General features: G+C 39.3%; 5 protein-coding genes across 18 annotated transcripts; 3 read left to right on the forward strand and 2 right to left on the reverse strand.

The window, feature by feature from the left end:
- Window positions 1-275: 275 nt before the first annotated feature.
- Window positions 276-36391, reverse strand: MARVELD2 (MARVEL domain containing 2). 4 transcript variants are annotated; one of them, XM_057741755.1, is made up of 8 exons: window positions 36360-36391; window positions 27014-27071; window positions 18604-19770; window positions 15907-15942; window positions 10067-10215; window positions 4409-4580; window positions 1269-1319; window positions 276-672 (listed from the first exon to the last, which is right to left on the reverse strand). In XM_057741755.1, the coding sequence occupies exons 3-8, from the start codon at window positions 19747-19749 to the stop codon at window positions 550-552; spliced, it is 1677 nt and encodes a 558-aa protein (XP_057597738.1). In that variant the 5' UTR covers window positions 19750-19770; window positions 27014-27071; window positions 36360-36391; the 3' UTR covers window positions 276-549. The 4 variants fall into 4 exon arrangements, with proteins under 4 accessions (XP_057597738.1, XP_057597756.1, XP_057597729.1 ...); XM_057741773.1 differs by lacking the exons at window positions 27014-27071; window positions 36360-36391 and adding an exon at window positions 24012-24093; XM_057741746.1 differs by lacking the exons at window positions 27014-27071; window positions 36360-36391 and adding an exon at window positions 23828-23959.
- Window positions 24370-65113, reverse strand: RAD17 (RAD17 checkpoint clamp loader component). 8 transcript variants are annotated; one of them, XM_057741708.1, is made up of 18 exons: window positions 59613-59717; window positions 59258-59296; window positions 58284-58387; window positions 56141-56398; window positions 55528-55611; window positions 52532-52688; window positions 50301-50437; window positions 49760-49812; window positions 49546-49671; window positions 49375-49444; window positions 43726-43837; window positions 41074-41259; window positions 40690-40775; window positions 40422-40568; window positions 39141-39290; window positions 36360-36480; window positions 27014-27071; window positions 24370-25149 (listed from the first exon to the last, which is right to left on the reverse strand). In XM_057741708.1, exons 3-18 carry the CDS (start codon window positions 58323-58325, stop codon window positions 24885-24887), a joined length of 2052 nt encoding a protein of 683 aa, XP_057597691.1. In that variant the 5' UTR covers window positions 58326-58387; window positions 59258-59296; window positions 59613-59717; the 3' UTR covers window positions 24370-24884. The 8 variants fall into 8 exon arrangements, with proteins under 8 accessions (XP_057597691.1, XP_057597658.1, XP_057597707.1 ...); XM_057741675.1 differs by having other exon boundaries at window positions 58284-58361; window positions 59587-59714; XM_057741724.1 differs by lacking the exons at window positions 59258-59296; window positions 59613-59717 and adding an exon at window positions 65095-65113.
- AK6 (adenylate kinase 6) lies at window positions 59709-74708 on the forward strand. Of its 2 annotated transcripts, none has more exons than XM_057741890.1 (5): window positions 59709-59937; window positions 61953-62045; window positions 70169-70227; window positions 70334-70479; window positions 74164-74687. In XM_057741890.1, exons 1-5 carry the CDS (start codon window positions 59883-59885, stop codon window positions 74354-74356), a joined length of 546 nt encoding a protein of 181 aa, XP_057597873.1. In that variant the 5' UTR covers window positions 59709-59882; the 3' UTR covers window positions 74357-74687. The 2 variants fall into 2 exon arrangements, with proteins under 2 accessions (XP_057597873.1, XP_057597866.1); XM_057741883.1 differs by having other exon boundaries at window positions 59871-60102; window positions 74164-74708.
- TAF9 (TATA-box binding protein associated factor 9) lies at window positions 60055-63836 on the forward strand. The gene is made up of 3 exons (XM_057741868.1): window positions 60055-60102; window positions 61953-62045; window positions 62785-63836. Exon 3 carries the CDS (start codon window positions 62802-62804, stop codon window positions 63597-63599), a length of 798 nt encoding a protein of 265 aa, XP_057597851.1. The 5' UTR covers window positions 60055-60102; window positions 61953-62045; window positions 62785-62801; the 3' UTR covers window positions 63600-63836.
- Window positions 74709-82734: 8026 nt separating the features above from the next.
- Window positions 82735-115218, forward strand: CCDC125 (coiled-coil domain containing 125). Of its 3 annotated transcripts, none has more exons than XM_057741796.1 (12): window positions 82735-82847; window positions 90185-90534; window positions 92945-93003; window positions 93793-93879; window positions 96450-96527; window positions 97206-97291; window positions 101789-101871; window positions 103404-103519; window positions 105718-105825; window positions 107238-107412; window positions 110630-110760; window positions 112152-115218. In XM_057741796.1, exons 2-12 carry the CDS (start codon window positions 90225-90227, stop codon window positions 112458-112460), a joined length of 1542 nt encoding a protein of 513 aa, XP_057597779.1. In that variant the 5' UTR covers window positions 82735-82847; window positions 90185-90224; the 3' UTR covers window positions 112461-115218. The 3 variants fall into 3 exon arrangements, with proteins under 3 accessions (XP_057597779.1, XP_057597789.1, XP_057597771.1); XM_057741806.1 differs by having other exon boundaries at window positions 82811-82863; XM_057741788.1 differs by lacking the exon at window positions 82735-82847 and adding an exon at window positions 84424-84543.
- The last annotated feature ends 1480 nt before the right edge of the window (window positions 115219-116698 follow it).

The following is a 116698-nucleotide window of genomic DNA, read 5'->3' on the forward strand; positions in this document are numbered from 1 at the left end:
ATATTAACTCATTTAATCCTCATAACAACCCTAGGACATAGGCGCTATGATTAGCCCCATTTTACAGATGAGGAAATAGGCACAGGCAGATTAAACAACTTGCCCAAGATCATAAGGCTTGAAAACGTTGATCTCGGACTCAAACCCCTTTCAAGGGCAGAAATGACATCTTTAGCTAGGAAGAGAAATTTGTTCTAAAAAATCTCAGGAACCGGGCTAAGTTAAAAAAGAAAAAGCAGCACCAGAACTGATACTCCACTTGGTCATCACACCACAAGGACACAATCCCTAAATCAATTTTAACAAGATAAATATAAATTGTACACAGACGAATCCAGAGTTTCTTCCACTCTTAGTAAAGGACCTTACTAAATTTGAATTTGTTTTGAAATGTCTGAAATGCAATCACCTACTGTTTTAACTTGACATACCAGTTAAAGCAACTAGAAGCTGATTCAGGAGGCATTTGCTTCTCTGTCACAGAGACCAGCATAAAAAAACAGTAAATAAATATGACGCTTGACATAAAAAAGTGGTTTCAAATAAATTTTAAGAATAACCCTGTACATCCCAGTTCATTACTTTATCATATTCTTGAATCCTTTGCTTTATATGAGAAAGTTTATTCTTTAGATAATCACAGCGTTCTTTTTTTTCTAGAAACGTAGGATCCTGGAAAAGAAACATAGCTGTTATCTCAGCCTCTGGCTTCCTCAGTGAAAAACACAGAAACACATATTATCACCCAGAAAGTGACCTTTTATAGCAGATTTTTCTGCAGCAGATTTCAAAATCTGCCTAACAAGAATAACAGGTAAGCTTTCTACATTTTTTCCAGTGGATTTTATTTTTTAGAACAGCTTTTGGTACACAGTGAAATCGCGTCAGAAGTAGAGAGCTGAGGCACCCTCAACTTGAGTATTAAAATACATCAAGAAGTAAATAATGGATTAATAAAAGCTCTCTCCAGGCTCTACTGATTTGTGCAATTAAGGTAAGGATGGAGTTAGAAACCTGTAAAAGAAGCTATTGTGAATGTAATGTGGGTGAAGTGCTCATTTTCTGGGGTTCCTAAATCAGGACACAGCAAAACGTATTCAGGACAGAGACAAGAAAAGGCACCCAGCAGCCACCCAGGGTCCCTAACAAGTAGCATCTTAAGAAATACAAAAAAAGAACTACTTTAGCTACAAGAATCTAAAGTCTAACAGTTGTCACCACCGTACCTGGAAAGAATATACTTTGAAGAAGAAAATGGATTTACTCACATTCTTTTTTTTCTTAAACTCTTCATGGATTCTTGCAATTCTCTCATGTTCCTAAAAATAATATATTGTATATGTGAATGAAAATACTTGCAGTTACACAAATCATGTCTCAAGAATGTCTCAAGAGTACACTGGGCATAAGAACACAAAACAATTTTTACCTAAGACTACAATGAAAATATTTACACACAAATTCAATTCACTGGATAAATATTTGAGGGCTTACTCTTTGCCAGGCCCTAGGATGCAGGGGTGAACAGCAGTGCAAGGCCCTTGCTTGTGTGAAACCTGGACCAAGTCCCAGCGCCACTGCATGCCAGCAGTGTGACCCGGGCAAGCTCTTTACCCTAAGACTTGGTTTCCTGATCAGTAAAATGGAAATAATAACCACAGCTACCTCATAGCGTTTTAAGAAGCTTCACTTACTTGAAATGATCCTTCTAAAGTGCTTGGCACATAATAGCCACATTAGCTATAATTAGGTAGCATTTTCATCCCCTTTGGCATGTTCCTTGCCAAGTTATTAAGTATTGGGATCAAGAGGTTGAGACTATTGAACTTTTGAAAATAGCTAATATAAGGTTCCTTCCAACTTTATTCTAAGTTTCATAATAAATATGAAATTTGTTAAAGGGTTGAACAGTCTATCCAAAGGAAATAGGTTACGAGAGCAATGCCTTCATTTATCCAGGTAAATCTATACTTTGGAGACTGCCAAGCACTGTAAATCTAATAAGTAAAAAATAAAATGTAATAATTTACAGTTCTAAAAGCTTCCCTTGAGAACATTTTCCATCACAAACCCACACCTTTTCCCCAATATATTTTAACTCTTCAAGATCAGGAGTATGGTTTGTGTTTTGACTGCCTGCCATCAGTGAGATGAACTTGGTAATTCAGCTGTCATCTACATTAACAGGTCCTGGACTAGGACTGAACCAGCTGCCCGGGGGCCACGGGTGCTGTGCTGGAGACGCAGGCAGAGACGAGAGCTGTAAATCTATTCTAAAGTCGGTCAGAGAGACTGAATTAGGAGGGTGAGGACCAGAGAGATTATTTTGAGCAAAACTCCTGTTTTATGGGCTTAGAAAAATCAAGTGATGGTTTAATTTTTCGCAGATGCACAAGCAGGTCTGTGTGAGAACCTGTGCCTCCCGCGGACCCACTGGGCTCAGAAACACCTCCCTGGCGATGCGCTGGCAGACTCCTACCCCCGGCAAAGCTCAGCCTGTGGCTGAGGAGAAGCTCACTTCTGTGATACAACTGATAATGCCCACTTTCGAGAAGGCCTGGAGGAGACACCGAGACTAACTGTGGCCCTGTCATTTGGCTACCTTCTTGCCAAGCCATGCTGAAAACCAGAGGAAATGACGATTGTCGAGAGTGTGGGAGTATCGTGGGAGGACTCAGTCTCTCAGCGCCTACTGTAACAGGGACCCTCCCACCCCCAGCCACAGACCCACATGCCTGAGTCCTTGCCCACTCATACAAAGCCTCCAAACCCGAGACCTCTGGCCCCGGCTCAAAGGCTACATGTCACGGTCTGGCTTCTCAGCATCATGTCTGTCAACCAGCTTGCTCTTCCCAACCTGTGCTGACCCAGATGCTTGGTGCCTGCTCCTTCCTTCCTGCACTGCTTTGAGGGCTTCTAAACCTGGTCACTCTTCTTGGACCTGCGGGCCTTGCCTGTTCTCCAAATGGTACTAACTAATCCTGAACCTGCAGTATGTGCTGGATTTCTCCCGCTTCCTGGTACTAGTATCTCTTAGCTAACACTTTTCCGTCCCTCCAAGATTGGGAAAATGGCACTACGCTACACGTTTGGCTTAGAGAGCTGGTAACTATAACTCATTTAAATGTACACGTAAAAGTCTGGTCAAAACAATATATATATATTTTATATACACATACATTTGACATTTATTAAAAAATGCTGTATGAGTTTTTAAAATTTCAATTACACAAACAGTAGATTAAGTTAATACATTCTCTTTAAAAAGAATAGGATATTACGCACAAATGTTCATAGTGGCATTATTTATAACAGCCAAAAAGTGGTAACAACCTACTGTCCATCATCTGATAAATGGATAAAGAAAATGGTATATTCATACAATGGAATGCTATTATGTCACCAGAAAGATAATGAAGTATTGATTTTTTTTCCCAGCTCTTTATTGGAGTATAATTGCTTTACACTGTTGTGTGAAGTATTGATTCTTGACACATAGATGAACCTTGAAAACATGATGCTAAGTGAAAGAAGCTAGGCATGAGGCCACATATTACATCGCTGCATTTACCCAAACAGACAGAAAGTACATTAGCAGCTGTCAGTGGCTGGAGAGAGGGGCGATGGGGAAAAATTGCTAACGGGTGTGGGTTATTTTTGGGGGGTGATGAAAATGTTCTGGCATTACAGTGGTAATGGTTACACAACTGTGTGAAAATACCAAAACCCACTGAATTGTACACTTAAGAGCAGTGAATTTTATGGTCTATGAATTATTTCCCAATGAAAAAATGTATGTCAGGTAAAAAATGCCATTGGTTATGAGGGCATTCTGATTTCCCAGATACTAAAATACGAAGAAAAAAAGACAGAACATTAGAGAAAACACTTAAGTGCCCTACGACTGCCGTCTCCACCGTGGTTTTCCTCTCGGCCATAAACCCGGTCATTGGTCTGAAGCGTGTGCCCTGTGGCTCACGTGTGCAGCGTCAGATCCACTCTCCATCCCTACCCACTGTGCTCTCCGGGCCTGGAGTGCTAACTGCTTGGCTGTGACTTACCCTGGGGAATGCACGGCCACTAGCAGCTCCCCTACACCCTGTCCACCAGTTGTGAACAAACCTTCCTCAAATTATCTTAGTTTGAGTGTGTCCTCCTTTGGGACCCTGACTGACTCCGTATGTGTCTTAGGCAAATTTATATTTTACGTAAGTAAGAAAATAAAATACTGTTTAATAATTGAAGGCAAAAGACATTAAATTATATATTTTGAACTGTCACCCTGAAGAGCTCAAGTAAGTTTCCTAGACAGCAGATGTCAATGGTTATGCCTTCTCTACACTTCAAACAAGGTCAGAGTTCAGCCTTCCTCTATCAGAACTCCTCCCCAGCCGCTGCAGGCGCTCACCTGCTGGTTTTCTGAACGACGAGGCAATCTGCTCAGCACTGCATCCAGCTCATCAAACTTCTTCAAGACAGCGTGAACTTCTGAGGAGAGCTCTTTGTACTCAGAAAACTGGTCCTGGAACACAGCTTTATAGCGTTCTCGTTCATCATCCGCCTGAATCACAGGATATTTCCTAAGGTAAAAAAATAAACCACAGTTGAGGTGTGGTCAAGATGGCAGAGCAGGAAAACCCTCAACTCACCTCTTCCCACAGACACACCAAAGTTACAACTATTTACAGCGATGAGAAAGACTGGAAGACTAGCAGAAGATATCTTCTACAACTAAAGATATACAGAAGGAGGACGTCCCTGGTGGCACAGTGGTTAAGAATCCACCTGCCAATGCTGGGGACATAGGTTCGATCCCTGGTCCGGGAAGAATCCACACGCCTCGGAGCAACTAAGCCCATGCGCCACAACTACTGAAGCCTGCGCACCTAGAGCCCATGCCCCGCAACAAGAGAAGCAGCTGTAATGAGAAGCCCACTTACCATAATGAAGAGTGTGTGCACCACAACAAAGAATAGCCCCCACTTGCTGCAACTAGAGAAGGCCTGCGTGCAGCAACAAAGACCCAAAGCAGCCAAAAAGTAAAATTTAAAAAAAAAAAAAAAAGAAGGAACCACAGCAAGATGGGCAGGAGGGCAGAGACATGGTACAGTTAAGACCCCTACCCTTGGGTGGGTGACCCACATATGGGAGGATAATTACAACTGCAGAGGGTGTCCTCAAGGAGTGAGGTGTCTGAGCCCGACATTGGGCTCCCCAGCACTGGGAAGTCAGCCCCTAGAATGTTTGGTTTTGGTCAGCAGGGCCTACTTTCAGGAGACCCTGAAGGCTGTGGCAAATAGAAACTCTACCCTTGGGACTTCCTAGGTGGTGCAGTGGTTAAGAATCCGCCTGCCAATGCAAGGGACATGGGTTCGAGCCCTGCCTCAGGAAGATCCCACATGCCGCGGAGCAACTAAGCCCGTGTGCCACAACTATTGAGCCTGTGCTCTAGAGCCCGTGAGCCACAACTACTGAGCCCATGTGCCGCAACTATTGAAGCCCAAGTGCCTAGAGCCTGTGCTCCACAACAAGAGAAGCCACCACAATAAGGACCCCACGCACCACAATGAAGAGTAGCTCCCGCTCGCAGCAACTAGAGAAAGCCTGTGTGCAGCAATGAAGACTCAATAGAGCCAATAAAAAATAAATAAATAAATACATCCAATAAATACATTAATTAATTAAAAAAAAGAAACTCTACCCTTAAAGGGCACACACAAAATATCACACGCTCCAGGGCCAAAAGCAGAAGCAGTAACTTGAAAGGAGCCTGGGTCAGACCCACCTGCTAAGCCTGGAGAGCCTCCCGGAGTGGCAGCAGGCAACTGGAGCTCACCCCTGGGACACAGATACTGATGGCAGCTACTCTGGGGAGCTTATCCTACCATGAGGACACTGGTGCTGTAATCCTCCCTCTAGCTTATTAGCATGGGGAGCGGGCCCTGTCCACCGGCCTGTCAACACCAGTACTGGGATGCCTCAGGCCAAGCAGCTAGCCAGGTGGGGACACAGCCACCCACCAGCAGGCCAGCCATCTTAAGATCCCGATTCCCCAGCAGCTCAGGATCTGGCTCCATGCACCAGAGGACCAGCACCAGCTCTGGAACACCTGGGTCCTGCAGCCAGAGACCCCAGGACCCAGCTCTGTCCACCAGAGGGCCAGCACTAGCCCTAGGACCTGGCCCCACCTACTGGTGGGCCTATACAAGCTCCAGGACCCCAGCACCTGGCCCCACCTGCCAGCAAGCTGGCACTAGCCCCAGGATCCCCTGGGCTCCAGCCTTGCCCACCAGCAGGCTGAAGTTGTGGGACCCCCGGACCCTGCACACCCACCAGAAGGCCAACGTCAGCTCTGAGACACTTTGGGCCCCTAAGCCAGCTGCCCTGGGAATTGACACCAGCTCTGAGACACCCTGGATCCTACAACCAGCCATGACAGGAACCAGCCTCACTCAAGCAGGCTGACAGTAGATCTGGGACTCCTAGGCCTGCAATCACCAACTCTGGACACCAGATCTGCCCACCTGTGGGCCAGCACTAGCCCTGAGATCCCCCAGGACTCCACAGACAGCAACCTTATAACCTGGCTCCACCCACCAGTGGCTGGCAGCCTCCACACAAGGCAGGGCCTGGCAACTAACAGGACTGGTGGCCAGCCACACCTACCAGACCACCCAAGCAGCCCACACAGGGGCACCCTTAGGGCATATAGCTCTGGTGACCAGAAGGCAGTGCGTTGCTGGGACACATAGGACATGTTTTACAAAAGGCCACTTCTTGAAGGGCGAGAAACAAAATCAACCTACCAAATACACAGTAATAAAAACAACAAATTAGGCAAAATTAGGCTACAGGCAATCAATTATGTTCCAAATGAGGCAACAAGATAAAATTCCAGACAAACCAAGTAAAGTGGAAACAGGCAAACTACCTGATAATACTCATAAAGATGTTTGAAGAACTGAAGAACTTGGGAGAAGAATGGATGAACAGGGTGAGAAGTCAGAAGTTTTAAACACAGAGTGCAAAAATAAAAAGAAACGCCAAGTACAGCAGAAGGATACAGTAAGTGAAATGAAAAATATACTGAAAGGAATCAACATTAGATTAGATAATACAGAGCAATGGATCAGTGAACTGGAAGACAGAGCAGTGGAAATCACTCAAGCTGAACAGAAAAAAGAAAGAAGAATTAAAAAAAAAAAAAAGAGAGAGAGAGAACAGTTTAAGAGACCACTGGGACAACATCACGCATACTAACATTCACATTATAGGTCCCAGAAGGAGAATAGAGAGAGAAAGGGGCAGAGAGCATATTTGGAGACATAATAGCTCAAAACTTCCGTAACTAGGGCAGCAAAGGATTAGCAACAGGTTACTACAAGGGAACTAGCATAAGGCTATCACATGACTTTTCAGTAGAAACTCTGCAGGCCAGAAGGGAATGACATAATATATTTAAAGTGGCGATAAGGAACCACCTACAACCAAGAATACTCTACCTGGCAGGCTTTCATTCAGATTTGATGGAGAGATCAAAAGTTTTACAGACAAGCAAAAGATAAAACAGTTAGTACCACCACACTAGTTTTACAAGAAATGTGAAAGGAACTTCTCTAAATAGAAACGGCCACAACTAGAAATATGAAAATTACAAAAGGAAAAATCTTATCGGTAAAGGCAAATATACAGTAAAGGCAGTAAATCAGCCCTGTATAAAGCTAGTAGGAAAGTTAAAAGACAAAAGTTATAAAATCATCTATATCCCCAATAAATAGTTAAGGGATACATGAAACAAAAAGACGTAAAATTTGATGTCAAAAACAGTAAATGTTGGGGATGGAAAGAAAAAATGTAGGGTTGTTAAAATGTGTTCAAACTTAAGAGATCAGGGACTTCCTAGGTGGTGCAGTGGTTAAGAATCTGCCTGCCAATGCAGGGGACACGGGTTCAAGCCCTGCTCTGGGAAGATTCCACATGCCGCGGAGCAACTAAGCCCATGCGCCACAACTGTTAAGCCTGTGCTCTAGAGCCCATGAGCCAGAACTATCGAGCCCATGTGCTGCAACTATTGAAGTCCACGCACCTAGAGCCCATGCTCTGCAACAAGAGAAGCCACTACAGTGAGGAGCCCGCGTACCACAATGAAGAGTAGCTCCTGCTTGCAGCAACTAGAGAAAGCCCGTTTGCAGCAATGAAAACCCAACACAGCCAATAAATACATAAAATAAATGAATAAATTAAAAAAAAGAAAAAAAAACTTAAGAGATCAGCAACTTAAAATAATCACATATATATACGGTTTCTATATATAAACCTCATGGTAACCACAAAGTCTATAATAAAGGGGACTTCCCTGGTAGTGCAGTGGATAAGACTGCATGGTCCCAAGGCAGAGGGCCCAGGTTCAATCCCTGGTCAGGGAACTAGATCCCACATGCCGCAATTAAGAGTTCACATGCTGCAACTAAAGATCCTGCATCCTGCAACAAAGTTCCTGTGTGCTGCAACTAATACCAGGCACAGCCAAATAAATAAATAAATATTAAAAAAAAATCTTTAATAGATACACACACAAAAAAGAGCAAGAAATCCAAATGTAACATTAATGACAGTCTTCAAATCATAAGGAAAGAGAGCAAAAGAAGAAGAAAAGAACAAAAAAGAACCATAAAACAACCCCCAAACAATGAACACAATGGCAATATATACACAACTATCAATAATTATTTTAAATGTAAATGGACTAAATGCTCCAATCAAAAGACACAGAGTGGTTGAAAGGAATATTACTGAGCCACAACAATGAATGAACGTTATGTGGCAGCCTGGATGTGAGGGGAGTCTAGGGGAGGATGGATACATGCATATGTACGGCAGAGACCCTTTGCTGTGCACCTGAAACTATCACAACATTGTTATTCAGCTACACCCCAATATAAAGTAAAGTTGGAAAGAAAAAAAAAAAAGAATGAAATCTTGCCATTTGCAACAACATGGATGGACCTAGAGGGTACCATGCTTACTGAAATAAGTCAAACAGAGAAAGACAAATACTGTATGATTTCACTTACACATGGAATCTAAAAAACAAAGCCACTGGACGAACACAACCAAAGAGAAACAGACTCACAGGTACAGAGAACAAACAGGTGGTTGCCAGAGGGGAGGGGGGTGGGGGAAGTAAAGAAATAAGTGAAGGAGATTAAGAGGTAAAAACTTTCAGTTGCAAAATAAATGAGGCACGGGTACCACATGTCCAGTGTGGGAAATACAGTCAATAACTATGCAATATCTTTGCATGGTGACAGATGATAACCAGACTCATTCCTGGGGATGATTTTGACACATATGGAAATATCATATCACTATGTTGTACACCAGGAACTAACAGTGTTGTAGGTCAATGATATTTCAAAAACAAACTCATCGAAAAAGAGATCAGATTTGTGGTTACCAGAGGCGGGGGTGTGGGTAGGGGGGAGGAAGCAGTGGGAGAGGGAATTGCATGAAGGTAGTCAAAACCTACTAACTTCCAGTTATAAGATAGATAAGTCTTAGGGATGTAATGTACATGATACATGTCATTTACACTGCTGTATGTTCTCTACGAAAGTTGTTAAGAGAGTAAATCCTAAGAGTTCTCATCGCAAGAGAAAAATTTTTTTCTATGTCTTGAATTTTGTATCTATAGAAGATGACAGATGTTCACTAAACCTACTGTGATAATCATTTCAGGACGTGTGTAAGTCAAATCATTATGCTGCACACTTCAACTTCATACAGCGCTATAGGTCAATTATATCTCAATAAAACTGGAAGAAAAATAAAATAAACCAAAGTGATAACTTTTTCACCAAAACAAGAGGAGTAGGAAATCAGCTAATTAGTTTATTCCTCAATGACCGTACAGTACCTTCAACTCAATATACTACCTCTCAGGAAACAAACAACTGTTCAAATATAATTGACTTGAAGCAGAGTATTAACTTGGAGACAAACAGAAAAATGAAAACCCAAATGCAACCTATTTTTATCTTGAAGTAGGACTTAGGTAGGTACTCACGCCACGTAGTCCGGCATCACGATTGGTTTCGGGATGTGGCCCGGGGGGATCTGTCTACTCAGTACTTCAGGTTTCATTTTTGTTGCTCTCGGTTCTTTAAGATTATCTTCTTGGTCTCTCTGTCTGTCACCACCAGTGGCCATGTCACACTACAGTCAAAGAGAGAAAGGGGATTTATTTATAAACAAAGGCAGAAGGAAAAAAAAATCCCAACTTTATTCTTAGAAGAAAACTGGAGAAGAAAGGAAAGTGGAGATGGCAAATCAACATTCCCTTCAGAATTCTGTGTTTTATAGTCACAAAGTTTTCTGAACACTTTTGTAACGGTTAAGGAAAACATAGTAAGAGATGAGAGTATATAATAGATAAAACACCCTCCAATCCCGATTGTGGGATCATCAAAGGTGGATGAAGAAATGGTAAATGTGTCTTAAGTACTTCATTTATTTAAGATTTATACCCCAACCAGCTGTACAACAATAGAAAATGCAGCTCAAAATAAGAAAATCAAGGATAAAAATGGAACAAGCCTACTTAAATGGAAAGAAAAAAGTGACACCAGCAACGTGAGATGAATCAATTACAAGTAGCCACCGAGCAGGTAAGAACGGGAGACGAGTCTCGTTATTTCATCATCTGAAAAGCAGAGCAAACAAATCCAGGGGAAGGGCGGTGGGTGTCTTTACTTTCCTAGGTGTTCCTAACCTGTGGTTCCCTGAAAAGGTCTACAAGAATGCTGGAGGTGATGGTTTAAGTCACCAGGCTTCTAAACTGGAGAGCTCCTAGAGGTCTACGTAGTATAAAAAAAAAAAAGATCCATTCAAAAGAGGGAGAGAGGGAGAAAGAACAGAAGACCAAAATGCCCAAAGAGAAAGCATCGGGGGGTGGGCCTTAAGAGCTAAAATAGGGACTTCCCTGGTGGTCCAGTGGGTAAGACCCCGTGCTCCCAATGCAGGGAGACTCCATGTTCCCTTGTCGGGGAACGAATCCCGCATGCATGACACAACTGAGTCCATGTGCTGAAACTAAGATCCGGTGTGCAGCAACTAAAGATCCCACATGCTGCAACTAAGACCCAGTGTGGCCAAAACAAACAAATAAATAAATATTTAAAAAAGAAAAAAAAAAGGAGCTAAAACAGCCCACAGAAGGAACACACAAGTGGAAGACCCAGGGGAGCTCACTCCAGAATGGGCAGGGTGAAGTGGATGTGTACGCAGCTTTGGGGTTAGGAAAGGAGTGCTTGAGGGCCCCATTGGACAGCACCCAGAACACCAACCAAATAGGTGAGGCTGGTGGATGCCAGGAGAGGAGTTTCCATGTTACACATAAAGGAGCAAGGTTCAGAGAGGTTCAGTAAATCCTCCAAGGTCTCACAGCTATGAGTGCAAAAACCATGATTAAACCCAGCAGTTTGGGGGAATTCCCTGGCAGTCCATTGGCTAGGACTCCTCCTTGCTCTAACCAGGGCCTGAGTCCTACAAGCTGCATGGCACAGCCAAAAAAAACAAAAAAAGAAAAACAAAACAAAACAAAATAAAAACCAACCAACCATCCAACAAAACAAATCAGCACTTTTTTGGCTCGTGGATTCTTTAAATGAGTGACACAAGGAAACCAGTTTATTTAAGTGTATACTGCTCAATCCTAAAGCTAGAAATGAGTGTGTGATGGGGTGGGGGTGGGGCAAAGCCATACTGCTTGGGCATGTTGAGTCCATGACATGGAAGAAAGCTCCCTCCACTCACTCCTTGGGGCTTCCGTCCACGTTTGCTGAATTAAACTCGCTGAACTGAGAGCTGCTTGGGAGGGACCCATTGAAAACAAAATACAAAACAGGATTTAAAAACCTTGCTCTTTACCTTATCAGGCAGCTTTTAAAATCCTTTGTTTCCTGGTTTCTCGATCTCTGAGGCTGCCTCTGAGGTCTGGTTTAACATTAGCTCATTCTAGAAGCTAGCGGCTGTAATCTCACCAAATAGCGCAGCCCATGGATTAGTGCACAGACAAAGAGGCTGCTGACCTGCCCTGGGGTAGGGCTACCAAGAGGAGAAGCTCACAGCCGCAGCGCTGGGTGGAAGGGGAACCAGGTCCCCTCGGCCAGAAGGATGCCCAGACGTGTGCCCCCAACAGCAAGAATGTGAGTGGGGAGCAGAAGACCCAGAGACCAAACAAGAGTATCTTAGGAAACATGTTCGGAGGTCAGTATCCATCCTGCTTTGTTCCTTGCCGGTCAGGGTGCCATTTCTTCACCCTAATGAATTCTTTTATGTTTAATCTTGAAAATCCATCGTGGTAGTAAAATTAGGGAAAACTTTTTTTTTTGGCTTAAATAAGTGGATTTCCACTTCATGGCATCCCTTTTTAGCTTCTAAATATTGAACCATCTGTGTTTCCCGGGGCTGCCTGAGGAGCTGCCAGGAAGCACGCGGACTCCCTAGGTCAGCAGCCCCAGGCGTCAGGCTCGGCTTTCCTGGTCAAAATCACGGACTCTACCCAGGTAGTCACGTCGGGCAGGAGAGTCCACGTGAAGTTTCTCCCCCCCAGGCAAAGTTTTTTCAAGCAGAAACTATTCATTTTCCTTACCTGCCCATCCCTAATTCCAAGATTCACCTTTTAATATAAAAAGGGAGTTCTAAGAAGTCAGGATATTTCCACACAGACTGTTTCATCTCCTTTATTTATTTATTTTTTCCTGTTTTTATGCTCTTAAAATTTTCTTTCACTCTTTCGGGGTGAACCTCACTGATCATCAGTTCAGAAAACCCAAAAGGGGAAAAAATCTAGAACTAGATATGATTCAAAAAATTAAAATCTCTTCAGGCTTTCACGGGAAGGAGGTAGTTTGCTCCAGCCCTGGGTCACACCACTCTCAAACAGGACTCCTGATTACAGACACACGGCCCCGGATTTCACATGACCTTTCTTTGCATCTAGCAAAAACTAGCCTTGTCAGCAAATATCAGAAAAGCCTTACTGTGAGGCAAGAGAAAGTAATTAAGCCATGGGGTAAGTAATGCTATGGATATAATTACTAAGCTTTTCAAATTAAAAATGGGCTGAATGTCAAGTTAGAAATAGGAAGACCCAGACGTGTTTCAGGGTGCTTTTGTCTAATTTCTGACTCTCCCTCCCTTTGAGCATATGATGCGATGACGCATAGACCCCATCCTAAAACCACACCATTACTTTTGAGGCCCAGATCAGATTCTGACTTTTCCAGTTTAGAAAAGAAATCTGCTCAACACTTAGGGACTTCTTAGAATTTGTTTCTGTCTCTGTTTGATCTCACTTTATGTCTGTATATGATTTCTTTTTTAAATGATCTTATTTGCTTTTTAAAAATTGTATTCATAACAACACAAAACAAGAAGGGACAGCCTAGCAGATAGTCCCAAACAAGGGACAGGAAACAAGTTCAGAGAGGGTAAGTAATTTCCCCAGAATCACAGAGCTAGTAGTACTCAAATTCAGTTTTGCCTGATTCCAAAGTTTATTTTCTCTTTGCCACACTGCACTGCCTCTCCTGTGGTCATCTGCCAATTCCTCCCTACTGACAACCAGGAAGGAAGCAGGGGAAGATCACACCCAATGAGAAGCCGGAGATTCAACCTTTCCTATAAGGTTCTCATTGGTAAGTCCAGCAGAGATTCCTCAATTAAGGCATGAGATTCCCTCTGCCTCTGAATACACTTAAATATGGCAGTCTGCAGTGACCCACCACCCAGGAAAAGAGGTCTTTGAAAGGATGCTCTTTGTATTCTGCTCCCATATCTTGAAACAGTGGAAGTTAACCAGACTGATACGATTCTCAAAGGAGTCTTAGGAACGGGGATTCTAACTCCACTAAGGTTATTCCCGATTATTCCAGGACCTCTCAGGATCTGAGATACTGCAGTATAACCTGAACATACTGGGCACCAGCCTTCCAGGGCAGCTGAACAGACGAACCAAGAACTCTTGAGCAGATCCTCCTAATTCTGTCCCACCTCTGGAGGCTGCGTCAGATTACCCCATCATTTGGGGCAACTTCTACTCAGCGAAGCCTTTCAGGTTGACTCTACCCTGCACTTAATCCCCTTGGTAAATCCCACCACCTCAGGCACTGACCAGAAGGCCCATAAGTTCCACCCTGGCCAAGAAGGACCACCATCGCTGTGTCACTGCCACGGGGTACCTTAGTGAGACAGCCCCATCCAGCCTCGTGCTGTGCAGTCAACATCTGCAAAGAACACACCACCTTTAACCCCTACCAAGCAAAGAGATTCCTTATTTCAGCATGAACAAAACATTTTCAAATAGTATTTGTATGTTACAATATAGAGAATAAAGCTAAAAAGAAGCTCATCAAAGGTATTTTCAAAACGAATACACTTAACAAAAAAAAACTTACACAAATTAGCAACCCAATAAAGAAAAACTGCACAGGATATAAACAGATAGTTAATAGGGAAAGAAATGCAAACATAATATATGAAAAATGCTCAATCTCACTCTTGATAAGAGAAATGCAAATAATAACTACATTACTACCATTTTCCACCTATCAGGTTGACAGATGTTAACAAATTTCCTGACACTGTGTTGGTCAGGGTGTGAGGAAGCCTGTAGTGCTGCTGGAGGTGGAAATTGGTAGAACTTCTGTTGGGCAATCTGGCAGTCAAAACAAAAATGTAAATCCCTTTTGATCCAGAAATTCACTTCTCAGAATTTATGTTTCAGGTGTACTTATACATATATGGAAGGAAGTATGTACAAGCATTTACTCATATGTATAAGGTTATTCACTGTAGCACTGTTTTTAATAGGGAGAGATTGGAAACGACCTACATGTTGATGTATGATTAAATGAATTATGGTACATCCATAAAATGCAATACTACATAGTTGTAAACAAAGAATGCAGAAGTTTTCTATGTACTAATAAGGAAACATCTTGGAAATATATTAAGTGAAAAAACAAGGGACATAATATGTGTGGTATGCTACATTTGTGGAAAAGAGAGATTAGAGCAAACATATATACGTGTATATATATCTATATAGACATATATATATAGCTATCTCACACACTTCTGAAAGGAAACACAGGATACTGCTAACACGGGTCGCCTCCACAGGAGAACTGGGAAGCCATGGTACAGAGATGAGAGAAGACTGTGTGTGAGAGTTTTGACCCAAGGGAATATACTCCCTTTTCAAAGACACAAACAAACCCAACAGTTGGATTCTTAATTTCTTGCTTAGAAATAATGCCTAACATCTTAAAAAAGAACTTTTCAATGAGGTAAAATTATGATTATTAAAATACATTAATTACATATATGTAAATAATTATAATAACAGCATCTTAGCATCAAGCAAACTTGTGAGGTAGAAATTATTATTATTCCAATTTTACAGATGAAGAAACCAAGGCCTGGGAAGGTTAAGTACCTTGTCTACTGTCAGGCAGTTAGTAAATTGTGGGATAGGGATTTCTTTCCCAACACAACAAAATTTGGCATCTGAAAGCAAGGTGAGACAAATAGGAAAGAATGGGGAAGAACTTTAAAGAGACTGAAGAAAATTGGGAGAATCACCTTCATTAAAAAAAAAAAATTAAATTTAAATATATAAGGAGAAGCAACTATGTTCACTTGCAGAAGCTTCATCTAACAAAATTAAAAGATGCTACAATAGCCTTGTCTGATTTAGTCCTCTCAGTATTAGAAAAAAGCTGAGAGTCCCCTTATGAATTTAATGCAATAGAGAGTTGATCTACTCTACAGATAAACAGACAAGAGAGAAACTTATTTAACAAATCTAGAGATAAAATATAACGTGAACTTTATTCTTACCATTTTCCTTTTTGATGGCAGTGATGGCTCACTTATCTGGAACAAAAAGAATTACAATGACTTTTCAGAGATATGTGAAGCTACTTTGCAAATATTTTTGTCCATTTGCATCTATAGCCCGGTCTCAATTTTACAGATGTTGTTTTCTACTTTACAGATGGTCCTCCTGCTCTTTTGGCCAAGTTTTGATGGGCCAGCTGAGAACCAGAGGAGGAGGGATAACTGTGATTCCCTATCAATCAGGAGCAGACAGCAGAGTTGGAAATATGGAGATGGTGGCGACTCTTATGTGAGTTGCTTTGAATTACCTACAGGTTTTATTTCTTCCTGGTTCCCGTTACCTTGCACAATTAAAGAGTTAGGGATGGTTAAATTATAAAATTAATAGAAAAAAGCTACACTCCACTATGTCTTTTAACATTTGGGTCTCTTTTGCTGTGTGCGGGCTTTCTTTTTAGTTGCGGTGAGTGGTGCGCAGGCTCCTCATTGCCGTGGCCTCTCTTGTTGCGGAGCACGGGCTCTAGGTGTGTGGGCTTCAGTAGTTGCAGCACATGGGCTCAATAGTTGTGGCTCACGGGCTCCGCGGCATGTGGGATCCTCCTGGAGCAGGGATCGAACCCGTGTCCCCTGCACTGGCATGCGGATTCTCAACCACTGTGCCACCTAGGAAGCCCCAAAATTATTAAACTTACATAAAATTGAGCTTCCCTGGTGGTTCAGTGGTTAAGAATCCGCCTACCAATGCAGGGGACATGCGTTCGAGCCCTGGTCTGGGAAGATCCCACATGTTGTGGAGGAACTAAGCCCATGCACCACAACTACTGAGCCAGAGCACCTAGAGCCCGTGCTCCGCAACAGGAAAAGCCACTGCAATGAGAAGCCTGCACACCGCAACGAAGAGTAGCCCCTGCTCCCCACAACTACAGAAAGCCTGTGTGCAGCAACGAAGACCCAACGCAGCCAATGAATAAACAAATACATATAAATAATAAATTTTTTTTAAAGTTACATAAAATTATAAGGAAGTGTGCGTTTCACTATCTGGATTTCACACTGATTACAATTTAAAGTTCCTTACTTTGTATACACAGATGTAAATTAAAAAAAATATGCTTATGGTGCTGAGATATGCTTTTAGAAATAACCTGAATCTATGTCAAGTTCTAGTAAGATAAATATATTTTATGACACTAGAGTATGGGATTCTGTGTAGAACACATAAGGTCCTGTTATAAAATTAGTCAAGTTTTTTGTTGTTATTATGCATAAGATTAAAAAAAGTACATACGTCAGTGAGCAAATACATAGGTTATTGAGTATATAAAGAAGGATTCATTTTTAGGTATAGTTTTACCCAATATACACCATTTGCAATTGTATCTAGGAAGTCTCTGGAAAAGTGGGGGGGAGAATGCATGGTATAGTTGACTTAAAATTAAGAAAATATTTAAGGTAATACTGACATTTCCAGAAACACAGGAAATTCTACCGCACACTTCTCCTTAGAAGAAGAAAGCAAAACATCAACTTATTTCAAGGAATAATGAAGTTAGCAGAACATACTCTAACATTTTTGCTACCATTCCAAAAATATTTTTTTAAATAGGGCTTTTATATAATCTGATTGTCCAGGTATTATCATTATTATTAACTCTCCTTATCTTTCTTCTTATATTTAGTTAAATCTTAGAAATAAAAACAAGTGCGGGGCCCCCATTCTAATTCTGGAACACTCATCCCCAAAGTAAGGATAAAAGATCAAAACGCCTAGGCAAGTGTTCATAGAGTATGTCATGACAGCTCAACCTCTCAATACTTAAAAAAAAATTAAATGTGGTTCATCATACTGCTTTTTCTTTGTTTTTTTCTTACTCTGTAATAGTCAGTTTTAATCATAACCCTCAGACTATTTTAATTTTACACTGCAGGGAAGCTAGAGGGTCCAGAGGAAAACATTCTAAACGTGTAAGATGATGAATAGATGGTTCTTTAAAGTTCAGACTAGAGAAGAGAGACAACTCTTCAAATTGTACAGAGGTATTATTTCATTTCATAGTCATCTGTTGAGTAGCAGCTGTATGTCAGATGGTCAGGATAAGTTTATGGAGCAACGGTTTATTTTAATATTCACAGGGGAGCTTGTAAAACAAAAGAGCTTAAATGTAGCAAGAGTTTGGTTAGGTGAAGGAAGAACTCTTTTACCATTGAGGTCATTAAACACTGTCATCATCTTGTTATTTACCTTTAACTTGCTGGAAGAAAGTGGGACTCACCATAAAAGATTTAAATGAGCACTTTCCTCTTGTAACTGAACAATTATGTTTTTTTTGCTAAGTCTTACCACACTAAAGAATCAAGACTGTCCTCAAACTTACTTTATTGATGAGACGTTGATTTTACTGAATATGTTCTTCTTCTTCCTTGTAGAAATTCAGTAGCTGTGTTTTCCCCTTAAGTATCAGACAGACAATAGTGCAACCCATAAACTATATATTCAATTACACATCGGGGGTCTGCTTGCAATATTATACAAGTGACATGCCAGAGTGGCTTATCCCGGTCAGAGCATGTCAGATACCGAGCCAGGCCTTTTGAACTTCAGACCATTAAAAACAACAACGGCTCTGTTTTGAGAACGATATATAGTCAAGGAGTGAGTAAACAGAAAGAACAAGCAAAGGTGGCGAACTCTCTTACCTCCTGTTGCTCCATGCATTCCCTATGCCTCCGAGCTGCCTCGTGCCTCCATAACTTTAGGCAAACCAAAGCACCAATGAGGTAAACCATCATGGTGACAAAGAGGAAGATCATCGCTGCTATCTGTCCTCCTTCCACCCGGCAGAACACTGCGTTCACCGGTGTGTTGAATAATGGATAGTAGCAGAGTCCACCTCGGTTGGTATCGTTTACATAGACTATGGCTGCAGCCATGTACAAAATGAACAAGGAGACGTTAATCCCAAATTCAGTTAGGGGCCACCAATTTGAGTCCAAGAGAATGGTCCGATAATACATGGACATGCCAAGCACCAGGATGATAATGGTGGTGATCCAAGCCAATCCAGCCACCACAAGGACAAAAGGGGTTTTGGGGCCACTGTAGTAGTAGCCCCCATACATGCTGCCCAGGCCACCGACGCCTCCCATGCCATAGGGCTGTGAATATCCGAACAGGTTATACCACTCGCTGTCCTTGTGAATGTACGCGGTGACACAAGCGAAGACGCCGGCCCCCAGCAGCAGCTCCACCACACCCAGGATCCGCAGCAGGCCTGCCCACGACTTCATGTAGGAATACCGCAGGTGATACTCCTCCACCTTCTCACTGTAGGTTCGGGCTGTGTGTGTGTGTCGGCCTAGGGACCCGCAGGGGTCGTACGGAAACATTGCCTCGGTCTCCTTCCGGGAATGGCAGCTGCCTTGGGACCCGCCCTGAGGATCTTCGCAGGAGTTGGGGGGTGAATGGTGGCTTCGTCTTGTGGGAGAGGCTGGAGGTGAGCACTCCACTCCATCGGAGATGTATCTGATGTCTGACACCGGCTTATCCCACCCTGGGTCCTTTTTCTTCCCTCGGAAGAAGTTCTTCCAGGACTCAGGGACAAAGCGCCTTACAGGCTTGAGATCTGGCGCTATGGCCGGTTCCTCCGTGTCACTTGAGTAGAACTCTGGGCCGAATGGTGGCTGTAACGGGAGAGGGGGTGGTGGCAACGGATCAGCGCTCACAGCCAGCTCACTGTCATGAAGAGTCTGGAAGGTTCTTACGGTGCCATCTTGATCGTCCGAGTCCCTCGGGACCTGATCATAGTGCCTGTCCCGATTCCTGGATCCGTCATTTGACAACATTTGTGATGTTCACACCTGGGGCTGAGATTAAAGTTATCACTTATGCTTAGTCATTTATCCTTTCAATGATGCTGGGTTTATTTACTTAGTAGCAAATAATCATATTCAGGAAACCAATATGATCATATCTAATTATTATGATATATAAGAATGACAACATAAATACATACATTTTAAAGATGTGTAACAATTATGTTAGCCCGGAATATACTAATCATTCTGTGAGATTTTAAGGGCAATCAAAATTTTAAATCTTAGCTCTTAATTAAAACATTTATAGGACTTCCCTGGTGCCACAGTGGTTAAGAATCCGCCTGCCAATGCTGGGGACGTGGGTTCGATCCCTGGGTGGGGAAGATTCCCACATGCTGCGGAGTAACTAAGCCTGTGCACCACAACTACTGAGCCTGCATGCCACAACTACTGAATCCCGTGTGCCTCGAGCTGGTGCTCTGCAAAAGAGAAGCCAAAAAGAAGCCTGTGCACCACAATGAAGAGTAGCCCACGCTCAATGCAACTAGAGAAAGCCTGCACGCAGCAACAAAGACCTACCTCAGCCTAAATAAATAAATAAATAAATATTTATAAGTCGAATTTACCTATGAGCTCTATAAACAACAAAAGGTAAAAAACCAAAAACGAGACTACATTTTAATAATACAGGATGCTAACATATTCCAAGCAGAGTACTTTCCTCAAATACCTAAATCAACAAGTTTACAAGTTTGAACACACCAAAATTTGATGGGTCAGCAAATACTCTTCACTTTCATTAACTCAAGTCTGCTTTGGAACAGCCCAGGAGAAGCAGCCTGATAAACACAGGGAGTGGAAAGTCCCTTTCCTTCCTAACTCAGGAAGTCGCATTACGGGAGTTCCTCCTTGCACTCTAATAGGATAACACCTGATACTAGATTTAAAAAGTTGAATTCTCAGAAGAAAAATCACCAAAGGTTAAGATTCCCTGAAAGTACAACCCAGAGCCACAGCAATGGCCATGGATATCACTCTTTCCACAGCAATTATTTAAAGGTGATTTGTTGTTGCCATGGAAAGACTCAGAAAGTATCTTGGAGGGTATTCAATCTGCCTGAAAAACAAAGCACAGAAAAAACACTTTTTATCAAACCTGTTGATTTCCTTCATGAAATCTATGACCTGGACATATATGCAAAAGGGAAACTATTTGCTAATGTAACTACTAGGTTTAAGGCACAATGATTTTCTCCCTCAAATTGCTCGTATTTATTGAAGACTCGCTGGGCACATGGCATTGTACTTGGTACTATAAAGGTCTCAAAATTAAAGCTGGTAATCCTACCTTTATGGTGTTGAACAATTTAGAGATTCCTAAGGCTTTATTTTGTTTTACTTTGTAAAACAGAGATCTGTCACTCAACAAGTATTTACCGAGCACCTGCCACGCACCAGGCCTGCTGAAGATGTATCAGTGAACAAAGCCGAAGGAAATCCTTGCCTTCACGGAGCTTAAATTCTAGTGGGTGTGTGTGTGTGTTTGGGTGGGGGTGGTGGTGGTGGTGACAGATGATAGATAAGGCAAGTGAAATATATCGGACGCCAAGGAACAAAGTTAAGGAAGAGGATAAGAAGTGTAGTGTGGCTAGAGTGTTATAATTTTAAATGGAGTGAGCAGGGAAGTCTGCAGAGAGAACATGATATCTGAATATAGAAATGAAGGAGATAAGGGAAGAAGCCAGGCAGGTATCGGGGGAAGCGTTCCAGGCAGATGGAACAGCTAGTGTAAAAGCCTTAAAGTGGGAGTGCCTGGCATGTTCGAGAATTGTTAAGGTGTGAACGCAGCAGCAGAGTGAGTGAGAGGGTGAATGGTAGAATTGAGGCCATCTGAATTGTTAGGGCTTAAAAATCATTAGAAAGGATTTAGGATTCTATTAGGTGTGAGATGAGAAGCCACTGGAAAATTTTCAATAGGGGTCTAACATGGTATGACTTGCTTTAACAGGATCACTCTGGATGCTGTGTTAAGAGTACATTCCAGGAGAAAAGGGTGAAAAGAAGAAGACTGGCTAGGAGGCCACTGAAATACAGTTGACTCTTGACCAACACAGGAGTCAGAACACAGGTACCAATGCTCTTTGCAGTTAAAAACCCAAGTGTAACTTTATAGTCGGTAATGTGTAGCTGTGGTTCCAAATCCATTGACAGATTTGACCAATTGCAGACCATGCAGTACTGCAGTACATATTTATTGAAAAAAAAAAAAAAGCATATAAGTAGACCCACGCAGTTCAAACCTGTGTTGGTCAAGGGTCAGCTGTAATTGAACAGACCATGGTGGTAGCAACGAAGACAGCAAGAGGAGGTCAAACTCTGTTCTGGGAATTAAAATTTTTTATTATAGAAATTTCCAAACACAATAAAAAGGGAAAAGAATAGTACTATGAGCCCTTATGTGCCCATCAACCACTTTCAGTAATTATCAACTTACGATCAATCTTGTTTCGTCGAAATTTTTTCTCCTACTTTGCATTGGGCACCATGCTGGGCCTCACAGTTGATGCTCTGAAACTGGAGTGGCCCATGAGAAGACCCCAGAATTTAGACCTCTTCTCCAGCTCCACCCAGTACCCAGGTGATTGTATTTAGTCTGTGGTAGTATATACCCCCTTCTGTGGGTAGACTGCCTACTTGCTAAGCTGGAAGGGTGGAGAAATGTTGAAGATGAAACGATCCAGCTTAATCCTGGGAGAAGCAGCCTGAAGAGAGTCTGAGATACCTGTTGGAGGTCCAGATGAAGATATCAAGTAGGCAGTCCACCCTCAGAAGGGGGTATATACTACCATAGACAATACAATCATCGGGGTACTAGGTGGAGATGGAGAAGAGGTCTAAATTCTGGGGTCTTCTTACGGGCCCCTCCAATTTTAGAGCATTAACTGTGAGGCCCAGCATGGTGCCCAATACAAAGTAGGAGAAAAAATTTAGTATAGAAGAAAATTTCTATAAATGACAGCAATTAGCAGGGTTTTTGTTTTTTGTCTTTTATCCCTGTATCTGTTGTCTAAGAATATTTAAATTCTAGGAATGCACAGTACTACTATAATTCTTGAAATACATTTTCCTAAAATAGAGGTAAAAGCCCAACAACAAATAACTTTAGCAAGTTTTACACATCCTTCAATGTCTTTGATATACAGGCATTTAAAGGATACCGGTTGCTTAATTTAACTCACTGGCAAACGTGTGCTTCACTATAATGGATTTAATTCGCGCTCACCTGTGAAAAGTGGCTTATTTGAATTAATCACCTTATTAATGTTTGAGTAAAAAGCCAAAATTACAAATCTGAAGAACTGCGGAATAGCAAATTATGTAAATTTGGAAGGGAATAGTCAGTTGTATTTTACCATATTTCAATAATTGGATACCTCTAGCATCTTTCAGAGAGTCATTGAGAGTCCACTTAGAATCTGCAGGCTGAGGCAGAGCGAGTCTTTGTTTTGTTCAAGCTCCCGGGCCCCGACCCCATTCTGTTGGCACACGAATCTCGGCAAGGAAAGCCATATCGGTGGGAGGGGAATCGGTTCTCCCCAGCCCAGTGTTACAGGAATCCACTTCGTCACCTTTACACCAACAGAATCACCGCTCAGCTGGCTTTAAAGTTTTGCTGGGCCCGAGAAAGGAGCAGATTTCAGACATTTCTGGGTTTCCCGAGGGACAGAAAAGCCCCTGCGCTTTGAACTGAACCCTCGAGCGAGCGCCCGGGAATATCGAGCATCCTTGTCGGGGGTCTCTGCCCAGGCCGCTACGCCCCCGACCCCAAAATCTGTCCTTGGCGCTGCCCACCCAGGCGCGCGTCTCCGCGCCGGAGTGAAAACGCACTCTTCGTCTTCCGAGATTCTGCCCAAAGCGGCCGGAACTAAGTCGGGCCGGACGTGCCCAGGTCGGGATAACCCCGCGCCCGGAAGGACCGCGGCTTCGCGGCCGGGGGTGGGGCGCGTCTCGCCCGGCACCTGTGCCCGCCGAGGGAACCCTGGCCGGCCGAGGCGCCCTCCGGCCCCCCAGGCCCCCACTCCCCCCGGGGCCCCGCAGCCCTCACCGCGCCGGCGTCCGGCCTCGCCGCAGGTAGTGCCGAGCTGCGCAGCGAGCACGCGGCCCCCGGGATGCTCGGTGCGGGGGAGGAGCCCCAGGGCCCGCTCCCCCCCCGCGCACCTGCCCGGGGTCCCCGGCCCCTCCCCGCCGCGTCCCGGTCACGTGGGCCCCACCCCTGGCGCCCCGCTCACCTGCGCGGCCGCCGGGAAGTGCGCGCACGCCGCCCGCGGCTCTGAAACCGGGAGCGGGCTCCCGGGGCGGGGCCGGGCCGAGCTTCGCCCCGCCCGGCTTTGTCGGGCCCGGACTCCCGCCTGGGGCCCGGGCGGGTCGGTGCCCCCACCCCCGGCGCACCTCACGGCAGTAGCTACGGACCGGCCTCCGCTAGGAGAGCTCTGGAAAGGTCGCTGAGGGTGAGATTAAATTGGGGAGTTTTCTGCACAAAGTTGCCATCCCCGTCCTTCCCTGTTTTTGAAATAGTTGGAGACTTGTGTACTATGCCCGATGACACATGCATGTCAGGAAACACTGAGCGATAGGAGAAACAAACACAATTCAACATTTTAATTTTGATATAAATTATGTAAATAGCTTCCAGAAAGTATCTAAAGTATTCCACTGTACAACATATAAAAATGGTATCTGAGAAGCTAGAGACCAGAGAGAAATTGTGAATAAGGCACAAAGTTTATTTACACTCATAATTGCATCCTAAACTGTTTTATAATTCTTATTTACAACCCATAGAGTTTCTGTATTCTGAATTATTCCTTCACATTTTCTGACATTTGGCATAATATTCAAACACACTTCATACACAGACCTCCTCTCCCAACACCATTCACAAGACTAAATAAATACTAGAGAAACACGTTAAGCGATTATTTGAAGGTCTGATCTTCTGTTTACTTCAACATGACAGAAGTCGGTTCTCTGTGCTGAAATATTACAAAAGTGAAGAATTAACCAACTAATTCACCTGAAAAGTCTATTATCTCTGTTCAAGTACCACTGAATAACACGAGTATGAAAGCTGTCAAGTAACAACCTCACGGGCAGGCCGCTTTCTACGTCCCATCGCTCTCATAGTCTTCTATTATCATGTCTTCTTCTTCCGTGTCTCCCTGGGCTGAAAAGGGCTGAGGCTGGCTGGCAGGCAGTTCACTCCCACTATTCTGACTCAAAGGAAGAGACCAAGTTTCAGGTTCAGTGGTTTGAGTGTGTTCATGCAGCGCTTCCTCTGCAGGCCGCCCTCCACTACGCTGGGCTTCATCTCCACTGTCCGGGTCTATCATTCCATGCTCCCTGTCAGTCAGGGCTTCCATTTTCAATCTGCCACATTCATTACACAGGCATTAATAATAATCAAAGGAGGGGATTCCTTTAAATTACACCATGAGTGTGAGGATTATGAAGCCATATCCCGTGGTTTCTCATTTACCTTCCTGGGCTGTTTAGCCAAGCGCTCCGGTTTATTTAACAACATAAACAAGACTAAAAAGGTAAATAAACTGAATAAATCATTGCAACTTATAACACAAATTAATATCTTTAGTAAAGAGTTCTTACAAAAAGAAAAAATTAAATGGAACAGAAAAAGACATAAAACGTGAACAGATAGCTTACAGAAGAATGTCGACTAAACAAACTGCTCAACCTAATTTGTAATTTTAAAATGGAAATTAACATTATCATCTTTCAAACTGGCAAAGACCTTTTAAAATAATAAAACCCAGTGGTGGCATGAGTTAGGAGAAAAGAGCATGCTGAAACACTGTAGTGGGCGTAACATGAGCAAAATATTCTTGGAAGCAATCTGGCAATACAGAGCTAAGGTGTATATCCATTAGCCCAGCATCTTCTTTCTAGGAATTCATCCTATATATATAGTATTTGATATGCATCATGATTCAGCTTCAAGAAAGGCTGTGATAATAAAAGCTGGAAACAAGCTAAATGTACAAAAACAAGGTGTAGGTTCAATTACAGGAAGCTATGCAGTTATTAAATAGTAACATTAAATGTTCAGTTTAATATTATCAATGTAAATCAAAGAGAATGTTAAATATGGTCATAAATGAAAGACAGTAGTACTAGTCGTTATAATAAGGAGCAATGACAAATCCTGCCTCCCACTGCAGATCAGTTGAACCAATAATAAAAAGAAATAACATTCTTTTAACTACATCTTAGGAGAAAAAAAAACGAGAAGACAACTGTCTTCTCTTGATTTTGATGTCATAATCTTGGGGGGAAAGGACCCAGTGAAAACAGCTGGTCCTTCTTTGATTCAGAGGGAAGTGAGGAGAAAAGGGAAGTCTATAAAAGGTCTGAGCCCTGACCACATCCCAGTGGGATGATGCTGTAAGATCCATCCATCATTGTCTTTCTGTAAAAGGAATGATGGGCTCCCCATAGCTAAGTCATTACAGGGAAGAAACCATTAACACTACAAAGGCCTTTAAAGAATCTATGAAGGTAGGGGGAAAAAAAAGCCCAGATAAGCAAGTTTTCCATTTGGGACCAGGAATAGGAGAACTAGTAGAAAGGGTAATAGGTGCCATTTTTATCATCTACTTTTATCCTTGCAACCAGGAAGCAAGCACTTTTTAACCTTTTTAGAATGCCTGAGTGCATACTTTGAGCTTACAAATAAGCCAAGTAGAAATGAACTACAAGCACTGTGTTAATCACTATTAGCTCAGAAGCCATTCTGCAATAGAATGAACAATACAGATGTAGATTTCTCTCTCTATATCTATATATTTTTTTTTTACTTGTTTGAATTTCCTGTGATAAAGAAATACAAAAGACAGTATTCTTTTGAGGTAGTTCCTGATCACTGCAGTCTCCAAATATAGGCTAAGAACTCCTCTTGACAGGAAAGCTGAAAAGGGGTTTTCAGCTATGCAAAATTTGTTGAACTCAAGGATTTTAAAGATTGCTCTGCCTCTGTGATTCAATGATTCTGTTTAGCTTAATATTCCATTCTGATCTGGTGAAAATATGCTGTTATATGTAATAAATATAATAGATGGGCCTACAATGCAATCACATGGTCTTTGATCACTGGTACAACATGTAGTACCCTTGGTCTTTACAGATAACATTTATTGACTGTATAATGAATAAACAGATAATGTATTTGCTGGTTATTTCAATAACAGCTCTTTGAAAATTAAAATCAGCAGCTTACCTTCCAAAGTGTCGCTTGAGAGGAAGTCTTCCAATATCTTGGATAAAAGAAATCTGAGCTAAAACAGAGATTTTAAAAAAGCTTTAAATAGACATTTCTCCGAAGAATGCACATGAAAAGATGCTTAGAGTCACAAATTGTTAGGAAAATGTAAACCAAAACCATGAGATACTATTTCACACCCCTTAGGATGGCTATTATCAAAAAACCCCATAAAATAACAAGGTTTGACAAGGATGTGGAGAAAGCTGTAGAAATATAAAATGGTGTAGCTGCTGTGGAAAATGGTAAGGTAGTTCTTCAAAAAATTAAAAACAGAATTACTATATGATCTAGCAATTCCGCTTCTGGGTATACACCCGAAAGAACTGAAAACGAGGTCTCGAAGAAACATCTGTGTACCCATGTTTATAACAGAAGCATCATTCATGGTAGTCAAAAAATGAAAGCAACTTAAGTGTCCAGAAACAGAAGAATGGGTAAACAAAATGTGGCAAATATGTACAATGTAATATTATCCAGCCTTAAAAAGGAAGGAAATTCTGACACATGCTATAGCATGGATAAACCCTGATGACATGCTAAGTGAAATAAGCAAGTCACAAAAAGACAAATATTGTATGACTGCACTTAAGTGGGGTACCTAGAGTGGTCAAATTCATAGACAGAAGGTAGGTAGTGTTTTCAGGGGGTGGAATGGGGGTTGGGAGGGAGGTAGTTAAGTGTTTAATGTATGTAGCTTCAGTTTTGCAGGATGAAAAAGTTCTGGAGATTGGCTGCCTAACAAGATGAATATGCTTAACACTACTGAACTGTATACTTAAAAATAGTTTAAGATGGTAAATGTTATGTTACGAGGAAACATTTACTCAACGTTTACTCAAAATCTAACAGGAAGTCTTTGGCATTTGAGTCATGAGCTGCTCTGTCCCTTCCTCAGCTTGAGAGATACTTCACTCCAGATGGATGCAGTCAAGAACACAGGGCTTCCCCCTAGTGAGTGTGGCCAGCCATGAGTTTGGGGCTCCCTTTCGCCACCCAGCCCCACCCATAGGATGGAGGCTCTACCCTAGGGCACAGTGGTGCAAGAATACTGCCTCCTCCTTGAACTGCAATCACCCTCGCTCCAACTCATTTGTAGGGCAGAATGTCCACACTGGGAGAGGCCAAGCCAAGGTGATCAGAGGCTCCCTCCAGCTGAGCACCCACAGAAGAGTGACTCAGAGATTTTGCCCAGGGGAAAGAGTCATTCCATACGAAAAGAGAGCTCTGAAGCTCTACCCAAAGGAATGGCTTTATTTGAAACGGAATGTTGTGAAGCTCAAGCCTAGGGGCCCTCTTGAAACCAATAGCTCCTCCTAATTAAGAGCAACAAGCTAAACATAAGCCAGCTAGTTTATCAGAAAGAACTAAAGAAAGAGACAACTAAGAAGAGCCCTTCTGGGGTCAGAACAAACCTCAGAGACCAGCTTCAAAGTCTACACCTGCCCCAATTTAACGGCATCAGATTGTGGAATCACTTATGCCCCAGGACACTATGGAAAACAATAGAGTAACCCGCCAGTAATTAGTGGAGCAGAACAGCTGGGTGTGATATGAAGTGAGGCAGACAGTCTAACAGAAACAAGGGAAAGAGACAGTCACAGAAAGCTCTGCTAAGACCACTGTCATCCCACAGTGAGTGTAGGCATGCCCGACTAAGCTCACTGAGGAGTGACAGAAGCTTCATACTGCAGGGGGAAACAGACTTCATTAAAATAGTTCACTAAACAGATAATTAACAAATACAATAAAAACAACCCCCAGAGAGTGGAGGTGACTCACTATCCAGAAGTGCTACAATATATTACCTAAATTAACCCAGTTTTCAACAAAACATTATGAGGCTATACAAAGAAACAGGGCTTCCCTGGTGGCACAGTGGTTAAGAATCTGCCTGCCAATGCAGGGGACAAGGGTTCAAGCCCTGGTCCAGCAAGATCCCACATGCCACGGAGCAACTAGGCCCGTGTGCCACAGTTACTGAGCCTAAGTGCCACAACTACTGAAGCCTGCACGCCTAAAGCCCATGCTGTGCAACAAGAGGAGCCACTGCAATGAGAAGCCTGTGCACCGCAATGAAAAGTAGCCTCCCTGTTCTCCGCAACTAGAGAAAGCCCGTGCACCAACGAAGACCCAATGCAGTCAAAAATAAAATGAATAAATATATTTAAAAAATACAAAGAAACAAGAAAATGTGATCCATATACAGGATAAGGGTAGGTAACAGAAGCTGCCTATGAGAGGGCCTGGATATTAAACTTAATAGAAAAAGACTTAACAGAAAGAAGCCATTATAAATATTTTCAAAGAACAAAAGGACACCATACTTAAAGAAGTAAAGGGAGCTATAATGACAATGACCCATCAAATAGGGATATCAATACAGACAAGGATACTGCAAAAAGAACCAAATGGAAATCCTGGACTTGAAAAGTACAGTAACCAAAATGAAAAATCCACTAGAGGGGCTCAATAGTAGATTTCAACTGGGAGAAGAAATAATCAGTAACCTTGAACAGACTGATAGAGATTATACAATCAAAGAGAAAACAGAATGAAATGTGAGATACCTTTAAGCATTCCAACAAACTCTATTGGAGGACTAGAAAAGAGGACAGAGAGAAAGGAGAAGAAACACAGAGATAATGTCTGAAATGACATAGTAAATAAAGTGAAAGAAATGGGATAAAAATTGGTGAATAAAAAGAAAAGCCAAAACATCCTACTTTTGACTAAATTTTATAAACTTTCTAAAGTTTGCAAATCAAACACTACCTTACCTTTTTAAAAATCCACTACACAATACAATTAGGATTTTTAAAAAAACAGCTTTTTGATATGGAAAACTCAAGAGTTGTGATCCTGGAATCTGACCTTTTAACTAGTGGACATAATGATTCTCCAGTTTTTTTTCTCAGTCCATGCAGGGAGAGTATGAAATACCCCTGGAACACTTTGTATCAGAAACAAAGTACTCTAGGGCTCAGCGGCGATGGCGGCGTTAGCCGGCCCGCGCGCCCTTTCCCTTCCTGGGGCGCGGCCCTCGCCCGCCGCCACGCAAGAAAAGGAGCAGGCGGCGCAGAGCAGCGAGAGGCCCTGGACCCGGCCAGCTCCGTCTCCGACGTCAGCGCTGCGGCGGTGACAAGGCCGAGGGCCGCTGCTTGCTGCGCGGCGCCGCCGCTCGGCTCCGCAGACCCGCCCTGGGGAGCGCAGGCAGGGAGGCGGGATGGAGTAATAGGGAAGTATTTGGTAGACTCTCCAGAAAGAAACTCTGAGATGTTTGTGGATTCTCCTATGGGATCGGAGGGCACGCCTACTGTAATCAGAAAACTCCAAGTACAGCAGCAGGGATGGATGAATAGGCTCTTTTAGGGCTAAATCCAAAAGCAGATTCAGACTTCAGACAAAGGTGGGAGCAACCACTGAGACTACGTGTGAAAACCCATTCCCGGGGGGGGCTTCCCTGGTGGCACAGTGGTTAAGAATCCGCCTGCCATTGCAGGGGACACAGGTTCCATCCTCGGTGGGGGAAGATTCCCACATGCCACGGAGCAACTAAGCCCCTCCCCCCCCAACTACCGAAGCCCCGGTGCCTAGAGCCCCGTGCTCTGCAACAAGAGAAGCCACCACAACGAGAAGGCAGCTCACTGCAACGAAGACCCAATGCAGTCAATAAATAAATAAATACTAAATAAATATTCAAAAAAGAAAGAAAGTACTCTAAGAGTAAAGGCACCTTGAAGCAGCTTGCACTAGCCAAATCTGGACAATGAGTCCAAAATAATGATAGTGAGAAACAACAGTTGAAAATACAAGAATCCAGAGTCCCTAGAATATAAACAAACAAATGGGGAAGAAGGCATAGCAGAGTTTATTAACACAAATGTAGAAGGAATAATGCCATTAGAAAATCACCACTTGCCAACTATCACAGATTCAGGAAATAATTATCAAAAGATACTATAACTAGTGGGTGAAATTTTAATGAGAAATAGGATATTTACATAGTCTCAAAGTGTCTCCCCACAAAATACTTAGTAACTTTACACTGGAGAACCTGAGATATTATCTTACCAAATAATAAAAGTTAACTTCAACAGCATGGTATAGACATATTCTCCTGCTGTGATGCACTAAGAACACAGCATCACTTCTGTGGTATTCCTGCCAAAAATACATATCCTGAATCCACTCATGAGGAATCCTCAGACAATCCCAAACTGAGGGACAGTCCATGTTATAACAATCTTATATGCTTCAAAAATGTAATGGACAGGAGGATAGGATCAAGATGGTGGAGTAGGAGGACATGCGCTCACTCCCTCTTGCAAGAGCACGGGAATTACAACTAACTGCTGAACAATCATCAACAGAAAGACACTGGAACTCACCAAAAAAGACACCCCACATCCAGAGACAAAGGAGAAGATGCAATGAGATGGCAGGAGGGGCACAATCACATTAAAATCAAATCCCATAAATGCTGGGTGGGTGACTCACAAACTGGAGAACAGTTATACTGCAGAAGTCCACCCACTAAAGTGAGGGTTCTGAGCCCCATGTCAGGCTTCCCAACCTGGGAGTCCAGCAACAGGAGGAGGAATCCCCAGAGAATCAGACTTTGAAAGCCAGCAGGATTTGAGTGCAGGACCTCCACAGGACTGGGGGAAACAGAGACTCCACTCTTGGAGGGTACACAAAAAAGTGCTCACCAGGACCCAGGGGGAAGGAGCAGTGACCCCATAGGAGACTGAACCAGGCCTACCCGCTGGTGTTGGGGGGTTGCCTGTGGAGGTGGGGCACAGCTGTGGCTTGCAGAGGAGACAGGGGCACTGGCGGCAGGGGTTCTGGGAAGTGCTCATTGGCATGAGCCCTCCCAGAGTCCACCATTAGCCCCACCTGTGGGCTCCAGTGCTAGGTGGCCTCAAGCCAAACGACGACAGGGTGGGAACACAGCCCCACCCATTGGCATACAAGCAGATTAAAGTTTTACTGAGCTCAGCCCACCAAATTGGATTAAAGTCTTACTGAGCTCCGCCCACCCAGCCCTACCTACCATCAGTCCCTCCCATCAGGAAGTACCCACGAACCTCCTAGATACCTTCCTCCACAAGAGGGCAGACAGCAGTATCAGCCGTATTTCGTCTTGTGGAACTGAAAACCATAGCCACAGAAAGACAGAGAAAATGAAAAAGCAGGGGACTTTGTACCAGATGAAGGGACAGGATAAAGCCCCAGAAAAACAACTGAATGAAGAGGAGATAGGCACCCTCACAGAAAAAGAATTCAGAATAATGATGGTGAAGATGATCCAGGACTTGAAAAAAGACTGGATGCAAAGATGGAAAAGTTTACCAAAGACCTAGAAGAATTAAAGAGCAAACAAACAGAGATATGCAACACAATAATTGAAATGAAAAATATACTAGAAGGAACCAATAGCAGATTAACTGAGGCAGAAGGGCGAATAGGTAACCTGGAAGACAGAATGGTGATAATCACTGATGTGGAAAAGAATAAACAAAAAAAGAATGAAAAGAACTGAAGACAGCCTAAGAGACCTCTGGGACAATGTTAAACACACCAACATTCGCATTATAGGGGTCCCAGAAGGGGAAGAGAGAGAGAAAGGACCCGAGAAAATACTGGAAGAGATTACAGTTGAAAACCTCCCTCACACGGGAAAGGAAATAGCTACCCAAGTTCAGGGAGCACAGAGAGTCCCAGGCAGGATAAACCAAGGAGAAACATGCCAAGACATATAGTAGTCAAACTGACAAAAATTAAAGACAGAGAAAAATTATTAAAAGCAACAAGGGAAAAACGACAAATAACATACACGGGAACTCCCATAAGGGTAACAGCTGATTTCTCAGCAGACACTCTGCAAACCAGAAGGGAATGGCATGATACATTTAAAGTGATGAAAGGGAAGAATCTATAGCCAAGAATACTCTACCCAGCAAGGATCTCATTCAGATTCGAAGGAGAAATCAACAGCTTTACAGGCAAGCAACAGCTAAGAGAATTCAGCACCACCAAACCAGTCCTACAACAAATGCTAAAGGAACTTCTCTAAGCAGGAAACATAAGAGAAGAAAAGGACCTACAGAAACAAAAACAAAACAATTAAGAAAATGGTAATAGGAATATACATATTGATAATTACCGTGAATGTAAATGGACTCAATGCACCAACCAAAAGACAAAGACTGGCTGAATGGATACAAAAACAAGACCCGTATATATGCGGTCTACAAGAGACCCACTTCAGACCTAGGGACACAAACAGACTGAAAGTGAGGGGATGGAAAAAGATATTCCATGCAAATGGAAATCAAAAGAAAGCTGGAGTACCAGTACTCATATCAGATAAACTAGACTAAAAAATGTTACAAGAGACAAGAAAGGACACTACATAAAGATCAACGGATCAATCTAAGAAGAAGAGATAACAATTATAAATATATATGCACCCAATATAGCAGCACCTCAATACATAAGGCAAATGCTAACAACTATGAAAGAGGAAACTGACAGTAACACAATCATAGTGGGGGACTTTAACACCCCACTTACACCAATGGACAGATCATCCACACAGAAAATTAATAAGGAAACACAAGCTTTAAATGACACAATAAATCAGCTTGATTTAATAAATATCTATAGGACATTACATCCAAAAACAGCAGATTACATGTTCTTCTCAAGTGCACATGGAACATTCTCCAGGATAGATCATATTTTGGGTCATAAATCAAGCCTTGGTAAATTCAAGATAACTGAAATCATATCAAGCATCTTTTCCGACCACAATGCTATGAGAGTAGAAATCAATTACTGGAAAAAAACTGGAAAAAACACAAACACATGGAGGCTAAACAATATGTTACTAAATAACCAAGAGATCACTGAAGAAATCAAAGAGGAAATCAAAAAATACCTAGAGACAAATGGCAATGAAAACACAATGATCCAAAACCTATGGGATGCAGCAAAGGCAGTTCTAAGAGAGAAGTTTATAGCAATACAATCCTACCTCAAGAAACAAGAAAAATCCCAAATAAACAATCTAAACTTACACCTAAAGCAACTAGAGAAAGAAGAGCAGACAAAACCCAAAGTTAGTAGACAAACTGGGACATTTGTAGAGACATGGATGGACCTAGAGACTGTCATACAGAGTGAAATGAGTCAGAAAAAGAAAAACAAATATCGTATATTAACACATATATGTGGACTATAGAAAGGCAGAAATAGAGACACAGATGTAGAGAACAAATATATGGACACCAAGTGGGGAAAGCGGGGAGGGTTGGGAGGGAATGAATTGGGAGATTGGGATACCAAATTGTATGCTCTAAATATATGCTGTTTATTGTCTGTTAACTGTATCTCAATAAAAGTTTAAAAAAAAAAAAGTAATGGACAAAGAAAGACCAAGGTACTATTCCAAATCAAAGGAGACTAAAGAGATAGCAACTAAGTAACTAAATGCATCATGTGATCTTGCGCTAGATTTCTGGACAAGAAAGAGAACAAGTTTTTGTTGTTATTTTACAAAGGGCATTATTAGGACAACTGGCAAAATTTGAAAGGCGTCTATAAATTATAAATGGAACCTAATAATTAAACTATAAATTAGCATTAACGTATCAATGTTAATTTCCTGATTTTGATGTTTATACTGTGGTTATATAGGAGAATGTCCTTGTTTTCAGGAAGTACACGCTGAAGTGTTTAAGAGTAATGGGCATCACGTCTGCGCTTCATTCAAACACGGTTCAGAAAACAATACATATATTTGTGTACATGTTCGTATAAAAGGAAGAGAAAAGGAATAAAAGGCAAACGTTAAAAAATGAAACACTGAGGAATCTTGGTGAAGGATATATAAGAACTTTTTTTGTACCATTCTTGTAATTTCTAAGTTTGAAATTATTTCAAAATAAAGTTTAAAAACTAGCATAACCTCTGAGTTCCCTAGTTGTCCCGTGGTTAGGACTCCACACTTTCACTGCCAAGGGCCCAGGTTCAATCCCTGGTCAGGGAACTAAAGATCCCTTAAGCCATGCAGCACAGTTAAAAAATTAAATAAATAAAAACTAATATAATCTAAACATAATAGGCAAGGATAAGGAACTCTCTCGATTCTGACTCACAGATTAATCATGCCCCTTGCTGAAAAGTCATCTCACTTCTGCCTATAAAATAGAATATTTTAAATCTTTAAGTATCAATAGTCTTAAAAGATGAGACTCTCATTGTATGAAGGCAGACATTTACTCTACAGTCCTCTCTTCTGATCATTCATAAGGCAAACCCTATCTTTAAAATTTGAGAAGTTTAAAAAAAAACTTATGAGAAGTTTGATGAGTTATGTAGATTAATATTTTCAATATTACACAAATTCTCTGTTCTACCCTGAAGATCAGCACCACAGACATGTGACCTAGGACTGTTAGTAAATAAACTGGGAAAGTGTTTACTGCCATAGGAATACTCATTTTTTTAAGCATTATTTATAATTCAAAACTTGGAGACAATGTAAATATACTATTAATGGATAGTGTTTGTAATATTGAAATCAACCAAAATACCTATAAGGTTGAATAAAATTATTACAAATTTTGAAAAAATACGAGTTAGATTTGAATATACTTAGCATTGCTGTTGTTGTGGACTAAATGCTTCTCTCACCCCAAATTCATATTTTGAAATCCTAAAGCCTGAAGTGATGGTATTAGGACATGGAGCCTTGGGAAGTGCTTAGATCATGAGGGTACAGCCATCATGAATGAGATTAGTGCCTTTATATAACAGACACCATAGAGAGCTCTCTCTGCTCTGCTCTCTAGCATGTGAGAATACAATGAGAAGACGGCCAAGTGCAAACCAGGAAGCAGGCCTTCACCAGACATTGGATCTGCTGGCACCTTGATTTTCAACTTCCCAGCCTCTAGAGCTCCTTTGTATTAATTTATAAAATATGGAGCGCTATGCATGATGTGACAAAAACAAAAATTAAAGCTTATATCTAATATTTGTATATGCACAGAAAAAAGTCTACAAGAATATACACCAATCTGTCAAAAAGAATTACTCATAGTTATAGGGGACTTTCAATTTTTACTTTATATACTTTTTTATTATTTGATTTTTTTCTTTTTTAATCAAAAAGCATATATTAATTCTGATTCAAAAAATAAAGGGGAAAAAACTTACTGTCACTGGTTGATCCACAAAAACATAATGTTATAAAACACTACTTATTGGGGATAATAAAAACCCATGTTATTACCTTGATTTCTCATTGGAATGGTTAGCAAAGCAAGGTATGGCAATAGCTGAGTTTGGAGGCATAAAGCTGGTAAGCAGAAGTCTGAAAAAAGTGCTTTTGCTGCCAGGCAATTTTCCCGATACTGCAGAGAAGAAAAAAAGGTGAAATGAAAAATAAAAATTTAAATATGGATATTTATTTCTAGACTAAGTTTATTATATCACAAACTATGTGGGTTTATATGCTACAAATATACTTTAAAAGTTTATCTGATCAGTCCTCTTTTTTTTTTTTTGGCCATACTGCATAGCTTCCTAAGTCCTTTATAACTGTCTAGCATTATCTACTAAAGCATTTTATCTGGATTAATTATCTCACATTTGATTTAACAGCAATAAGAACAAGACTTAAGGTAGAAGAAAAACAAATTACAAAATTAAAGGACTTCTGTTTATGAGCACACATATATCACAAATTATGTGAGGATATTGTTTCTTAGTGAAAGAATATTTTCTTCAGTTAAGAGAGGCACTATGTTACAGTGATGATAAGAGAAGTACAATCTCTGCTTTTCAGGGCTCATGGTCTTAGGTCATTTATATGTAACAAATGCAAAATTAATATACATGCTGTAAAGAGCAAAGCTAATCAATAAGAGACATAAATTGCTTGAAAGTAATGAAATTCTCCAAGAAATTCACTGAAAAACTTTTCTTAAGTAATGAATGATAGGTTCATATTTAGCCATATGAATTTAGAACTGGAAGACATCTAGAGATGACCTAGTCCTGGGGTCACAAATTCAGATGCTATAAGGAGTCAGGCATGTAATAGAAATCAGTGCAGTGGAACAGCTGGGGACAGTGGTACTAATAACCACTCCATCACTGAGGGCAGAGCAGACTGCTGCCATGTAAAATATGGACCAGTGTTGCCTTACTTCTCTTTTTTTTTCAGGAGATTTCAGAAATTCTGAAGCCAGAAATCCTCATCTGAGTGTTAACTATTATACTAGTTTTTTATTTATTTATTTTAGAATAAATTTATTTATGTATTTATTATTTTATTGTCTGTGTTGGGTCTTTTTTTGCTGTGCATGGGCTTTCTTTTTAGTTGTGGCGAGTGGGGGCTACTCTTCCTTGCGGTGCATGGGCTCCTCACTGCCGTGGTTTCTCTTGTTGCGGAGCTCGGGCTCCAGGTGCGTGGGCTTCAGTAGTTGCAGCACGTGGGCCCAACAGCTGTGGCTAACGGGCTCTAAAGCGCAGGCTCAATAGTTGTGGCGCACGGGCTCAGTTGCTCCGCGGCATGTGGGATCTTCCTGGAGCAGGGATCGAACCCGTGTCCCCTGCATTGGCAGGCGGATTCTCAACCACTGCGCCACCTAGGAAGCCCTACACTAGTTTTTAAAGACTGGCAATTCATTTAAAAAAATCTGTGTGTGTTTGTATTCAACTTGTGAGCCCTCTGTTTTTGACTTCTCAATAATTCAATCCTCTATATTTATAGCTGTGGAAACTAATGGCATATTAGGTAAAATAACTTGTCCAGATGGTTAGAGGTAAAGCCAGGGTTTATTTTCAACTGAAACCAAAATATAACTACAGGCATACCCCAGAGATACTGTCGGTTCAATTCCAGACCACTGCAATAAAGTGAATATCACAATAAAGCAAGTCATGTGAATTTTGTGATTTCTCAGTGCATATAAAAGTTATGCTCAGGACTTCCCTGGTAGTCCAGTGGTTAAGACTCTGTGCTCCCACTGCAGGGGGTGCGGGTCTGATCCCTTGTTGGGGACCTAAGATCCTGCATGCCACTCAGCATGGCCAAAAAAAAAAAAAAGTTATGCTCACACTATAGTCTCAAGTGTGCAATAGCATTATGTCTAAAAAAATGTACATACTTAAATTAAAAAACACTTTATTGCTAAAAAATGCTAACCATCACCTGAGCCTCCATCCATTCATAATCTTTTTGCTGGAGGACGTTTTGAAATATTTTAAGAATTATCGAAATGTGACACAGAAATAAAGTGAGCAAATGCTGTTGGAAAAATGGCGTTGATAGACTTGCTTGATACAGGATTGCTACAAACCTTCAACTTGTAAAAAATGCATTATCTGCGAAACCATTTAATAAAGTGCAATAAAATGAGGTAGGCCTATATACTTTTTCAATAAAATAGGTATATGCTTTCAAATTTTGAGTGCTTTTTCCTGAAAAAAATGACTAAGCATTTAAGAAGATTGTCCTTGTTATGTTTTATCTTAATTCTAAAATAACTATGGGCCTTAGCAACTATTTCTTATTAAGAATGAAAGATCACTTTTCTTTTTTAATTAAAAAAAAAGCTTTATTGAGATATAATTCACATACCATAAAGAGTTCACTTATTGAAAATTTACAATTCTTGGGACTTCCCTGGTGGCGCAGTGGTTCAGAGTCCGCCTGCCAATGCAGGGGACATGGGTTCGAGCCCTGGTCTGGGAGGATCCCACATGCTGTGAAGCAACTGAGCCTGCATGCCACAGCTGCTGAGGCTGAGCTCTGGAGCCTGAGAGCCACAACTGCTGAACCCATGCACTGCAACTGCTGAGGCCCACACGCCTAGAGCCTGTGCTCCACAGCAGGAGAGGCCACTGCAATGAGAAGCCCATGCAGCGCAATGAAGAGCAGACTCTGCTTGCCACAACTAGAGAAAGCCCACACGCAGCAACAAAGACCCAATGCAACCAAAAATAAATAAACAAGTAAATAAATAATCTTAAAAAAAAAAGAAAATGTACAATTCCTTTTTTTTACCTTTTTATTTATTAAAAACCATTGGGGTTTGTGCAAGGGTCGAAAACTGGATCCTCCTCCTTGGCAATGAGCAAATCCTCGGGCTTTGTTGGAATGTATCACACCTCTCGTAGCTACAGATGTACTATATTCCCTGAGTAAAGCGCGTGTCTAAAAAAGGAGACAAGAATTGAAATAAAGAAAATCAGAGATTTATAAAATAGTACTTATTGGTACTACTGACCCCTCCCAAAAGGCTAATGTGAATTCAGTTACTGTATGTTCATATTTTTCAACCTCACCACAGCCCTAAAAATAATAGTGCTACAAAATTATCTGAAGAAAATTCAACTGTGACATAATAAACAAATGCTATGTGTGAATATTAACTGGATGTTGGATGCGGGTGGTGGAAACAACTTTAAATACATTTTTGAGATAACTGGGGAAACAGGAATAAGGACAGTCTACTATTGAATTTATGTTAATTTTCTTAGGTATGATAATGCTATTGTGGTTGTAATAGAGCAATGTTCTTATGCATGCTTAAGTGTTAAGTGTTGTGATACTATAATTACTTTCCAATTATTCAGCCAAAAGAAGTACATAAATACAGATTAAGCAAATGTGGAAAAATGTGAAAAACTGGTGAACAAAAGTTAAAGGTATTCAGATATTCAGTGTATATTCTTTGTATCTGTCAGTAGGTTGGAAATTTTCAAAATAAAAAAAGAGACATAAAAACATTAAGCAAATGCAACTGCTAAATAATGAAACTCTAAATATATAACAGAAAAAATACAAACCTTATAGTGAATAATTTCAAATTTGTAAAATAAATAAATAAATAAATTCTAAAACTATCAGGAAGTATACAAAGACGCACAGGGGACTTCCATGGCAGTTCAATGGTTAAGACTCTGTGCTTCCAGTGCAGGGGGCACCAGTTTGATCCCAGGTTGGGAACTAAGTTGCCGCATATCACAGCCTCTCCACCCCCAAAAAAATGAAAGAAAAGAAGCACAATTCCTTCCCTCCTGTCTATTTTTCAATGGTTGTCACATTTTCCAACTATGTATTAGTTTCATAAGCAGAAAATAACTTTAGAAAAAATTAGTGCTATATTATCACAGAAAAATCAGATTCACTGCTGCAGTTTCACTGCAAATGCTGGGTTGGATGAATTAATTTTGTCATAGTTATTAAGAAGTTACTTAAAATAATGTCAAATAAGTATGAATAAACTTTCTCAAGTCTTAGGAAATAGTCATAAACAAAAACATTTAAGTCAAATGGTCTTACATTCCAGTCACCACTGAGGATATCTGCAAAACTCAGAAATTCACTGGCTCTCACGAGATCATCCACCTCCATGAAGAAATCCACGTAGTTCTGGTGAAGATATAAATTAAATAATTCTCCTGGCATGTGCGACATTTCTACTACTTCCTATAAAAAGAAGTATATATAATTTTGGTAAAAATTCAGTGGTCAAATTCATATGGATACAAATACAAATATTAATAGTGTATACTCTGTAAATACTACTAAGTGTTATCAAGGACTTTACCTCAGGTTGAACAAGTAATGTATCCCGCTCATACTCTGATAAATGAGAAGGCAATCGAGGTGAGTCTAATTCTGTTATAGATGCTCCTATGAAAAAAAAAACCTCTGGAGTTATTAAAAATAACACCACTTTTATAATTATATAGTACCTCCCATTTGAAGATTTTTTTCAACAGTTGGTTTTTATGTTTAATCCCACTCATAAACCAAAAATACTCTATCTAAATACATTTTCCTGCTATGTCTTTCTTAGGCCCTGCCAAAGAGTATCTGACCTAGTCCTAGCTCTTTTTTGTAACTGAAACAAATATGACATTTTAAAAAATGTGGTATTTCAATTGTAAGATAATAACAGATTTTTAAAAAATGTATAAGGTTTCCTTACGTTTACAATATAGTATTTTCCCCAAAGCTCTGAAGAGAAAGAGAGAAACATCTTTGCCACCAATAGCTTGGACCTCTTGATTTTCAAATATCCTCTCAGGTTTTTGCCTTCGTTTTGATTTTGACAGCGCAGCATATGATTTTAGTGAAGACACTCCTTTTTTCCTTGGCCATAAATTGTTCTTTCCTAAATAATATATACCCAAAACACAATATTTAAAATAAAATTAAAATATGAAAATTAAAACTGAGAACACTTCAGATATAGTTACACTATGTATTCTAATTTAAATGTTTTTCTAATAATTACGAAGTATACAAACTGAGTCAGAGTCCTCTTTCAGTTACTAAACTATTAAAATGAAATAAAATGTCACCTAAAAGTATGTTATGACACAGGTTTCAAATTTTCACATACACAACGACATACTCTCTAATATAGTCATATCACCTTGGTTTCTCACAGTGTTAACGGCAAGGTACTATTCTTGGCGCATGGTATATACTAACTAATTTAGTCCTTATAACAACTCTATCAGGGTAGAACTATTATCATGCAGAGTAAAGAAATGACACATAAAGAGGTGAAGTAACTGGCTAAAGGTCATCAGCTAGTAAGTGATTTGAATCTAGATAGTCTGGTTCTGCAATCCATGCTTAACAATGATGCTATATTACTTCTTTACTGATTTGGGCAGTCTCCAATCTATGAATATGCCCATGTTCAAACTTCACTGGGAAATCTACTTTTTAAAACTCAGAATGCATGACTTCAGAAAATCAGCCTGAAATAGCAGAAAAACACAGGATCTAGGTTTGAATCTTAGAATATATTGTCTATCTCTCTAGGCTGGTCTGAGAATTAAATGAAAAAACATATAATTGCTAATAATAGTTTTCTTCAAAAACTATCATTTCCTTCCCTCTGAAATTTCTGAGCTCTGAGCAATAATGTTATAAACGGTAGTTAGGATCCCAAACTGACCCACCCCTAAGTCTAGCAGTGAAGCTAAGCACAATTTACGAAGGTGACTCAAAAATTATCCACATTCCAGTTATATTAAAACTTCTGGGGACTTCCTAGGTGGCGCAATGGTTAAGAATCTGCCTGTCAATGCAGGGGACACAGGTTCAAGCCCTGCTCTGGGAGGATTCCACATGCCACAGAGCAACTAAGCCCGTGTGCCACACCTATTGAGCCCATGTGCCGCAACTATTGAAGCCCACGCGCCTAGGGCCCGTGCTCCGCAACAAGAGAAGCCACTACAATGAGGAGCCCGTACACCACAATGAAGAGTAGCCCCCGCCAACATCAACTAGAGAAAGCCCATGTGCAGCAATGAAGACCCAACGCAGCCAATAAATAAATAAAATAAATAAATAAATTTATTAAATTAAAAAAAAAAAGTCTGTAAATTCTACAGCCAGAGTGTGGATAATTTTGGACTCACCCGCGTACATTTATGTTTCTATAAGAAGCAGCAGAATTCTGATTTAAATTGTGTTAGATGTCTATTTCTGTATGGTTATGTTGAAAAACCAAGATAAAACTAAAAGAACAGGTTACACTTGGTAGAAAGTAGGATTTCAGGTGGATTTTGAGAGCTCCAAAGAGCTTTTAATTTTTTAAGGTCAATGTTAAGCATCAAGTAGGTCACCTGTTAAATGTTTTCTGATAAAGACTGTGTGCAGTAAACTAAGAGCATTAAGAGTAAAAGTTAACTCATTGCCATCAGTGGGGCTATCTCCTTACCATAGCATGGCTAGGCACCCCTTTTATATATAAGTGGAAATGCATTTGTTAAACATATCATATATAAACTATTATTAGATTCATTGACAACTGGCACTTGAGGGACTTCTCTCGTGGCACTGTGGTTGAGAATCCGTTCAGTCGCTGGCCTGGGAGGATCCCACTGCTGCAGAGCGGCTAAGCCCGTGCACCACAACTACTGAGCCTGCGCTCTGGAGCCCATGGGCCACAACCGCTGAGCCCATGTGCCGCAACTGCTGAGGCCCGTGTGGCTAGAGCCTATGTTTTGCAAAAAGAGAAGCCACCACAATGAGAGACCCAAGCACCGTAACGAAGAGTAGACCCTACAAGCAACAACTAGAGAAAACCTGCGTGCAGCAACAACAACCCAACACATGCCATTAAAAACAAAAACAAAAGGCCAAACAACTGGCACTTGAGCACTTAATATGTGTCAAGCACTGGAATAAATACTCTACAAGTACTACCTTACTTACTCTTCACACAACTCAATGAGACAGGTTCTCATATAAAAGGTGAAAAAATAAAGGCATGGAAAGATTAAGTAACTTGCAAGATTAAGTCACTGAAAAGTGGCAGAGCCAGGATTTTTCTCCCAGGAAGTCGCATTCCAATTTAACTTTGAAAGGTAAAGTGGCAAACCACATAAATAAATCAGCTTTTGTCTCAGAAATATGAATACATATGGTGATACATTCACAGTGCTGTGTGTATGCAGGTGTACATACATAATTTTATTATACTGTCTCAATAAAAAAATAGTAAGTGGAGATAAGTATTTATCAATTTTAAGTTAAAATGTTTAATTTCATTTCATGAACAATTAAGAAAAGGTCAGTCACCTATATAATACTGTAAGAGTGTATCTTTCCCAGTTACCTGTTGAGGAAGAAAACTGGAGGCTATTTATTGCACTTCTGATATCACCAGAACATCCCTGACAGAGCAACTCTAGAGAAGCTTTATCAGGGACAACAATTTTTCCTCCATTCTAAAATGAAAAAATTAAAATTAAAAAAACTTTTTTAAAACAAACAAAACCACCTATTTCACTAAACTTAATGGAAGTATATTACAATCTTTCAAATTGGAATGCTAAAAAGCCTACATGTTAAACAACAGTCTGCTTATGAAGGTACAAGTGTCAATGACATCACAGTTTAAGGTAAAATTTCAAGGTTATAAAACATTGCTTTACTTTTTTTACTTGGACTAGGTTATAGTTTGAAGTTCTCTCTCTCTCACTATATATACAAATATATATAGATACACACACACACAGACCTCAAAACACAATATGATGTAATAAAATTAAGTACACAAAAAATTGTGACAAATATTTGAAATTTACATGAAAATCCCTACGCTTGAGTTTTCAACATATTAATAGTCTATTGAGTATTAAAAAGCCACAACTGGGGCTTCCTAGGTGGCGCAGTGGTTAAGAATCCGCCTGCCAATGCAGGGGACACAGGTTTGATCGCTGCTCCAGGAAGATCCCACATGCCATGGAGCAACTAAGCCCGTGTGCCAAAAAAAAATAAAAAAAAAAATAAAAAAATAAAAAGCCACAACTGCATCAACTCATATTTAAAGCCTATGTTTCATATAGTTATTTAAGGAATGTGGAACATGTATATTTTTTAAAGCTATGTATGCCATTAAACATGTACACACACACACATATATGCATATATATGTAAATATAATATATCACATGTCACACCCTTGGTAGATCAAGCATAAGACAAGAAAAATTTATCCTCTCTTCTCCGTCAGAAACTCCTAAGAGTTTACTGACAATATGAGTTAAGCTGAATTCATGTGATTGCTCACAGATGATCCCATTTCAGATCTTGTAAAAACTTATTAAAACAGAAAATAGTACTGTGCTATAATCTTCCATATATTTTTAACTTTATTAACCAAAGCGCTTTCAAAAGTTCTTTATGAAAGTTATTATTATCTTTTTAGTCTCCACAAATCCCAACCTTGTCACAACTGTTAACATTTTAGTAGGAACTTTTCCAGACCACTTTTTCAAGTACATGTATCTGTAAGTATACATAGTATCTATAAGTATATACAGACAGTTAATTTTTTAAACATAAGTGAGATCATATTATATGTATTATTCTATGACAATACCATTCTTTGTGCTCTTTCTATGTTAGTACCTTTAAATCTATATAATTTCTAAAAAATGTTATGGGTATACAGTAATTGAACTAATATTTCCCCCAATGAAGGGACATTTACATTGTTTCCAATTTTTTACCATTCCAGACCTATATATGTATACTATATATACAGCTGACCCTTGAATAATGTGGGGTTAGGGATGCCACCCTCCTCACAGTCAAAAATCCACGTATAACTTATAGTCGGCCCTCTGTAGCCGTGGTTCTGCATCCTCGGATTCAACCAATCATGGATCATGTAGTACTGTAGTATTCACTACTGAAAAAAATGAACATACATGTGGACTCATGCAGTTCAAACCTGTGCTGTTCAGGGTCAACTGTACACCTTTTCCAACATGCATGAACATTTCTGTAGAAGCAGAGTGCCCTTCAAAGTGTCTGCAACATTTACCAATTTTATTTTTCCTAGCAATGCTAGGTGACAGTGTTCACTTTCCCCGTATCTTTGGCAACCCTATATATAAATCTTTTAAATGTTTTGTAACCTGATATGTGGAAAACATTACCTGGTTTAAATACAAATTTCTCTGATTACGAGTAGGGCTGAACACCTCGCATATTTACCATCTATTTGCATTTCTTTGTATACTGGCTTCTGCTATCGGCCTTTTTTTTGGTAGGCATATTTTTATATACACAGGTGTTAGTGCTTTTCTGTTACAAAATTGCAAATATTTTCTTCCATGCTCATGCTTGTCTTTTATCTTTGCTTACCCTGCCTTTTGTCATTTCCCAAGTTTTCCATTTTTTAAACGTAAATCCATGGCTTTCAGGTTTTTGTTTTTTGCTTAGGAAGACTTTTGCCCAACCCAAAGTCAGTAGTTTTTCCTAATACTCTCCTAATTTTTGTATTTAAATATTTAATCAAGGTTTAAATTATTTCTGTGCATAATATGAACTAAAGAGGCAAACTTGTTTTTCTGTATGAACATCTAACTGTTTCAACACCACCTATTAATCATAACAGTCTACTCTCCTTCCTCAGTGATGTAAAATGCCACTTCCGTTACATAAAAAATTCTCATTTACGCATACTGATCTATTTCTTTGCTGCCTTCTCATTTCATTCTTCCATTTGTCTATTACTGTGCTAATACCACACTGCTGTACTTTCTAAAGTTTCATATTATGTTCCAGTACCTAGAAAGCAAGTCTCTCCTCATCATTCTTTTACAAAATTTTCTTGCTCATGCCTTCTCTTATAGATTAAATTCATTTTTATTGTGAATACATTTACTTTAAAAACTCTTCTGAGGGGAGTACTTGTTTTTGAAAAATTCTAGATATGGATTATTTGCCAGTAAGGAAATGTAATTTGAAATTATGATCCTTGGTAGCTGAAGAAAATACTATGGATGTTAATTACTGTGAACATGGCAAATATGGCTGAAATGTATGATCATCAGTTCCTTCCATACTTTATATACCTAAGGATAACAAAAAAGACTAAAGATCTTTTTTCCTGTAAATACAGAAAAAACATTTATTTAAACTTAAAAACAACCACTTAAGATATTTAACATTCTTTCTTATTATAACTCATTCACTTAGGATGTCAACACTCTTTCTTAATGTAATTAACTAAGCTACAGAATATCAGAAATTAAACTCTTCTTTAAATCTTCTCATACTATCATTATCAACCTTGGAGAACCCAGACAGTACCATAACATTTGATTTTAGATTTAGATTTATATTTACTTTATTTTTGTATTTAAATATTGTGCTTGTTGCTGCTTCTTTGATGTAACATACCAACAATGATATCAAAAGTATACTAGTTCTAAAATTCTTGCGGGTCAACTATTTAAAGTAAAGCATATTAACTACATAACAAAGAAGTTATGGTATCTCTTTTTACTAGTATAAAACAACTTGCTAGAGTAAATGCCGTTTGCAATTTAATGACTTAGACTTAAAATTAAGTTGTGAGTAATGTGATAAAGTGGTAGGATGCTATTTGTACTATTTCTTCAATGTTTCCTTAATAAATATTTAAAACTATAGTTTGTAATTATCATGCTTATAGTAGAGAATATAGAAAGATTTTTTTTCAAAAAGACAATAAAAAAAGTCACAAGTATTCCTACCATCCAGAATCACACTTAGCATTTTTATGTATTTCTTCTAGTATATACAGGTTTATGTATACATGTGCATTGTACTGTCAATGACAATTCCATGTTTTGTTTCAGTATAGTGAACTGGAGTCAGAACAAAACTTCAAACTCATCTGATACTTAATAGTCGTGGAATATTATTCAAGTTACTTCCCTCCAAAGCTCAGTTTCCTTACCTATAAAATGGGGATAATTTTGTATGGTTGTGGTGAGGGTTTAATAAGATCAGGTGTGTAAAAATTCTTTGCATAGGGTCTGACATACGTCAAGGGCGGAAAACATAATTTCTATTGTTAGCATTATCACATAACTTTGTATCTTGTTATTTTTAACTTGACATTAAATTGTATTTCCCCATGTCACCCAATATCTTCAAAACACGAATTAATGACATAATAGTCCACCATAATAACTGCTCCCTCCATTATTAGACTTAGTGTGTTTCTACTATTTCACTATTAATAATTTTATTTATTCAGTTAAGTGCTCTACATACATACATTATTTTGTTTAATCCTCAAAATAACCTCTCCCTTGGAGATTTCCCTCAGTTCCTGTGATCCAGCATTGCAAAAAAAACATTAGAATGTAAGGTACAGTTGATTTATAGAAGTAGGGCCCCCTAGAACCATGCTGCTGGGAGTAGAAATTTTATCAATTTAACATCATCTTGATTTGAAAGATACAGTTGATTTATAGAAGTAGGGCCCCCTAGAACCATGCTGCTGGGAATACAAATTTTATCTATTTTAACATCATCTTGATTTGAAAGATAGAAAAAAATAATGTGTTAAAAGTAACAGCTATTTCAGAACAATGTTAATATACTTAACACTATTGGACTAGGTGGTTAAAAATGGTTAAGATGTTTCAAATATATAATACAGCTAATAATACCATATTATATATTTGAAAGTTGCTAAGAGAAAAAACCTTAAATGTTCTCACCACAAAAAAGAAATGGTAATTACATAACACGATGGAGGTGTTAGATAACACTACGGTGGTAATCATTTTTCATTACATAAGTTTATTAATGTGTCACCCTGAGCAAACCATGATCCAAAAAGAAACATGTATCACAATGTTTACTGCAGCACTATTTACAATAGCCAGGACATGGAAGCAATCTAAATGCCCATCCACAGATGAATGGATAAAGAAGATGTGGCACATATATGCAATGGAATATTACTCAGCCATAAAAAGGAATGAAACTGAGTCATTTGTAGTGAGGTGGAGAGACCTAGAGTCTGTCATATAGAGTGAAGTAAGCCAGAAAGAGAAAAACAAATACCGTATGCTAACACATATATGGAATCTTAAAAAATGGTAGTGATGAACCCTGTGGCAGTGCAAGAATAAAGATACAGATGTAGAGAACGGACTTGAGGACAAGGGATGGGGGGCAAAGGGGAAGCTGGGACGAAGTGAGAGAGTAGCACTGACATACATACACTACCAAATGTAAAACAGATACCTAGAGGGAAGCTGCTGCATGACAGAGGGAGACCAACTCGATGACTGGTGATGACTTAGAGGGGTGGGATAGGGAGGGTGGGAAGGAGTCACGGGAGGGAGGGAATATGGGGATATATGTATAAATACAGCTGATTCACTTTGTTGTACAGCAGAAACTGGCACAACAGTGTAAAGCAATTATACTCAATAAAGAGCTTAAAAAAAAAATCAATGTGTCATACACCTTAACCTTACATGATGTTATGTCAGTTATATCTTAATAAAGCTGGAAAAAAATGATTCAGATGGTAAATTTTATGATGGGTTTTTTACCAAAACAATTATTAAATCTTTAAAAAGTGACAACAGGACAAAAGTAGAGTTGGACTGTTGCTGACTAATGGACCTATATGCCAGGAAGCAGTTTCTTGATTACAGACACAATTCAGAACACTAAGCCAAGCACAGAGAAATTTACCTCAATGTGAAAAAGAAAGTTGTTTAAAAGTAGACAAAGGTTAAGGATTTTTAAAATCAGTATTTCCTACATTTTCTAAAATGACATGCTTTATGAGCATAATTAAAACAATTTAAATTTTATTTTAATTTAAAAGTATAATTTTATTTTTAAAAATGGAAATAATTCATGTCTCTAACTCCTCAAGTTTATATAATACTACTTAAGTCTGGCTTTCTATAATTACAATATAAGATACAAATCAATCAATTCTTAAAAGACTTACCTTATTAGCTTCTATTGTCACTATTCGATTAAGAAACTTCATCATAATTGTTGGTGCCACAGGGTTGAAACTGTCAAAGTTTTATAAAAAAAAAAAAAAAGACAGTGGTTACATGATTAATTAAAAAATACACTATGTATATGAAGTTTTAAGCAGAAATTTCATTCTTACCTAATATTTGATATAGCACACTCTTCCTGAATTTCTTTGGGAAACAGTAACCTTTGATTATTATCCCCACTGAGACTGTCAGAGATTATAAATATTAGAGGACATCGACCAATCTGCACATACTTCCTAAAATAACAAAAGATAGCAAGCAATGTTGAAATTCAAACCACTTGCCATTTAATTTGGAGTTTCAGAAAACTTCACCTAAACTCACCTCAGAACTTCATGTAAAGTATGAGAATCTCGATAAAACTGGTTAGGTAAATCCTACCAAAAACAAAGGATAAACATGAGCTCAGTTTTATTTCCATGTAAATTTATTTTCACATTTATATTTAGCAAAATGGGAAAAACGTTATCTATCCAATGTACTGTAACCAGAACTTTTATAGAAATTAAGGAAAACATCAAATAGCTGATATCCTAAACAATAACACTCACAATGGGATTTTCAGATCAAATTTCTTAGGGTCACTACTAACTTAGTGAAAGTTACAATACTTTCACTAAGACATCATTTTGCATTTTTTTACTTTTCTATACTTAGGCCATTAAATTTTTAAAGTTCATTAACCTATAGCTACTCTATTCAAGTTTACTGCAAGAAACTTTAGGTTTCTTCTATTACACAAAGCCTTTATGTTATATTTTACCACTACTAATACTATGGAGAGAGTCAATGTCATTATCACATAAGATATATCTTGCAACTGTTTACTCAATAGTTACAGCAGTATTTCAAAAGTTATCCTTACTTCAACTAGAATTATCTTCTTATCGGTTCTCAGATCATCTCCAAGCATTTGTAGTTTATTATACTTTGTTGCCCTTAGTAGAAATTCTTTAAAAACTGCTATCTGAGACTGATAGGGAAATATATGGAAGCTTGATTCTGAAAGGAAACATAGTTAACACTTTTATTTTCAACAAATTATATACACATCAATATTATACATATATATTAATGAATACATTTATATATACTCAAAGAAGCACACAATATTGTAGACTTTTTTTTTTTTAATTTATTTATTGGCTGCGTTGGGTCTTTGCTGACACACACAGGCTTTCTCTAGTTGCTGCGAGAGGGGGCTACTCTTCATTGTGGTGTGCGGGCTCTCATTATAATGGCTTCTCTTGTGGAGCATGGGCCCTAGGCACGTGGGCTTCAATAGTTGTGGCACATGGGCTCAATAGGTGTGGCTCACGGGCTCTAGAGCACAGACTCAATAGTTGTGGCGCATGGGCTTAGCTGCTCCGTGGCATGTGGAATCCTCCCAGAGCAGGGCTCGAACCCGTGTCCCCTGCAATGGCAGGCGGATTCTTTACCACTGCGCCACCTAGCAAGTCCTAGACTTTTTTAATTAGGCAAAACTGTTCAAATTTAAAATAGAATATTCATTTCAAAAGACAAAAGTCACTATGAACAATAGTAACTTCTCTGTAGGAATTAACATAACTTGAAGTTAACTGATTTCAGAACACAACTGTTACAAAAGTGATACAATTGGTAAAAATATTTATGACTTTGAAAGACTCTCCCAATGAATGCATGACTATAAATGAGCTAATTTTTAATTTAATAGTAAGTTTTAATGACAAAAACAGAATCACTGATTAGTGAACTTGGGAAAAAGGGAGGAAATATTTTACACAGAACACTGTAAATAAAGACTCCCTAGATTGTCAAAAGTAATGTTATTGTTAGAAAGCACTAAAAATTCTAAGAGTATGGGATAGAGCAGCATAAGGGTATGCACACTAAAGATATAGTATGCTCAGAGGACATTAAAAAAGAGCCTAAAGAAAGGATCTTGAGGAATACTCCACATGAAAATATAATTGTCCTTCTTACAGAACCCCTTGCACTTCAAAATTGCCTAGGAGATCTGGATACCCCTAGCTTAGTAACCTAAAGCAGCAGTAAGAAAGCTATGAAAGTTAAAAATGATCATGCTGGAGTTTACGAGCATATATGTGAGGTTATATCATACCACATCTTTAAAATGGTACTATCATTTTTGGATGTTTGTATTAAAGTCCCTTTTTGAATTCCAAAGACAGTCTTTGCCTTATACTTTGATTTGATTCTAAGAGGTCTGATCTAAACTCTTGTTTGCAGGTGATTTTAACATATTTTAAGGCTTGATTTACATTTAAAAAAAGAGTTTATTTACACTGTCTAATATCCTACCCAGAGCCTAGGAAAAAAGTACATAAATAATGCAAGCTGATTAGCTTGTTAGCTAAGAAAACAGTTAACACTTAATCCTTAAAAGCACCCCACTCTCCTTTACTGGAGGGACCGTTTCCTTCCTTTTCCTAAAATTACTTCTCTCTGAACCTGGGAAGTATGTGAGAAAATGCACCCATACAGTTTCATCTGATTGCTATTCTGACTTTGTGAAGCAGCTGGTAGTGGGCAAATGCCAAACTAGTGTAGGAGCAGCAATATATACCTTCCTCTCAAAAAAACACATACCCGGGCTTCCCTGGTGACGCAGTGGTTAAGAATCCGCCTGCCAATACAGGGGACACGGGTTTGATCCTTGGTCCCGGAAGATCCCACATGCCGTGGAGCAACTAAGCTTGTGGTCACAATTACTGAGTCTGTGCTCTACAGCCCTGCCCCAGGAAGATACCACATGCTGTGGAGCAACTAAGCCCATGTACCACAACTACTGAGCCCGTGAGCCACAACTACTGAGCCCACGCGCCTAGAGCCTGTGCTCCACAAGAGAAGCCACCACAATAAAACAACTATGCACTGCAATTAAGAGTAACTCCCGCTCTCTGTAACTAGAGAAAGCCCAAGCGCAGCAATGAAGACCCAACACAGCCATTAAATAAAAATAAATAAATAAAAACTAAAAAACATACTCAATAGAGTCTTAGAAATCTTAAAGATATAGATGGGGGGCTTGTTTCAAACCTCCTACAAACACAGTTTCCCCACTATTTCCACTACCTTCATAGCAAACCTTACCACGATTAAATAGCTCTTTGAAATCATCTTTTTGGAATTCTGGTAAAACTGGATTAATCCACTCCTGTACTTGAATACCATGCTCCTTTGATAGTATTTTTATAGTTGTTGTTTTTCCACATCCAGGAGGTCCCGTTATTAATAAAATAGATCCACCCTAAAACCAAATATAAACATCAACAAAAAATCAAAATCACTGGAATGCTAGAATATTATGTTTGAATAGTCTTTTTAAATATTAATTACCTCTACAAATATTTACTGAATGTCTGGTATAAGCAGACTAAATTTCACAATGCTAGCTGGAAAAAACCAGCTTTAGATAAGAGAATCTTATTTCCTGAACTTCTAAGCATAGCTTCTGATAATCCCTCAATTCTTGCATTATGTTCCACCCAAGAACTACTCAGTAGCCAAATTAAAACAACTTCAGGGCTTCCCTGGAGGAACAGTGGTTGAGAGTCCGCTTGCCAATGCAGGGGACATGGGTTTGAGCCCTGTACCGGGAGGATCCCACATGCCATGGAGCAGCTAAGCCCATGCACCACAACTACTGAGCCTGTGCTCTAGAGCCCGTGAGCCACAACTACTGAGCCCACGCGCCTAGAGCCTGTGCTCTGCAACAATAGAAGCCACTGCAATAAGAAGCCTGTGCACTGCAATGAAGAGCAGCCCCCGCTCTCCACAACTACAGAAAGCCTGTGGGCAGCAACGAAGACCCAACGCAACCAATAAATAAAAAATAAGTGAAAAAAAACAAAACAAAACAAAACAAAAACTTCAGCTAGATTAGAGTTAATGTCTGAAACAAGCATTTTTAGAAGTTACCTGAACTCATAAAATTCAATCTTAATACAGACCTCTTTTTGAACTGTACACGTCAACATTTTACAAATATAATATTCTTATGGAAAGACCTGTTTGGATATCAGATTCTTTTAAGAAATGTATATTAAGAAACATATTTACCAGAGACAGGACTCTAAAGACAGACTAGAGGTTGTAGGTCTCAGTAACATTCCCTCATACAGTAAATCTGATTTAAAAAAAAGTTAAAACTGGACTTCCCTGGTGGCGCAGTGGTGAAGAATCCTCCTGCCAATGCAGGGGACACGGGTTCGAGCCCTGGTCTGGGAAGATCGCATTTGCCATAAAGCAACTAAGCCTGTGCGCCACAACTACTGAGCCTGCATGCCACAACTACTGAAGCATGTGTGCCTAAAGCCCATGCTCTGCAACGAGAGAAGCCACAGCAATGAGAAGCCCGTGCACCACAACTAAGAGTAGCCCCTTCTGGCCACAACTAGAGAAAGCCCGTGCACAGCAATGAAGACCCAATGCAGCCAAAACAAAAACAAAAACAAAAAACCCCAAAACCATTAGCAGACCTGACCAAACAAGTCAATAAGAAAAAGCTTTGATATAAGAGGTGCGTCAGAGAAACTGCGCAAGAATTGGTACTCAGAGAAGAGAGATGAGAAATTTCTATGAGCCAGCAGAGGAACATCAATGCTGACAATGAAGATCCATCTCGAATACATTATCTAAGCTCTACACCAAAGGTTAGATCCACAAGCCAGACACAAAGAACCTTGATTCAAAAAAGGATCTGTTTACCACTGGAGGCAATTAAAACACCAACTCTTCATCTCAAAGTTGAAAATTAAAGAAAACCACTGAAAATTTATCCTGTCTTTCCAGTTGGAAATGTATTTAAAGGTAACTAAACAGCCGCAGCTAGTGACGCCAAACTTTTCTTTATTGAAAAATGCCAGCTAGCAATTATAGAAATAATAATAAAAGAAGTAGAAAAATCAACATTTCACAATCTTAACAAAATTACTAATCAGGCAAGGACTGAAAATGGATGCTAAATCTCTTAGGTGAAAGACTTCTGGGAAACTGGACACCTACAACCTACATGCTGCCAAAGCATCTCCCTAAAGATTATGTGCCAAATGCAAGGGAAAATTACAATGAAGAGCTTTGACTATCACCTCCTTAATCGAGTGATCAAGCTTACCATCAAAGACAGCAAGAGAACTAGACATATTTTCTGATAAAATGCAATATAAAATATACACCATGACTATAAAGTCTTCTTGCAAAAATGTTCAAAGTCTAATCAAGCCCTTGATTCAAACTTCCAGGTTACAGGAAATGCAGGATAGAAGAACAAATTAGTCATCACGAGGAGGAAACAACCTGACAAATCCAGAATACAAGACTTTCACATGTCAACTGGCCTGGTCTCTTCAGTAAGTCAATGTCTTGGAGAGGAAGAGAAGGTGATGGGAACTGTTCTAAATTTTAAAAGCCCTAAGAGATATAACAATCAAATGTAATGGGTAGTCCTTGATTAGATAGCGGTTGTTACAAACCAAATATAAAATACAACTGGAAAAATGTGAGTATGAACTGACCATTAGATAACATTAGAGAATTAAATGTCAAATATTTATAATTAAAATGCTCATAGGGGAAAATGATGGGTATATTACAAGTATATGACTATTCACTTACTATTCTATTTTTCTTTATGTTTGAAGAATCTCAAAATTAAAAAAGTTTAAAAAGAGAGAGAGAAAATTCTAGCTTGGCAGTCAAGGGTAATTATGGAATTAGGAAGTGAAAGAAAAAAACATCAGCATAAAATGAATGACTATTTTAGGCTACATTTAGAATAAAAACTAATACGTAACTTGCCTACTTGCTTCTGTGTGAGATAATCTGATACGCTAAATATATTACCACTCTAATGGTTTACTATGCTTTATACATAAGAGGGAAAAAGAGGTACAAGTAAAGGGAAAAACAAAGTCTCTTGAGTCTTTCAATGAGGCAGAAGTAGTAAGGTCAGACAGCTTTCTACTGCAGGTGATCTGGACTTGAGGAGAACAAAGTCAACATGAAAGTTTTTAACTTCTTAGAACCAACTATAAACCAGAGAAACATTAGAGGCCAAATATTTTAAAACGCATTTCTTATCTAGTTACCTGTTTTGGCTGCCTTTCTAAGACTTCAGCTTTCAACCAGGTTTCAACTTCTTCAATTTTCTTTTTATGCACAGCAAGTTCATGCTAAAATTTTCAAGTTTAAAATAAAACATCTTAATTCAAAAATTTCTGATACATCAGCACGGATTTATCTACACATTTTTAATGAAAAAACTAGCAAACAAGTAACATTATATAGTAATAAAAGGTCGTTTTGATTACACTTAATTCAATTCTTTATATGATATAGAAAAATTCTACTCTTAGACTGACCCCAATATATGCAAATTTGAGGCACATCTGCAATTATAAAGTATTTTAAATTCCTGAAATACACCTTGGGAAGGAAATAAATTGTGAAGGGTATTACATTTAGCAAAAAATTAAATGGATCAAGTCTACGTTGGGGGTTAAATTAAATCAAAGACAACCAATGGTATACCTTCAGAATAAGTGTTGGGGAAATCTGAGCCTTGGGATAGTAAAAACTTAGAAATTATTATTATTTTCCTAACTCATTTAGGCGGAAAGCTTTTTATGAATAACTGAAAATGCACATCCCTCTCCTTCCTGACACTAAATTATGTAGATTTGTTTGTATGTCATTTATTACCTGTGTTTCTGGTTTGTATTTATCCACCCATGGTTCATTTTCTGGCAGATATTCTTTTGAATTTTCTAGACCATAAATCTGTTTTGAGGAAGATAGGTTTCCTCCTTTCCTAGCTGGTAATCTGCTACCTTCTAATGTGGAAGGCACCTTTCTTCTTTTAAGACTTGAGTTATTCACACCTAATGATGTGGTAGTAATAGTAGAGATGCTTGTAGTCTCTGAAAAATCATCAAATGATGGGTCTACCCAGTTTGTTACCTGAAAAAAAGAAACCATGTAAACACTATTACATTTTTTTGCATCTATTTCCTACATAACTAAACTACTCTATTAAAATAATTCTTATATTTGCAACATTTAAAATAAAAATCTCACAAAGCTCTTTAAATAAAACTGACTCTATGTATTAGTTATTTTTCTACTTTACAATAAGTATAAATGCATACTTATCTACTTGACCATGGTAATGATGAATACCACATCAATGAATATAGAATACAAATGTATTCTTTTTATTAATTATAATCTTCCCAGGATAAAGATTAGACTGTTACTTTAAAATCTCATTTGTAGCACTGATACACAAATATTAAAATTACCTACCAAAAAAGAAGTAAAACAGAATAAAGAAAAAAAGGCATTATTTTAACCTTGTAGAGCACTTCTGCCTTGACCAGGTTAATACACCCATAAACTACGAGCCATTTCATATATTCAAATAATCTCTATCAGCTTTAAGATTTGCGAAGATAGGTCTAAGAATACTGATGCTATCAATAATTTGTAATTATGACTTGAATATATTTGTCTTCAGCTCATGAAGCAACTAATATGTTTATGAAAGGGAGGCAGGCTTTCCAGGGAGGATGATTTGTCAGATTTGTTTAGGAAAAAGAGTACTAGGTTAATAGAGCAGGAAAATCAGTAAGTTCCATCTCATGGTCTTCTGGCCTATAGAAAGCATTGACCTCTCTACGTTTCCCTGCATCATCTCCTTTTTTTAAAAAAAATCCTTTGTAAGAATACATAGACAAAAATGCTAAATCAAACAATTTTAACCTAAAAATATTTAGAAGCATTAAAAAGCTTTTTTAAATAGACTTTTAAAAGTAGACCTTTTCTTAACGTTCCAACAGTATAAATCTTAAAAAATCTAGCTTAGTACTGAGTTTTGGAATTCCCTGCCTGGCTAACAAGATTATATTTTTCTTGAAGAATACTCAGCGACAGCTGTGAACTATTTATTAGACAACGCTCCTTTCTGAGAGAAAAAAAATACAAAACAGAGGCTGGAGCTGAAAGTAGGCTCAGGAGAAACAAGTTAGGGCTTTTAAGAATTTTATGAATGCAAATCACACTTCATTCCTCTTATAAAGACAGAGTTTAGGATTATGTTCAGCAGTGGGTACAGAAATGAAGACCTTTGGGAGAAAAATTTCAGTCATAGCTACCCAATTCATTTCCTCCTCTTTAAGAGATTCTCACTAGTACTACAATTCTGGCCCCTTTCCTCTGTTTTTAAGAGTACATAAAAATATTATTAGTAGTAAAACTCTTGATAGAAATTCTGATCTAGCAATTCCAATCTGCATGCTACTTATACATTCTACAGTTTTATTTCTTATGTAAATGTGGATTTTCACTTACTTAAAAAAAACAAAAAGAGAGAGGAGGAGAAAGAACAACAGCAAAGTTAAATAATTAACTTAAAGTCAGAGAAAAATGAGATCCACCACTAGGAAAACAGCTAACTTTTCATTTACTGCCTGACACCCATCCCATCCCGCTAGCCTTGTTTTGAACTGGCACATTGAATCACATAATTTCTAATAGGCAAGGCTTGTTGTTAAGCTATAACACCAACTGCAACTCGTGTATTTCTTTTTCTTCTATTGCTCCTTCATTCAAGAGTTTTCAGCCTTTTCTTTGTGACTGGGATTGTTAATAAACATTTTTTCAAAATTAAGGTTGCATTTTCAGTGAACAGTTGTTTCACAATTTATTATTAAACTTTTTAGATCACTATTTAGAACAAATACTGGGCACCATTACTTTGATAGCAGTAATAAGTCATTAGGAACATATATAAAAATTTATAACTCCTTTTGGGCAATTATCACATAGCCATTGTAGTGTATCATACCTTCGTGGAAGATACCTTTGGTCTAAGAGAAGTTTTTGACATTATAAACTTCAATAGTTCCCATCCGTAGTATACAACCTGTAGTACATTAAAGTATAATTCAGCTAGGGAAAAAGAAAAAGAACAAAATCTCAAATTAAGAAAAACTGTAAAACAGAAGTACAGTACTTAATATATACTGATAAAATCAACAACATAATAAAGTTAAGGCTCAAGAACTAGTGAAAGAGAACATAGCAAACATACATGCAGCAAGAAATCAAAATGCTAAAATAAATTTTACTTTCAATGACTATAACTGTCAGATTATCTGTGGTGATATGTTTTTCATTTGAACTCAATAATGCATTAGAGAAAACAGAAAAACCCCACGTTTGTGTACCTATCCTTTGCCATTAATTAAACAACTCTGTGCAGTTTTTATACTGCAAATTAAAAATGCCCACATTTCGAATTATAAAATTTCAAAAAAATTCCCAAAATTTCAAAAATTATAACAAAAAGGCACTATACAATGAATTCAAACTCATCACTTACTTTGGACAAAGACTTTACATCTTACTGTGAACTTTTTTTTTATAACTGTTCTTATTTGAATGTTATGAAATTTTTTAGTAACGCTGTTTTCTTTCATTGTTGTTCAACGTTTACATAAACTAGTGAACTCACCAATTTTAAATTAGCCAGAAGGAAAGTTTTTTAAGGTCTACAAACGTGTAAACTGAGCTTTACAGTTTGGAGTCACACAAAATTTATGTGTAAACACTTCCACACACTAGAAAACAAACCATACACACACATACAAATTGTTCACGACCAGAGAAGTTTTTGTTTTGAGGTTTCAAAGAGGTACACAGGTGGAAAAAACAGCTATTTGAGTAAACATAGTTGTCAAGTCGAAATAAAAAAACGCAGACTGTTGCCATGGTCAAAATTCTAGTCGCTCTTTGAAAGCAAGACCGACAGTTACCTACTTTAAAAAGCAGACAACTGTCCTTGACGATACCAGGTTCCTGAAATGAGACGTCAGAGGTAGCACAGAACTTGGAAGAGTATTTCTGGCAGACCCACCACCACCCTACACACTGCACGGGGGATACTGAGCTCACACATTCGTTCAACGTAATGCGGCTAGGTAGGAGAGAGCCGAGATGGGCTCGCGAGCCCCGGCCTCAGGCCAGAGCTCCGCACCCCCAACCCATCTCCTCTCCAGATGGGCCGGGCAGGTCGGGAGGAGGAGCCACGAGAGTCGGGGAAGGCGTGAAGGTAGAGACGGGCTCGCGTCTCTAGGACATATACACACCACAGCCGCAGCCGCGGCAGCCTTACTTTCCGGAAGCTGCATCCCCTCGTGGGCGGAGAGGAGAGGTGGGGGGCCCAAGCTCTGCTCCAGGTGGAAGGGAAGCTACCCAGCCCCACCCGGGCTCCGCGCGGAACCCTCTTGGAGGCCCCTCCTCCCGGGGACCTTCCAGGTCGGTCGGCGCTTCCGCGACACAGCACGAAGGGCGGGGCCGGCAAAGGAGCGACGGCCTTAGGCATCCAGCGCATTGCCTGACCCGAAGCGCCCACCCGGCCTGCGCCCGTACCTCGGACCCTGCGATGGAAGCGTGTCATAGAAGGCCAGGGAACCAAGGGCAGGCGACGAGTGGCGGAGGTGGGTCGCGAGCGCCGCTGCAAGCCTCGAGCCCCCCCGGCGCCGCTGGCGCTGGCTGCTGCCCGCCCCTTCCGGCCCCTCCCTGTCTCGTGTAGGGCGCGAGCGCAGAGGCGCCGGGAGCTAGCGCGGCGAGGACCATGTTGCTTCCCAACATCCTGCTCACGGGTCAGGGCGCGCGGCGAGGGTGGTGCCGGGCGGCGGGGTGGGCCCGGGACGCCCGGAGCGGGGTCGCTGCGTGTTGTGTTGCGAGGCTCGGCGAGGGTCGCCTGGCGGGGTCGTTGTCGGGGCCTCTAGAGCCGGCGCTCGCGACGGTGTTGGGGGAGGGGACGGCGGACGTTAACAGTCGGCCGGAGGCTGGCTCCTCGGTGAGGCGGCTAGAGGTGGAAATACTCAGCTCCCTGTTTTGGCACGCTGCCTGATCTTCCTTCATCAGGTTTTTGTTTGTAAAATGGCCGTTGCTCCTTCACTTGACATGGTTTCTTTTCGTGTTTAGCGAGATAACGTAAGGCAGTGTCTGGCCCTTAGTAGATCTGTTGGTGGTGGATGTCTTAAAACTTAGGCCTCCTGGGCCGTGTCGTCTTTTTCCTTTGTATCTGAGAGTCAGATTTCGATGGAAACGTTTGGATGTTTGTGGTGTGGGGTGATTAATTTGCTGAGTACTCTTGCGGAGTTAGCATCAGGGGTTTTTCCTTTTTAAGAAGGAAAGGCAGCTACTGAGCATCTCTGGTCGTTTCTCGTATAGAGATGCTGTAAAATTCCTGGGGGGGTTGTGGGGGTTCTTCTGGGTCTTTGGATTCATACTCAGGGCGCTGGTTACATGCGAGGGGTAATAAAGTGCCGCATAACGACTTTAAAGAATATTATTTCTGGTCGTTTAACTCTGAAAATGTTTACTGAATTGTAGCAGTTAACAGCATCATAGGCCATTGATGGAAAAATCGAATGGGTGTAGATGCTGTTGCAACACAGTAAGATTGAGGCGCTCTTTGTGGAAACAAAGCAAAGTTTTATCCTTTAACAAAATATAAGCATATTGGCAGCGCATGAGTCCTTTCTGTTTCTGAGAGCAGCAGATTAACCTCAACAAATTAATGTTTAGCCTGTGAGTATCCTTAAGGGGAAGACTTTACAACATCCGATTTGTTTGGGTTAGACAGTGTCTTGGTTTTCTAATATTAAACCATATCGTCAAAAATCTAAATGTGAGCGTTTTACTGAAAACATGGTGAGTTCAGGGTTCACACTTGGTACATTATAGTGGACTGGAGGTAAAAATGTTATTGCCCTTATAGGTAGACTTGATTTCTTCCTTTTATTTTTAATTATAGTGATCAAGTTTTATAAGTTCACTGGCATTAGTTCAAGCTGAAAATTAAGCGTTTGATTATTTATCTTGAGACAATAGATATAAAAAAGGGAAGGTGAAGAACAACGTATACTATTGCTGTTTATGTAGAAGAAAATATATGGTGTGTATATGTATATATGCATGCAATGTGTATATACATATATGTAGTATGCTACCAAATATGTACATATATATGGATGTATACACAAACATATGTATATGACTTCTTGGAGAGAGATATAAGAAAGTGGTTTACACTGATTGCCTCTAGGGAAGTGTATAGTGGATATGAGATTTCTTTCATACTGCTTAACTTTTTTCCATGAACAATTTGCTTTTTTCTTATTTAAAGCAAATGAATGATGGCAGTTTATTTGAGGTGGCTAGTTTTATTCTGGGAATTTCCATGGTGGTGGCAGACAGTCTGTAATTGGCATCACATTCTCCCAAGCCCCACTCCTGGTAAAATCAGGTACACTGGGTGAAATTCTGATATCCAGCAGGCTTTGGGTAGTTTTGATTAGGTTATGGTGTGTGTTAATTCATATAGGATTGCTAATTAGGAAACTTTTCATTTCAGTTGTTAAGAACCTTAAGAAGGGCAGATTGGTGGCTAAAGTCTAAAAAGTAGTTCATGAACAGTATTTTTCTGTGACTTGTCTTACAGGTACACCAGGGGTTGGAAAAACCACGCTAGGCAAAGAACTTGCATCAAGATCAGGACTGAAATACGTTAACGTGGGTGATTTAGCTCGAGAAGGTAAGGGACACTTTGGTGTTAATTTGTTTTTTTTTAAAGTGAGAGAGAAATAATGGAGTATTAATACTATACTTGTGAGAAGGTATAAAAAGCAGAGAAGAATCGCCATGAGGGAATTTATGCTCTGTTGGGGACCCATAGAAATAGAACATATTGTCTAATGCTGTGTCCTGGTTATTTTGACACCACATCCGGTCTGCAATTGGCCAGCGGTTCTTGTGGACAGTAGTAAGTGGGACAGCTTCCACGAAGATTGGACATAGGACAGTTTAAATGTGAGGAAGAAGGAGAGTATTTTGAGTTGGGCAAACACATAAAGATTGGGGTAGTGCTAGCATATATATTTATGGAGTGAGTAGTGAGTATATGAGCTTACCGGAAGACATTGTTTTGAACTCAGGCAGTAGGACATGGCTGTCCTGTGGCCTTTTCTTAGATTAGTTTAATAGGTGCATGCCTGCAAGCAGCTGCACATATTTTAAAGTGATATATGTTTTTGCTTATTTTGCCCTGTTTTTCCCCAATCTTTTATCACTCCCTCATTTGTGTCTTCATCTTTTTATATTCTTTAATGGGTAGAAACTCAGTAAATTTAAGTGAAGGGAACTTTAATGTGCCTCAACTTATATTTTTTAAAATTTAACGTGTATTTAAAAATTTTAAAGTTCCTGACAGTTGCTACTAAAGTAACTATTCCAGGTTTGATCTAATGTACATATTTTTCTCAAATGATCTAAAGTCTGATCACCGGATATCATGGAGTCTGGCAAGATGGCTTCTCCCAAGAGCATGCCGAAAGATGCACAGATGATGGCACAAATCCTGAAGGATATGGGGATTACAGAATATGAACCAAGAGTTATAAATCAGATGTTGGAGTTTGCCTTCCGATATGTGACCACAATTCTAGATGATGCAAAAATTTATTCAAGTCATGCTAAGAAAGCTACTGTTGATGCAGATGATGTGCGATTGGCAATCCAGTGTCGTGCTGACCAGTCTTTTACGTCTCCTCCCCCGAGAGATTTTTTATTAGATATTGCAAGGCAAAGAAATCAAACCCCTTTGCCATTGATCAAGCCATATTCAGGTCCTCGCTTGCCACCTGATAGATATTGCTTGACTGCTCCAAATTATAGACTTAAGTCTTTACAAAAAAAGGCATCTACTTCTGCAGGAAGAATCACAGTTCCGCGGTTAAGCGTCGGTTCAGTTACTAGCAGACCAAGTACTCCCACGCTTGGCACACCAACCCCACAAACCATGTCTGTTTCAACTAAAGTAGGGACGCCAGTGTCCCTCACAGGGCAAAGGTTCACAGTACAGATGCCCAGTTCACAATCCCCAGCTGTAAAAGCATCAATTCCTGCAACATCAGCAGTTCAGAATGTTCTAATTAATCCATCATTAATTGGGTCCAAAAATATTCTTATTACCACTAACATGGTGTCATCACAAAACACTGCCAATGAAGCATCAAATGCATTGAAAAGAAAACGTGACGACGATGACGAGGAGGATGAGGATGAGGATGACGCCTATGACAACTTGTGATCTAGCCTTGAGGATGTGACACGTGCACTTGGTTTTTAACCCACTGTACTGAGACTCAGCATGCATGCTAGATGTTCCCATGTTGTGTTTAGAAAAATAGTATTTAATGAGTAAATATGGTTACCATACTTCTCAGTTGAGATGTGTTGGATTTTCTTTAATAGGATTAGTAATGGCTTTTCATCTGCCTTTAAGTGTAAAAAATAAAGCTGTAATTCATGCATTTGATCGTTGGTACTTCGGCAATTGTGGTTTTCGATTTTTAGTACAATTTTCTGCCTCATTATCACCAACAGAAATAACAGTTGGAAAAACGTGAAGTTGTTGCAGTCTGTTCCTAACCGATAGAGTCACTTCTAGTGTCTTCAGATGTTTAGGTCATAGTATGATCTCTGGTGTATAAGTCACTCTTGGGGCCGTTCTTTCAGATTGCTGAAGTAGAACCATGTCTGCTTTTTAGAGAGGCCGCTTGATCAGGATTTTTATTTATAGTGAATCCTCATCCATTTAGGTTTATCTTTCTCAATTGGCAGACTTTTTCCTAGGCCCCATTTTTCTATCCTTTTGGATATATTTAAGAACCCTTAGTGTGTCTCCCAGTATCTTAGCACTTAAAAATTCAAAAAGTTTTTTCCCAGTATCCCTTTTTGTAGGTCAGATTTTGTGCATCGTTGCTTGTCATATTCTTGATACTATAAGCTAGTATCATGCTTATATTTTTAATCCAGGTTTAGCATTCAAATTATAGTTAATAAAGCTTAGGTCTTTATTTGCCACTGTGCATAGCTTCTCATTCTCCATTTTATACCTATATGAGATCTAGTTTTGTTCCTTTGCCTGTTGAACTTCACAGTTTTTGACAAGTGATTTCAGTCACAGACAGCAATCCATTTCAGTTATGTCTTCCAGTTCTTATCTTACCCACTCAATTTAGTATTTCTAAACTTCATGAAATTATTGTATAATCAGTCATGAATAGCACTGAGAGCAGCAGTAACACCAGACCAAGGATAATCGATTGTGGGATACTTCTCTTCCTCTTCACCGAGTCTCTACTTATACTCAAACCATTTTAGTCAGTTGTGTGTCCACTTGATGGTGCATGGTCGTGACCATCCTCTTTGTATTTTATTGAAGGGATTACTTCATGAGGTGGAATCTGCCTTAAAGGAAAAGTGGGGCTTTTTTCCCTCCTGTTATGCCAGATAAAGGATTTCTGGTCTGATTTGATACGTTAGATGAGGTACTTTGTTTTTCAAACCATACCAGATTTTTTCCCTCAGATGTCATCTGAGTATATCTGAAAATCTTATTAGGAAATAGCCTGAGACATTCAGCCTCATTTTTTCCAAATGGTAATATGCTTTAAGGGAAACCATGCAATCTTCTATAAAGCAGTGGTTCTTAACGGGATGATTTTGCCCTTCAGGGGACATTTGGCAACTTCTGAGACATTTCAGTAATCACACCTGGGGTGAGGGGATTTGCTACTGACCTCTAATGGGTAGAATCCAGGGATTCTGATGAATATCCTACAATTCACAGGACAGCTCTCCACCCCCATCACAGAATTATCAAGCTCAAAATTTCGGTAGTATTTCAGGTTTAGAAACCCCACTGTAAGTAATGAGACAAAAAACAAAACTAGTTTTAAACAAACGTGTCTAAATGGAGTTTACTGCCATCCTAGTAGTCATGCTGAATTGCTGTATTATTTGTAAGAGGACCATATTTATGACATTTAGAACTAAAGCAGGAAAAATTAGGTGGGGAATTAAGCTTAATAGAACTATGGAGAGTCCTGAATGTGGAGTGACTAAGAATGCTTTTCTTATCCCTGTTTTTCCAGTCTCTGGCATTCCTCACTTGAGGTCCTTTCCCATATGCAATCATTTAGTTACAATGTTACCAGCATCCTTAATTTTCCTGCCACCGGTTTATCAGTCTTCAGCCTCCATGCCTAACCCCAGGATGCTCGTAGGTCTAGACATTGGGTGCATTTCAGATATCTGGCCCTCAACACTTAAAATCTTGATGTGTTTCTAACCCGGGGTTGGCAAGCTGCTGCTGATTTTGTAGGAGCCACTAGCTAAAGAGTAGGCTGCAAATCCTACAGTATTTACTGTCTGGCCCTTTACAGAAAAAGTGTAACATTTCCTGCTCTAATCTGTATGTATTCCATTTTTTCCCTCACCTGAACCAACTACCACTGGAAGCCTTTGAAACTAACTTCTCCATTGTCCTCTCTCCCACACTTCTCTCCCAATCTTTTCATCTGATTCTCTCCTTCCCACCATATGCCTCTTTCCCCTGTGATCTCATTGCAGCCATTTTATAATCCTGCCCCCCCTCTAGTAATTTCATTGACTCAGGACTTGTCAGTCTTTTTTGCTGATGACTCTTAAATTTATAATTAAAACTTATCCCAATTTCTAGACATCTAGATGTAACCATCTAGATAGTTCCCAGACATTTCCAAATTAGTGTTTAAAAAGCACGTGCTCTGGGGCTTCCTAGGTGGCACAGTGGTTAAGAATCCACTTGCCAATGCAGGGGACATGGGTTCTATCCCTGCCCCAGGAAGATCCCACATGCCACGGAGCAACTAAGCCCGTGTGCCAAAAAAAAAAAAAAAAAAAAGCACGTGCTCTGAAGTCATCCCAGACTCTACCTGCCCCCTCCTGATTCCTGTCCATCCCCCACACATACAAATGCATTCACACACTACACAGATGTACTTAGCTCCTAGTTTTGATAGTTTAAAAAATTCCTTCCATACCTCATCCCATTCCTAAGACCATTGATGCTATATCCCGTTTGTACCAATATACCATTCTCAAGACCATCGAATCTCCTTCAGTATCTCTTCCCTCCCTGTTCTGTACACCATCATTATATCCTTTAAAAGTGTAGAGGGGGAGTGACATTACTTGAGCTTTTTACTGATAAAATCTATCCACCTTAATAAAGTATAGGAGATAACGAACTGGCCACAGTTTACTTTCAGCCTTCCCTGCAGCCACTATGCCCTATGTCCCTTTTAGTCTATCCACAGTACACTATTCTTCAAATGCATGGGGAATCTTCCATCTCCATGTCTTTATACATGCTATTCCCTTTATGTGTAGATGCCCTTCCTCGTCTTTTTTATAAACAGCTCCTTAAAAGGCCCAACTTGAATGCCACATCTTTCGGTGCTAACTTCTTTAGGCAGAATTTACTGCTGTCTTCTCTACATAAAAGGCCAGGTATCAAAGCTTCCAATCCTTCTAAACCAATTAACTTCTTATACTAATTGCCCTACAGTTGTAAGCTTCTTGTTGCATTGAGATAAACATGTTTCCAAAGGAGGAAACCTTGAAAGTGTTTTTAATTACTGAGAGCAGCACCAAAATAGGTAACTAGCTTTAAGTAACAGCTTTCCCGTTTAAGTGTTCAATGCTAGGATGGCAGTTAGGGGAAAGGCCATGATTTTATAGCTTGACTAAGGGCTGCTGGGAAGGTCTTTCTAAGGTAAGATTTTTTAAGCCTTTTAACTGGCTCCACAATCAACCTTTTTCTGCAAGCAGTTTATCTAAGTACATCATAAAACTTTGTTTAGGAAACTGATTTAATTTTCTAAATTTTGGTGAATTGATGAAATCAAGCTAAAAATCTTTGCCACTGTATAGACAACTACAAATTTGACTCCCAGTTGAAGTTTCTAAAGTAGCACACATTTTTCCTCTTTTTGGAAATTTGAAACAAAGTTTAGAATTCATCTCTCTCCGTTCCCTGTAGTACAGGTTATAATTGTCACTCACCTAAAATTCTGCAGTAGCTTATGTATGGTATCCATGCTTTTTCTGGATTTGCTTCCTTCCAGCTCCACACAGAAGTCAAAATGATTTTTAAAAATTTGAAATGAATCATGTTATTTCATGCTAAAAGTGCTTTAATGATTTTCCTTTGCTTTGGGATAGTCTAAACTCAGTGCAGCCTTCAAGGTCCTTTTTAATCTGGCCTTAATTCCCCAGACCCCTTACCAATTACTTTCTAACTATTCTGAAAGACTTTCCCTCTCTTGAAAGGCTTGCCCTCCTTAGTCTCTCTGCCTTTGAATATCTTGTTTTCTCTGTTAAGAATTGTCTTAACCCACCTTTTTTTCCTTAGCTAACTGCTTCAAGTTTTCACTTAGAAATTACCTCCTCCAGGAAGCCTCCCCTAATCCCAAGTTTATATTCCTAACCTAAAAGGTACCCATCTTATTGCTCCCACAGCACCATGATCCATAGCATTAAATATTACAATTTCCAGGTTACTTGTTTTATTGTAAACTCTTTGAGGAAAGGACTGATTTGGTCTCCTTGTTCAATTTGTTCACTATTATATTTTCATTACCTCTGTAATTACTGGTACATGGTGATTGATAAATGTTTTTTGAAATGAATGTTTGAAAGCTTGGATTATACTTTTATTAAAATGTATTAACATGATTTAAGAAATCCTGCATTTCAGCATTGCAGTATATAAAGACTAATTCTAAAAGTTAATACTGCTATAGTTGTTTGTATTTTAGACAGCATATATTTTTTTTAAAGATTTCACTAGTCTGGATTTAAAATACGAAGGAACATTTATCTACTCCAGATTCCCACATAGTAGAAAATCAACCTTACTTAAGTTTAATTACATATTTCAGCAAGTTGGTAAACAAGATATAACTAATTCGCTATTGTTGAACATTTTAAAGCATCTTCTATAATTTTTTCTGGTTAGAAATTCAATGGTCAAAGAAATCTTTGAATGGGTATGACATTTTTCTTTTAAAAATTATACATTTCCACAGTCAATTTACTAAATGCAACTAATTTCTGATTATCTTTTCCATCCTGTGTGAAATTTCTTATGCTTTAAGCTACTTATTGTTATTTTGATTTTTAAGGTATTTATATAATCTGCATTGCAGTCCTTTGTCCTAGTATAAGTATTTCTTCCTGCCATTTTTCTTTTTTTAAAAATTATATTATTTTTCATCAGAGATTTAATATTTTATATGTTTAAATCAATTATTTTTCTCACAAACTCAAATGTATCATATCTTTGCAGCTTTAATTTTCCATTAGTTATCTTTGGAATTAAGAAATTAGCTCTTTAATCGACCTGGAGTTTGTGGTGTGAAGTAAAGTATTAGGTTATTTTCTACATTGTTAACCAATTTTCCCCATACCAAGCCAGTTTAACTTTTTAGCTGTTAAGTTTCTGGTACCTGAACGGTAACCCAAGACGTCACTAGGGTGCTAGAGCAGGTTCGTGTGCCCAGAGTCCACACACAGACTCTCCAGGAAGACAGTTAAAACTGCCTCTGTGCCTTCCACTAACCCTCAGGACTACCTTTTTTGTCACTTCAGAACTCATGCTCATTTTAAGCTCATTTCAACCTGTGTCAAAATATTAAGGGGAAAAAGGTGGGAAGACTATAGCATGGCTACAAGGATGATCTCGGCCTGCCTTAGAGTATATATCTCCTAGGGATTCAGGGTGAGGGTGGGATTGGTGTGTCTCACCTCCTTAAGATACACTTCCTTTGAAAGGAAACTTTAATTTGTTGAAAAGTTCTTATGTTAGATTTAAATCTGCCTTCTTTATGCCTGCCCCCATCATTCTTGTTTTACCTTCTGAAATAAGGTATTTAACCCTTGGCTTTTGGGGATGCTGGAAATCTAGAAGTAAAGGAGCATCTGGGTACTGACTCTCCTTCCCCAAACCCCATGAAGATTTGACCTCGGTGACAAAAGGTTCATTTCTGGAATCAAGAACCTGTTGTTGTGATAGGACAAGAATAAGGATGCAGATGCAGAGAATGGACTGGAGGACACGGGGTCGGGGGGCAGGGGGCGAAGGGGAAGCTAGGACGAAGTGAGAGAGTAGCATAAACATATGTATACTACCAACTGTAAAATAGATAGCTAGTGGGAAATTGCTGTATAACAAAGGGAGATCAACTCGATGATGGGTGATGCCTTAGAGGGCCGGGACGGGGAGGGTGGGGGTGAGTCGCGGGAGGGAGGGGATATGGGGATATGTGTATAAATACAGCTGATTCACTTTGGTGTACCTCATAAGCTGGTACAAGAGTGTAAAGCAATTATATTCCAATAAAGAGCTTAAAAAAAAAAAGAACCTGTTGTTGCTTTTAATAAGTTTCATATCCTTGGCCTAATAAATCTGGAACTTAATCTGCTGTTAATGTGTGTGATTGTGTCCATATGTCCCCTCTTCCCACCAATCTGTAGCTCAGTGAAACTAATGTAGTTCTCTTCTACTAATAGCCCCACAAATTCTGAGGTTGGCTATTATTCATTCTTTTTAGTGGTTTCAATTTTGATAGCTAAAACGGTTTCAGATATATTGTTATCCAAGTTTCCTTCTAGACAAAATTCTAATTTATCAGTATTGCTCTTTATATTTGGTGTCCATGTGACATCTATTGTATTAGTGCCCTCCCTTGTCTCTAAAAGAGTAATTGAAAATTACTGAAAGTTACTTAGAAAATACTACCTTAATATGCCAATGTAACTCTCTTTTAGGGCAATTATATGATGGCTATGATGAAGAGTATGATTGTCCCATTTTAGATGAAGATAGAGTAAGTACAATTTTTTGTATAAAGTATACATTTAAAAGAATTTAATAGGAAAGTTGACCTCAGTCTTTTTAAAGAGTACTCATCTTTTTTTCCCCCTTTCTTACAGGTAGTTGATGAGTTAGAAAACCAAATGAGTGAAGGTGGAGTTATTGTTGATTACCATGGTTGTGATTTCTTCCCTGAACGCTGGTTTCATATAGTATTTGTGCTGAAAACAGATAACAGTGTTTTGTACAAAAGACTTGAAACTAGGTAAGAAAGGAAAAACACTGAATTCTTAAAGTATTATATAAACTTCTACTCAGATTCCTGAAGTTGGCCAACACGAACATCATAAAAGGTTCTATTTGAAAATGTGACTGCTTTATTTTGGTTTTATTGTAAGCCAAGTCTGTATGGTACCAACATTCTGAACCTAAGAGAAAAAGATGCATTTGTAAAACACAAGCAGTAGTTTCTGAGTAAATGAATACCTCAACTGACAGTCTGATTCAGTAAAATGTACTATATGGCAACCTGTTTAGTCATGTTTTTCCTTCATGTAAAACTTTTCTAGGAAAACTGCCAAGCCAATAACATTCTTTGCTATGGAATGAACATTACCCACTCAAATCATCCTCACAACAGAAATGGGAAAGCTTATGAAAAACTAATGATAAATTAACATTTTACAAACTTTAACAAGATAGATTAACATTTCATAATATATTTGAGTTTATCCCTTCAAGAGAGCATCAGACATAATCCAGAATAACCAAAAAAAGCAAAATTTTATGGAAAACATTTTCCCACTGTCTTTTGATTCAAGCTGTGGAAAAGGGGGGATTTTAGAGGAATTCAGAGAGCTGTCTCCGGAATGAAAACTCCAGAAGTTTGCCTAAGGTCATGTTCAGAATTTGTGGTTCTCACTGACTGTAGTCAGCTCTGACTGAGCACCATTGGATGGGATACTTGCAAAATCCTTGCACAAAAAAGTATAGTAGCAAATATATAGGGGAAGTTAGGTTGGAGCTACACCTAAAACTTTCATCATCTTTCTTTAAGCAGAGAAAAGCCATTAAAAATATTTGAACCGAGAAGTAATAGAGACTATATGGTACATATGCGTTTTCTCAAAGACCATTTAACATTTTTATTAAAAATTACTATTTTATGTAAATAACTAAAGACTAAAGTATGAAAAAACTATGAGAAAGCTAGTCTTGTTTTTAATATTGAAAAAAATTAATCACCTTTTTTAAAAAAACCTTTATTGAGATAATTTCACATACCATATGAATTGTACACCAGATTGAAGTGTACAATTCAGTGGTTTTGAGTGTATTCACAGTTGTATGTCCATTACTATAACCAATTTTATAAATGTTCATCACCACCCCCCCCCCGCAAAAAAAAAAACCCATACCCATTAGCAGTCACCCCCCATTTCCCCTCAGTCCCCAGTCCTAAGCAACCAGTAATTTACTTTCTATCTCTGTGGATTTGCCTATTTTGGACTTTTTTATATAATTGAAATCATACAAAATGTGATCTTTTGTGTCTGCCTTCTTTTACTTAGCATAATGTTTTTAAGGTTTATCTGTGTTATAGCATGTACCAGTACTTCATGCCTTTTTATTGCCAAATTATATTCCATTATATGGATATACCATATTTTATTTTTCCATTTATCAGATTATAGACATTTGGATTATTTCCACTTTTCGGCAATTACGAATAATGCTGCTAGGAACATTCATGCACATGTTTTTGTGTTTTGCACACATTCATCTTGGGTATTGAATTTCTCTAGGAATAGGATTGCTGGGTCATATGTGAACTATGTCACCTTTTGAGGCCCTGTCTGACAGTTTTCCAGAGTGGCTGTAGTATTTTACATTCTGAAGCGTAGTGCAGGGAGCCCCCAGTGTTCTCACATCCTGTTGTTATCTTTTTTGATTGTGTCCATCCTAGTGGATGTGAAGTAGTATCTGTGGTTTTCATTTGCATTTCCTTGATGGCTAATGATATTGAGCATCTTTTCATGTGCTTATTGGTCATTTGTGTATCTTTTTTGGAGAAATATCTATTCAGATCTTTTGCCCAATTTTTCATTGGGCTATTTATCCTTTTTTATAAAGTTACAAGAGTTCTTTATGTATTTGAGATGTAAGTCCCTTATAAGATATAAGATTTGCAGAAATTTTCTCCTATTCTGTGGGCTGTCTTTTCATGAAGTTAATCATCTTTTAAGTACTTTAATTTATACAAGACAAGAAGGCAACCCTCAGAATGGGAGAAAATACTTGCCAACGAAGCAACGGACAAAGGATTAATCTCCAAAATATACAAGCAGCTCATGCAGCTTCATACCAAAAAAGCAAATAATCCACAAATGGGCAGGAGACCTAAATAGACATTTCTCCAAAGAAGACATACAGATGGCCAACAAACACATGAAAAGATGCTCAACATAACTAATCATCAGAGAAATGCAAGTCAAAGCCACAATTAGCTATCACCTCACACCAGTCAGAATGGCCATCATCACAAAATCTAGAAAGAGTAAATGTTGGAGGGGGTGTGGAGAAAAGGGAACCCTCCTGCACTGTTGGTGGGAATGTAAGTTGGTATAGCCACTATGGAAAACAGTTTGGAGGTGCCTTAAAAAACTAAAAGTAGAACTACCATATGGTCCAGTAATCCCACTACTGGGCATATACCCAGAGAAAACCATAATCCAAAGAGAAACATGTACCGTAATGTTCATTGCAGCACTATTTACAATAGCCAGGACATGGAAGCAACCTTAATGCCCATCAACAGATGAATGGATAAAGAAGATGTGGCACATATATACAATGAAATATTACTCAGCCATAAAAAAGGAATGAAATGGAGCTTATATGTAATGAGGTGGACAGACCTAGAGTCTGTCATACAGAGTGAAGTAAGCCAGAAAAAGAAAAACAAATACTGTATGTTAATTCATATATATGGAATCTTAAAAAAAAAAAATGGTACTGATGAACCCAGTGACAGGGCAAGAATAAGGATGCAGATGCAGAGAATGGACTGGAGGACATGGGGTCAGGGGTGCGGGGGGCAAAGGGGAAGCTGGGATGAAGTGAGAGAGTAGTATAGACATATATACACTACCAACTGTAAAATAGATAGCTAGTGGGAAGTTGCTGTATAACAAAGGGAGATGAACTCGATGAAGGGTGATGCCTTAGAGGGCCAGGACAGGGAGGGCAGGAGGGAGTCTTGGGAGGGAGGGGATACGGGGATATATGTATAAATACAGCTGATTCACTTTTGTGTACCTCAAAAAAAAATTTTTTTTTAATTTAAAAAATTAAAAAAATCAATTTAATTTAGATTGTTACAAAGTTTGAGTTTGAATTTTCCTTATCTTCTTTCACTAGCTAATTGGCTAATTTACATGTGTGTAAAGATTATATGTTAATTTTTTCAGTGTCTTTGTAATTGGTAATGTACAGACACATCTGTGTGATCAAGTACCCAATTAACATATGATATTCCTTATCATATGCATTTTATTTCATTTTATGCCATCTATTTGTTTTCTCTGTCTATATCTTAACTCCTCTCTTTTGAAACTTAGGACCGTAGCTATAGACTATTTATCTCATAGCTTGGTATCCGGCTTGAGGTAGGTAGATGTTTGCTAACTGAGTGGTTGACAAATTATAGGGAAAAAAGTCTCAGACAAACCTAAACCTTTGTCCTGAGTTTAATCCTCTCGTCAAAGTCATCTCTCATATTCACAGATGCCAATCTGTTTTCTCTAGGTAAAGGGACTACAAGAAGTGTTTTTGTGTGATTTTTTCATATGTTCAAAAGTGTATAGTTTCTAAAGTGTCCAGTTTCTAGTTTGTTCCTAAAACTCCAGTTAATGCCATTCAGTTTGTTTATCTTCTCTCTGCCTTCTAGGGGTTATAATGAGAAGAAACTAAAAGACAATATTCAGTGTGAAATTTTTCAAGTTCTTTATGAAGAAGCCTTAGCATCCTACAAGGAGGAAATAGTGCATCAGCTGCCGAGCAATAAACCAGAAGATCTAGAGGATAATATCAATCAGATATTGAAATGGATTGAGCAGTGGGTCAAAGATCATAGCTCTTGACTTAACAAGAATGCCACTTGACAATCACTCTTGATACCTCTCTGCTGACATCATATAAATTGTTCAATTATCACTATCAGTTGAACTTTCTTAATGAAAGTGTGCTGTTGGGCTAGTAGGTGGATAGCATAAAGGTTTATTTTATTTTGGGTATTTTTCTCCATGAGAAAACTAAACAATCTCAAATATCATGAATAATATTATTAAGGATTGAGAGTTAAAACTGTAATTGTTTAATGCTTCAGTTGCTAAAGAATAAATAAATCTGACCAAATGGGTGGATATCTTTTAAGTTTATTACAGAAGAAAATGAAGATGATCTCTTAAAATAAAACAGACTAAAGATAAAGCACGTTTTCCATTTTTCTTTCTTTAAATTAAAAAAAATGCAAGTGGTAATACTTGCATTCTGTATAAAATTCAAAAGGTACAAAAGCATATACAGATGGTGCCCAACTTACAATGGTTCAACTTAGGATATTTCGACTTTACGGTGGTGCAAAAGCGATACGCGTTCACTAGAAACCATACTTTGAATGTTGATCTTTTCCTGGGCGAACAATATGCAGCCCGATACCTGCACAATACCTACGACGCTGGGCAGCGGCAGGGAGCAGCAGCTCCCCATCAGCCAGGTGATCACGAGAGTAAACAACTGATAAACACAACCATTCTGTACCCGTGCAACCATTCTATTTTTCACTTTTAGTACAGTAGTCAATAAATTACATGAGATAGTTAATACTTTATATTATAAAATAGGCTTTAAATAAATTTATTTTTTGGCCTTCGTTGCTGTGCGCAGGCTTTCTCTAGTTGCAGAGACCTGGGGCTACTCTTCTTTATGGTGTGCAGGCTTCTCATTGCCGTGCCTTCTCTTGTTGCAGAGCAGAGGCTCTAGATGCGTGGGCTTCAGTAGTTGTGGTATGTGGGCTCAACGGTTGTGGCTTGGGGGCTCTAGAGCACAGGCTCGGTAGGTGTGGCGCACAAGCTTATCTGCTCCAGGGCATATGGAATCTTCCCGGCCCAGGGATTGAACCCTTGTCTCCAGCACTGTAAGGCGAATTCTTAACCACTGCGTCACCAGAGGAGTTCGCCCATTTGTAAATTAATGAAGATATTCTGAACATGTTTAAGGTGGGCTAGGCTGGGGACTTCCCTGGCAGTCCAGAAGTTAGGACTCCAGGCTTCCACTGCAGGGGGTGCAGGTTCAATCCCTGGCCTCAGAACTAAGATCTCACACGCTGCATAGTGTGGCAAAAAAAAAAAAAGGGGGGGGGGGTAGGCTAGGCTAAGCTGTGATGTGTGGCAGTTCAGGTGTATTAAATGCATTTTTGACTTAAGATATTTTCAACTTATAATGTGTTTATCGGGAAATAACTCTGTCGTAAGTCAAGGAAGATCTGTACTGGAAAGGTAGGTTTCCCTTCTAGGCCACCCTGTTCTTCAGTCACCACTAGATTGCCTCCCTTTAGGAAATAATGTTACTGGTTTCCTTTGTATCTTTTCAGAGATTTTATGCCTGCAAAATGTGTGTCTGTGTGTACTTTTTTCTTTTAAGCATATGGTAGCATACCATGCAAACATCTGTTGTTTCTTTTTCATTTAATATATTTTGGATAGTATACCATCTCAGAACATACAGACCTTCCAATTTTTTATTCACTTTATTAAGGTATGATTCACAAATCAAAATTCACCATTTTAAAGTGTACATTTTAAAAATCATATTCACGGGCTTCCTAGGTGGCGCAGTGGTTGAGAATCCGCCTGCCAGTGCAGGGGACAGCGGTTCAATCCCTGCTCCAGGAAGATCCCACATGCCGCGGAGCAACTAAGCCCGTGCGCCACAACTATTGAGCCTGCGCTTTAGAGCCCGTGAGCCACAGCTATTCAGCCCATGTGCTGCAGCTACTGAAGCCCACGCGCCTAGAGCCTGTGCTCCGCAACAAGAGAAGTGACGGCAATGAGGAGCCCGCACACCATAATGAAGAGTAGCCCCCACGCACTGCAACTAAAGAAAGCCCGCGCACAGCAAAAAAGACCCAACACAGCCAATGAGATAAATAAATAAAATGCAAAATAAAATAAAATAAATCCTGTATTCTTTAAAAAAAATTTAAAAAAAAATTAAAAAAAAAATAAAAATCATATTCACAAGATTGTGCAACTATCCCATTCTGTAACACTTTGATCACCCCACCCAAAAGACATCCCGTACCTATTAGCAGTCACTCCCCATTCTTCCCTTTTAGCCCCTTGCTATCACTAATCTAATTTGTTGCTATAGAGTTGGCATATTCTGGACACTGTATATAAATGGAATCATACAATATGTGGTCTTTTGTGTCTGGCTCCTTTCACTTAGCATGGTGTTTTTAAGATCATCCATGTTGAAGCCTTATGAGTACCTTCTTCCTTTATATGGTCGAATAATATTCCACTGTATGGCTGTTCCACATTTTGTTTATCCGTTTCTCAGTGGCATAGTTGGGTTGCGTCCACTTTGGGTATTATGAACATTTGTGTACAAGTTTTTGTGTGGATGTATGTTTTCAAGTCTTGCATATAGCTAAGAGAGAAAGTGCTGGGTCATACTGCAACTGAGTTTAACATTTTGAGGAAATGCCAAACTTTTCCAAAGTGGTTATATTACTTTATATTCTCACCACTCATGTATTAGGAATCTAATTTCTCCATATCCTTGCCAACACTTGCTACTGTTCATCTAATAGCCAACCTGTAGATGTACAGTAATATTTCATTTTGGTTTTGACTTACATTTTTCTAATGACTAATGTTGAGCGTTTTCCCATGTGTTAATGATTTGTGTATCTTCCTTTGGATCCCTAATCCTTTTAATATTTGCACAGAATTCCATTAAGACTGTAGTTTAATGAGTCCCCTATTTTTTTGTATTTTTTTCTTTGTTTAATGAGTCCCTATTTGATGAGCATTTAGGTTGTTTCCAGATTTTTACTATTACATACGATGCAAGAATAATAAGAATAACACAGGGAACTATATTCAATATCCTGTGATAAACCATAATGGAAAAGAACACAAAAAAGAATGTATATATATGTATAACTAAATCACTTTGCTGTACAACAGAAATTAACACATTTTAAATCAAGTATACCTCAATAAAAAAAGTACAACCTCCCCCCACCCCCAAAACACATATACTACTGTGTGCCAGGCACTCTTTCAAGCACATTTTAAAAGTGAACTCTTAATTCACATGACTACTGTCTGAGGTGTAGGTATTATTATTATTATTGACAGTACAGGTGATGGAACCAGGGCACAGAAGAATTAAGTGACTTACTCAAGATCACAGCTAAGTATCAGAGTTAGGATTCCATCTTAGGCTCTTACCTATTAAGTTGTATTGCCTAATGCACATGTAACTTTGCACATGAGCAAGTTTACTGAGTAAATTCCTGGAAGATAAACTGTATGCAAGTATAACAGAAGGTTCATTTTAATAAACATAGATTACCTATAACGAATGTGCAAGACTCCATGCAAATCACTGTGGTGGGGAAATCCTCCCAAGAGAAATTCTTGACCTCCGGATGACCTTAATCTAGTATACAAAGAAGAACACTCAAATGGACACTTTAAACAAACAGAGAAGATTGTGATACATGCCCTATTGGAGGTTCTAACATAATGAGAGAATAAAAGAGAAAAATTATTTCCTACAATGAGTATCAGAAAAGGAAAAATGATGTCGGATGCAGGACCTTGAAGGATGGGTATGGAGAAGAAAGGTTACTCAGACTAGTAGGATAATATCACAAAGGTTTTACCCACTATTATGTGGGATAAAATCATATATAGAATGAGAACAATGACTACTGCACAGGACTACTGTAAGGATGAAATAAACAGTGCTTGGCACATACTAAGCACCATATGCGTGTTTGTTGTTATTTTTAGCAGCACTAATGGCAGTTTTTTTTTGGGGGGGGGGTTGCTGTTTTGTTTTGTTTTTGTTTGTTTTGGCTGCGCAGCCTTTGGGATCTTAGTTCCCAGACCAGGGACCAAAGATTGAACATATGCCCCTTGCAGTGGAAGCATGCAGTCCTAACCACTGGACAACCAGGGAATTCCCACTAATGGCTGTTTTGAAAAGACAACATTCTTTTCACTGTTAGGATTCACTAAAGGCTCTTGCTTGTCAAGTGATTGCTAACAATTATCCATCCTAACACTAACCTGGCTCATAATAATAATCAAGATTTTCCTTCAACAGAAAGGAAATGATGGAATCTAATGCAGAGCTATATACATTATGGGAATCTTAAAAATATTAACATTAATTTCACCCCTAGGTTTTCAATTAAAACTAGTGACAATGCTTTAACATCTTACAGTTGTTTGAAAAAGGTCTTTAAAATAATCCTGTTTACTGTTTGTCTCTGGTTTTATCCAAACCTACTTGTTAACTTTGTTTAAATAGGCTGATTTAAACCAAACATAAGAAGATAAAAGGGTTGCAAATTTTCAATCACTTTATATTTCTGTAAATGAGACTTCTTAACATGATTTATTCAGTTTCTCAGGAGTGTCTTAATAAGTTTTGATATGCACATAACTAGTCATTTTTCCCCTTATGCCCTTCTTGGTGTGTGTGTGTGTGTGTGTGTGTGTGTGTGTGTGTGTGTGTGTGTAATTATATATATATATAAATTATATATATATAATTTTTTGTGTGGGCCTTGAAATAAGGTATTGGCCTTACTTGAGCTATATTTTTTCTAAGCATGTCCTACCACCAATCCCCACCAACATTTAAATCTGTGTTTATCTTTACCACAAAAATGATAGGGGTCAAAACTGCAGAGAACTATTCATTCTTTCCTATAGAGTGGGGAGAGGGCAAGGTAAAAAAAAAAGCAAAAGAATGTTCTTAACTTTGGTTGCTGCATATGTGAAAAACAAGATCATGAAAATTATTTATACCTATGCTTTTACCTAAAGTTTAATTCCTTAATCCTTTTGATGACATAAATCCCTTTGATAGTCTGAAGTAAGCTATGAACCCACTTCCTCCAAGGAAATACAGATATACATACTAATATAAAATGTTGCTTATATTTTTCAAAGATTCACAGACCCCCTGAAATCCATCCAGAGGTTTATTTTTTAAGGGATTTATTTTTATGGAAGGGGAGATTAGAAAAATATAATTTGTTTAACAAGCAAGACTAGTGAATAAAAAGCAAATTGGTCATCGTGGAAGTCCTAGCCAGTGCATTAAGCAAGAAATTAAAGACATACAGAGCTGAAAGGAATAAATAATCTATTCTCAGTTAACATGATTATTTATGTAGAAATGCCAAAGAGAATTCACACAAAAGCTACTTGAATAAGTGACTTTAGCAAGATCACAGGATACAAGACCAATACACAAAAAAATCAATTGCATTTCCATATAGTAGTGACAAACAATTGTAAATTAAAATTAAAACAACAATACCACTCAGTGCTCTGTGGCGCTCTAAATGGGAAGGAAATCCAGAAAAGAGGGGATATATGTATATGTATAGCTGATTCACTTTGCTATACAGAAGAAACTAACACAACGTTGTAAATCAACTACAATAAAAATGAATAAAAAAATAAAACAATACCATTTACAATAGTACCAAAAATCATTATATACTTAGGTATAAATCTAACAAAATATGTGCAAGATCTGCATGCAGAAAATTCAAATTAGAGAAATCAAAGATCCAAATAGATGAATATACCATGTTCATGAATTTCAAGACTCAATATTATTAATATGTCAGTTTTCTCCAACTTGATCTATAAATTCAATCCCAAGCAAAATCCCAGCATACTCTTTTAAAATAAAAATTGATAAGCTGATTCTAAAATTTATATGAAAACGTACAGGAACTAGAATAACCAAACAATGATGAAAAAGAACAAAGTTAAAAGACTTACAGTAACTGATTTCAAGATCTGCTATAAAGAGTAAAGTAAGTCAGTGTGGTATTGGTGGAAGGATGACGCACATATCAATGGAACAGCATAGAGTCCAGAAATAAACCCATGCATATAGGGGTAATTTTTTTTTTTTTTAAGTGGGATCTTCCTGGAGCTGGGATCGAACCCGTGACCTCTGCATTGGCAGGCGGATTCTTAACCACTGAGCCACCTAGGAAGCCCCTAGGGGTAATTTTTGAGGGAGGTGCAAAGGCAAATCAATGGGAGAAAGAATAAACTTTCAACAAAGGATAGGGCTTCCCTGGTGGCACAGTGGTTAAGAACCTGCCTGCCAATGCAGGGGACATGGGTTCAAGCCCTGGCCCGGGAAGATCCCACATGCCACGGAGCAACTAAGCCTGTGCGCCGCAACTACTGATCCTGCACTCTAGAGCCTGTGAGCCACAACTATTGAGACCTTGTGCTGCAACTACTGAAGTCCGAGTGCCTAGAGGCCCTGCTCTGCAACAGCAGAAGCCACCACAATGAGCAGCCCATGCACTGCAGCAGAGTAGCCCCCGCTTGTCACAACTAGAGAAAGCCTAGTTGCAAACAGCAACAAAGACCCAACACAGCCAATAAATAAATAAATTTGAAAACTAACAAAAAACAAACAAAAAAACATAGACTTCCGTACACAAAAAGTAAACCACAAACTTAACCGCATACCAGTTAAAAATGTTTCATAATGGGAACTTTCCTGGTGGTGCAGTGGTTAAGACTCCTTGCTCCCAATGCAGGGTGCCTGGATTCCATCCATGGTCAAGGAATTAGATCCCACATGCATGCCACAACTAACGAGCCTGTGAGCCACAACAAAGTCCCAGCATAAATAAATATATATATTTAAAGTTTCATAATAAATTTTATATGCACACAAAGTTCTGCATTCTGCAGAAGTTCTGACAAAGAAAACAGAGTTATTTAAATTTTTTTGGGGGGGAGAGCTGAAATATTTTTAGGGTAAAGACTGCTTTTTAAATAGTTAAGTCAAAGTTTTACGTGAAGAAAAATTATTTGGGGTTTGCAAAGCTATTGAATATGCACATCACACTAAACAAGACAGTAGGCAAACTGGTTTTAAAGTTATCAACATTGATCTTTTATGAGAATCTATTTCCACGAACATCTAGTATGTCCATAATCAGGAGAAATTAGAGCCTCAATTCTAAGTCTGGTTTTCCATATGTCTAGGTATCTTTACCTTGGGAAAATGGATGGTTATGGGAAATGTGGGCTGGATTCGCAGAAGAGGAAGATTAAGAAGCTTGTTACTTCGAAGAAAGGGTTTACTAGTGATGAAATAAAATTTATACTTTAAGGCAGGACAAGAAAAATTAAACATAAAATTCTCTCTGTGTGTCCCTTTGGGCCTCCTCCCTCCCTAACGTGCAGTGTGCATCTGCATCACACTGTAACCAGAGCTCCTCAAAGACGCCCATGCTCCTCCGTAAAGACCAATGTTTTCCCTTTCTTCTGATGCCAGCCATGTAACTTTTTAAAAGAAAAGTGTTCTTTCCCAACTCTGTAGGGGGTCATTGGTGCCTTGCTGCTCGCTTTGCAGGTGCTTACCTGACCTAGGTATCTTCAGTGAACTTTATGTAAAATATCAGTATGTCACATTTATGTACCATCCTCCCCTCGAAAATGTGTATGACTGTGCTTTGGATTTCCAACAGGTAGAAGAGTTCTCAGAGCTGAGAGTCTGTCTTCCCGGTTATAATCCTCAGTTTGGCTCGAATAAAATCCCCTTTTTTTTCTTCTTAACGTCATGTTTAACTGTATTTTCTTTGACATTAGTTTGTTTCTAATCCGGAGTAACTGTTAAATCTGGCCAAGTTTTTCGACAACTACAAAATTCCTTCAGTTATTTCAAGGACGTCGGGTGTTAGGAAATAATACCAAAATCACTGCCCCAGGTGAAGCTAACGACCCAGCACGTTTTGGGTGGGGTTAAAGGGAGGCGGGGTCCTTCTCCGGAAATTCACAGCAACCGGGAGCCCTTTCCAGCAGCTTTCCAGGCCCACCAGGCCCTGCCCTCTGGTTTCTCCCCATCGCCTGGCCTTCGCCCCAGCAGTTCTTCGGCCCACAAGGCCCCCCTCATTGCTTAGCTCCGAAAGCCTGCTTTTCAAGAGCCGCCGCTACAGCTCAGCTCCATCTTCCTCTCGCGCGATTCCTTGATGCCTAATGTTTGAACCAGCTCATTTTACCTTCACTGATGCACACACGGCCTCGTCCTGCTTCTCCAGGTCTCGAGCTACTGTTGATAATTCGGTTGCGCACAGCCGGGGACCTTACGAGCGCGTCAGAGTCGGACAGAGCTCCCTGCCCTGCATCCTCCCCAGGTGCGCCCCGGCGGCGGCGCAGAGATGGGGGGCGGGGCCGGGACCCCGGCCGCCGCGCCCGCCTTTTCGGTCGGGGCCGCGCCGCGCGCTCCCGGGGCTGGAGGGGCGGCGGCGCGCGCGACGTGGAGGCTCGGCGCCCGGTGAGCGCGCTGGGGGGTGAGCGTGGGGGAGACCGGGGACGAGGGGCGGGGGGCGACGCGAGGCGGTGGGGGGCCCGCTCTCGGTTCCTCATCCACGGATACTGCGGAGGGTCCGGCGTCAGACCCCCGGGCAGGGCTGCGCAAATTCGAGAAACTCCGCAGGTTACGCACAAGCTGGTACACTGGCTCCTTCTTCCCTTCCCGCTAGTTGAGTGGCCGCATCTGATATTGTAGAAATAAGGAATAGATTTGAAAGACTCTCTTTCTACCTCTCTCCTCTCCTCCTTTATTATTATTATTTTCTATATTTTTCTAATTATGAGCCTTAAAACTATAGCGCGCTAAATAAATGCAACGTGGTATCCTGGATTGGATCCGAGAACACAAAAAGGACATCAGTAGAGAAACTGGGGAAATCCTGATAAAGTATGTGGTTTAGTTAAGTGTGTGTATCAATGTTAATTTCTTATTTTTGATAAATGTACCCTAATATTGCATTAGAGGAATTTGGGTAAAGACTGTACAGGAGCTCCGTGTACTATCTTTGCCAACTTACTGTAAATCAGATCATTTTGACATAAAAATTTAAACAAAATCCTACAGCGATATGCTGCAGACCATTGTTTACAGAAAGGGCTGAAGTCACTTCCTTTTTTGCCAAGCCTAACAGGAATTAGGTGTCTGTTTGATCAGCTTGTTTGCTAAGGAAAGAGGTGTCCAGCTGGTGGGTGTGGGTGCTTCTAGTTCAAGTTTTCCAGGCAGGAATCTGTTTTCTTTTTCAATTCCGTCCATTAAGTGTCTCTGGGACACCTGTTATGCACAAGTAAAGGAGACACACTCATTCCCTATGCTAGGGGTGTGTGTAAGAAAAATGCAAGTCAGGTAGGAAATAAGGACTATTAGAAAGGTACAAGGCAGAGTTGGGAGGGCTCAGAGGTAGGAGAAGCCACATCTGGCCCAGGGGAGTCAGGAGGGCTACTGGAGGGAGTGGCTGTCGTGAACTGAGGGGAGAAAGCATTCCTGGGGTGGACAATGGCTCCAGCAGAGGCTTGAAGGAGACCAGGCTGAGGAGGCCTGGGAGCAGGTACAATCCCTCGTACACGGAAGTACAGAGCGTGCCCAGGGAGTACTGACAGATGGCACAGGAAGGGAAAACTGGAGTTACCTTATAGAAAACAGGGTGACACCTACTTTAATCATATTTGCCGTGGGAACTATGCAATGTTTTGGGGCAGGAGAGGGGCATCATTGGATCTGTGCTTGGAGATGATTGATTTAGCAGCAGTGGCTCGGAGTAGATCCGTTAGGGAAGTATTGGTTTAGCCCAGGAGAAAGAGAAAAAATTCAGCCAGGGCTGTGAAGTTGGTGTGCAAAGAAAGACATGGTTTGGGGAGATTTTGTAGACCTAGAGGACTTGGCAATTGAAGGCGCCGAAAAGAAGAAAAAGGAAAAAACCCCAAATCCCAAAATTTTGGCCCTGGGTGTTTGGGCGCATGACTGATGGATTCGCAGAAATAGAGGACTCAGCAGGAGACCTGGGGTGGGGGTGGGGAAGGTAATGAGTTTGTTTTTGAACAGCTGTGTTTGAATTGCTGCCAGGATATCCAGCTGGAGATGTGTATTTAAGAGTGTTCAGGAGTGGAAGCCGGACGTATACCGAAGGGACAGGAAGAGGAAAAGGAGTCTGAGTGGGCAGGTAGGAGGCAGTCCGGGATTGCTGTGGGGTTGAGGAGCCAGGGTGGACCAGGGTGCTTGGACGCGGTGAGTCGGTAGCATCATGGCTTCGGCAGACGTGCAGGAGCCCGAGGAAGGAGGCTACGTCTTAGATTTAGGAGTTAGGAAGACACACGTCACTTTCAGAGTTGTTTTAATGGAAGAGCAGAAGATTGTCTGCTCACAGGCTGTCGTCTGTTCATCCAGTGGGCATTCTCAAGTGGGCCAGGAGCCAGATATGTGGTTTCTAGTTCTGGCTCTACCACTGTCTGTGTAGTTTGAACAAGTCACGTATGCTTGGGCTGGCATAAGAAGACACCCTTAATAAAACCAAAAGGACCCTTTTATTTCTAGCAACACCTAATAGTCCATAGAGCCAGGGTTCCATGAGGTACACTTTGGGAAATGCTTCTCTAAAGCCAGAATTTTAGAGGTCTAAAGAATGAAAGAATTTATCCAGTCCCTTGACTTGACAAATGAAGAAACTAGTACTCAAATTGATATCAATGAACATTGATTTCAAATATATTATATTGATAGTGCCCCAAATACCCCTATAAAATAGTTATGCTTAAACCCATTTTGGAAATCCTAAAATAGGCTCTGATAGGTTAAATGACTTGCCCAGGATCACAGAGCAGTAAGTGTTGGTGTGAGATTCGAACCTAGGCCTCCTGGGTCACAGCCTTCTCTGTCACACATCGTGCTGCCTCCTTGGTTGTCAACCTTGAATGCATGTAAAACTGGTTGAATGGAATGTTAGTAACTTCTTTTCTTTTTTTTTTTTTAATAAATTTATTTATTTATTTTATTGACTGTTGGGTCTTCGTTGCTGCACACGGGCTTTCTCTAGTTGCGCTGAGCGGGGGCTACTCTTCATTGTGGTGCGTGGGCTTCTCATTGCAGTGGCCTTTCTTGTTGCAGAGCACAGGCTCTAGGCGTGTGGGCTTCAGTAGTTGCGGCACATGGGCTCAGTAGTTGTGGCTCACGAGCTCTAGAGCGCAGGCTCAATAGTTGTGGCGCACAGGCTTAGTCGCTCCGCGACGTGTGGTATCTTCCTGGGAAAGGGCTTGAGCTTGTGTCCCCTGCATTGGCAGGCAGATTCTTACCCACTGCGCCACCTAGGAAGTCCCTTTTTTCCCCTTTCTTAGAAGAAATGCATTCCAAAAGTCAAGTTTAATTTGACCGCATTACATTTTTTAAAATATTTATTTATTTGGCTGCTCCGGGTCTTAGCTGTAGCATGTAGGATCTTTGTTTCCTCGTGTGGCATCTTCATGTGAAATCTTTAGTTATGGCATGCAGGATCTAGTTCCCAGACCAGGGATGGAACCCAGGCCCCCTGCATTGGAAGCATGGAGTCTTAACCACTGGACCACCAGGGAAGTCTTGACTGCATTATATATTAATATTACTATGTAGTTAGTATATAAAAGTGGGAGAGTACACAGCCAACAATTCCCAAAGTTACATTATGAAAAAGCTACAGCATTAGACCATGTGAAAGCTCATTTTGTTCAACTCTGAACAGTGGGAAGGCATACCTGTGATGCTCAAATATATGTGGCACATTGAAAAGTATTCTTAGCTGATCCTGTAATTGCTTACTCTTTCCTCTTATTGCTTTTTTCCTTTGCGTTGACCAATTCTATTTTCTTCACTGCTGGCCGCGGAACCCTGACCACACCCTTCTTAACAGAGGCAGGAGGTTGCATTTATAAGCAGGAATCTGCACTAGAGGTAAAATACAGCCTCTTAGGGATTAGTCTTTGATTCAAATAAGTAATTTTCTTTTTTTTTGAGAATTATGAATTATAGCAAGATTCATTATTTATTTGACTCATAATAAATAACACCAAATAAGTAATTTTCTATCTACCTTGACAGATAAAAATAGACAAACTTTTAAAAACAATTTTTATTTATTTATTTATTTAGGCTATACCAGGTGTTAGTTGCAGCATGCGGGATCTTCTTGTGGCATGCAGACTCTTAGTTGCAGCATTCGAACTCTTAGTTGCAGCATGCATGAGGGATCTAGTCCCTCGACCAGGGATCAAACCTGGGCCCCCTGCATTGGGAGCATGGAGTCTTACCCACTGGACCACCAGGGAAGTCCCTAGATAAACTTATTTAGGAAATAAGCTTGTAAAGGAACCAAGATGATTTCATAAAAATTGGGAGGAAAAATGGGTCCAGTATACTTTGTTGAGTGTTGCCAAAAGTAACTATTTTAGGCCTTTACTCTCAATTTTATTTGCTGTCATAAATAATAGAAACTTGGGCTTACTCTGATGTTGATCACATTGAAATTCTCTGAAAGATAGAAAGCAATGGCTAAGAGTCTAATGGTATCTCTGACATGAGGGATCTAGATTCAGAATCTGGCTGTATCTCTTTTTAGCTATGTTATTTACCCTCTCTCTACTTCAATGTAATTGTCTAGACTTAAACAATAATAGTATTGTCTTGTAAAGTGTTTGTGAAGATTAAATAGAATAATCTAAGTAGAGCACTTAGAATAGGGCCCGGCACACAGAAACTAAGCAACAAATGCTAGCTATTATTAGATTGTGGTTTAAAAGTTATTGCCAATTTAAGGCATCCAGTTTAATCATTTTCTTATCTAGGAGGGCACAGCTGATTAACACACTTCTCATCTTTTCCCCTAATTCAGTTAAAAGGTCTCTCTTTTATTTGTTTTTTAAAAAAAAATTTAACATCATATTATTGAGGTATAATTTACATGTAATAAAACATACCATTGTAAGTATATGGTTTAATGAGTTTTGACAAACTATCATTCCAGTCAAGAGACAAGGCTTTTTCATCACCCCAGAAACGTTCCCTCAGGCCCCTTTGAAGTCAACCTTCCCCCTGCCCAGGTAACCATTGATCTGTTGTCTGTCATGTACATGAGTTTTGCCTGGATTTCATACGATACATGGTTCTGCTGTTAGCATAATGTAAGATTCATCCACATTATTGCATATATCAGAAACTTATTCTTTATTATTGAATATATTCTGTTGTGTGGACTACTACAATTTGTCCATTTTCCTATTGATGGACATTTGGGTTGTTTTCAGGGTTTTTGGCTAATTTGAATAATGCTCTGAACATTCATGCACACATCTTTGTATGAACATATGCTTTCATTTCTCTTGGGTGAATACTAAGAATGCAGTTGTTGGGTCACTTGTTTGAAAGAAACTGTCAAACTTTTTCACAGTGGTCGTACCATCTTATACTCCCACCATCAGTGTATGTGGGTGTCCACATCCTCAGCAGCATGTGGAATTGGCAGTGGTATGTGGGGGAATCTCATTGTAGTTTAAATCTACAATTCCTTGATGACGAAGGATGTTGAGCCTCTTTCCATCTATGTATCTTCTTCTTCTTCTTGCTACTTCTCATAACTGGGTCTCAGTTCCCTGACCAGGGATTGAACCCGGGCCCCAGCAGTGAAAGTCTGGAATCCTAACTATTAGGCAACCAGGGAACGCTCCATGTATCTTCTTTTATGATGTGTTTCTCCAAAATTTTTAAGGGCCTTCGTTTGTTTTATTTTATTTTTAAATTTTTTTTAAGGGGCTTTGTTTTTAAACATTGAAAAAGTATGGTACCTTGACCCTAAAAATAACAGAAACCCTTTCAAACACAATAGATTTATTTGGCTTCTATGTGTGATTTTAATAGTGGGAGACTAAGAGAGAGACTTCAGCAAAAATACAAGACTGAGATTTAATTATTTTTTAATGTCCTGGTAATGCAATTACTTAAACAGCAGGATATTTAGAAAGAATGTCAGATGTGTTTATTTTCCTTTAAAAAACAACAACAAAAAAAAATGAGTCTTGAGAAAAGGATGAAATATTTCTAAATAACTTTAGCAAAGCAGCTGTTTTGAAATGCCTGGTGGTGAAAGTCCCTTTTAACTGCCCTTGTACTGGAGGGACAAGGCTGAGCATTTCTGGTGCTCTCTAGTTAACAGGTAGGCCACTGTCACTAGGTAGGTGCTCCCAGCGGGCACCACATGGGAGGGCTCAGTGATGGGCATTTCTCTCTAGGGCATCCAGTTAGCCCCAGGTTATCCAGTGTAGAGCCTTACAGAGGTGGCTGTTTTGTTTTTCGCCCCAGGCAAGTATTTCAGTTTTATTTTATTTTATTTTATTTTATTTTATTTTATTTTATTTTATTTTATTTTATTTTATTTTATTTTATTTTTCTATCTGTCTGTCTGTCTGTCTGTCTGTCTGTCTGATTTGGCTGTGCCTCACGGCACGCAGGATCTTAGTTCCCCGACCAGGGATCGAACCCGTGCCCCCTGCAGTGGACGCGCAGCGTCTTAACCACTGGACCACCAGAGAAGTCCCTCCGTTTCTTTGTTTATTCCTTCCTCCCTTTATCCATTTACTTCAAAGTATATATTGAGCACCGATCATGTCTCAGACAACTGTTTAGGCATTGGGCAGGCAGTGTGACCCACACAAAGATCGCTACCCTGTGGAGCTGGCATTCCACCTGGGGCCCTCGGGAGCAGGTTTGGGCTCTGGCAGAGGAAGTGTCCAGGTCACACAGCTTTGGAGAAGTGAAGCAGGTAGGCCAGAGGCTCCTGCTTCCCAGGAGCCCCTTTGTACTTCCTTCCCGCTTTCAGCAGTGTGCTTTGAAAAATGAGTAAAGTATAGAGAGGTGTGTTAGAAGGTCAGAAGTGCCAAGGAGGAAAACCAAGCAGAGAAGTGGGATAGGGAGGAGGAGTTGGCAGTTTAGGCGGGGTGCCAGAAAAGGCCACACGGAGAAGGTGACTCTGCAGGAAAGACCCAAGGAGGTGAGGAACCAGCTGTGCATCTGGCTGGGGGAAGCGTGTTGCAGGCAGGGCAAACTCAAAGCTCTGGGGCAGGAATGCCGGGCTCGGTCAACAACACCGGGGAGTCCAGGACAGCCAGCCCAGGGGGAGGGCACGGGCGGGGGTGAGCCTGGGGGCCCCTCACCACTGGAAGGCCTTTGACCTTTACTCTGTGCTGAGAAACACTGAGGGTTTTGAACACAGGTGTGGCATGGTTTGAGAAAGAAAGAGAGGGAGGGACGATGAGGCGGACCTTCTTCCCTCCCACCTATCACTGTCCCAACAGAACCTCTCCTAATTGTGTCTGCACGGAAATAGAAAAGGAACCAAGTAGAGCTGTAGGAGAGAGCATACGAGTCCTGAGCACCTGGAGTAGATAAAGGGCTGTGAGGGACAGTGGCAAGACAGTCTTAGTCGTTGGAAGCTGGGTTTTCAGAGACTTTTCTGAATTTTATACAGCTTTTCAGCTTGTGAAAACGGATCCCTTTCCTCTGTAAGCTCGTTTGTCAGGCGTGTTCTTTTTCCTTGGCAAACCCTGATCTGCAGGTTATTGGGTTCAGTAAAAGCCTTTCCTGTGTCGTTGGAAATAAGGAGCCAGATCTTTTCTTACCTGAAAAGTCCTGAAATGTTAAACAGCTTCAGTTGGACTGCAAGGGCATCTGTGTGCTTGTGCGTCGCTGGCTCTGCCTGCATAACACGGAAAGGAATTTTCTTCCCTGGCAAACCCAACTTGGATTATGCTGATGGCTTTTTAACTACTCTTTTTTCTTAACTACAGATAACTTGTGTATCCCTATGGTAAAGAAGGCACGTGGCTGATGAGCAGGGTGGCGAGGCCGCCGAGCGAGGCAGAGGGGCAGGCCTGGGAAACAGAGGACGATGACATGGCAGAAGGTGATCTAGGGTATGGCCTAGGAAGAAGGCCCGGTGGCATTTATGAAGTGCAAGTTTCACATTTATTTACATCTAGAAAAAGATCAGATGGAAAGAGCTTTAGTCCTCCCCCATTTTCAAGAAAAGGGGAAGAAAGAGACGGTGCCGTTTTTCAGTATTCCAGGCATAAAAGCTGGCAAGATACAGACCCAGAAGGGCCCCGAATGCCCCATTACAGACGGCCAAGTAGCACTGGTAAGAATGCCTAGTGTCCTCTTCCTCCTCCTCCTTTCTCCCCTGTGAATTTTATCAGTGCTGTCACCAACGCATGAAGATGGGTCACCGTCATGGATTTTAGAAATTTATCTTTATTCACCTCTAGAGATTGATTGGTGATGGTACAAAAGTGACTGATGTTTCTGTTTTCAAGCATTATACAAATCATTAAGTACAGTAGTTATTCTGCATCAATACATATGTTAGTAATATCAGTAAGTGATTACTTACCTTGCTTTTCTTATGAACTAGAGGTATACTTCATTTGTTCTTTTTTTGTCTTATTCAACAGACATTTAGTACCTATTGGGTACCTATTAGGTGCCTAGGACAGTACCAGGCTCTGGGAAAAACATCAGTGAATAAAATAGTCAAAGGCCTTAATGTCATGGAGTTCACATTCTGCTAGAGGAGACAGAAAATAAACCTGCAAATCAACAGCTATATAACATCAGGCAGTGGGAAGTGAAAAGACAGTGAGTGGGGCTGGGGCACGGCCCTTTGAGGCACAGGTCAAGAGAGGCCTCTCTAAGGAGGTGACACTTGAGCACTGCAAGCCCGGTGCTCATCTGGGGAAGGGGTGTTACAGGCAGAACACATAGGTTTCAGGTTATTTTAGGGATGTCATAAAATTCTTAAAAATTCTCAAAACAAAATTAAACTTGTAACTAAAAATAAATTGTGCTGTACACTAAGGAGAGAACAAAATTCAGAGTCATATTGTGGTAGAGTGTTATAACTGCAGTGTGACCAGACGCTGGTGGACAGGTCTCAGCCTGCACTGTGGCACAGCTCTTGTGTGGCTGAATCTTTTGTAATCTGAGTTGTAAAACTTCCCCACCAAGGTGGAACAAACACAAATTAGAACAACCTAAAAATAATTTAAGATACATGGTTTCAGATTGACAGAAAACATGTTGCAGCTGGAGATCGATCTATCCTTCAAAATCCTTCTTGAAATTAGGATGGGATTATTTATATATATTTTTTCCAAGTCCTTATCAAGCATAGAGGATGGATACTGTTTTGCAAGCTTATGCTTGCAAGTGCTTATGCTAAGATGCCTTTACAAAAACGTGAGGAAACTACTGAGACATAAAAAAGTAATAGTAATGGTATGCGCCCGTATTTGGGGGGGTTATGGACTTTTGTCTTTCTATCAGAGTTGACTTGATCCTAGGTGAGAACATTGTATTCGTTTCCTCTTGCTAATAGGCAGTTTCCAAATTACCAGAAATTTAATGGTTTAAAACAACACAAATTTTATTCTCTTACAGTTCTATAGGTCAGAAGTCTAAAACAGGTTTCACTGGACTAAAAGCATGGTGCCGGCATGGCTGCCTTCCTCCTGGAGGCTCTAGGGGAGCATCCACTCCCTTGCTTTTTCCACCTTCCAGAGGCTGCATCCCCTGGCCCGTGGTCCCCTTCCTCCATCTCCAGCAGTGGCTGGTCCAGTCTTTCTCACGCTGCATCACTCGCATACTGACTCCCCTGCCTCCTTCTTTCGTTTATAAGGACCCTTGTGATTACATCGGGCCCACCTGGGTAATCCAGAATACTCTCCTATCTTCAGGTACTTAATCACATCTGCAAAATCCCTCTCGCTAGGTGTTCACAGCTTCCGGGATTTAGATGTGGACATCTTTGGGGGCCATTATTCTGCCCACCACAAGTATTAACAGAATGGAACTTGTCATTGTCAACCCAAAGTCACTTTTGTCCCTTGGAACCCTGAATTATCAGAGTAAAAACATGACTTAGGTTTTCCCTTGGATACTGTCGTGTTGATGAAAGTTCAGAACAGCAGAGAAAAAAAATTGTTTTGAGAAGTTTTTAATGTCCCTCAAAATATTCTTTCTAAATTTTTTTCTTCTTTTTACTTCCTGTCCTCTTGCTGTAATTTACCACTTCACTGTTTTTCTGTTTGCCAGTGAGACCACAATGAAAATGAAGTTCCTGGGAAGCCCAGTTTAATGTCTCAATTGATCACATTAAGGAGAGAATAATCGAAGTTACTGGAGACTTCTAGTCATTCTTCTTGGAAAGCAATTAAATTCAGGTTATTTCCTAGATAGTCATATCACGATATTGATCACGCTTAAGCCAAACACCAAAATTTATTTACTTCACTCTCCAACATTCATGTTTTTCTGTACGTATTTGGATGTAGTAATTAACCAATTCATTAACAGCAGTTCTATTTTAGAGTCCTTTTTTTAAAAGTCTTTTGATTCATAAGTATCTGTCTTTTTATTTATGGACTGTTTTAAGCTGTTTTTATCATCATTTGGTTTATTACAATTAATTTCTCTTTTCAATTTAGGGAAAGCCTGTATTTGATATTTTGTACCCAACTAAAGAAAATATTTAATTTTTTTCCCTCTAATAGATTCTAATTCAGAGTTGTCAAATGTGGAATTAAGACAGCGTCTTGATGAAACTTTGGAGGTAGGTACTCTGGCTAATATGCGAATTCTCACGTGAATGAAGTCCACTGGTAGATATTTTGTTTAAGTAATACTAGCATAGTATGGGAAGCAACTGTTGGCTTTGCAGATATTCTCCATGAGCCACAGTGTCCAGCTCATAGCTTCCAGCTTCCCTCCTCTGTGTCTTGGTCTCCCCGTTTCTCAAAAAGGCTGTTTACGTAAACATGCCCTCCTGTTCTCCTTTCCACCTTGCTTCTCTAATCCCCTCCTAGAGAAAATAGAAACCACTCCCTTCCATCTGTCTTGCCATTATGTGTGGCTTGAAACAACCTGACTTCATTTAACCTCTTTGAAGTCGGAGGACCAGAAAGTACCCGGTCTAAGGAGGCCATCCATCCTGCCGCGAGCAGGAGTTTCTATGAGGGTGCGTCTCCTGTCAGGAACAGGAAGCCCATCTTCGTGTGCATTTGTGTACTCTTCTGGTGAAAGCTACGCTCTGGTTTCCTAGCACTGCCCTGACAAACTGGGGGCTTAGAAGAACGGCTCAAGTCCCTCCCGGTGATGGAGGCCCGAGGCCTGAAGTCAAGGTGTGGGTGGGCTCTCAGGCGTAACTGCCACCTGATCGTGAGGGCCCCAGCTGTAGCCTCTCTGGTCCATGTAGAAAGCCCGGAGGAATTTCCAGCCTCATTTTGTAAGGTCAAAGCACTTTGAGTCAGTGAATGTTGAGCTTAAGTGTAAATGGTCTGAATCGATCACTTGGGCTTGCGTATCTTGCAGATAGGAAGACTAATTGTATTTTTCTCCCCAGGAGGTAGAAATTTTGAAAACTGAACTTGAGGCATCTCAAAGACAACTTGAAGGTAAAGAGGAAGCACTGAAAATTCTTCAAAGCATGGTAAGAAGTTACTTTTAAACTTTCATCAGGTACACATTCCAGTGATAAGTAGTATGGTTTTAGCTTTTATTTATTTTATTTTATTCTTATATTTTTGGCCATGCCCTGCGGCTTGCGGCATCACAGTTCCCCAACCAGGGTTTGCACCTGGGCCACGGCAGTGAAAGCACCAAATCACTTTTTTCCTAACCGTTTTTTAAAAATAAGAGCATCAGTACTTAATATAGGTTTTTTGTTGTTGCTCTTTTTTTTATTTTTATTTTTTTATTTTTTTTTCCATTTTATTAATTTATTATTTTTTTGGGGGTACACCAAGTTCAATCATCTGTTTTTATACACATATCCCCGTATTCCCTCCCTCCCTCGACTCCCCCCACCCTCCCCATCCCAGTCCTCTAAGGCATCATCCATCCTCAAGTTGAACTCCCTTTGTTATACAATACAGGTTTTTTTTTAAGCTATAGATTTTTTTTAAAATTTATTAATTAATTAACTTTATTGGCTGCATTGGGTCTTCATTGCTGCACACGGGCTTTCTCTAGCTGCGGTGAGTGGGGGGGAGGCGGGGGGCACCTGCTCTTCATTGCGGTGTACGGGCTCCTCATTGCGGTGGCTTCTCTTGTTGCAGAGCATGGGCTTTAGGCATACGGGCTTCAGTAGTTGCAGCACACAGGCTCAATAGTTGTGGCACACGGGCTTAGTTGCTCCGCAGCATGTGGGATCTTCCTAGAGCAGGGATTGAACTGGTGTCCCTTGCATTGGCAGGCAGATTCTTAACCACTTACATGTCATGAATTTCATTTGTTTTAAGCATACAGCTTATTTTTACTGAACTTAGAGTTGTGTCACCATCATCACAACCTAATTTAGAACATTTCCATCACCCCAAAAAAGGAACCTCCTACCCATTAGCAATTACTCCCATTCCCACTCCCAACCCAAGCAACCACTAATCTACTTTCTGTTTTATAGCTTTGCCTTTCTATTTCGTAAGTACAAGGGTGAGTCAAAAATTATCCACACTCTGGCTGTAGAATTTAACTTTTAGAAAAGACAAATACATCATTTTTCGACATAATCTCCTTGCTTTTTAATACACTTTGTCTGTCTGTCAACAAGCTTTCGTATTCCCTCATTAAAAAATGTTTTAGGCTGAGCTGTGAGCCACAAATGCACCACTGTCTTCACTTCATCAGAAGTGAATCTTTGTCCTCATAGGGCTGCTTTCAGGGGACCAAACAGGTGAAAGTCCACTGGAGCAAGAGGAGGACTATAGGGAGGGTGCTTTAACACCTCAAAACGAAGTAATGCACAATAGACTTAGGTTTCAAAAAGTCTGTGTGAGATGCATACCAAAACAACTCATAGAAGAGCATAAACAGAAGCGTTTGGATATCTGCAAACGAAATTTGGACCGACACTCTGAGAAAGGTGAAAGTTTCTTAAAGAGAATCATTACTGGTGACGAGACATGGATTCATCACTACGAGCCTGAGAGTCAACGGCAGAGTGTGGAATGGAAACATCCTCAGTCGCCAACCAAGAAAAAGTTCAAAAGTCAACCATCAGCTGGAAAATTGATGCTTACCGTTTTCTGGGATTCTCAAGGGCCAGTATTAGAACATTATCAGGAAAAAGATTCAACAATCAACAGTGCTTGTTACAGTGAGATGCTTATTGAAGAGCTGAAGCCTAAACTTCAGATTAAATGCAGAGGACTGCTAAGGGTGTTGTGATCTTGCATGATAATGCACGTCTGCCCACACTGTCGACACTCTGCAAAAATGTCGTTTTGAGGTGTTAAAGCACCCTCCCTATAGTCCTGATCTTGCTCCATTGGACTTTCACCTATTTGGACCCCTGAAAGCAGCCCTATGAGGACGAAGATTCACTTCTGATGAAGTGAAGACAGCGGTGCATTTGTGGCTCGCAGCTCAGCCTAAAACATTTTTTAATGAGGGAATACGAAAGCTTGTTGACAGACGGACGAAGTGTATTGAAAGGCAAGGAGATTATGTCGAAAAATGATGTATTTGTCTTTTCTAAAAGTTAATTAAAATAAATTCTACAGCCAGAGTGCGGATAATTTTTGACTCATCCTTGTAGAATCACACAACGTGTGTCTAGATTCTCTTGCCTCTGGATTCTTTTAGTTAACGTGTTTTTAAAGTTGACGTGTGTTGTAGCATGTGTCAGTGCTTTCTCCCTTTTTTATTGCCAAATAATACCCCATTGTATAGATATAGCACATTTTATTTATCCATTCATCAGTTGATAGGCGTTTAGGTTGTTTCTGCTTTTTGGCTGTTGTGACTGATACTGCTGTGCATGTTCGTGTACGTATCTTTGTGTGGGAAGTTCATTCATTCATTCTCACACTCATTGGGAAAGAACCAAACCAAGATCTTCTGACTTTTGAACTATCAGAGTTTATACAAAAGGTGGTCTCTGTGCGAGTTCTTATCTCAAGGTAATTTTCTGTTGTCTTAAAATAAAAATGTGAACTTCACTTTGCATATAAGGGTGATTAGAAATTTAATTTATACTGATACGATCTTTATTTTTCTTAGGCAATATTCGGCAAAGCCACAAGTCACACCCAGGCAGTGCTTCAGAAAACTGTGGAACAAAAGAGATCCTTGGAGAAGGTATTTGATCCCTTGTAGCATAAATTTGTTCAATTCAATACACTTTCAAATAGAATTTCCTTGAAAATCACTGTACCAATGGCCATGTCATTTGTGCATACCCTCAGCTAGGTGTGCTCAACTTCATCCAGTTCCTTCCCTTTTGGAGCTTATAATCCAAAACAGACTGTCACATGGACTAAACCTACCAAATTGACACTTCCTGTTTTTCTCCTTTTCCTATTTTTTTCCCACTGGTTGCCTGGTAGAGCCTGCCTCTTTCTGACCATCTCATCTTCACTAAAAAGGTAGTTAGAAGTCACCTAGATGCTTGTGTTCCTATGCCTCTTTTACTCTCCCTTGATGGGAGTGTCCTGGGCTCAGACTTCTAGGAGTGTATTTTGGGCTCTGCATGGGCTGGGGGCAATGAGAAATCTAGGTTCAGGCCAGCAAATTTCGAAGCTAGACAATTTGAAATTTTCCCTGTAATAAGTAAGCTTCAAAGCTTTTTGAGTGCTAAAGAGGCATGTTATATGTGTTTACAAATGTCATAGACTCTTTTTGAGCAATAATTAGTTTTTTCTCTTTAGCCTGTTTCTGTGAAATGACTAAAAAAAGATGTATTTCAGCTATTCACAAGTCATGAAATGATTTATTTGTAGTAATTTTCCTTGAAAGTGCTATTTTTTTTTTCTATAGGAAATAAATGCCTTGCAGTGGGAAATAGAATTTGATCAGAATAGATTTAAAAATATAGAGGAATCCTGGATCCAAAAATATGACAGGTTTGTATATTATTATTCCATAATTTTTCTTGGGAAATTTAAAAACTGTGTATAATTCAAATGTAGCTTAGGCTTTTTTCTTCTTTGAGCTAACTGTAAGTATAAAATTTAGGGAATTTCCTGGTGGTCCAGAGGTTAGGACTGAGCGTTTTCACTGCCATGGCCTGGGTTCAATCCCTGGTTAGGGAACTAAGATCCTGCAAGCCATGTGGCATGGCCAAAAAAAATAAAATAAAATTCATATTTCTTACCACTTAGCAGTTCCATATTTTACTGTTACTGTTAATTTTCTTTCTTAAAAAATATAGTATAAACTGTATATTAAAGTACAGTTTAAGAACCTTGTTTCCCAAGTTATTTTAGCATTGGCACTGTTTTTTCAGTCTTTTGAGCAACTCTTTTATTAGTGTGAATTTATTTAATAACTTTAAATTATAGCATACTTATAAGGTCAGTCACTGAGAAATTGATTTGCTATCTGGAGTTGTAGATGCCTTTAGTACCTAATTTTTTAATTTATTACTTCTTAACTTTTAATTTGAGATAATTGAAGACTTACAGAAAAGTTGTAAGAATAGTGGAAATAATTCCTATATATCTTTCACCAAGATTCTCCAAATTTTAACTCTTTACCACATTTACTTTATCATTCTTTTTTCCTTTCTCTCTCTTTGTAGTTAAATACATAAATATAGATAGAGGTAATATTTTTCTGAACCATTTTGCATATATAAGACCCCGTTACTCTAAATAATTTGGTTTGTTTCTTCTTTAAAGGGGACATTCTTATTTATAACCATAATATAATTATAAATCGAGACATTAACCCAATACTATTACTTAATGTACAGACCTTCTTTGTATTATCAACTATCTTAAAAATAGAGCAAAAGAGAAAAAAACAGTTTCTCCTGTTCAGGACCAATCCAGAACCAAATATTGCATTTGGTTGTGATGTCTAAATTTTAGTCTCCTTTAATCTCAAACAGTTCTTCAGTGTTTATCTTTTATAACCTTTACAGTTTTTGAGGCGGACAGGCCCATTATTTTGTAGAATATCCTACAGTGGGGGTATTGATGCTCCTGGATTGAATGGGGTTATGCATTTTTGGTAGTGTTACCACTGAAGCAATGTTGTATTCTTAAAGCATCATATCAGGAGACATGTGATGTGAATCTTGATCACTTGGTTAAGCTGTGGTGTCTGCCTTCATTCCGCACTATAAAGTCATTATTTTCCCCCCTTTAATTACTAAGCATCTTGTGGAGAGATACTTGGAGACTATGTAAATATGCTGTGACTCATCAGATTTTGACCCACTTGTTTTTACATCCAGTGACTATTATTCTATCTGAAGCAATTATTACTACAATGGTTGCCCAATTCTCTTCTTCCTTCTACATTTATGTGTTACCATTTTACTGTAAAAAAGAGTTTTTCCTTCTCTTGTGTTTGTTTATACCAATATGGACTCAAGGATTCTTGCATTATTCAATGGGTTAAAGGCTATTACTTCCATCATTTCTTTTGATGCTTAAAATTTTCCTGCTTCGGTCAGTAGGAGCCGCATCAAGCATGGGTGTTCCTGTGGCTTTGTGACATCTCTCTGTTTTCCTTTGAGCACTTTCTTGCTTTCTGGTATGAGATATTCTAGGCCAGTATGCCTATAATATTAGGTATTTCTTCAAGGAGCCGTGGTTCCTTTTAGTGGGGAATGGTGTTCAGAAATCGACATCTGAGTGCTAGGTGTGCTCATAGCTACTGGGGATTCATTGCATGTAGGTCCTCTCAGGACAGAGTTGGAAAAGACACACAGACGCAGACACACATGTATACATCTATGTATCTATCATCAATTTATCATCTGTCTCCTTATCTCCTAATCATATGTGTATGTATATATCTATCCCATATCAAGCTCTTCAGAACCCTGAGATCATACTCATACCTCCAGTTGCAGACCACCACCATGGGGTTCACATTAGCTTTGCCCCTTTCGGCGTTTGTAACTCCGACAGTGAGAAACCTGGCTGCTGTTACCCTATGTTCACTTATTTGTTCCATCATAGACTATACAGAAAGTAACTTTAGAATTGCTAATACATACCATTGTAAAATCAAACCCACTAAGTAGAGTTCCGTATTTGTTTACAGTTTTGTGTTTAGCCTGAAGGTATAGGGTCAGGTATATGGTCAAAATAGCTGTGTTTAAAACTTACTTGGTGAGTTTCTTCTTTTTTCTCTTTAATGTGGTTACTGCTCTTCATTTAAGTTCACTTGTTTCCATTTGTATTCTGTTTTGTAGTTCTTCACCATCCTTATCAATTTACTTATTCATTTCGTTTGTTTACTTTTGACTGTGTGAAACGTTGACATGCTTCCAGCAGTCACAGGTATTCAACAGGTATAAAGAGAAGTGTCCTTCGCCCCCCACACGCTCTATGCCATTCCCAGCGGCCTGCCATTCCTCCTTCCCTCCGCTATCTGTACATAATCAACCTTACTATTTTTTGGTTTTTCCTTCCTGTGTTTCTGTTTACACCACTAGGCAGATGTATGTATTTTTTAAAATTTCCCCTTCTTTCTTATATCAGAGCTACTGTACTGTAGATGTTCTTTTGTGCTTTGTTTTTCTGTTTAACAGTATATCCTGGAAATCACTGTTCTGTGTGGGTGTGAAATAGTTTACTCAACTACTCTCCTATATATAGGCAGTTAGATTGTTTCCATGATTTTGCTATTATAAACCATGCTGCAATAAATAACCCTGACATATACGTTTGTGTTGTTGGAGATACATTTTCAGGGTAAATTCTTAGAAGCTGCTGGGTGAAAAGGTTATTTATTAGAGGTTGCCTGATTCCTCTCTGTAAGGCTGGTACCCGTTTGCATTCCTAACAGTAACTGATGAGAGTGCTTGCTTCCCCATATCCTCATCAAGAGAATGTGTCATCGGTTTTAGTATTTGCCAGTGTGATAGTGTCGTTCACCCAGCTTGGTTTTTTTGTATTTTGTTTTGGCCGCACAGAACCCTGAACACTCTGATTCACGTACACAGATTTACACTGGGTCACTAGGTTGTCTCTGCGGATGCTCTTCAGTGAGGCAGAACTGGCAGAGGTTGCTTTTTTGTGAGGTCTGCACAAAAATAGTTAACCAGACAGCACAGTTAATGCATTTGACTGAGTAGGTTGTTTTTTAAAATTAATGTATAAAGTAGTTTGCATGCATCTCATAAAATGTTTGCGAGTGTCTGAATGTCCTCATACTCTTAGAATTATTCAGAGTTCAGTTTGAGAATCACAGACCTAGAGTCCTAGGAAGACGTTATGCTGAGAAAGGTGCTTTATTCTTCAAGGGCTATAGACATTGCTTGAGAAACGGATTTCACATTTTATTAATTTGTTAGGTAATTAACGGAAAGGGGGTGCCTAAGATTTACATTTCTTTTTTTTTAGATATAACTGACATATTACATTACTTCAGGTGTACAACACAACGACTCAGTACCTGTACATATCGCAGAATGCTCACCACAATATAAGTCCAGTCAACATCTGTCACCATACATGGTTACAGAATTTTTTTTTCGTGTGATGAGAACCACATTTCACTTTTGAGAAGCTTTAACTTCATGACTACTGTTTTAATGATACAAGGCCTACCCAAGCACAGCATATAATATTCCCTAGGAATATCACAACCTATCTGGATAGGTATTTTATTTGAAGTTATAAATTAGGCCAGATGTATCTGGTACTGTTTTTAATCACAATAGCAATTTTTTAAGCCTCTGATGCTGGGTAATTTAGGGACTCTTGTAATTCCAATTTTCATTCAAAAGATAAAGCTCCCTGTGTATCTTTTTCTTAAATTGTGGTATAATTGACATATAACATTGTATTACTTTCAGGTGTACAATATAATGATTTGATATTTGCATATGTTGTAAAATGATCATCACAATAAATCTAGTTAATATTCATTGCCATACACCATTACAGTTTTTTTCTTATGTTGAGAACTTTTAAGATCTACTCTCTTAGCAACTTTCAAATATTGTGCAATAATTGTTAGCTACAGTCTCCATGCTGTATATTACATCCCCAGGACTTACTTATTTTATAACTGGAAGTTTGTACCTCCTATGTATCTTTTTATGCAAATTTTAGAAGGTAGCTAAGCATGTAGTTGGTGTTCAAATGGTTATTAAGTTGATTGAAACTTTAGTAAAGAGAGTGAGTGTTCAAAGTAGATGCCTTAGAGGTATTTCTGGTCCTGATTCTTTCTCAGCTAAGTATATAGAAGGGTTAAGAATAAGTTCAAAATCTTACCACACTCCTTTAAATTTGATTTTATTAAACATATAAATTCTAGACTGTTTTGAACTAAGAAAAATTATATTTGGGTTCTTGTGTTCTAATTATGGGATTAAATATCCTCACTCAACTACAAAGTGTTAATGTTTTAGTTATTTGGAGGGTACTTTTTTCCAGGCTAAATTGTGAAAATGCAGTCCTCAAAGAAACTTTGAAACTAAAAACAGAAGACATTAAAATGCTCAAGTCTGAAAATGCAAGTAAGTAGAGTGGTATTTTGATAATTCTTTAAAAATATTGTGTTAAAAGATCAGTTTTATATGGAATGTCCTGTGTTAAGAACACACATATTAATAGACAAAGTGCTAATATTTTGAAGTAATATATTTTAAGGATAAAAGAAGAAATGCATCAGGTTTTTTAATTTAAAAAAATGTGAGATGAAATTCACATAAAATAAACCATTTAAAAGTGAACAATTCATAAAACTTACAAACATCTAGTTCTAAAACATCTCCATCACTATAAAATAAAACCTTATACCCATCAAGTAATTTCTCCTGATTCCGCCTTTATCTTTTAGTTTTTATACTCAGTGTAAAACAAAATGGTAGAGCACCTGATGTTTGAAGAACTTGAGTAAGCATATGTTTATTGGGATACTAGTAGGAAAAGTATAAAATTGTATAGTTATTCAACATGATTTTTTCTCTGTAAAAGTGTCTTCTGTGACTGTCATAATACAAATATTTTTAATTTTTCAAAATATTATTTGACTCATTAAGAACTTGAAATTATATATGTGTGTGTGTGTATACAAACACAGCATATCTTTTATATAATGAGCCACTATATGACAGAAGTTAATGGAAGAATAGTAAGGTGATACCAGCTTTTTAGATTTTTTTTTATTGGCTGCACCACTCAGCATGTGGGATCTGAGTTCCCTGACCAGGGATCGAACCTGGGCCCTTGGCAGTGAGAGCCCAGAGTCCTAACCACCAGACTGCCAGGGAATTCCCAGCAGGACAGTTTTAAAGTGGTGGCTTGAAAGGCATAGAATGACTGTTCAATCAGGTCATGGGCCCGAGAGCGGCACTTTACACAGTGTAGTAAGTGGACTGTGGCAACGCCCTGGGTGAGAACTGCACATACAGGTACGCGTCTCCACACCAGTGATTTGAGCAGATAGCGATTTCCCCCATGTTAGGTTAGTGCCAGGACGGAAGCTGCTTGTAACCACTCCTCCTGCCCCTTCCTCCCTATCCTTCTATCCTGTAAGAAGAGAGGAAAAGTTACTGTTTTCTGCTCTCCAGTAAATAGCATGACCCCTCTTGTTCTAAATATTTGGGTTGAGAGCCTTTTGTGAAAACTCTTAACTAAAAGAAAAGCCTGGAAAAAAAAAAGTCTGATAGAGTTTGGAGAGCTGGTACAGTTGACATTAATATAGTATATGAGATCTCAGCATCTGATCGTCTCACAGTGTGGATAATTAGCCTTTGTGCATTCTCGTTTTGAAAATCCTACACATTTTCTATAAGCAAATGAAGACGAGACTTCGGTTTCAAAGTTATTTCCACGTTAAAAGTAACATTTTATCTAGTGTTACGGGTGCATTAACTTGCTTGATAGCCACTATTCTATCAGATAGGTTTTCTGGATGGAGACAGACTTTGTGGATAGTTGTATATCCCTTGCTTAGAAAAAATGAGTATATGAGGTTGGTTTAACTGGATTAGGTGAGGCTGGGGTTAGACCGCACACCTAACACTTTCTTACATGCCCTTCCTAGTTTTGAATCAACAGTATTTGGAGGCCCTCGCCATGCTTGATATCAAACAGCAGAAGATGGCTCAGGAAAACACGTGCCAGGAGACAAGTGGCTTTACAGAGGTTTCAGGGCTTGAGGTAGGTAAGCAGGTACATAAGCTTAGCAGGAGGGGAGTTTTCCACTTCCGCTTTCTTTCTGCCGTTGCCGTCGGCTCCACGTCTAGGATAGCACCACACTTGGCAGTTTGAGACTGAGGGTGAGAGCGGCCCAGGTCTGTTCTTCAGCCCTGCAGGTACCATGCCCTTTGGGTATGACATTCTTGGAACACTGGGGGATGCACTAGCGACTTCTTACCTCTTTTATTTCCTTTCTCTGCAGTGTTAGCAGGAACTATGTCAGTAGTGTCTCCCCTGGGTCGAGGCTCACCGTGTCAGAGTACTTTCCCACACATTGTTTAACTTGATCTTTGTAATGGTCTTGTGACGGCTGCAAAGCAAGTATTATTCCCATTTTACGAGGAGGAAACTCAGGCTCAGAAAGTTTCAGTTACTTTCCCAAGGTGACTCAGTCAATCTGGGATTGAGCCAGGTCTGGGACAAAGATCTGCTGATGCCTTGCTAATTGCTTGCTGAGGTGTGAAATGTCTCACAGGTCGAAGTTTGGCTGATAACATTAAAAAGTGTCCTGGGGACTCATGAGAAATAAGCACACCAGTGGAGTGAGAGGGGTCACCCAGTCACTTATTACAGAACTTCACATATAAAGCAGCTGCTGCTACTAATAGCAAATACATAGTCCTCTGTAAGTGCCAGATACTGTTCCGAGTGCTTACTATAGATGAACACATTTAATTCTTACAACTCCTGGATAAGGTGAGTACTATTAAATCCCTGTTTTACAAATGAGGTAATAGAGGCACAAAAGGCTTAAGTAATTTGCCCAAAGTCACAAAGCTACACTAAGTGGTAGAACTGGGGTTTACACCCAGATAGAATTTAGAGTCTGTGGTTTTGATCACTGTGCTCTACTGCCTGGCTGGAAAACTAGTGTAATAGCAAAAAAATTAAAATAAAAGAAACTGAACAGAAAGTTCAGAAAAAGAGAACATTATTATAATCTCGAGTAGGCTGTGGGACCAATCTTATACCGTATGGCAGGCAGAAACAAGGGCCCTGAGCCAGATGATGGAGCACTGAGATGAGGAAATAGAATTAGGATTCAGAGGTCTTTGCGGAAAACTTGCGTTTTTATTCTGGCCCTACCCAGGCCTTAAGTTGCTGTTGGCAGCTGTTGCAGGGACAGTTTTCAGAAGCCCGAAGTTGATAGGGGAAGACACCAATCTGCCACATAGCCGCCCTTTGTACATTCGAGTCAACTGAAAGCTCACTATGTGCCTCACAGTTACCTTTGATGCAAGAAGGAATTTTCTAAAATAGCCTTTACACTAAGAGAGAGAGTGGCATCTTCCTCTCTAAAGAGTCTCTAAAATAAGTTTCTATTTTAAGCCAGTCCATTCATGTTAAATTTACAGCAGCAGGAAGCTTAGACGATAATTTTGTAGTAAGATCTACATGAAACTTTAAAAGATGTGGCACAAAATATTACACAGACCGCCCCTATTAAATTGGTAGCTTTTGTAATACGTTGAAAAGCAACATGTGGTTAGTTGCCAAAATGGATTTAAAAAAAAAGTACAGCAGTTCTTACTTGTGGCCGTGATGGTCAACCAGGAGCGACCCACATGGACTAGCTTCTTCACTGTCATCCAATAACAGGTTTTGAGGGATCAGGGCCATATGCATTTCCAGAGCAGTGGACGAGCCAAGAAATAGTTAAGCGTTTATTACATGATCACAGAGCATCTTTTGTTTTAGGAGTGGCGGGATGATTGTTTTCCTCGTTGACATTAAAATTTACTCCTCGTTTCTGAGCGCACATCTCTCCCGGCAGGACCTGGCAGTAATGAATGCTAGGCAGCAGGGCCAAACCCAGTCACAGGAAATCCACATCGTAGATGTTTACTTTGTTAGCTCAGGTTCCTGCCAAAGACTCAGAAGTAGAGGAAGCTGGTACCAAGTGAAAGGTTTTGGAGAGTGAAGAGAAGGAATGTAGAATTCCTTTGTTTTTGTTCTAAGTAATAAGTCGCTCCTCATTTGTAGTTAATTCCCACTTGAGTTCTGAGGTCATGATCTCAGCTTCCTATTTTTCTCTTCCTTTGCAGTTTCTTTCAATCAGATGCTTGAATAAAATGTGCATGGGTTTGTGTGTGTGCCCTGTGTTTGTGTACAGCTAAGCAATGGACACTTAGTAACAGATAATTCTTTGGGATTTAAAGCTTGCAGTCCTGGGAGCCTGCCTTTGTCACAGCCCCAGAGGGAGCCCCTGTGCTTGTGCCAAACTGGCAGCGTCCACTCGGAAAATGCTCCTTCAGCTCAAACAGGAGGTAATGTATTATCAAAACAGTAAAAGCTTTGGTTTTGTTTCTATATTACTATGAAGTAGAATTAATGGAAGTATATGGAATAATTAGCTTAATTTGGTAGTCATTGGCTATGGAACTTATCCTTAGTTTTAAATGATATCAGGACTTCCCTGGTGGCACAGTGGTTAAGAATCCGCATGCCAGTGCAGGGGACACGGGTTTGAGCCCTGGTCAGGGAAGATCCCACGTGCTCGAGAGCAGCTAAGCCTGTGTGCCACAACTACTGAAGCCTGTGTGCCTAGAGCCTGTGCTCCACAACAAGAGAAGCCACTGCAGTGAGAAGCCCATGCACCACAACAAAGACAAAGAGTAGCCCCTGCTGGCCACAACTAGAGAAAGCCCATGCGCAGCAACGAAGACCCAACACAGCCAGAAATAAATTAATTAAAAAAAAATAACATTAATGTATAAACTGGATTTCGTTTACATGGTTTCCAAAATACAAATAGTACTTGGCACGATACTGTAGCCGTGAAAAGTTGTTTGCCTGTGTTTCAGTTAATATTTCCTAAGTTTGTATTTCTTTTGTCTATACATGGCCCTAAAATTACTAGATATTAGAGGAAAAGGCACCTGTGCTTAAAATCATCAGGGTGTGCAACAATGATTAGCGGAGAGATAAACATGAAGCTTATTAGAAAAGCTGCAAAGTACAGTGGAAGGAACCTTTGTGCCAGCCAGACCTAGGTGAATCTCTGCTCCATCATTTTCCAGCTTTGTGGCTTTGGACGCATATGTTAAATGGAGGCTAATAGCTAGTTTGGAGGGTTGTTGTGAGAAATAAACAGTAGACATAGAATGTTTAGCACAGGGCCATGCCTGGCATTTAATCAAATGATAGCTGCCACTATAATTTGGCTTTCATAACAAATACAGTTTGGGCCATATTTTTAAAAATATTTTTATTGAAGGTTTGCAATTTAGTCTTCAGAGTATATGTGAAAGCAAACAGCTGAACATTAAAGCATAAGATTACAAAGATCAGAGTCAGCTATGGGAGGTATCTGAAAGATTGTATTCCCAAATGTTTTCAGTGGTATTGTCTGGAATGGCCCAAGGCAGAACTGAAATGCAGCCTTTGGCATCTTCCTTTCTTCATACACAAGGCCTGTCTAGGATAATGAGGTCTAAGAGTAGGATTACCAGGGAACTGACAGGCACAAGAGAAACTTCTGGTAATCTAGTTCAGAGTGGGCAGCTACTGCAGCAGAGAATGGCAAGTACTAATTAGATTAAGCAGATGCAATAGATCAAGGGTAGGCAGTAGACTCCAACTAGGAAGGGAGACTACATTTGCTAATCTGACTCAGCACTCAGGCCAGAATTGTTCTGATTTTGCCTCTAACATCTCATAAACTTTCTTTCAAAACCAGTTGGAACTTCTGCAGAAGAGTAAAGAAGAAGCCTACATAATGGCTGATGCGTTCAGAATTGCATTTGAGCAACAATTAATGAGGAAAAATGACCAGGCACTAAGATTGACACAAATGGACAAAATGTGTAAGAAAGCAACAAAATGGATAAATTGGAAGCACCTTAAAGAGGATGGTAAATATGAATTATAATGGCAATAATCAGGTGTAATTTCAGTTGTTTTTGCTTATAATCAGTTGATTAAACAGTTAAAATGGTGAATATAATTGAAATTTCACATATAGTTATGATTTATCTAAAAATTTAACAGCTATGGGGAGAAAGGGGGTCACTGGGTGTTACCTATGCAGATGAAACCATAAAATAACAGGAGATTCTCTTTTTAATACTCTTCTATTTCATTTAAACAAGACCATGTTTAGTGGAAAAAATTTATAACGAGAGCGCTAGATTATGGGGAAGCTGTCAAGAAGGAATAATATTGAAAATGACAGTGAAACCCAACATTAAATTTATCTAATTAAACTTTATTGAAATGTGTGACTCTGGAAGGAGACATTGAACAGTAGAGGAAGAATCTTAAATTTGACAAATTAATAAAATATTCTTATAAAAAGTGAAACAGAAGTTAAGGTTTAGGTTTTTGTTCACAAGCCTATCAAAAGTTCATGGCCATTTTTGAGTCATTATGGTATTAGTGTAAACAAAATATATAAAAATGGCATGAGAGAATAAAATTGCCATTGAAGTATGTAGACTGTCTAGTATGAAGTATGTAGACTGTCTAGTATAAACAAAGTAGCTGTTATTTGTTAGAAATTTTAGTTTCTCTAAATGGCCAATCTCAATTTTCATTTGTATTATTCAGTAGAATTCATATTGCTTCAATTTAAAATTCCAATTTGAAACCGTTTATCAGTCAAGAAAGATTAAAGTGTTTATTAAGAAATGTAAGTTTTTAGTATTAAAATTCTGACATGACCCTATTTCTAAATCTTTTTTGTCAAAATCCATAATCCTAGTTCCAGTATCTCTCATTTTCAGATGAATTTAAGACCAGTAAGAATCTTATAGTATTAAAAATGAAACTTTTAATAGTAGATACCTATTTTGTTTGAAATATTTTAAAATTAGTATTAGTATATGGATCTAGTGTTGTGAATTTTAGCTTCATTAACTAAACTTTACCCAGCTCTTTGCTGAAGTGTTAAGAAACAGCTTACAGGGATAATAAAAATAGAAGTCGTAAACAAGAACTGTGAAAGTAGGTGAAAGCAGATTATAAAAGCTATGTATTTAGAGTCAGATATCTGGAAGTCAGGGCAAAAGGCCGGAAATAATCTTCCTCAACTCTCGTTCTTAAACAGGCATTCCAAATTGTCCTGAAATTAATTTCTAAAGGTGTTTTCTGATATGAGACTTACAGAGGCCAATGAGCAAATATAATGGCTAAGTTCTCAACACTTAAATACAAAATCAATATTTATATGGCTGTTTTCTGTAATTCCCTGGTAAGATAAAAGTATAGCCTTAATGTCAAGATAAGTGATTTGCCAGGGAAATAATCTAACAGAGTCCAATGAACTTAGCCTTTGAGGAACTGGTGGAAAACGTTAAGAATATCTAGTTCTACTGTGAACAGCAAACGTGTAGGTGAGCTTCCTCAAGCGCCACTTCTCAGTGAGGCCCTTGATAGGAGCTGGATTGCAGAATTTTCAAAGGTATATTCTTTGAGGGTAGCTTGGGTGTTTTGTGTTGTTAACTGAAGTCAAATCCCTTTGGAAATCTGATCTTGTTTTGATGGAAGGTAGAGAGAAGAGTAGGGAGAAAAGAATAGGAGAGGTAGGTGCATATCCAGAGTTCAGCACGTGTGCTCATTTTATAGTCCAGAATTCCTGCCTTGCTTAGCTTTTCACAGAATTCAGGAACTTTTCCACAGAAAATATGATATGAGAGGTAGAGCTCCCAATCTTTGCTTTCTGTTAAGGTACTGAGAGAGACTGGAAGCAGAATTTAAAATAATTGGTTCATCTCTGAAAAACCTTTACAAACCATACAAGTTTTAGTAGCTCTTTGTTTTAGTGACAAGACTTTGATTCATTTTATCAATATATTTCAATAACCTGGTGCAAGATGACTGTTACAGGTCATTTTATTATTTGTGGTTAATACTCCATTAACTTTTCTTCTTGACGTGGCAGCTTAGACAAGTTCTGAGAGATAGCTCATAAGCATATTTCTTTTTTTTAGATTCAAAATAGTGACAGATTCATCCACTCTCAGAACGGATGAGTTGGTCAGCTTGTCTGGCTTTTTCTCCTTTGCCACAGCTGCTACTGAAAAAGGTCAGGTGTGAGGTCCAGGCACTCTGGTTTATCAGGATTGGGTGGAACAGGAATTGTCCCTTTAGGCTTTAGACCATTTGCAGAGCATTCCAAAAACATTCTTGAAACTCTGTGTAAATCTATAAATTTTGTATTTTCTGCTACAAATTGCATCCTTTCTATGGATGAAGAGGAATATCACTGTAATACTGCAGGATGTGGACTTTGAAGCATCATGTCAGTGGTTTGGCTAGGTGCTTTCACAACTGTGTGTGTGTGTGTTTTTAATTGTGATAAAATATACATAAAACTTACCATTTTAACCATTTTTAAGTGACATTAAGTCCCTTCACACTGTTGTATAATCATCACCACCATCCATCTCCAGAACTTTTTCATCTTCCCAAACAGAAACACTGTACTCATTTCCATACCAACTGCCCACTCCCCGCCCGCAGCCTGTGCTCTGTTCTTTAATGGCACAGCAGCCCAACAATAGAGGATAGATACTGTTATTCTCATCCTGGAGGTGAGGACATGTAGCTCAGAGAACTTGTCCAACATCATACTGTTAAGTGGCTAAGTGGGGATGGAGGTCCAGGTTTTCCTGGCTCTAAAGCAGAGTTTGCATGGTTCAGAGGCCACCTGTCTGCAGACAAGCTTTGTTGGGAGTGAAGAGCGTTCTCAAATAATGTGGGCAGCTGGCTGACCTCTACACTGGGAGATGTCACACGCAAGTGTGGACTGCTGGCTCCTCTGGAAGACTGAGACGATGGGGTAGCACAGGCTGCATCTTCCCATGGGTGGCCGCTGAGCAACGAGAGTAGCGGGGTGCTGCTCTGGGTTCTCATACTGTGGCCCCTCACCTGTGTTTGCCATCCTGGCTCTGTAGTCTGCTTGTCCCACTGCGCTGAGCTGCCTGCCTCCCTCGTGCTAGAGGTCACCTGAAGAGGACAAGGTCCTGACTGATTTAGGAGTGAATTAGCCTTGGTTCACACTTACCTCTTCCTGAAAGTACATCAGTGAGTGTTTCTATGTCTCAGCTGGATTTTAATGTTCCATTTTAGGGTTACCATCGCAAAGGAGTAAGAAGACCTTGGGGCAGAAACTGTGGGGTATGCTCCCTTCAGAAAACAGTTCTAAGAGTACTGATGACCACGACGATCCTCAGGAAGTCTTTAAGATGCTAATAGATTTGGTTAGTATCTTTGCTTTCTTTTTGTTAGAGGCTGCACATGAGCTGATCTTCCTCTGTATCACTGTATACTTGACTTTTATGCTCTTCTCCCATTTCAGGTACCATTTCCCAGAATTACAGTCTTTATCTCCTTCAACACCCCACACCTGCTTCCCACTTCTCCCATCCATGTTCTTCCTGTGCAACTTTAAAGCTCCACCTCTGAAAAGAGGAGGCTCCCTGTAATTAAATCCAGGCAACTCTGTCATCTGCACTTACATACACAGTTCATGACAAGACATTTATATGAGGGTAAGTCAAAAATTATCCGCACTCTGGCTGCAGAATTTATTTTAATTAACTTTTAGAAAAGACAAATACATCATTTTGACATAAGCTCCCTGCTTTTCAATACACTCTATCTGTCAACAAGCTTTCGTATCCCCTCATTAAAAAATGTTTTAGGCTGAGCTGTGAGCCACGAATGCACCTGTCTTCACTTCTTCATCAGAAGTGAATCCAGCTCCTTGATGGCTAACACTTGTGCGACCTTCCTTGAACTTCTCTATCTATTCATACACACTTCTTCGCAACACACTTTCTCCATACTGCGCACAGTCTTCGATAAATAATGGCGCCAGGTACACTCTCAGACCACAAAAAATGAATCACTGCATACTGTTCTTCTTTCATGCAAATTACAAGTGGGGCATCCATTTCTGCTCTCACCACAGTTACAAATGAACTGATGTAACATGTTCACACCTGCACAGCAGTGACTGGGGAGACAGTGGCCTTGAACGGAAAGCACTGATAAGACAGTGCGGCCTACAGAAGTTTTAATACAACCGAAGTGCAGATAATTTTTGACTCACCTTCATATATTCAGGAATTTTTAAAGTGTTCAAGGAACTTCCTGATGCATTATATCCTTTAATCATTATCACATCCCTGAAATCAGTCCTGTTATCCTCAGTTTCATAGATGACTAAACTAAGAAGCCCACATTATATGAACATACTTATCTACAGAAGAGTAAAGTTATTTATTTGCATATAAAAATATAAAAACAATTTTTAATATAAATAACTTCAACATTCTTTCACAGAGGTAAGTACATGTTGGTATTATATATACATATATACACACATACCATGTAAATATATACTTTTTTCTCTTTCTTCAGACAACTTAAAAAAATTTTTCAACAGAAAACTATTTTCTATTCTTCCTTTAAAAAAAAAATCCTCAATAACATGTAGCATAATGCTTAAGAATCTGTGAACACTTAATTTATTCATACTGACTGACTTCACAGAAGATTGAACATTTTCATGAAATACTTCTAACTGTAGTTCTGTATTTTGTGATTTACTGACTAACTGGTACATTTTAACTTTCTGTGCATGCAGTTAAATGATAAGGAAGAAGCTTTGGCTCATCAAAGAAAAGTTAGTTACATGCTTGCTCGGGCTTTGGAAGACAAAGACACCACCTCAAGAGAGAATAAAGAAAAAAATCCTATGAAAGACAATTTTCCAGTAAAGAGCCCCTGGCAGGAAACTTCAGAATTCCCTGTTTTACATGATCCTGTACTTTCAAGTGTTCAAATTTTTAATTCTGTGGGCTGCCTTTGTTCAATTCAGCACTTTCAAACAGATCAAAACTACACAGGAACTCTTAAAAGGTCCCATTCTTTGCCATCAAGTATCATGTACTGAAGACAAACCAGTTGAAATTAGAACTGAGAGCTGTTTATATCAAGACTTTGAAAAAGGACTGTGTAAATGTTGTTATATCTTCAGAAGTTGTATGTTTTCCAGGTATTTCCAAATTTTGGGAGGCAGCTCAAGTAAATTTTTCTACAAGAAACTTATTAGTATTCTATGTTGACATATTTCATTTATAAATTACATTACTATATTTTTGAAATTTTCAGCATTTACCAACATCTTAAAAACAAAGAAACTGATTTTTGAGAAATAAAATTAACTATTTAGATTGACTGTAGGAATCTTTGACTGGCTCAAGCAACAATAGAAGTGACTGAATGTTAAAAGTTTTGGAATACATTTCTTTTGTGTTTTTCTGGATTTTTCATTTGCCATATAAAGTTTAAAAATAATTTCCTTCACCTCAAAAAAAAGTTATTAATATGTTGGAACTCTGGCAGCAGTATATTCAAAGTCATTACTAGTTACCTTCATAGCTTCTTTTTTTGTCAGAGTGGTGACATTCTGTAGCCAGATCTACACAGGATTCTGGCACTTAGGTCACTCTGAATTAACTTCTTGGTTTTGATGCTGAATTTTAGGCCATTTAACATTATTTTCTCTTCCTAGAAATATTACATAGTAATAATCTTTAATACCTTTTGGGACTATTACTATATTAATAGCATCACAATGATGTCAAAGGAAATACATTACATTGTCAACAGTTATAACAAAACTTTTATCTAATTATGATCTTTAGTGAAAAGATATTATAACAATTAGATGAGCTAACAATAGGATAATAAGGTAACAATATAAACCATTTATATTATTGCAGGAACAGCACTGGTTGGCATTAATAATAATTAACAAAAGCTGAAAAACTGGCAAATACATTTTGAAAAAAAGGAATAATGAAGGTCTACTGTTATCAGATATTAAAATGTATTATCCTATCAAATGTACTCCAATGTAAAACAAAAATTAAATTGAAAAAAAAATGTCCTGATTGTAACATAAAATTACATTATTTAAGGGGACTTCCCTGGTGGTGCAGTGGTTAAGAATCCACCTGCCAATGCAGGGGACACGGGTTTGAACCCTGGTCCAGGAAGATTCCCACATGTCGTGGAACAACTAAGCCCGTGTGCCACAACTACTGAACCTGTGCTCTAGAGCCAGCGAGCCACAACTACTGAAGCCCGTGTGCCTAGAGCCTGTGCTCTGCAGCAAGAGAAGCCACCACAATGAGGAGCCCACGCACCACAATGAAGAGTAGCCCCCGCATGCCACAACTAGAGAAAGCCCGTGTACAGCAACGAAGACCCAATGCAGCCAATAAATTAATTTAAAAAATTACATTATTTAAAGCAGTATAACAGCAGGTCAATGACAACTGGATAAAGGCTATACACAGATCTAGTGTATATAATAATTTAATATAAAAGGGAAAGCAAGGGTCTGAGATTATTTAATAATACCAAAATTGGAAGTGGAAAAAAAAATCAAATTACAAAAACTAGAAAGATTCTTTTTTCATATGTGTGTGTATATAAAACAAACTCACATAAATTGATAAAATTTGTAATATTCCAATTGATAAATGGACAAAGAATTTGAATGTCTCCTCAAGTAAAGGAAACAAAAGCAAAAATAAACAAATGGGGGATTTCCCTGGTGGTGCAGTGGTTAAGAATCCACCTGCCAATGCAGGGGAGCCCTGGTCTGGGAAGATCCTACATGTCATGGAGCAAATAAGCCTGTGCACCACAGCTACTGTGCTGCACTCTAGAGCCTGCAAGCCACAACTGTTGAGCCAGTGTGCCACAACTACTGAAGCCTGCCAGCCTAGAGTCCATGCTCCAAAACAAGAGAAGCCACCACAATGAGAAGCCTGAGCACCGCAACAGAGTAACCCCTGCTCTCTGCTACTAGAGAAAGCCATCACGCAGCAACGAAGACCCAACACAGCCAGTAAAATCAATACCACAATGAGCTATCACCTCACACCTGGCAGAATGGCTGTCATCAAAAATACAAATAACAAATGGTGAGAATGTGGAGAAAAGGGAACCCTTATACACTGTTGGGAATGTAAATTAGTGCAGCCACTGTGGAAAACAGTATGAAGGTTTCTCAGAAAATTAAAAATAGAACTACCATAGGACCCAGCAATTCCACTCCTGGGCATATATCCAAAAAAACCAAAAAAATTAATTCATAAAGATACATGCATCTCAATGTTCATAGCTACATTATTCACAATTGCCAAGGTACTGAAGCAGCCTAAGTGTCCATAAACAGATGTATGGATCAAGAAGATACTGTATATATATATACAATGGAATACTACTCAGTCATAAAAAGGAACAAAATTTTGCCATTTGCAGCAACATGGATGGACTTGGAGGGCATTAGGCTAAGTAAAATAAGTCACACAAAGACAAATACTGTATGCTATCACTTATATGTGGAATCTAAGAAAAATACAACAAACTAGTGAATAGAACAAAAAAGAAGCAGATCCACAAATACAGAGAACAAACTAGTGGTTGCAGGGGGAGAGTGCATTTAGGCGTAGGGAAGTGGGGGGTACAAACTACAGGGTGGGAGATAGGCTCCAGGATGTATCGTACAACATGGAGAATACAGCCAGTATTTTGAAATAACTAAACGGAAAATAGCTTTAAATAGTGTATCAAATTGGGAGACTGGGATTGCCATATATACATTACTATTAAGAAAAAAAATATCAAATTGTACACTTTAAATATATGTAGTTTATTGTATGTCAATTATATCAATAAAAGTTCTTAAAATTTGTATTAAAAAGAATCTGAATCAACAGTTCACAAAGGAGGGATTATATATGATTAGCAACACAGTAGAAACCAAAGAAAAGTAAATTAGAATGAGATATCAAATTAGCAAAGACCCCAAAGATTATGAGTGCTAGACATGATGAGGTGAAATAGATTCTGACATAAAGGTTGATGAATCCCGCATTCAATTTTTTGGGGTATATACTCAGAAGTGAAACTGCTGGATAATATGGTAATTCCATTTAAAACTTTTTGAGAAAACACTACAGTTTCCCACAGCGGCTGCACTGTTTTTATACGTTCCAACCAATAGTGTACAAGAGTCCCAATTTCTCCACATCCTAACACATTATTTTCTGGGATTTTTTGGTAGTAGCCGCCCTAACAGGTGTAAGGTGATAATATCATTGTGGTTTTGACCTGTGTTTCCCTAATGATTAGTGATGTTGGGCATCTTTTCATGTGCTTTTTGGGCCATTTCTATATCGTTTTTGCTGAAATGTCTTTTTAAAGTCCTTTGCCCATATTTTATTTGGGTTTTTTGTTGTTGAGCTATAACAACAACATAGATTCTTCACATATTCTGGATATGAACCCCTTATCAGATACATGATTTGCAAATATTTTCTCTCATTTCATAGGTTGCCTTTTCATTCTATTGATTATGTTCCTTTGATGCACCCAAGCTTTAATTCTGATAGAGTCCAAACGGTCTATTTTTTACTTTTGTTGCCTATGCTTCTGGGGTCATATCCAGGAAGGCCCTGCCAAATCTGATGTCATGAAACTTTTCCTTTATGTTATTTTCTAAAAATTTTTATAGTTTTAGGTCTTGTGTTTAGGTGTTTGATATATTTTGAGTTAATTTTCACATACAGTGTAAAGTAAGGGGCTTCTTCATTTTTAAGAACTACTGAACAGCTACTGGGGCTGTAAACTGATAGAACTACTTTGGAGAAACATGCAATATCAACACTAATTGAATTACACACTATGACCTTGCAATTACAATTCTAAGTATGTACATTAGAGAAACTCTTGCATGTGCATATACACAATCCTTGCTTCTATAACTGTGAAAAATTTTACATAACCTAAGTGTCCATGTGACAGAATTCTAAGATGGCCCCCTCAAAATTCCTGTCCTGATTATTCAAGCACTAACCTAGGAGCTGCTATGAAGGGATTTTTAAGATGTATCAGTAAGCCCTTAGTGATCTGACATCAGTTTATCAGGTGAGTCCTTTAAAAAAAAAAAAAAAAAGGCAGAATTTTCTCTCTTGGCAGCAGATGAGGAAGCCAGACAGATGTGACACTGTTGCTGGCTTGCACATGGAGAGTGACACTCAGCAAGGCAAGGGGACTGCCTTAAGGATAGGAGGCATGTGCATTAAAATGGCATCAAATGTATGAACTTGGAAG

This window comes from Hippopotamus amphibius, chromosome 1, assembly GCF_030028045.1.
Source record: "Hippopotamus amphibius kiboko isolate mHipAmp2 chromosome 1, mHipAmp2.hap2, whole genome shotgun sequence".
NCBI classification, from domain to species: domain Eukaryota; kingdom Metazoa; phylum Chordata; class Mammalia; order Artiodactyla; family Hippopotamidae; genus Hippopotamus; species Hippopotamus amphibius.

Coding starts and splice junctions, on each gene's coding strand:
- MARVELD2 (XM_057741755.1), bottom strand. CDS start 19,749: ATGTTGTCAAATGACGGATCCAGGAATCGGGACAGGCACTATGATCAG. Junction 10,216..15,906: donor TGCCATCAAAAAGGAAAATG/GTAAGAATAAAG, acceptor CTTTGACTGTAG/TGTGACATGGCCACTGGTGG. Junction 4,581..10,066: donor GTGATGCCGGACTACGTGGC/GTGAGTACCTAC, acceptor TTTTTACCTTAG/GAAATATCCTGTGATTCAGG.
- RAD17 (XM_057741675.1), bottom strand. CDS start 59,628: ATGCAGCTTCCGGAAAGTAAGGCTGCCGCGGCTGCGGCTGTG. Junction 59,297..59,586: donor CTGCCGCGGCTGCGGCTGTG/GTGTGTATATGT, acceptor GTCTCATTTCAG/GAACCTGGTATCGTCAAGGA. Junction 49,672..49,759: donor ACTTTACATGAAGTTCTGAG/GTGAGTTTAGGT, acceptor TTGTTATTTTAG/GAAGTATGTGCAGATTGGTC.
- AK6 (XM_057741890.1), top strand. CDS start 59,883: ATGGAAGCGTGTCATAGAAGGCCAGGGAACCAAGGGCAGGCGACGAGT. Junction 62,046..70,168: donor GGGTGATTTAGCTCGAGAAG/GTAAGGGACACT, acceptor ACTCTCTTTTAG/GGCAATTATATGATGGCTAT. Junction 70,480..74,163: donor TACAAAAGACTTGAAACTAG/GTAAGAAAGGAA, acceptor TCTGCCTTCTAG/GGGTTATAATGAGAAGAAAC.
- TAF9 (XM_057741868.1), top strand. CDS start 62,802: ATGGAGTCTGGCAAGATGGCTTCTCCCAAGAGCATGCCGAAAGATGCA.
- CCDC125 (XM_057741796.1), top strand. CDS start 90,225: ATGAGCAGGGTGGCGAGGCCGCCGAGCGAGGCAGAGGGGCAGGCCTGG. Junction 90,535..92,944: donor CAGACGGCCAAGTAGCACTG/GTAAGAATGCCT, acceptor TCCCTCTAATAG/ATTCTAATTCAGAGTTGTCA. Junction 101,872..103,403: donor GCTCAAGTCTGAAAATGCAA/GTAAGTAGAGTG, acceptor TGCCCTTCCTAG/TTTTGAATCAACAGTATTTG.